The 143216-nt window shown below is 46.5% G+C and overlaps 3 protein-coding genes across 4 annotated transcripts; 2 read left to right on the top strand and 1 right to left on the bottom strand.

Moving 5' to 3' along the window:
• The first annotated feature begins 13003 nt into the window (after positions 1 to 13003).
• Positions 13004 to 21862, top strand: ODC1 (ornithine decarboxylase 1). The gene is made up of 11 exons (XM_067294288.1): positions 13004 to 13137; positions 16177 to 16322; positions 16478 to 16651; positions 16819 to 16991; positions 17285 to 17419; positions 17569 to 17650; positions 17992 to 18075; positions 19380 to 19542; positions 19627 to 19739; positions 20040 to 20254; positions 21378 to 21862. The coding sequence occupies exons 2-11, from the start codon at positions 16221 to 16223 to the stop codon at positions 21517 to 21519; spliced, it is 1383 nt and encodes a 460-aa protein (XP_067150389.1). The 5' UTR covers positions 13004 to 13137; positions 16177 to 16220; the 3' UTR covers positions 21520 to 21862.
• A 25934-nt stretch (positions 21863 to 47796) lies between these two features.
• On the top strand, positions 47797 to 50318 carry LOC136991692 (uncharacterized). The gene is made up of 3 exons (XM_067294835.1): positions 47797 to 47864; positions 48334 to 48512; positions 49338 to 50318. Exons 1-3 carry the CDS (start codon positions 47812 to 47814, stop codon positions 49832 to 49834), a joined length of 729 nt encoding a protein of 242 aa, XP_067150936.1. The 5' UTR covers positions 47797 to 47811; the 3' UTR covers positions 49835 to 50318.
• A 5713-nt stretch (positions 50319 to 56031) lies between these two features.
• Positions 56032 to 130516, bottom strand: HPCAL1 (hippocalcin like 1). 2 transcript variants are annotated; one of them, XM_067294287.1, is made up of 5 exons: positions 130198 to 130516; positions 113260 to 113306; positions 62558 to 62960; positions 61133 to 61238; positions 56032 to 57202 (listed from the first exon to the last, which is right to left on the bottom strand). In XM_067294287.1, the coding sequence occupies exons 3-5, from the start codon at positions 62933 to 62935 to the stop codon at positions 57105 to 57107; spliced, it is 582 nt and encodes a 193-aa protein (XP_067150388.1). In that variant the 5' UTR covers positions 62936 to 62960; positions 113260 to 113306; positions 130198 to 130516; the 3' UTR covers positions 56032 to 57104. The 2 variants fall into 2 exon arrangements, with proteins under 2 accessions (XP_067150388.1, XP_013810541.1); XM_013955087.2 differs by lacking the exons at positions 113260 to 113306; positions 130198 to 130516 and adding an exon at positions 86373 to 86487.
• Between the last annotated feature and the right edge of the window lie 12700 nt (positions 130517 to 143216).

Below are 143216 nucleotides of genomic sequence, written 5' to 3'. Positions count from 1 at the left end.
CAAGAGAGTTAGTTTACCTACAAATGTAATAGTGGTGCTATTGACAACTGCAGAGCTCAGCAATTCCATTTGGAAATATCTATTTCTAAAATAGCCTAACCTGCATATTTCTCTACAACCTGCAAAGTTCTGTATATGTTGAATCCAGCAGAGTTTTGATTTCAGCAGGATTTGCAAGAGGTGTCTGCTAATCTTTCTTCTTTCCTTTTTTTTCCAGTAGAAAATGCAGGGGAAAAGAAGTAAGCCAAACTATCACTTTGCCAAATACCACAACTAAGCATAGTCTGTCGATCATACATGTCATTATCTTTATTATGGCAGCATTTCATGTGGATTGTAAAATGTCATAGAAACGTCATTGCTCTTTCTATCCAAAGATATAACAATAATAATAGTCTCTTACAAGCTTATTTTTTTCATCTGTGGATATCAAAAGCTCTTTAAAAAGGTCAACATCATTATCCTCACTTTATGGCTGGGCATACAAAGACAAAGGCCAAGCTGTTCCTTCTAGCTTTAGGCATCTAGGATCCTTCTACTGTCAGTGCAGGCAGAGAGAGAGAAAGATATGTTCAAGGAGATATGAATCACCTTTGGAGGAGACACATCCTCTATGTGACTTCCACAGAGGACTTCTGTCTAGGGGACCTGTGCTGCCGTGCTTCATGGCCTCAATCAAATACCTAAAGTTCAGGGGGTGAATTAGAGCCAAGTGGTTTGTGCCAGGTTCCTACCAGTTCCTCTTCAGCAACAGGGTCAGAAACAGAGCCCACCTCCTGATTCCCATTCTAATGCTGCATCCTCTCTTTCTCTTTCCAAAATAATGATAATGAGTGTTTCCATTGTTATCATTGCCATTAGACTAGCATGAGTGTGTGCATAGACAAGATCTAATGCTCGGTTTGTGACAGAGCAATTTTTGCCTGCCTGTGCTTGATGGCAAGGTAGATAAGTCACAGAACCAAACATGTATTGAATGTATGCTGCAGGTCCTGGTTTTCCCAAAAATCCAAATCCTATATTTTACTTCAAATGAGAAACCTGGTCTTCTGACTGCTATTTTATGCCTGTCCAAGACCCTCTGCTCTGGGGTGTGCTGGATGGGGTGGAAGGTGGAAGCAGAGCAGTACTAACATGCTCCTTTCTCAGGTACACAGTGGTCAGAGTGAATAGGAACAAAAAGAAATTCAGCCAGCTGACCGTCTGCCTTTCTTCCAGCTAAATTCCAGCAAGAATATGGCAAACCGTCCACTGAGATTGTTTCATCCACCTGGAGTGAAACAAAACATAAATCGTATGATAATGGTAACCAGTTTGAGCCAAGAAGGGAAAAATAGCCTCTCTGTTGGAACCTAAAGGGAGGACTCACATAGATATAATCCTGTTTAACACAGGTTGACTTTGATGACAATACCAACATTGAAACCTCCATGTCTTCCAGCTTCACTGAATTGGAAAGATTCCCATGAACTTCACTTGATTCAGAATTATGATGAATCGTGAAAATGTTTGCTTTTAACTCTCTGCTGAAAGAGAATATCTCAGATGCCACAAAGCTAAGGACCCTTTGTGACAGGCTGAGAGGATGAATCTGAAAGAAGATTGCCACCTCTAACTCCTCAGCTTCATTTTTGCCTTCGGGTAGATGCTTAAGCAGGTTTTTGACTTACATACCTGCCCAATGTGATTTTTGAGACTTAATAGGATAGTGGGAATGCCTGCATTGTAACTGCAGGCTCTGAGAAAGAAGAGATTTCAGAAGCAGGAAAAGACTCTCTAACACACGTGCTCCTTTCTTTAATTAATGTCCCTTAATTTGACGTGGCACAAACAGTTTGCAAATATTTCTGGCAGCCATTGATTACTTCAGTCACCTTTCCTAGCATCATGTTTTGAGTAAATGAATTATTCTGGATTCTCATATTCACTGCAGTTTTTCCAATATTCAGTTTATATCTTTTATCTTTTTATGCTCCTTCTATATCCTCCAGTCATTGCTTGGACAAAGCTTCCAGCCAAACACAACAGAACTTCTTTGGTCATGAAAACTTCCTTGAATTCACCTCCTCCCTTGTGAAAATAATCCTAATATCTCTAAGGTTTCCCTAATTGCCCTTTTTCTTTGGCCATACAGAGTGGTAATCTTATTGCCAGTGATTTTATTCACAGCACAGTCCTACCCAGTGTAATGGCTTTCTCTGGATACTTGTGACATGATTTTCCCTCCTGTAGCTTCATTATATTTTAGTTTTCCTAAGAAACACTATCAAAAGCATGTTTTAAATACTGTGACTTCCATGTAGGAAACATTTAAAGAAACATGAGGTTTATAATAGAGAAAATAACAGCATGATCAAGCACTTTAATTCTAGATACGCTAATCCTAATGTTAATACAAATGTTAATGAAGGAGTCTGAATCAGCTTTGCATTTATGCACATTGAATGGCAACCAACCTACTGAAATTCCACCAAAGTTGGGACTTAGGTTATGAAACCTGGGTTCTGAACTGTCTAACTCTGTGTACACTAAGGTCACTGATCACCTCCACAGTTGGCATGAAAACTTTCTGGGTGCCCATGTCCAGCCTGGAGAGCTGTCCCTGCTAGACCTCTGTTAAAGACCTGATCTGAGCAGAGGCCTTAATTGCAAACTGAGTTCCCTGGATATGCCCAAAAAGTCAGGTGGGTAGTGATGGTGTAATGTCATGCTGCTCAACACTAGCTGAATGGACCAGGAGGGCAAAGGGGGGCATTTATGCTGTGTTCAGACTGAGAGTGATCAAAGCCATGGGTACCTCATTGGGTATTACCAAACTGCCTACTGAAGCCAAGTCACTGTGCAACCAGGCATGAGAGCAGGGAAAACAGGAAGGAGAAAACCTGACTGTAGCCTTGTTATTAGGGCATTTCATTTAATGGCTTGGGGGTAGGGAAACCTAGGGATCTAGCAAAGTGGCCTGACCCCATAGCTGACCCTGCTTTGAGCAGAAGGATGGACTAGGTGAGCTTCTGAGATCCCTTCCACCCCTGAATTATCCTGTGGTCCTATAATGCCTGCTCCTGAAACTGCTTTCATTCTAATGCTGATCACATTTTAAAGGCATTATACATTCAAGGCAGCAGGTTATGCAGCTGTTGTCCTCAATCTTCTAGCTGGCTGCCCTAGCAGTAGGCTGGAGTCAAGTTCCTGGGCTGCCTTGCAGGTCCTGCAACTCTAGAACATCTTGGCTTCATCAGGAAAGGTCAGATGCTTTCCCTGAAGACACCCATTGTTTGGTGACCAGAATACTCTCAGGAGATGTGGGTTCCTTTCCCCTAGATTGAGAAGTGCTCGAGGCCTCAATATCCCATTTTGCAGGTGGATTCTCCAGGCACTAGGCCACCGCACAGAAGTGTACACCACAAGCATGCTAAAAATGCTCTGCTGGGGGAGAGATGCTCTCAACTTCTTTTTCCCAAAGCTCTCAAGGAAGGTGCCCGGCTTAAGTAGAAGGGTCTAGAGGCACCTCTGTTCCTTCTGTGGTCAATGGAGAGAGGGGAGCACCTCTTTGCACCTGATCTCTTGCAGAAAACAGCTTCAGGGAATGGGGCAAACCTATGTACCAAGATACCAATCAATATTGTCCAAAAAGTGATCATCTAACACATCATAGAAAGGAAGAAAACTAGAACAGAATGCTCTGAGGTTAAAGAAATAATTAAAGATAGATCCAAGCCATTACCATATCACAGTAATCAACCTAAGGCGTTTCACTGTCACACACGGAAGGACTCAAGGAACTAACAGCAACCAGACAACACTGCAGGTATGATTTAACAGTACAAACAAAGCTGCTTATACTGCGCAATCCTTTCCTACTGCTTGGTTTGATAGATTAGTGCTCATAGATCAAAACTCAAAACATTTCTCCTGCTGTGGCACCCTAAGTTTGAGACTTTATTCAAAGCACTTGTTAACAGAATAATTTACAATGAAGACTACAGAATAATTTACAATGAAGACTACTGCCCAATGCAATGCAGGAAGGTCCTTTTCATATGTATGCAGATTTCCAGAACACTACAATAATGACCAGATGGATTAGGATAGAATATCTCCTGTGTTTCATTCCTGTCGTGCTTTCTGTCTTTTTCATGCCCTTTCATGAAAAAGAGCACATTCATGTGAAAATTTAAATGACTGTCAAAGGACATGTTCAAATTCATTAAGGCCCAATACCAGCACTCTTGTCTTGAAGCCTGGAAGACTGTCTGAAGAGTGAGGTACAATGTGACCCGAGTAAAAGCAAAAGCATCAAGGCCTTCATTCCTCAGAAGCCTGAAAAACACTTTGGCCTTGCAGCCTGATCCCAGTCTCCCTTAATAACAGCACTGCAACAACACTGATAGCAAAAGGCCTTGTGTTGTACCTGCTGCACAGCTATGAATCCATCGAAAACAAAGGTCAGAAGTTACATACTCATGTAAGTATAAGGTCACCTGATTACAGTTAGTAAAAGTAACATGGCAAGGGTTTGGCTAACTACATAGCATGACTTCAGCCAAATCTCAGCATCAGTTTGTGTATTATCACAATGCCAATGATACTCGTAGATTGTCTTACTTAGTCATGTATATTCGTATCTGAGCACTTTGCAGAGTTATTTTCAACATTGATCAGTTGATCTGCACAACCTTCCAGTGGAAAACTGTGGTCAAAGGGGAGCACTGCTATTTGGGAAGCCTACAGGCTGACGTTTGCTCAGGTGCTGCCTCCTGGGAGGTCACATTTACCACTACCACAGTGGGGAGCAGGAGAGATCACCACTTGTTGTAATTTCAGGAGGGACAGGCTCGGAGCTGAGGTCCTGGACTGAGCTCTGACACTGTTCCCAACGTTGCTACAGGCTGCTGGTGTGGTTGTAGGCAGTCTTTCAAATCTGACTGTAACGCAGGGACAACTACATCACGTCTCAGTGCTGTATTATGTCAGTACAAGGTAAGGAGCAAGCTGGATGGACAACGTATCAGTGTGGAGCGTCATTGGCTTGGTCCCTAGCAGTGCGATCTGAGTCATTCTCTCAAGTCCAGAGGCCATGTGAAAGTTTTCAGCTGATAAGCAGTACAAGGCTGAATTACCAAAGCTACAGCTTGTGTCGTGTACCGATTTTTTCTTTGGTGGCAAGATCCTGATTTAGGCTTTGCCCTGAGGAAAGCGTACGGCATAAGATCCACCAACTCAGGAACAGTCCCTGCAGGCTGTACCACCCTAAAGACACCTGAGTCATAATCCTTTGTCCTCCTCCTTCCTCCTGGGAGTGGCAGCAATTTACTATTGGCATAACTCTGCTCTAACAAACTGCTAACACCAGCATACCGGCCAACGGGCAAGCCTCCACCCTGCTGTCCACCTACACCTTGCCCACCTATTTCGGAGAGAAGGAAACACGAAAGACTCCTACTTGCTCCTCCACACCCGGGCCTGAGGTCTAAGTACCTCTGTAGTCAGAGGTGGATTTTCCTGGGCTTTTTTTTTTTAGCACGCAGAGGAAAAATTTGCTCTCGCTCTCCAACCCTTCTGCAGGCACATTGCCAGACTCTAGCTCTCTGGCTAACTCTGGCAGTCTCTTGTGAAAGTTGATATTCCACCCAGGACACAGGACCATTGCTGGGCCTCTTTTTCTGGCCTTTTCCCAATATGGCCCCATTCTAAAGAGTAACTCTATGAAGGAGGCAGTGTGCGAATCTCAGCAATTTTCTCATTATAGACAGGGCTAAACACAGCTCCTGGAGAATGACCCTTCCATTTACAAAAGCAGATCACCTCCTGCACTTATCTACCTCACTTAACTAATAAATAATACAGTGGATAATGAAAAACCATTTACTACCTTGGAATCTCCATGCTGAAAAATTATGGAGAAGCAAGTGTCTATCCCAAATTCTGCATTTCCCTCCCCTCTGGACTACTGGCTTATGTGCATTAGTTCATTCAGGGATATATTCCTGGTCTCCCCATTTAACCTGCTTATCTTAAGCTATCTTATCCTATTTGCCCCAGAATTTCTAAAAAGATCCTACCCTAGGACAAGATCATGCTTGTGAAATTTTTGTGTGTATTGGTTTAGTTTTGGCAAAGTTAGGAGGTAGTTAAAATAAGACTTATAATGGAAAGCTAGCTGCTAGCGTCTCTCCATAATACATATCTACCTTGCAGGAGAGTTGTGAGGATTAATTAATTTGTGTTTGTTAAGCACTTTGAGATCCTAAGATCAAAGTTTCTATAGAAATGCAAATTGTTATTATAATGATAAATTCTTTATATGAGCTCATATGTTTTGCCTTAGAGGCACAGTCTCACCCTGAGCTGCGTAGTTATACACGTAAATCTTCAAACATTATGATGAAAATATACCTCTGAGGGCCTGATCCTTCCTTCTGGTCTAACATTTCATGCACAAAGTGCCACTTGACTTCAGTCAGGTCCTGTGCATGGGACAATTGCAGGACTCAGTGCGTTTGTAAAATGAAAAGACCATTGTGTGCCTCCAGGCTTCACAGTGAGACAAATAACTTTTATTCCCACTTCATGAAACTGCTGTTCCTACCAGTATCTTAGTCCATCTTGTTAATGAAAGGACTGAGATCAGGCCGCAATACTCAGATCTGAATTTTGACGCTCCCAAAGCTCAATTTTCCAGAGGTTTATTTAACCTGCTAGAAAAGAGAGACAATGGAAGCCTAGTTCAGTTATAACCTCCTGCTGTCTCTAAGAGCTGTGGGATTTCATCAGCACTACCGAATTTTATGTATGATGCGCAGGATTTGCTCATTTGGCCCTACCCAGTTGTGTTTTTGCAAGGAAATGAGGAATATAGCATTTAAGGCATTCATTCCACAAGTTGCAAAAGGACAACATGGAGCAACGCCACAGCTGCAGCAAGTCAGGGAGTCCAAAGTCTCCCCTGCAAAGAGAGGTCCTGGTTTTTCATTGCCCCTCGCTCTGGCTCTGAGTACCACATGGCCATCCCCGCCTGTGAGGGCATCCCACCATCCTGCTTGCTGGCTATGCCTGAAGCACAGGACCCCAAAACCAGAGGCGGCTTCAGCACTGTGTAACAGCCAGGGAGCATTTTGCTCGGGAAAAGCATCTCTCATCATGATGTTGCCCCTGCCCCTTTGCCATGTCCCCAGCACGCAGACACTGCTCAGCTCGTGTGCTTGGTGGGCTGTGCCAGAAAAAATGCCGTGAGTTCTGTGTCACCCTTGGGCTTATCTGAATGCAGAACCAGAAATGGTATTTGGAAAGGAGGTCTCGTGTCCCACCTTTCATTCAAAGCAGGACTGTCACCAGCACCAGATCAGGTCAGCCATGACTTTTTCTAGCTGAGTCTTGAAAATCTCCAAGGATGGTGATCCTACTGCTCTCTAGCTACCTGTCACAGTGCTGCACTACTCTTCTAGAGGAGAAGGTTCTCCTGACATCCAACCTGAACCTCCAAAGCCACAATTTGTGGCCATTGTTCCTCACTGTACCATCTGGCAACATTGAGAAGAGTTTTGCACCATCTTTGCAGCTACCCTTCAACTGCTATTAGATCACCCCTTAACCCCCTCTTCACCTGGTTGAAATAATCCTGAATTAAACTACAATCATACTCCAAAATGTGAGGCATTGAGCTATGAGGTGTTGCTTCATGGCCATTTGCAGTTAATGACGTTGATAGGAATGTGAAAGAGAAGGTTCAGCTTGGCTCTGGGGATATCATGCAGCTGAGACTGCAACTCTTTCATCTCACTAAAGATAAATTAAAAGTGAGGAATCAATGCATTATCTCTTCAAAGTCTTTTCCCATTTGTTGTGTAGACTCACAATATTTCTGCTGCATGAAAGGCTTTCCAGAAAGAAAAGGTATGATCCAGACAATGCCTTGTTCCCTCCCTCTGATATGGGATGTCCTCAATTAGTCTGTGAAACTGTCTGCTACACAATCTATACCTAGTATTGTCATAGAAGAGAATCGGCTTTTGTCATGTTTAATATATCCAGAATTTATAATCTACTAAATTGTACCCTAGTTTCTCATTTCCTCCGAAAGCTCTGGGCCCTGTGAAAGATTCAATGGGCTATCCAGTATGTTCACTCTAACCTTTCACATTACTGATACTTCCTACTGGGGATTTTCACTGAAGTCTAATGTTATGCTGTCATAAACCCAGGGAAACCATACCAACTTCTGATAAGTTTCTCATATTTTGCTTTACTATAAGAAAACAAGATGTTGTCCTATACATTAATGCTGCTTGTCTATCTGAAAACAGTAAAAGTCAGAGGAAGAGGAGAAGACAGTGAGCAAAACCTGAGGTACTAAGCTTCCCAGTTATCCTTACTTCTACCAGAAAGTGTTAGTGTACCCAAAGCTCTGTATCTGGACACACATTAACCAAACAAACCTTTGTGAGCAAAGGCCAGTGTGTACAATGTGCACACACAAAATCTTATGGGACTAGGCTCTGGTCACCAACATTTGGCACAAAGTATGTTGGTCACCTGCCTCCTCACATCTTACAGTAAATTTCCCACCCACAATTGCAAGTTTGCTGAAGCAGTCTGTGTTCTGGCTGTGTTTGCACAACACCGAGCACAGTGAAGGCCTGATCCATGAGAGAGATCTTAGACTTTAAGAAAATGATCAATACAATGAAGTGTTCACTTAGGGTCATGAGGTTTGAATGATGACCTTTTTCAAGCGTTGGACCCGACTGCCACTCTTCACTATTGAGCAGCATTCCCTTCTCTGAATGACCATCACAGCATGTGCCACACAAAATGAATACAGGATCAGATCCAGCATGAAAGCACCTGGTCATCATTCAGTGTGACATCCTGATACGCTCATGAGCACTGAGTGATTCTTTACTCAGTTTGAAACCTCCTAAAACTCAGAGGCAAATTTTGAAGGAAATCAAAGCCTTGCATGCAGCATGTTCAGAGGCTGTCTATAATCATGTGTGATAGCAATACTGGGCTTAGCAGATCCCCTTGGTCCCAGTCGTGCCTGTTTGCCATTGTATCTACTAGAGAGATGTGGTCTAAGATTTGAACACTGCAGTGTTGTGCTACCAGAACTGGTCATCGCTTCCTCATTTTCTGATACAAGTAATACTCTGCTGGTCTTGTAAGACCACAAAATAAATCTGTCACTTCCACATTTTTCTCTCCACTGATTCCACAGTACAGGCTGACGTCTATTTTTCAAGCTAATGCTCATGAGTGTGCTAGACCTATTCTCACGCTTCCTGACTCAAAGGAATTTTGACATTGTCTTCAGTGAGGGTAAGATTAGATGAAGAGTCTATTAGAATACAAAACATTGAAGTCCATTATACCATTATATGTTGCCTATAGAATCCATATATTAAATATAACAAAACACTGGAGCCAAGTCTTATGAAGTTCAATGTACGTCTGGTGAGTGCTGAGCTCATACAGAGGTTGATATTCAAATACCTTGCAGTATCAAGTATATTTAAATATGTGTATGTAACAATACCATTTTTTTAATCTTAAATCTGTAAATGTGAAGGATTGAAAGTGCCTCAGACCCACAAAATTGCTGCTGTGATGAGAGACTTATGTGCCTCACCTTATGGCATGTGCCTGTGAATGACTCATTTTGAACATATTGGGCTAATATCCTCTTAAGAAAGGCAAGTTAGAAAACACAACTCTGCACATTGCTGCAGTCAAGCTATAAAGCAAAGATTTCCAGTAACTTCAGAAGGTTTTTGGTCACTTGATCCCCTTTAGTCTTCCTGCCACTGCTAGAAGCTATTTTAGTTTGTCTCTCTGACACAAGAACATGCAACAACACATTTGTAGCACTGAGTGGCAAGAATTGTGTTCAACCCCCTTGAAAATGTGTAAAGAAGGATGGCAAAAATGTATCCTGGAAATACTTTGTTTCCTCTAATGCCCATCTTTTAAATGACAAGGACAGTTCAGAGCTGTTTTCTCTGTGCAATGGCAAAAATGTCTTTCATTTATAAACCGAAAGGAAGAAAATAAACGTTATTGTTATTGATAGTATGGTAACTGCGCTGAACTGGGTTTCACTGACCCACAACGGTACTTCTCTTTGCACATAGACCGGTTTTGTGAGCTTTCACTTGCAAACATGCCCATGCAAAGGCTGGGGACCAAAGCAGAGCCCAGACTCAGACCCTCCTGAGACTTGTCTGTGCCATGCATGCTGGTGGCACACACCACCACAGGGAGGACACAGGTGAAGAAGAGCTTGTCTGGCTGCTGCCATTTCACCCTGCTGAGGAACAGGGTTTTGGCTCAAGCTCCTGCTGGATTCAGAGTTCAGTGAGAGCCATGAGACCCTGTCGCTCAGCAGGCAGGACCCTGGGGCTGCTGGATGTGGACAGACATGGACAGAGAGGTTCCTGCTGCCACAAGAAGTAGGAGACAACTGTGACAGGGCAGCCAAATACTCCTCAATGCCCTCTCCCTCAAGAACAGTCAAGGCCCTGCTTGAGGAACAAGCAAGGATGGGAAACATGAGGAATATTTGATCACAGTTGCCTGTCCACAAATGCTTTTCCAGTGCCCTCTTCTGGAAAACATCTTTGGCCCATGCAACTGCTTCATGTAAGGTAGGTAAAGCTAGGTGGTGATAGCAAAGGAGTTTCACAGGGTTTTGTCTGCTCTTTGCCCACAGGACCTGGACTAGTACTATTGCTCTGCTCTACCACCACAGACCAGCGCATCTTCTCATCTGCTTTCAAGCAGTTGTCCAGGTCTTTAGTAGCCTGGCATCCTGGTACCCTCACAGTGAAGGATGTGCCTCCATCTTCAGTGAAGGACATGCCTCCACACTCTCACCTAAGGCATATGCCAGGTCACTTCAGGGTGGCACCCAGCATGGGGACCAGGGCACCTCTGCAGGACCAGACACAGAGCTGCAACATTACAGGTCAGGGTTACAGACCCTGTCATCCCCCTATATCACGACACCTCCCTCCAGACCCGATGCTCCACACAAGGAGCCTTTCCCACCAACAGCTCCCAAGGAGTGTCCAGACACAGAAACTGGGAGGGGGATAAAACATGCTGGTGGTTTTCATTATCTTAAGAAGCTGATATAACATCAGTATTGGTTACCTACAAACAACTAATGGATGAGTCAGTTCCTCAGGTAATTACATCCCAATATGGTTATCGCTGCCTCTTTCCCGGGGACCATCCAGCCTGTCTCTGCATTTGCTCACCAGACTCAACTACTCCTCCATATATCCTAACACAAGTATTTCAGCAGTACTGATGTCCTCTCTTCATCTTGCCTCCCCATCCAGCAACTGCTTTCATAGTTTCCCTCTTCCTGAACTAGGCCAGGTCGGGGGTGGTTTGGCCGTGATCTTCAGGGGCTGAAAGTTGCTGTTTGCAGAGTGGTATTTCCAGACTTCCAGTCCCCCTCGTTTCTCCCGTTCATGGTGAGGGAGGAGGTTCAGCTCAGCTCCTCTGGATTTGCAATGAATTATCTCAACGCTTGCAACAGTTGTGCAGCAGCAGGAAGAGCTGCCCAGGGAAGATAGTGCTTTGGACACATGCTGATGTGGATGTTACATGCTGCGATGGTTTTCCCTACCTCCTGCTTTCTATTATTTAGAAAACCTTCCCCAATTTGTGCCTGCGTGTGTTCCTTCTTTCATTTAATTATTTTAAGCAAAGCCAGCTTCATCCCCAGAGATTTGTTTTGGCTGTGGCCCAGCCTCCCTTTCATTCATTATCTGCTGCATCCTAGTGTTTTTCTTTACTTCCCACCTTCAAGAGGTTCTCGTGGAGTCCTGGCCATCCCCCTGCCCCCAGCAGAGCCTCTGCGGAGCGGCCTCGGGGCTGAGGGACGTCCTGGCCATCAGTTCCCGCAGGGACACCATGTGCGCTGAGACCGGCAGGACACCCGCGCCGTGGGGGCCGAGGGTGGGGGGACACCCGCGCCACGGGGCAGAGGGCGCTGTGACATCCGCGCCGCAGGGCCAAGGGCAGCAGGACACCCGTGCCACGGGGGCCAGACTGGGCACAGGCAGGATGGTGGAGGAGCGACTCGTGCACCACCCCCACCGGCTCCCAGGGAATTACGCTCCCATTTACCTGGCCCAGCGCCAGCCTGGAATTTCCTTCCTTTGGCACCTGCCAAGAGAATCGCTGGCATTTGTGGGTGATACTGCTCTTATTAAAACAAGCGCCCTCCCGGCAAAGCTCCCACCTGGTACAACCACGTTTTTATTTTAAGCAACATGTACGTTTTCTCATTTTCAAAATGTTTAATACGGGATCAAAGCACTATTTCAGCAGGGACGGGCAGTGACGTCCATGCACCTGCTGGCATTGGGGCAGGACGTGGCCTCCCCAAGGGCCAAGTTCCCTCCCAGGTATCACCCAGGTAGAGGTTCGGAGAGGCGCTTCCCCTCAGGTGTGCGCGCAGCCCAGCGGCACAGCACCGGCCGTACAGCACCATCTCTCATCAAAACCGTAACAGAAGGAAAGGGCATTGCAAGGTCCTGTGCACGCAGGGCACCGCAAGGGCCCAGCTGGCGTCAGCCTGTAACAGAGGCACGGGTTTCGGGTCACAGAAATCAACCCCCGGCGGGGCGGCAGCGGCCCCCGCAGCGGGAGGTGCCCCGGGGCTCGCGGGGCGGGAGGCGGCGCCGGCGCCGCGGCGCCGCGCAGAGACCCGACGCGCTCAGCGCACCGCGCGAGTGGGAGGGGCGCGGCGGGAGGGCGGCCGGGGGGCGGGGCGCGCGCGGCGCGTGTTCGCCGCCGACGTCACAATAGCGGCTGGCCACCGTCCCTACCCGGTCCCAGCCGATCGGGGCTGGTTTGAGCTGGTGCGTTGCCATAGCGACGCCGGCTGCCCTATATATAGGAGCGCCGCGGCGGTGGCGAAGCTTTGTCAGCCGCGGCGCCGCGCTCGCTCCGCAGCCCCGCGCGGCCGCCTGCCCGCCCGCCCGCCCTGCTCCTCCTCAGGCAGGGCGCTCCCGCCCGGCCCGGCAGCTCTCCGCGCCCGGCTCGGAGGAGGAGGAGGCGGTACGGAGCGAGGGCACCGGCCGCGGCGAGGCTTGACAGCGGCTCCCGCCGTCGCTGCCCGAGGTGAGTTGAGTTGAGACGAGGCGAGGCGAGCGGCGGCCGAGGGGTGTGTCCGGCGGGGGGAGGGGAGCGGCGCGGGCGCGCGGCGGTTGGCGCGGCGCGGCGGGGAAGGCAGGCGCGCGCGGCGGAAGCCGGCCGGCGCGGAGCCACGTGTCTCCGGGGCCGCTGCCAAGCAGCCTGGGCTGGGAGCCGGCTCCTCCCGCCGGGCACGGGGCCTCCCTCGGCGCCGGGGGAATCCCCAGCCGGAGGGGGGAGGGGGGAAGGCAGGCCCCGGGCGGCTGCAAACGGGTCAGGCTGCCTTGCCCGGGGAGCTGTTGGCGGCGCCTCCCGGGAGCCGGGGAGGGGGCGGCCCCGCCGTGGCCGCTGGGCTGTTTCCGGGGTGGGGAGAGGCAGGTGCGTGGCAGGAACATGGCCTGGGGCGCCCTTGCTCACCCTTATGCAAGGCAGCTCGGCGCCCTGGCGCGGGGCGCTTCCCCAAACACACCCGCGTGAGCCCTGTCCTGAGGCCGGAGCCTTTCCCTCCTGCGGAGAGGCAGCCGGCTGCTTGTTCCTCTAGCGGTCTCGGTACGGGGGTGGGGGTGCAGGCTGGCGCGATGTAGTTGTCCCTAGTAAAGCCCCCAAGTACGGGCCTGAAAGCCAAACAGAAATGGCCCCTTGGGGTGCTTCAGTAGCAGAGGCTGGAGAATTCATTGTGCCCCTCTCTCGAGTCAGGCCGCACAACCCGGGCTGAATCGGGAAGCTGACTTTCCTAAGAACTATGAGTTTATGGGGGAAAAAATAGTCACAGTGAGAGTAGACTAACCAGCCGTTTCCTTCCCGATAGCGGTGAGCAACAATCTGCTAACTCCAGGGTCAGAAGTGCCTCAGGCATCCTTTCTAGACGCTCAGTTTGGTATTTGACTACAAAACCTGCAGGCATGACTCAGCTGTGTCTAAATACAGCTTCTGAATGAGGGAATGCTCTGGAGAACAGCTTCTAAATGAGCACAGATTGCCTTTTTTCTGGGAAGCTGTAGACCCTTTGCACATGATCCAAATAAAAATATAAATAAACTAGAAGGCTATAGTTTGCAGGTACATGATCATGTGCTGTCTGTGTTCTGTACGAGTGTAGTTAAAATTGTGCAATAAGATGGAGCTGGTCAACTCACAAATGAAGACTTGTAACAACTTCTTAACAGAGGTTATTGCTGGAATAGATCTGCTGTGACCAGTAAAAGTACCTCCTATTTTAGAGGTTAAAAAGAAAAGTGCATTTTATGCAGCTCTGTGCAGAGGTGAGGTAAATGAAGATAAGCTAAAGTATTCTTGATGGTGTTCAATTCCTTTAACCACAGTTAGAAATGCCTGAACTACCTTCTGCATAACTACATCTTGTTGAAATCATCCTACAGTAAGATGCAGGTTCCCTTCGGTAACAAATACTGGAACAGCTTGCTGAGAGCTCTTTGATTTGTTGTCTCTTAGGGCTCTTTCAAAGAGGCTTTTAAGAGAAGACTTTAATCCAGCTTCTGGGAGAATTAGCACTGTATGTGAATGAGAGCAGGGGGAGAATGAGACTTGATGGGTTGTTGGGTTTTATTTCATTAGTCAAAGCTTAATCTAGTTCGAATCTCAAATCTGGTTTGCCTGATAAGTGAGAAATGATCAAAAGATGCTAAATAGTTCTTGTAGCTTGTTCCTGCTCAGGTGCCATGTTTTCTGTCCTTGGTGCCATATGTTTCTGAAGGATGAAATGAAGTGGTGTAATCGCTAATTTTTGTTTTGTTTTTTTTTTAAGTCCCTCAGGAGATGGATGTTTGTAGTATACACAGTGTATGAACTGCAGGATTTTTTTGATATTAGAACCTTGTTAACCTGTAAAAGGTATAAAACCTGTGAAAGATAACCTATGTTTTCTTCTATAAACAGCCTTTTGAAAAGAGTGGGAACAGTGACGTAACTAAAAATGTTAGTAAATAGCTTATGCATGGCATAATTCTTCAGTCCTAAGCTGCATGACTAGATAAAGTGTTAATAAAGCTGAGAAAAGGCAGAGGGCTGCTGGACCAAGTTACATGAAACCATATCTTCCCTGTGAGTCACTTGCAATGTTGATAACTTTAAGCTGTAGCACACACTTCTGCTGAACAGCTTAATTGAGTAGACATTCATTCTGTATTTGGACTTGCCTATTAAATGAATGACCCACGTACATTGCCATGGACTTCATGGGTCTTGGATGGCAGAGGAATGTGCTTTAGTTCAGGTTCTCAGAGGCTTTCCTTGGCCAGGAGACTTGTTAAACATGAAGATTTATGGACTACTGTAAAATGCTGTTATCAACTGTTAATTGAAGTCACTGTTAAAACTATGTTCCGGCAGACCACAATTAAGAACCATTGTTCTAGCATGTATCTGCCACTCCTGACAGCTGAGGTTTTCTCTGTAGGTAGCCTGGAGGTCATGGATAGAACAGGGAAGCTCTAACAGCCAACAGAGTAACTTCAAGGAAAGTCCTGATCTGTTGGCTGGTTTATGCTTAATTCGAACTGTAGTAAGATCTAGATACTAAACTCTCACCTAGTGACTGTTGTTCAGAGGTCAATAACATAACCCAAATTCTGTTTGTAGCAGTGTGTAAACCATCTTTCCAGAGACTGGTGAGCTTCTGTATTAAATAAGTGCTTAAGAGATGTCAGAAAAGTGGTAAAGTACTCTGACACTGGCACTAGTCATAACATTGGAGGCAGCTCTAATATAGGAGTGAAGGAAAAAGACAGAGCTTCCAGGGACTTATGTTAATATCTGAAAGTATTTGACTTTTTTCTTTGAGTAGGTTCAGTACAACAACATACGGTTGCTGAACAGAGCATAACTTGCCTTGAATCCAACAACTTTTTTGTGGTGTGCCTCTTTGGTTCTAATTAAATCTGATCTGTCATCCATAAGAGTTTCTACTCTTTGCTGCTGTCAAAATGATCACTGTAATGGACATAATTTATGATTATATAATCACTACATAAATTAGAATGAACTAACGAATGCTTTTTGGATCAACAGTTTGTACTTAAATCCTTTGACGTAAACCTGAAATCTCAGAAATCATGAGCAGCTTCAGCAATGAAGAATTTGAATTCACCTTCCTTGATGAAGGCTTTACTGCCAAGGATATTCTTGACCAAAAAATAAATGAAGTGTCATCTTCTGTAAGTATGATAGGAAAACGACTGCTTTCATGATGCTACAAATTTATGTTAAATGGAACAGTTGCCTTTACAGATCTTCTGCAAGGCAGTCTCTTCAAATGTGTGACCTCTAAGCTTGCTCTGTTATTCACTGTTTGCATATCCATTTGTTCTAGGATGATAAAGATGCCTTCTACGTTGCTGACCTTGGGGATATTTTAAAAAAGCACATGCGATGGCATAAAGCTCTTCCTCGGGTAACTCCTTTCTATGCTGTAAAATGTAATGATAGCAAAGCTGTAGTGAAGACACTTGCTGCTCTTGGTGCAGGATTTGATTGTGCCAGTAAGGTAAGAACTTATGTATTCTGAGTGTTAGTATGTATATATGAACACATCTTGTAAAGCTGAATAATTAAGCATAACCAAGCACTGTCATTTTTGTTTTACTGTTTAATTTGATCATCTGTCTAAAAATAAGGAATATCTCTCATGAGTGTAACCTGTTCTTTCTTCAGACTGAAATACAGCTGGTACAGAGCATTGGTGTACCCCCTGAGCGAATAATATATGCAAATCCCTGCAAACAAGTATCTCAAATCAAGCATGCTGCCAGCAGTGGTGTACAGATGATGACTTTTGATAGTGAAGTAGAACTAATGAAAGTTGCAAGGGCCCATCCAAAAGCCCAGTAAGTTGTTAATTGCTCTGTAATTCTTGTTTGAGTTCCCAAGTTGCTAAAACATCTGCTGTTATCTGAAACTTGTCCTTTATTAGTTAAGACATGATGCAAAACTTAAGAGAAAATGAAACTGCTTTTAGCCATTGAAATCTAATCCTGTATAGCTTACTGGCACATTAGAAGGAAATGGAGAAGAAAGCTTGCTTACTTTAAATTTGATCTTCATTTATAAGGTCATACTGGCTGATAATGATGTTTTATATACTAGAGCTTATGAACCACCTTTTTTTTCCTATTTCTAGGTTAGTCTTGCGCATCACAACTGATGATTCCAAAGCAGTTTGTCGTCTGAGTGTTAAATTTGGAGCTACCCTTAAGGCTAGCAGGCTTCTTCTGGAGCGTGCAAAAGAACTTGACCTTGCCATCGTTGGAGTTAGGTGAGTTGTTTATATTAAAACATACAGTCATTAAATGAGCTTTCTTTAAATGGTCTACCTGATAGTAGAGATGCATATTGATACTTGTTTTGTATAAACTTCACCCAAAGATACCAAATGGCAACTGATGTATTTTATCTTTATCCTAGCTTCCACGTTGGGAGTGGATGTACAGACCCAGAGACCTTTGTTCAAGCCATTTCTGATGCTCGCTGTGTGTTTGATATGGGAGTAAGCATAGATTTACTTACTGCTACTGAACTGTTGTGGCAAAACTCAATCAAATGCAGAATACCTGTGGAAGGGAACAGGTTAAAAAAATAGTTAAGTCATTAGCTTCATGTTGCTGGAATCTTTGAAGTCTTGACAGCTTTCTTTGACCAGCAGTTCTGCAAAAACTCACCTACAAGTGCATTAAAATCAGCATCTGAAACCCAAGTGACTGTTACTGAAACTTGATCAGCTAGCTCTTGTTCCCGAAATGTTAATGAAGTGACTTGACATTACTTTTTAAGTTAAAAAGATAGTGTTAAGAAAATATTCTTAATTTATTCCATTTAATCTCATTTTAGGCTGAACTTGGCTTCAATATGTATCTGCTTGATATTGGTGGTGGCTTCCCTGGTTCAGAAGATGTCAAGCTTAAATTTGAAGAGGTATAGCTTTGTTAACAACTTGTCAGGTTGTGGAATCTTTTTGAATTTTTGTATGGATTAAATATAAAATCTTGCTTTTATGTTGGTATGCAGACATGTGTTGAAGAGAATCTGTCTGTTTGGTCATAAACCAAATTTAGAAGAACAGTAGAGAAAGTACCAAAAAACTGAAAAAGATTAACCCATTAGATGTCTAGCTAAATGACTAGATAAACATGCAGAGATAAAACTTCTAAAGTAAGCTTTAATTGGGAACTTGATTCCTACCAGCATAGACTTCCAATTGAGGATGTCACTTCTGTAGTTCAAATATTCTGGCTTGGCACTGCTTCCAGATGGGATGGAAAAAGTAGTTCTGCCCCATATTATCCTTCTGGGTGGCATTAGCATTAAAGCAGTAAACTAGATGAGGGTTCTGGTCTGGTTTAGAACTAGTTTGGTGGGGTGTTTTTAACTGATCAATTCTGCAGTCTGTTTTCACACAAAAACACTTCCTCTTTTGGAAGAGGAGAGGTGACTGAGAATTAATAGGACTTCTGCTTGCAGCACTGTCAGAGCACCTGCAAATCTAAAGTAGTATTAAATGATAATATATATCTATATAAGGAGACAGCAAATAGAGTTTCACAAAGTGAGGCTTTTGTTAATAATGTGGACTAGTGTTGCCTCACCTGTGTAATACCTCTTAATGAAGGCTAGCTTCTAATGTTGTATTAGCTAAGATGAAGCATCAAGAACAAGTGGGCACTGGTATTATGCCATGGAGCCTAATGCAGTAATGCTTCAGTGGAGCCAGCTTAATAATCGCTGATATCTTCAGAACTTGGAAATAATTCTGTATTTATAAAGGCAACTGAATTTCAAAGGTGATGACAAAACCTTTTGGAGCCTTAAGATCCTGTGAGATCACTTCTTTAGAATAGGGTGAACAGGGATATTGTGTGATAAGCAGAAGTACAAGTGAACAAGATGTCAGCTGTTGAAGTGTGGGGACTTGCAGGAGATTAATGCTTGTTTAATGACCCTAGGAGGGATGATTTTAGACTTGAACGTGAGCTGTTTGGTCACGTAAACTTAAGCTCTAAGCCTTGGCTGCTTTCAGTGTCTTGTACAACCTTGATCCCATATCAATAAAACTGATTGCTTTATTTCTTATTCCATAGAGATTAGATATGTGAATGGTTAGTTATACAATTGACCCAGCATATCATTGTGGGCACATAAGTCTCACTTTGTTCTAGACTTTTAAAACACCATCTGGTTAACTGCTGACGTACTAATAAATATAACTTGCTGCTCCCTAGATCACAAGTGTAATCAATCCAGCACTGGATAAATACTTTCCCTTGGATTCTGGAATAAATATTATTGCAGAGCCAGGAAGATACTATGTTGCATCAGCTTTCACACTGGCAGTCAACATCATTGCAAAAAAAGTTGTATTAAAGGAGCAAACCGCTTCTGATGGTATGTAAATCCAGACCTAATCTTACTTCTAGCCAAGTGTACATTTCTTTCCAAACATTCTTACTGGTGTCTCAACTCTTCCAGATGAAGATGATGCAAATGACAAAACTCTCATGTACTATGTGAACGATGGAGTGTATGGATCATTCAACTGCATCTTGTACGATCATGCACATGTTAAACCAGTTCTACAAAAGGTATGTGAATTCACATTTCAGAAGTATTGCATACTAAACATGGATATAGCAAAATCATCTTCATACTGGTCACTTCTCCCTCTTTCTGTTTACTGCTCCCCCATATCGCCAAGATTTGGCATTTGACTGATAAAGCGCACAGTAGAACTAATTCAAAACCAAGGGTGGGAAAGAACCTGCAAGTAGTTTTTCCCTGGTGGGAAGAGGTGGAGTGCTGTGCTTTTCAGACTAATTAGGGTATTACTTTTAGAAGCTCTGTTTTGGTTGTCATACTAATTGTACTCAACCTCTTTTCTTTAGAGACCTAAACCAGATGACAGTTGCTATTCCTGCAGCATATGGGGACCAACATGTGATGGCCTAGATCGTATTGTTGAGCGTTTCAATATGCCAGAGTTGCAAGTTGGTGATTGGATTCTGTTTGAAAACATGGGTGCCTATACTGTTGCAGCAGCTTCTACTTTCAATGGATTCCAGAGGCCGACAATATACTATGTGATGTCAAGACCAGCATGGTTAGTAACTTAAGCTTTTCATGCGTCCATATTTTGATCTGCCAAGAGCTTTTGATACAGATAACCTGAAGTGAATAGCTTGTATTAATTGACTGTCCCTTCACAAATAGGGCCATAGTTTTGGTTCTGTAGCTTTCTTAAACTTCATTGTTGGGTGAAGAAAGGCAGTGCCTCTGTAAAGTTTTTGCTGCATGCTTAAAACAGTCATGACATTACTAATTACTGCTTGTGTTGTCCTGCCTCACAGGAAAGGTAGCTTAAAAGGCTAATGCTACTAGTCCTTTCATTAACCTGGGCTTCTGGCTGGTGCGTCTTCCACTCTCTCACAACATGTGGAAAGTCATTGCGGATTTTCTACAGTTAGCTTCCATGACATGTAGCTAGAGACCTATCAGTCACAGTTCTAATAGTATATAGCTATCTTCTATGTTGGTAGCTTGCTAAATCCTAATAGTAGGAAACAGGAATATAAAGGAACACTCCTAAACAAGGTATCTGTATCAGTAGAATTATACTGCAGACCTTCCTAGCACAGTCAAAAGCTTTCTGGCTTGTCTTCTATAAGTAAAGATGTGCAACTATAATTATAGCTAGATGACTGTAGAAGGGAAAAGATTATATATGCCTGAATAAAAGGTAGTATGTGGGCAAGACAGCACCACAACTTCTTGCATTGCATGCAGCATAAATTAGCTAGGTCTGATTAAATTCTTCTGTTCTGAGCTTGTCTTTTTGATACAACTCATATCTGAGTATGAAGGAAATTACATGGTTCTCACTGGTCAGCTCCCTTCTCCTAGTCTGTTGTTTCTATTTTTACTTAAGTTATCTAAGAATGTGGAGATATGAGGTAAGGGACAGTCAGTGATGTGGGTCTGAAATTCTGAGCTAATGACTACTAAGTCATTAAAACTTTATAGTACATGGCATACAGATGCAAATACAGGTAGGTGCAGATAAGTAAAGGATTGAGTTGTGTGTTTTTTGTGGGGGGGAGGTTTTTTTGTTTGTTTTTTTGCACTCTAGCTCACTGGCAGTGACCAAAATACTTTGCCTAGCTTCTTTTGTAGCCCATTGTAGTGAAATATTCTTTTAATTTCTATTTTTTTTTTTCTTTTTCTAGGCAATTAATGCAACAGATCAAGGAGCAGGGGTTCCTAGCTGAAGTGGAGGAGCAGGATGTTGCTACTTTGCCACTCTCTTGTGCCTGGGAAAGCGGAATTGAATATCCAGCAACTTGTGCTTCAGCTAGTATTAATGTATAGATAATATTTAGTAACTAACTACAAGTTTAGTCAATGAATTTAGGGCATTTGGAGGACCATTAACTTAAATCTTGCTAGAATTTTTAAGTTTTTTTTTTTTTTAAGTTTAGGTTTGGCTTAAATGCAACAAAATAAATGACTAGGAGATGGGGGTCACATTTATCTGTGTTCCTATGGAAACTATTTGAATATTGTTTTATATGGATTTTTATTCACTTTTCACATACGCTACTAAAGACTGACCCTCAACTGTCAAACAAGTATTTGTAGCTTGTGTATGGCAGAATGGGCTAAGCTTAGTGTTTGTGACCTACCTGTTTTAAAATAAAGTATATTGAAATAACTGGTCATGTGTCCTGTTAGTGTGTAGAACATGATTTAGTCATGAATGACTCTTGTAGCACATAAGAGCAGGAGTTGCTCTAAATTAGTGACTTTCTGTTAACATTAGGGTAGATGAGAGCCTTTTAATAGTGGAATAACAATTTCCATCTTCCTCATGCCCCCTCCCCCCCAAGTACTCCCTCAAGTATCTTCTAGTGAAGGAACTTCTTAGTGGGTAGGGGGAATAACTTGTGTCTTTAATCATATGTGATTGGAAAAAACTTCACTAGTAGCAAATCTAAGACTGCATAAATTCTCATAGGATCACATTAGTCTTTGACTACTAAACAAGGAATTAATGGAGTTGCATACTGTAAACTGCTCAGTGTAGTGCAGTTGCTATTCACATGTAGTCAGCTGCTATAAACTATTTTGTGGCCTGTTTGAACACATCTAGTAATTAATATGAGGAAAAAGCAACACAGTAGGCCTCCATGGCTACTTCAGAAACATTACTTATTAAATGTGCAAGGTAAAAAATACATAATGGAAAAGACTAAGATACTGGAACATTATGTGGCTGTCTGTACTATACTGCTATCTGACCACTGTTGCCTAGGGCGACTAGGATAAAATGACTGATTGGAGGAAGGAAAAAAAAGACACTGCATCCTTTGCATGTACTATAATTAAAAGCTTTTATTTGATATTGTGGAAATACATGATAGCCAGTTAAACTTCAACCTCTGGATTAAATGTGATCATAACTGACACTAAGTGGTAAACTGCAAACTAAATAGTAGCACAGGATCTGTTGATTAAATTAATAAATATACTTACTGAAGTAGAGCATTCTTTACTTAACTTGATGCTAATTTGCTGCCAATTGTTGTATTAAAATTGCAAAATATTTTGGACAAACAAAATCTACAGGTCCCTGTTCCAGATCAGGTGAGTTTGCCAGATCATCCTCTGCTGCACATACCCTTAGCAAATGCCTGAGGTGTAAAGAGGAGGACATTAACTTATCCAATAAGTATGTAAAACTTTAATATTTCTATTCTAAATTATCATATAACTAAAAGGTCATCCAGAAGTAACATTGCTAATGGAAATAGTAGTGTCTCCAGGAAAATGTGAAATGAAATCTTCTTCAAAGGTTAGGGAGCAGCTGTGGAAGACAATGTTTAACTTCTGTTTTGTGCTTTCAGTTGAGATTAAACTTTTCACTAGTCTAAAAACTGGTTGGGTAAACAAGCAACTGTGTGATCTCATTCCTGATTCTCTTGAAGCAGCTGCATTGATCACTTTTTGAGGTTGCTTTACTCCTACTTTCAAGATTGTGACTGAAATAGCACTTGCCTTTGTTCTCACACAGACAAAAGCATAGCTTGCCAGGTGTTTGGCTCCTGAACTACACTGAAGCAAACTTTAGAACATATGCATCATGGAGTAATAGCTTGTGTCTAATTTCAAAGAAGCTCCCTGCAACCAAATGAGGGTTTTTTATTTAGCTTCTCCAAATTCATAGGGATACTTAACTCTTTACATGAAAGTAAACTACAGAGGAAAATTTAACATATATAGAAAAAGTACTCCTGAAAGGTCCACAATTTTCTAAAAGAGACATAAGTTGTTCTGATAGTGTTGATTTGAAGGCTGTGGATGGTTGAGGCAGAAGAGAATACAGCCTAATGGGCAGCTGGCACAATCTGGCTACCTTGACTCACAGCAGTCAAGACCATTCACAGCAGGCAGCTTGAATAGGTTCACTCATAGAGGCTAATTAGTAATCTGCCTGAGAGGAATTTGGCAGGCAGCCAGTTTGGTTTCTTGATTTGCAGTTATCTCAATTGGTTCATTTTAGCTATTTTAATATGCTTTGTTTTTTTTTAAAAAAACTGTTTCTCTCAGCTGGAGGCTGGGACAGTGGCTACTTGCTAAGACATTTTGATTAACTTAGTTACATTCCCCAAAACAGATGTAGCTGATCTCAGTTTTTCCCTACCTTCTATGTCATAGCCTCAGCTGGTGCTCTGTAAACCACATCTAAATGAGGAAAATCCCTGGTGCTTAAAAAGAATTGTTAACATCTATTTAAAAATTAATTTTGCACTTTCACAGTCTTGAACTAGGTAGTTGGTCACTAAAGATGTGAGAGCAAGCTGACTGGCTTGTACTTGGAATAAATCTTTGCAATAATGCATGTTTTTAAGCATGATAAACATTTCATTTGAACTTGGAATTATGGTGAGCAGATATTCTGGGCTTTGGGATGCTTGAATATAGTATGTATATTTTTCCTTCATCTCACAACTGCTCTGAAGCTGGCTTCCATGGAATCTTAGTGGTCCACTTATTCTTTTTTATTGATGTTAAAATACTCCAAGTGCAGGAATCAGTCTCACAGTAAAGACTAGCCTGACTTTAGGGACTCCTTAGTTTCCTACTTGGGAATATGTTTACTAGTGCGAGTTGGACCACCATGTAGCACAGCAAAGATGTAATAAAGCAAGCACCAACTGCTAGCCAAAAACAATTTATTTTCATGGCCATCCCCTCCTCCCAGAGGTTGGGCCATCAAAGCCTTCACTCTGTTTTGCCACATTCATTGATCAAATCCAGTTGTTCTAACTGAAAAAATCTTAATTATTCCTCCCTGAAGCAAGCTTCTCTGATATGGGGTGAGGAGCTGCATGCCAGAAAAATTAAGATAGCTGCATCTTCCTTACATAATTAGTTCAGCAAATACAAAAGTTGAGTCAAAAATAGCCTGTGGCCTTCAGCTCACTTCTTTCCAGTAATGATCTCTACAGTGCTGAGTGCTTCACACTGTGGAAAAATGGCCTTAGCTAGCCCCTCTGCAGGGACTGTGGCATTCCTGTTGCTGATGTCCCTGGAAAAAGCTCACTGGCACCGGTGAGAGTGGCGGCTGTTTGCTTGGGATCACTCTTGAAAAAAGGGGAGGAATATCTCAGGCAAATACCCAGGTATCTCTCTGAGATGAGGAAATGCCTTCTCACCACCCTGTTCCCTCTCTCTGAGTGATGAAGCCACTTGTGGACTGAAACAAGTCTAGCTCAGACTCTTTCCATAAATCCACTTCATGTTTTTTGTAAAGCAAATTATTCTGACCTGTTTTGGTACTCATTACTGCTGCTTTCAGGAGGAAATTAAAAGTGAATTATTATTGCAATTATTGGGTTTTTTTTTTTTTGACAATCAAATAACAGGTAATCATGTGAAATCTTCACGTAATATTTTTAGATTGGGATTATTTGCGGGGAGAGAGCCATTGTTTGATCCGGGATTGAAAACCTTGCCGTTTCAATCTCACTGTGAGTTGATGCCCATGTTTAGCTATGAAAGATCTGTTTAAATGGTAGCAGCCTTGCTGGTGGCAGTATCTGCTTGTGAAGGTGCGATGAGGAAAGCTCTCCCTCCAGCCAGGAGTTTGTTCCTATGCTGAGCCACGACCCTGGGGTGGAGCAGGGTGGCCCAGGTCAGCCCGGCTTGCAGCGCTGCCCGGTTAGGCCGCTTGCGCAACTGCGGCGGCAGGGCTCATTCCCAAGACTTGTCTTTTCCCAGGGGATTGATTCATGCACTCGCTGAAACTGTTTGCCCACAAGGCCTGTGTTTTAATATGCATAGCCTGCAAGTTAGCACTTTGAAAAGCAAACAAAGGCCGACTGCGAGTTAAATGCTCCTGCAGGACCAGGGAGGGAAGCCTGCCCTGGGGTGTGCTCTGCTGTCAGTGACTCCCCGTCCTGTCTCTTATACCCTCCTAGTCTGCTCCCTCTAATTTTGTAGTCTCCTCTCTCTTGCAACACACTCCTGCCTGTGATTTGCCAGCAGCTAGGATGGGGATGTAGTTTTTGAGGACCAGTGTTTCTCAAAAATTTTTTTTTAAAATGTATATAAAAATACATTTGCACCAAGCGATGTCAGTTGAGCCTGATGTTTTTTAGTCTGAAGGCAGTTAGTGTCTCAGTGGCTTGGGCTCATTTGAATATCCATGTCACAAATGCCTTCAGTTCAAATTCATCCTTAGCTAGTTAAAAACACTGTATTTGACTATATTAAAAATGTATTTAGAGCAGGAAGCATATATGGGGGCTGAGACTTATTTTTGACAAGTTTTGCTGTTGCTCTCGAGGTGAACTGTAGGCCTGTCCATACAGGAGGTGTTTACTGCAGCTAAACCACTGCAGTGCCACTTTTGGAAAACAGGCTGTGAGCATGCAGAGGGTCTCAGCCACAAAGACTGTCCTCTGCACGGAGGCAAGGGCTTTGGGTGAGGGCTTCGGACATGAGCTGTGATGGCCCCAGGACACCCCAGCTCAGCATGGAGAGACATGGTACCACCTGCATTGCAGCCAAACACTTGTGTATTGGCAAGCAAAGGGACCTGCCCCAGTCGAACATTTGCAGTCATGCAAATACCCATATTCTTGCAAACACCCATCTTGTCTTGCAAATATTGCTACAGTCCAACTAGTATTAGACCCCTACCTGCATGCATTTCTTGATGCTTTTACGATACCCATGTCTGCTAGCCTTTGCCTACAGATAGGAGCATTAGCACACTGAAACTATCCTTCTCTCTTTCTTTCCCTCATTTTAGGGAGCTGCTCCCAGGCTTGTCCACAGTATTCCCCCCACTCCCAAAAAAACAAACAGAAAAAGCGCCTTCCAGTTATACTCTCTTTGATTCACACTCTCAGAGCTTTTGGGAGGGTGAACTGGCTCACCCTGCGTCGTGGTACAGAGCCAGCTCCCCATTCCAGGCTAGAAAGCGGTCCAGATGTGGCCAGGCTGTGCAGCAGCTCGGGAAGGGACATGGAGGCAGAGATGCTCTCAGGGCGGCAATGCAAAGTGCAAGTGCTCTGGCGGACTCACTAGCAACCCCCTGTCATTGCCAGGGATGCGCAGGGTCCATCTACTTACCTTGGGCATGTGGCTAGCGTCAAGTGTGAGCTGAGAAAGTGCAATTGTAGCAGCTGCACACAAAGGCTTCCCGAAGTCCTTCACAGTCACAGGCAGTATTTCATCCATCCTTAAAATGCAGCTCCCCATCCCAGGAACAGAACGGGAGATGGGCACTTAAAGCTCAGTGGGTGTAAGCATCGCTCTTACATATTTGGCTACTAATGCTCACAGCTGGGAAGCAGCTGTACAGTGCTTTTAGCTAACAAGATATTAGTTACATGTTGGGACTCTTTTACTAGGACCTGGGTTGCAGTGCTTTAACATGAAAACATGGATGCAGTGGTCAGTAAGATAACGGAGGTGCTGCCACCCTTTCTGGGAGGCCAAGAATAAAGAAAAGACATCTATCGTATTGCTAGCTAAAAAAAATCCCTGCTTAAAAACTCCACTTACCTGCTGTAAAACACAGTTCAACAGCAGTAACAGTGTTTCACACCTCAAGAAATATTTCTCAGTAATGATGCTGGCTCTGTCTTGCAAAAACACCCTCACACCAAACTATAAAAGAGCTTGACCAAAGTGAAAATCAAAAGAAAATCTAACTTGCCCCAGAGACTGCTGGTTTTGGGGAGGGAAATTCCTTGTGCAACCTGCCAGACCTTCTCGCCAGCCTCGCCAGGAGGTAGGTGCTGGGGCTCTTACAGCTGCGCCATGCGTGTTCAACCCCCCCGGCGGGGCAATTGCAGCCGACTGCAAGCAGAGCGGGGCCAAGGGCGATCCTGCCAGCAATAACTATGCGGTGACTAACTAGTCCAGCAAAAACCTGCAAGACGGAGCTGGGTTCAAAAAGCATCACCAAACTTTGTCGGATGGAGCCAGGGAAGTCGGGAGAAAGGAGAGAAATGGAAAGCTTTCAAATGAATCCACACCTCCCTGTGCAAGACTGCAGCATAAGCAAGATGTTATTAGAGAGAACAGACACAGGTAAGAAAGTACAAGGAAAAAGTATGCACAAAGTAATAATTAAACCATTGCACAGCTCAAAAAGACCCAACCAACCAAAACTCCTTTCCCATCTGTTCACAGAAATGGGAAAAGGAGGGCTTGGGGGTTTTTTTAATTCACCAAACACTTCAAAATGAGTGGCTTTCTACCTCAAATGTCCCGTCATTTTCCAGCTTCCTGCCTGGGGTCCCGTCCAAGGCTCTGCTCTTCCAGCAATTATTTCTGAGGTGCTTTTATGCCTCTTCATCGCTTCTAGGGTTAAGTTAGGCATGTTATTGTTTGGTTTGGGGTAAATCTGTGTTACTGATATATGCCATCTTTTTGTAGCTGCTTTGAAAGACTCAATGTTAATCAACAGAGAGTGCTGAAATCAGAGGGGTCTGGACTGGTTATAAGGCACCAGCAGCCCCTCGCACCCGTGCCAATCATGGGCCCCAGGAGCCGAGCTGGATTGGGGGGCCACTGCCATGGTGCTCCTGGGAAGAGAGGCCTGCTCCTGTCCCACAGAAAGGAGAAAAAGCAATTTTAAAGAAGTGATGGTAAGGGCTGCTGAGCCAAGCCATGGGGCTGGCAGGGGGGATGTTGAGCAGCCCGGTGGGGGGGAGTCCCATGCCCCCCCCAGCACCTGAAACTTGGGAAACTGCACTGGAGGGTGCCTAGAAGCATTTGAAGATTTGGGAAGCAGCAGCTGAGCAGCACTTCCAGCCCCCTCCCTTTGCGGCTCTGTCCTAGGGAAACTCGGGTTTACAAGAAAAGCCTGTAGTAGGGGAGAACTGGACCCAGGCGTCCCGCTAGTTCATCCTTCTTCTACAGAGAAATGTCAGGGAAAGTGCTTTTGTCCGCTGGTAAAAGCGCTCTGTCCTCAGTGGGATTCGAGCTGGCCCATGAGAGCTGCAGGGTGCTGAAGGAGGCCCGCACCAGCATGGAGAAAAAGCACCTGTACGCTTAATACCTAGGGGAGCTTGTCCATAGCTTTAATAAAGCTTTAGCACTCCTTTGCCATGTCCCAGCATTAAGTACTGCAGTGACAAAGGCAGCATCTCAGAAAGGAAAGATGAACAAAAAATAAGACCTTAACAGACATTTTCTCCCCAGTGTCTCAGAGGAGGGAGGACACAGAGAGCAGAAACGCACAGGGGAGAAGAGGAAGAGCGCACTGGGAGGACAGCGGGCATGAAACGCTGACAGCAGGTGATGCTAGATGGCAGCAGCAGCTCACGTTAAGGACTGCCTCGGTCCACCGGTTCTCACCAACTCCTCGTTAATCCCAGAATAGCGAGTTGGTATTTGCTGCCATCTGCTCCTCAGCAGGCCAAAGCCTTCAGCTCTGAGACCTTTCCCGAGACTGGGGTTATCATCTCATGCACATCTGAGCAGGGCTAATTTTGGGGTGGGGAGGAGAATTTCTTTGTTACCATCAAATAGACCCACCTGTACTGAGGAGAATCAAGCAAAACAGGGCTTGCAGGGAACAGCAATGCCTTAAACCCAGGGCTCTCCACCTGGCGGGAGGATGGTGCAAAGGGAGGAGGAGAGAGCAGAAGGTGTCAGCATATCCTACCCAGGACACGACCTGGCCCTCTCTGGATGGTTTGCCAGCAGCCCCAGAAGTCCTTTCCCCAAAGCTGCTGGTGCAAGATGTGGCAGAGACTCCCAGGGGTAACGGCGGCTGCTGAGAGATGGGGCAGTGCTGCCAGGGCTCCCCAAAACCTTGAGTGAGTTTCTCCTCTGCCATCACCACCTGGAGAAGACAAGGGCCATTAGGTGGATGGTGCCAGTGATGGCAGCAGGACCAGCACTGTCCCTAGTAGTGCCTCAGGACTCAGGGCAACTAGCAGCCATCCTGTGCCCCCCATGAGCCCCCCTGTGCCCCCTGCAAGTCCCCTGTGCCCCCCATGAGCCCCCCATGCTTCTCAAGAGCTGGTGCTCATGGGCACAGGCAGAAAGTGAGAGAAAGTGGAAAGGGATAAAAAGCAAGTCTGGTCAAGCTATTTATTACTGAGATTTTTTTTTAAGTGCTAAACTGCTAGTGCATAATGAGATTTTCTGTCCTGAGAAATACCATGCAATAAAGTATAATTTCTCTTCACAGCTGAGCCAGTACCAGACTTAAGACAAAAGAGTATTTGCGTCATTCTCAGTAGTCCGGCAGCAGATGTTTAACACTGTCTCTAGCCTCAGGCCAAAGGTACAAGCTTGATACACAAATTACCAAGGCAGATTCTCTGGCCTGTGTTATCCAGAGGGTCAGACGGGCTGATCAAAATGTTTTCTGCTGGCATTAAGCAGCTGTGAAGCTGTTTAGCGTCATTCTGCGTGAGTACCAGTGACACAATACCTGATTTAGTTAGGTACCAGCTGCCATGTAGATAGCCTGGAAGCTCAAATCATCAAATGAGGAGCTAAAGACACAAGAACATCAGCTCACAGGCTGATCGTGGGGGACCTGCTATGCCTGAGCAGAAGAGGGCAGTTTTGGAGGCTATTGTAACCCTACATAGTATGTGCAGTGCCCAGGGGAACAGTTTTCCTCACGCCACGGTTTAGTATCACCCTGCACCTGAAGTTTTCCCACAAGCCTATTCCATGGTATAAGCTGAGCAGTGAGCTGTTTCCAGACCACTAACCAAAGTGATCCCAGTATCATGCTACTCCGGAGCCCAGAGCTGAGTATGAATCATTAGAGGATTTTTCCCTGAGTACATTTTTGCAGTTATTGTTAGGTAGCTCAACTAACATTTTTACTACCCAGTCAATGATACTGAGTAATACTTGTGTGATCCTTTGCACACATCTCTGATTATCCTAGACAGTTCTGTGACATTAGCAAGCTTAATCATCTCACATATCTATCTATCCATCCCTTTTCAGATCATTTAAGAATATGTTACTTCTTCATTCCTGCAAAGACCACTAATAAATTTATGAGGCAAGGCTTCCATGTGTGAAAGCCCATTTTGTCTCTTCCTTAATATATCACATTTATCCTAGGATCAGCAATGTCTGTTTTTTGCAATAGTTTCTACCAATTTTTCTGATTCAGATGTCAGGCTTGCTGGTCTGGAGTTCCTCAGACTGTCCCTGAAGCAATCAAAAAAAAAAAAAAATCTGGTATCATGTTTGCCAAAGGCTGATAGAAATGAGAGATTACACTATCATTTTTCTGCTCCTTGAATGCACTTGGGTGAATGCCATTTGATCCTAGCAATTTGTTCCTGTTCGTTTTAAGAGGCCGTTGTAAAACCTTTCCTGTGGCATTTCAGGTTGACACAGCTTCTCAGCCTGGTCCCCTGCAATGCGTGGCTGTGGGGGACACTTATTTCAGCTCCCACTTTTGGTTAAAGAAATGAACTATTGACATTTGGCTCTTCGGTTTCATGCTAATAGCATAATAGTAAAACGTTGGTATTCTGAGACGACAAAATGTTTGCTACTGTAAAATACACGGCTAAGCACAAAAATGGGCCTGGGACAAACCCATTCCTTTCATTTCTTATTTCTATGAAATCTAGAATACAAAAATGTGTCTAGGGACACACGCACACACACACTTCCTCTCTCTGTCTCATGTGGCAACACACCAGTTTTGCCCAGCCTAAGCTTATGACAGGCCCTGCCTGTGATATTCCCCTTCCCACCCAGGGCACAGCAGAGGACACCCGCTGAGAGCACCAATTCATTGCCAGTCAGTCGCTAATGGTCCAAGATGCCTGATGAGGCCGTTATGCCTATGGTCGTTTTGTAAAGTGCCAAAAATGGATCCCATGGGCAGAGTTACTGAAGGTGCCTTTGAGCTTGATTTCTAGAGGAAGTCCCCAAATGCCACCCACTGCAGCTAGGTCTTAACTCCTTATGGCATCACCATATTTTTTAAGGGTAAAAATTCCCTTTTCCACATTTTAAAAAAAAGGTATGACCTGAATCACCATGAGCTGGTGGGTAGACGGGATGGCTGCCTACCTGGCAATAGGACACAGGCTCCAACGTCCTTCAAGGCTCATTTCCAACTACCTTTGATTAAGCACTGATACCTCTGAGTTTTAGAGATCACTGAGCAATTCAGAAAAACACATGAGCTGTGGCTGTCAGCTTCCAGTGCCCAGCTCAGTGAAGGCATGAAATAACCACAATGCCCAGGTAGGGCCCCAAATGTAGCCAGCCCTAAGGCTCTTGGAAAATGTTTTCCTATAGAGTTGCCTTGCACAATACGGGGATGTGCTGCTTTTTCCTCTTTATTCCCTCTTCCTTCATACCTCTGCCATGGAGGAAGCAGCTGACCAAAGGTTAGTAACCATTCTCGAAAACTCACTAGAAATGAAACCCATTTTCTAGAAGCAGCTTTCTCTAGTTTAATTTGTCCTTATTGTAATAAGGTCTGGAAATGACTGGTGATTGAAGGGTGATTTAAAACACATTATTGAGGAGGGAATCAAACAGGCAGTCTTATTTCGGAAAAAGCCTGTAAGACAGAACTGTACAGCTCTCTGAGGTTAAAACTTCAAAGTGACTCATGCTCCAGGACAGAGCTGGGAGAATAAGGCAAACCCAGAGCAGAGGGGTGGTAGGGAGAGGCAGGGCTATTTCAGCCATTTAGTTTTATCCTTAGAAAAGTGCTTGTGAGTGGTATAAAGCAAAGCAGCAAGGAACTCCCCCACCCTGTGCAGTCAGCTCTGCACCCCTCCATGCGGCGCTGGTGGTCTTAGCCAAGAGGCGGTGAGTTTCAAGACAGTCGTATTGATTTGTGGCTGTAAATCCTCCCCAGTTTGCAATGGCAGGAGGATCTGGACATCCATCTCATAACCTAGAGATTAAAGACCCATTGCAGAGCAGGGCTCCAACACGATGCACAGCAGGTTTACTGAAAATGAGAAGCTGTGAACATTTAGGGTTCACTGACTGCAAAACACTTCTGTTTGACCATCACCACCCTGAACAGCAAGGAGCATCGCCCATCAGGCACGCTGCAGCTGCCTTTTGGACTCCTTTGCCATCACTAATGCAGCAATGCAAAGAGCCAGTCCGGCATGAGTTCATGGAGCCAGGTCAAACCTGTGCCAACTGCTTTGATGGCTACTGCCGTATCAGATGACTATATGGGCAACCTGCCATCGTGTTCCTCTGCTGCACCTCAAGCTCAGCCACAACCATTCCCCATCCTTTCCTCATGCTTGCTCTCCCCTCCTTTGGTTCACAGGTCGCTCTTTCTAATCTTTGGCTCCTTCTAAATGCTGGTGATGAATTTTGCAGTTGTGGAGCAAAAGAGACCTTAGGAAGTCCCTAGGCAAGGAGAGGCCACCAGACATTACCAGCCACTGCTTGGTACCCTGTATTCCATGCCTTGGCAGCTTTGCCCAAGACTTGCCATTCTCCTGCATCCTCCCGGCCCCCACCCAAGCCCTTCTTGTTTTTCCTGACAGCACCGGGCCACGGCCAGCGTGTCACGTTACAAACCTGACCTGCACTTCAAACCAGCAACGTGACAGCTTTTGCACAGCTCTCAGGAGGGCCCTTTCTCCTCTCATCCTGCATGAGCTCCTTCTCTTTCCTCCTGCTAGGATGAATGGCTCCATGCACACGTCAAATGCATTTGAGCCACCTGGCATGGACCAGAATAAATACTGATTTCCCAATTGTGCCAAGGAAGTAATTGGGAAAGTGCTATTTGGTAAGTGCCAAAATTATGCCAGCTAATGATCTGATGAGTTAGATCTTAAGAGCTAACGAGCTCGCTAGTTCAGCTTCCAGTACCTGGGAGTGTCCAGGGCATTGCTTACTTTGCCAGGCCAGATGCACCCAGTGGTTCTGGGGATACAAGTTTTGTAACTGCCCTTGGCTGCTGTTAGGACATGCTTTTTGCTGTTGAATGTCATTTCATCCAGTCCAGAAGCTGCTTGTAAAAGGGTAGCAAACCATGTGAGTCTGCTGAGCCTCCTCTCCCTCCAGGCCCAGGATAGGTCTCTCTGCTCCATTTCCCTGGCTACCCAGTCCAGCTGAGACCTTCCTATCAGCTGATGACCATATACTCAAGGAGCATCTGTGCCCAGCCTGCCAGTCCAATAAGCAACCTGCAAGGTGTTCGTTACCTCATCAGAAGCCTGTTACCATTTCATGTCTCCCTGGGCAAGCTCAGCTGTGGAAGGTCTCGTGGCTAGGCAATGGGAAAATAGCCCCTGCGTGGGACCTGCAACATGGCTGAGAGGTTGGGAAGGAAGAACTGCTTCCCTTTTTATCCAGGGGATAACAATGACTGCTTTCCTTGTCTTGCCTGAGGAAAGTCTTGACGTCTGTGGAAACAGCCAGACAACCAAGATCACAAATGTGTACAACAGCAGCGCAGAGGCACTCTAACCCTTGGCAACAAAACAACTGTAACATTGAGAAAGGACTCCGAGATAGGCATGTTTCAGAGGGATTGGATGGCCACAGAGCACAACCAAGCAGCAAATGCACCAGCTCGTGCTAAGGCTCATTCACACCTGAACTTGGCGTGGAGTGGAGAAAAGATGTTCACCCCAACACAGGGAGCTCTGGTCCAGCAGTGGGCTCCTCCTAGCTCTGCACTGCTGCTCACCCCCTGAACACCACATAGTTGCTCTCTGCAAGCACAGTGACCCTGAGAGCTAACCTACCCTCATGTGCAGCAGCACCCAGAGCACACTGCCTTTTGTACCTGCAGTGGCTCTTGTGTTGGCATTGGCATCAGCAGGCTGTCTGCTAGGGCCTGTGGGCAACTAACCCCATTTCCTTCTCTCCAGGTTGCCTCTGTTGTGGACTGCGCAGTTCATCAAGCCCTGCACACTTGTTTGCCAGGTGAGTGCTTCTTTCCCTCTGCAGCTGGGATTGGAAAGTCTGCAAGGCCTGAGCTGCCAGGGGTTGGGACACAAAGCCTGGCTTGCTGGAATCTGTGCCATGAGGCCCTGCAGGGCTAAGCACCAGCTGGATACAAGGAATGCAGAATAATTTTGGTATAGTGTCTGCCTTCCACTCACACAACAAGCAGCTAGATGGGATTTTTCTCTTAGACCACCAGCACCCTTATGTGGGTAGTCCCTGGCCTTCTGGATGACCTCCCAGGTGCGTGAGACCATGCAGGTGGTGGCAGCGTCCCTGGGCCTAGCCAAGCACTGGGCACCCATCATGCTGTCCTTGGGTCCCCTTTGCTCTCACAGTCCTCAAGCAGACAGACAGGGTCCCAGCAAGAAAGCGGAAGCCAGCTTTGAATCTTGCACCGAAACCTTTCATATTCCTTCCTGGATGGGCAAGTGCATGTCCCACTGCCATGGAGCAGTTGCTGACATGGTAAATGCAAAAGGTGAGTGACAGCGTGAGGCTGTGGATAAAGACGCCAGGGTTGCTAAGTACTGGGGTAGGCACAGTGATGCCGTGGGCTGGTATCAGGGGCACGTTAGCTCGTTGCATGGCATCAGCTAGGCAGGTGTTGCAGGAGATGCAGTTTTAACGTGCAAGGCCAGACCAACTAGAGTTGATGGTAATGAAGGTGGTGATCTACAGGGACCTGTAATATGACAAAGTAACCTGACTTTTGAGGAAGAAATGTGTCTGGTAGGTAGGACAGCAAACAAGGTGATACCTCTTCTTGATGGTACCAGCAAAGACCCAAGCCCTCTCACGTCTGTCATTGGTAGGTTTTGTGGTGCAAATCTTTACATGGCAGCTCCATGTCCTGGATAGCAACTCTCCCAAATCCAGCCTGTCTGGTTATGGTGTGATAGGAATTGGGGTTTGCCGGGCACTGGAAAAGTAGTGCCTGCCCTTCCTCAGTGCTGCCTGGGCTGCTCCTGGTGAGCACCTGAGGTAGCACGGAAGGACGAGACTGCCATTAGGCACACCACCTTTCTTATACTGAGATTCCCTTTCTGACAGCAGTTTTTTTCCACATTTGCAGGCTAACAATCTCCCACCATTTACCATGGGCTGAGGAAGGTAGGCAGCTCTGGGAACTTCCATCAGTTCAGTTGACTAAGCCTGAACTCTTTGCACATACCACCAGCTATTGCATGCTGCCCACACTGCAGGAAAATCCATGTGTGGTGCATGGAGGCTTGATGCAGTGGTGTCACCATTCATGCAGCCATGAGCAGATGGGATCCCTGCTGCTGTGACCTGGGATGAAGGCGTGACACTATTTTGCTCTTGCTGTGCTAATCTTGCTTGTTCAGCAGTGCCTGAAATCTGATAGTGTCTCTGAGCCTTGAGCTTGCTCAGATCTGTGTTGCCAACTGATCTGGCCCTGTGTATGTCCAGCTAATGCTGGTGGAGGCCCATGGATCCACACTGTCAACTGCCAACTACTGTGTGTTTTTTTTTTTAAATCTGAGTAGCTTAAATAGTGCACATTGCACTGTAACCTAAAGATGATAAGCCTCAAGCTTGGCCCTTGGCAAGGAATGAAAATACTGTGCTTGTTCTCATAACTTCAGTGCTGATGACAAATACCCAGGCTGTTCCAGATGACAGAAGCTTTCCTGACACATGCAAAGGAGAAGAGCATCTCAGATAACTAAATGCACTTGGGTTAAAAGAACACATCTTGGACAGAAAAGGCTTCCAGCAGACAAGGCAGTTTGCATCACTCAAAATGATGGTTGCAACCTTTTGGGCAGATCTGAAGTAGCCATGTGGTCTACAGGAAAGCCATGAGTAAGAGATATTTGTCCTGGCAAGATATCTGGCTGTTACTGTTGCCTCCTGCTCATAGACACATTCAGCTGCAAGTACTCTTGCAGAGGTTTTTGGCAGTGTCTGAGTGCATAGGCATGGGGATGGACCAAAATTACTGTGAATTGGTGCTAGCTCAATAATGAAAAAGAAGTTTAAAAACCCAAGCAAAATAACAGCACCAAAAATTTCAGCGCTATGGAAGTAGTGTACAATGGTGGCTGGCGTTGAAGAAAATAAAGCTAAAAAATGAGCATGGAAATGCAATGAAGAACACAAACCTAGCTGGCTGGTGGAGGAATGGCTTAATGTCATTCTCTGAGAATCAAATCCTGGAATATGGAAATTAATTGTAATTGTCCCTTATAGCCTCCTTTGTCCCCTTGCTGTATCCTGGACAGCATTGAAGAACCAAAAATGCAGGGAGTCAAAGGCCCCATCCCCTCTTCTTCCTCTCCTCCAGGGATAAGCAGTCCAGCAGGTTGCAGCACCAAGGCACCTTTTCACTTTCTTCCACAGCCTGCTGTCCCTGGAGAGATGGCGTGGCCACCATCCCATGCAGGGCCACACACCTGCATCTCAGTGGGAGGGTTTTGGCCTGCTCCAGTATCTTGCAAAACAGACGTTGTCTCAAAATTTCGCAGAGGTGAATGCTGGGGCTGTCAAGTCATCCAAAATGGAAAGTAAGGTTTTTTTCAACCAACTTCCTGTATTTTGAGAAGAAAAAATAATATTTCTGTCTCTCCTGGGGGTGTTCCCACAGCAACCAAAGCTGCCCCAGTGCCTGCTGCCCGGAAGGCATCACCTGGGACCCCGGCATGGGCACTGCAGGCCATGGCGGAGGCAGCAGCTGGTGGCCAGCATCTTCTTCTGCAGGCATCACCAGAAAACGGTACGCTCCGGGGGGGGGGGGAGAACTTTCCCCCTCGCTCCTCCTGTTTTTTCCCCAGTTTCCAGCAGCAGCAGTGCTGGCAGTTATCAAAGAGCTGAGCAGCTGTGGGTTTGGCAAGCTGTATTGATGAAACCATCTCATCGCTGGTATGGCTGTAGTTGCCTCGATCCTGGAAGACACCTGCAGCGTCTCCCAAGAGCTGCAGTTTTGCCAGGGCACTTGTGTGGGTAAGGGAGGGAGGCAAAGAGCTGCAGGCACAGGGCTAGCCACAGCGCGTGACACGTATTTCTGCAATACCCACGCCATCTCCCGGCCCGAGCATGGCTGGGGGCACCTTTGTGTGTTGTCCTGTCTGTGTGGTGGGGGAGGATGCAGTGCCATTGCCAGCCTTGTGCCGTACCCTGACAATATGCCATACTTCAGCCAGCATCAAGCCTGTTCACTGCGAGCCTTGCAAATATTAATAATTCAGAATGAAAGCAACACCATGGCCATGCAACACCTTGACATCTAAACTAGCTGAGTTTATTTTATTTTATCCAAGGAAAGCACATGCTATATTTGTGCTTATGTTTATTAATGACATATTAGTGCACATTCATTGCATTTATCTTCCCCTGAAGAACGAGCTGTCAGCATTGTGCCTGTTACCCTTGGTTTCCCCCGAAAAGTGGGATCAATTATTTATCCTGAAAGGGGTCCAGAAGAGTATTGAAAAAAAGAATAAAGAGAAAGGGGGAAAACCATAAAGAAAATAACACTGAATACTGAGAGACACTCTTCAGCACTTTTCTGTTTAAAAAAGGTTCGGTCTCCATCCAGAAGCAGCATCATAGTTTTCTGCTATTTCTTTGGGCATGCTCAGCACACACATGGGGCTTTGGCTTTTTTTCCCAATTGTCCCCAAAACATTTTTAAAAATACTTGCAAAGAAATCTTGCCGTTAGAGGAATAGCCACAGAGGAAGGCCAAACCCAGCACTGGGCAACTAGCCCAAGAGCTGGGATGCAGGGACTGGCTATATTGTTCCTGTATTTTTTCCATATGAGACAACGTGCAAATATCCTAATTGTATGTGCTAGTTGGCAGTACCCTCTGAATCTGAGCACCTGAAGTATTTCTGCGAAGAACTCCCTGATTTCTCTTATCTGATTTTTGCCCTGCTTTATTCCTGTATTAGGTTTAACACCCACCTGCTGAACCATCTCAGCAAGGAGCAATGGAGCACATCCGCATCGACTGACACACCTGCAGTCTGCACTATTAAAATGAAGTGATCACAAGCTGGCCCTGAAGCTGCCACCACATTAAAGATGCAGGAGAAAAGTTCTCAGAAGCAACAGAGGGTCCTGCAGAGGTGAAAATGAGCTCACCTTGGTGATACTGAGTGCTATTTACTTACTTTGGACTTCTCTAGTATTTAAAAGTACTCAGCATAGTATAGGATACAACCCTAACAGCACTTGGAAAAAAGAGGATGATTGCTCTTGCACTTACCCACACCTAAGACATCAGCTAGACGAGGCAGTTTGTGTTTTATCTCCTGTGTGAACAAGTCGAAGACTGTATTAGAGAGGTGCTTTAACATGTGTGTAAAAGAAACTCATGGGGGTTTTCCCTAGTGAGAACAGACTTGAGTAGAGCTGTGCACAGCCACATGACTGAGCTTTTAGGAGAGCAAGCCTGGACAACCTCTGCTGCCAGATTCAACTAGGATAACATCTGGACTGGGGCATCTAAGCCTTCATGGACCCTAACCAGCAGCAAGCTCTAGCCTGTGGACCTTGGTAGAAATGGGGCTGGCTGAATCTGTACCCAATGGCACAGCCAGTGTCTCGGAAGAGCTGGACTTTCTCTTTTTTTTTGTTTGTTTGAAACCAAAGGGCAAAATGCAAGCAGATACTTGGAAGATGCCTTTGTGCAGCCCCAGAAAGGGCAATAGAAATTTTCTCTGCAGACATCTTTAACAGGACAGGACATCCCGTGAAGCAGCCGCAGCCACAGCCAGCATCAGTGGGGAAAACCAGGCTCCCTTGCATGCACCTCAGATGCGGGACTGCACGTGGGGGCCAGGAGGGACCTTGTGTCCTGCTGTCAGGCAAGACACTGTTCCCGCTTGCTATAACCCAAATCATGAGGATTTTGGTTGGAGTAAGTTATTCCTCTCTCAGGGAAACCACCAGTGGCTGTGGCAGGATCCCAGAGGGAAAGTCGCCCTTGGAGGGTCCGAGGAGGCTGGCGTTGGGCCTCAGGAGCTGTAACCAGGAGCCTGCCAGTAAAGCAGGCAACACAGGGCACTTCTCTGTGTATGTGGAAAGACCCAGATGTGGAGCTTTGGAAGGGTTAGCTGATGAGACCCGTGGGAAAGAGCAGCACCGTTCACCTGAAAGTGCCACTGTGCACAGGCATTGCATGTACAACAGATCAGTGTTTTCATGTGTCGGAGCAGAAGAAACATGTCATTTCTGAGTATCCTGTGAAGGTAGGAGTTGAAATTAGGTGCTACACCTGGAGACCTGCCTTTCAAACAATGCAGAGGCCAGGAAAGAGCCCGAGGTGAGCGGAGGCAGCAGATGCTCTGCCTGCATCCCTGTGCAGAGCCCTGCGCCCACCCTCAGTGCCAACCTGTTGTGGTCACTAAACTGCCCCGAGATGGGTTCTCAGGCACATGCTGCCCCAGAGATGGAGCAGCTCCAGCCTCCTCTGGGGACCAAGGCAATTCGGCACCCCAGCACAGCCAGCCCTAGGAAAGACTGAGGGATCTGGGTGTGTCAGGGAAGGACCACGGAGAAGTTGTCACTGGCACCACTCCCTGCACCAGCCTGTTAAAATAACCCGTACATCCTTGGAAAATGCATACAACATGTGAGGTCTGGCTGCGGACACACCAGTTACCCTGATGCAGGCAGATCTCTCTCCAAAGCTTTTACACAGAGAGATGCTCTGCTCTTTTTTTTTTTTTTCCCTTCTCCTTTTCCAGTGAAACACCTCCCCTCCCCAAAGTGGTAACAGCAGTTATCAGGTTCATCAGTAATATATGTGACTTCACACAGTCTGGGGATCTCAAAATGCCAGTCTGCCCACTGGACCATTAAAATAGATGACTGCTCCTAACCTTTAAATATGAATAAAGGGTGTCCTGTGTAATGGATTGAGGGCTATTTGATAGAGACCATCTGTCCAATAGCTACAGAAATGCTCACGTTGCTCTTCACAAGAGTTCATTACTCAGAGGCTAATGCTATAAAAACGTTGCAAGGGGACTTATTTAAAAACAAACGGCTAATGCAAACCTGACAACAGAGAAACACAGGACCGAATCCAAGCACCTCTGCCACCCAGGCTGCAGTTACGCTGCAACCAGACAGACACTAACTTAATTTGAAAGGCAATGACATAATTCTGAATTAGCTTAATAGGACCTGCAATTCCAACAGAAAAGTCTAAATTTATGTAGTAATTACCCAGAGTTTTTAGGGTTTGAGATATCTCAGTGGTGAGAAAATAATTACACAGCTTATAAAAGGGTGGTAAAAATGGACCTGTTGATGACTTTTTGTGTGTGTTAAACTCCACTTTTGCTAAGTTGGACTATTTTTGATTAAACATACAGTTTGCCAAAAAACCCAAGCCACTTAACCAGTTGAAGTTTTCTATGATTCCCATGGACCTTATTTCATTAACCCCCTCCCCCCAAGCACCCCCTCACCAGAAGGACCCACCCAGCAGACTGCTCAGCTGTAAAGCTCTGCCTCCCTCCCAGTTTCTCATTGATTTCTCCAGGCTTCGCCCCTGCTTTTGAACTTTGCATAGATCAACGCTCAAATGAAACATTCTGGCAGACAAGCCTGTAAATTACCCTCTCATTCCTCATTACCTGTCAGGAAAGCAGATATGTTCTCAAAGGAGCTTTTCAAAGTGGAGCCAAGCTTTTCAAAGTTAGCGAGTGATTGAAGATGCACAACTTCAGCTTCTGAAGCAGGTCTGCTTTCCTCAAGACAGCTGCTTGGCACATGCATCTGAGCTGCTTTCCAGGACTTCGCTGGCCTTTAATCAAAAGGTTTCCATGCTGGCAGCCGCTTTGGGAGAGCTCAGCCTACCTCGCCGGTCTTCAAAGCCCTCCCTGGTGCCCTGGGAGCCATGCACGCCCACCTATCCCAGGCATCCTGCTCGATGGTGCTCCAAAAGGGGAGCTGAGCTGGAGCTCAGCACATGCACCCAGCACAGCTTGCTGTGGAAATCGTCTTGGCCCTCTCTGCCCTGCGCACATCACAGAATCACAGAACAGCTGAGGTTGGAAGGGACCTCTGGAGATCATCTAGTCCAACCCCCCTGCTCAAGCAGGGTCACCTAGAGCACATTGCACAGTATCATGTCCAGGTGGGTTTTGAGTATCTCCAAGGAAGGAGACTCCACAACCTCTCTGGGCAACCTGTGCCAGTGCTCTGTCACCCTCACAGTGAAGAAGTTTTTCCTCATGTTCAGACAGAATGGCCTGTGTTTCTGTCTGTGCCCATTGCTTCTCATTCTGTCACTGGGCACCACTGAAAAGAGTCTGGCTCCATCCTCTCGACACCCTCCCTTCAGATACTTGTACACGTTGATAAGATCTCCTCTCAGCCTTCTCTTCCCCAGGCTGAACAGGCCCAGCTCTCTCAGCCTTTCCTCATCGCAGGATGACTGACTATCTTACAGTCCCAGACCGTGTGGGTTTTGTGTGGCGTGAGGGAGGGGAAAAGGGGGAGAGGAGATTTACTGCATGACTCCACAACTTGCTTCAAAGACCAAAATTTACTACAGAAGCTGCAATGGTACAAAGCAAGAGTTTGTTTTAACAGAAACTCAGCTTAACTAGAATACTTATTTCTAATTACACTAAAAGTTATGCTAACAGTAACTACTTAGTAAACAGAAAAGGATAGCTAATTTACGCTAATTGTAAATACCCAAATGAATGAACTAGGCAAACCAATCCTGATCGATCTTACCCACATGTTGCCTCAGTGGCCAACGTACACTCAATCCCAGGGAAGTAACTGCAGGAGGGAGTCCCCGTCCTGAGGGGCTCCGCAAGTTGGCAGACCCGCTGTCACCCGCAAAGAGCCAGGACGGCCACCAGGGCCAACCTATTTATACCCTTCAGGGGAAGGTGGAGGTGGAGTTGCTAGGCCAGTTGCAGTTCTCTTCACACAGGCAGGCGCAGTCCCTGGCTCTTGGCTGCTGCAGGCTTCAACTCTCCTCCGTCGTTGTTGTGACCATCGCACCCACAGTCATGTGTTGAGGGCAGGTGACCAAACACCCCCAAGGGCAGGCTAGCTGCCTCACACACTCTTTAGCACTGAAGAAAGGAGTTTGAGTGACTGAATGACTGCTTTACTCTTGCAGTGGGGGTCCCAAGGAGAGATCCCATAGCTGGGCTAAGAAGGAGTTAATTCCAGTCCGCAATGGGGCCCCAGCAGTGAAAGCAGGTGTTATCTCTCAGGGTCCTGATGAGGAGGAGACAGTCCTGATCACAGCAATTAGCACTGCCCCAGCGGTGAGAGGAAGCTTTTGTTTCTCAAGGTCCTGGGGCCCAAGCAGGTCTTATCTCAAAGTCTTGACATCCTCCCTTTTGAAGCGTAAAACACAGGAATTCAGGCTACTTGTAACTGGCACCAAATGTATGGGGGCGGGGGAAGCTGGGAGCATCCCCCCACACTCCTCCACAACCCGCTGACCAGGTTGTGCTTAACACATCTCACCGCATGGACCAGCCCAGTCGCTCTTATTCTCTCTGTTTCCATTTCCAACGACATTCTGGCTCTTGGCTTGCTAGCCTCCTCACCTTACCCCCCAAACCACCCTCGCCTTTAGCAAAGCTCAGCTCGGTATGATGGTGCGCCCCACCGCCACTCCCAAATGCATTTGGCCGCCCTTTTTCAAATATTAAAGAGAAAAAGATGAATCAGTTTCATATCCAGACTTCTAAAATCCTCCAAATCTAGTGAACCAAGCTAGAGCGGAGAGGCGCAGCAGATCTTATGCACTTTGGAGTGCCCCTGGGAACACAAAGAACGTTTGCACAAATGCAGACACCCCCCTGCATCACAAGAGTGATTTGACAGTGGAGGTATGTTGAAGCTGAAAGGCCAGATGCTCAGGTGAGGTAAAATGCCTTTGGCTCATGGCAATCAGTGGAGCTTCCTTGTTTTACACTTCAGGGTCTGATTCAGAAGCCCTGATGCCTTGCCTGAGTGCAGAGGAAGCGTGAAACTTGGGGATTTGGGGCACCATCTGGGCCCTGGTTCTCGAGTGGGCACAGGCTGCCTCCAAACCTTGTTCTTCTGTCCCAGCGAGAACAGGGCCTGTTGCAGCCATGCCGGGCAGGCTGCCCTGTGCGCCCGCAGCCCCCGGCCCTCACCCCTGTGGCTGTGCCGTGGTCTGGCCAGCGCATCACAGCGTGTGGCGGTGGCACCCGGCTGGCCATGGCCACCAGCGCCCGTCCGTGCCCCAGTGGGGCGCAGTGCTGGCGCGGGGCAGCGGGGAGACGCAGGCTCCCAGCCCAGCGGCACTGCCCAGCACAGGGACACCGCTCCCAGCCTTGCTCAGGCCTGGCCGGCGCCTGGCGCTGCTCGGCGTGGGGCACGGTCGCATCGCAGCCGTCTGCCCGGCCGCGGCGCCATGGGGCAGGCCAACTGCTGCGGCGCCCGGGGCGCTGCCAGCCCCGCTGCCGGCTCGCAGGCACGCTCCGGGACCTGCAGCCGCGCGGCTCCTGGCACCCGCCTCGGGCTCGTGGACAGGGGAGCCTCCCGGCCCCCGGCGCCGCTCGGCGCCTTCGTGTCGCGCAGAAGCCCCCAGCTCCTGCGCAGCGACCGTGCGCGGGTGACCTGGCACCAGCGCACGCGGGACAGGCACCTCCTGCTTTTCCCCGACGCCGTCGCCATTGCCAGCTTCAGGTAAGCAGAACAACCCCCCACCACCGCCTCTGCCAGCAGCCCCCAGGCACCGTTCCTCCCCGGAGCTGCTCCTGCGGGAGCAGAAAGTGCCTCCTGGGGGCTGCCGACAGGGCACCTGGCCCCAGCACACGTGGGCTGGCTCCTCTGAAATCTGGCAGGGCCGCGCAAGCAGAGCGGCACGTGCTTTCCCGTCAGCCGGCATGCCGACACAGGCACCCACAGCTGGGCACGAGAAGGGACTTTGGCTGAGCTCTTTGCATTTCTTCCTTCCTGAAGAGCATCTTTCTGCAACAGCTATCATCAGTCCTGCCCAATACCGCTTGCTTGTTGAAGCCTCTAGGAGCCCAAGCCCCACGGAGGTGCCCCAGAAGGAGGCCTTCCTCCTGTCCTCACTGTGAACGCGCTGCGTGGATGCCCTTGGCTCCCAACAAGGACTTGTGGTCCAAATGACCTGCAGCTCCCTGCATGGCTGTCCCTACGCTGCGAGGCGGGACACACCTGCCCTTGAATTCAGGGCGCTGTGAGAGGAAAGGGGCCGCCTCCTGGTTTTGCCATCCTCATTCGCAGCCCTGACCACACTTCTCCTGCCCGAGGCTCGGGGGGCCCACCCCAAGTCTCTGCCCCCAGGCAGCGGCTCTGCCCGGGAGGACTGCTGGGGCTGCCCCACGTCACAGCCTCCAAGGCGCTGCCTGCTCTTCCTCCCGGCAGATGCGGCACCACCTTCCTGCTGAAGCACCGGGCGCATCTCAGCGAGCTCCGGGTGCTGTGCGGGAAGGACGAGGCGGCGTGCGGGCGGAAAGATGAGGAGGAGGTTTTTGGCCTAAAATGCGCCAACACCCTCGTCCTCGTGCGGCCCGGCGACCTCTGCGTGGTCACTTTCCGGTGAGTCTTGGGGACGCCTCCAGGGCTGTCTGGGGCTGCTCTGCAGGGGAGGAGCAGCGGGCTCTGAGGCTTGTTTCTCCTCTTGGCGGCAGGTCGCAGGAGGCGAAGGAGCTGTGGCTCAGCGCCGTGCTCAGGTGAGCCCTGCCGGGCAGCTCAGCCTGCCGGCGGCGGGCGTCCAGGCTGCAGGTGGTGCAGAGCTGCCGGGGCAGCTGCCCCAGCGACGCAGCAGTGGAGGTGGGGCAAAGGGACACCCTGCCGTGCGCGGGGCAGCTCCTGGGCAGAGCTGCCGCTGCCCCTTCCAGACGGAGGAGGCGCGCGGGCAGCAGGCCCGGGGGCGCTGCAGAGCGGTGCTGCCGGCGAGCGCTGCGGGAAGGTCTGCTGGGCGAGGGTGGCGTGGGGGCGCTGGGCTGGTGTTGGGGAGCGAGCAGAGAGGGCGGCGGGTGACCCAGCTCTGCCTTTGTGCCTGCCCTGTGCCCAGGCAAAGCCGAGGGGCCCAGGAGACCCGCGTCACCCGCCTGGCCTCCCTTCGGCTCCTCATGGAGGTCGTTGGCTTCTACGGTCCCACGAGTGTCCCTGGGCTTCCCGCTCCGCCCCGAGCGCCCGGGGGCTTTTGGCAAGAGCCCCTGCGAGCAGCAGCTCACGTGGCCTCTTTGCTCTCTTGCCTGGTCGGCGTCGCTGAGCGCCCAGACCGTGGAGGCGTTGATTTCGGCAGAGGTGAGCGGGGGCTCCCGCTGCCCCGGCCCTTGCCGGGTGCTGGCGGCAGTCTCTGAAACCTGAGTTTCTGGAGGGAAGGCGGCAGGGGCCGAAGGCCTCGAGACACCGGCCGCTGCCTGACGGGGCGGTCTGGGAGGAGCTGCCCAGTGCCGGGGACGGCGCGGGAGGGCAGCCTGTCCCCTGGGGCCACGTTTGGGCGCCTTGCGCGGGGCTGCGCCCTCTCGGCATCCACCAGCCCCCCAAGACCGCCCGGGGGCTGTGGCCCGCAGGGCCGGGTCGGCGAGGCCGGCCGCAGCCACTCGCTGGCGGCCCTTGCTGCTGCGGGGCGGCTCGGTAACCTGCACCCCTTTCTTGCAGGCTGGCACCACGCAAGGCCCTCTCGGTGCCATCAGCTCCTGCGGACGGGCTTTGCCACTCGCCTGGTGAGCTGGAAAGAGCAGCTGAGCAGCTGCCTTCTCACACGGCGCTCGACAGCGGCTCAAAAGCAGGGGCCCCTGCTGCCCCCCCGCCAGCACCTCGGCCGTGCCAAAAACCTCTGCCCGTGTCCGACACCCCGCGGTATTTCTGTGTGCTCCCCCTTGCTGAGAGGAAGCAGTCACTAGGAGGTGGGAAGAGCAGCAAAGCTGCTGTGCTCAGAGGGATGGTCACACTTCTACAGCCGAGCTGGTGCTTCCCTCAGGAAGCCAGCCCCTGGCTCTGCCCCAGTTCCCCCCGCGCGGTCGCCGTCGCTGTTGCCACACACAGCTCTGCTCTTCAGTCGGCAGCGCACGGCACTGCCCGCAGACAACTCTCCTGCTGCCTTTTGAACCTGCCTTTTGCTTTCCCCTTGCTTGCAGCTGATGGGCCTACGACAAGGAAGAGCTTGATCCCGTGGCCGTTTGCTCGGAGGCGCACCTTGGCCAGCGGGGACTGCCCAGGGCAGCCGGAGCCTGTCCTCAGGAGCCCTCTCTTTGGGCAGCCTCTGGCAAGGCTTTGTGGGGAAGAGGAGAGCCTGCCCCAGGCAGTCCAGGTAAGCCAGCCTGGCCATGCAGCTAGCCAGCTTCTCGCGCGACGCAGCCATGCCCAGCGCTCGGGCTGTGGCTCTCAGGAGACAGGCCATGGGGGGCTTTGCCTCCACACGCACTTCTCACCGGCAAGGCCTGAAGCTCAGGTCCCATCCCTAAAGGGCCTTTCTGCACCCGAGCAACTCTGCTGTTTGCTTTTGCCTGCAGGATCTCCTGGCGATATTGTACAGGGAAGGACCTGCCACCGAGGGCATATTCCGCAAAGCTGCCAGCGAGAGAGCTTGCAGGGACCTGAAGGAGGCCCTCAACACAGGAAGGACCGTGGAGCTGGAAAACGAGCTGGTGCACCTCTTGGCTGTCATCTTGAAGGTGAATTCTTCTGCCTTGCAGCTGTGAGAGGACATTGCGATCCTGCAGGGGCCCACTCGAGTGCCTAGGTGGGCCCAGGAGGCACTCAGAGCTGAAAGCCTCCTGAAGGCAGATGACATTTGTTCAGGCTGGGGAAAGTTTGGCAGCTGTCTTTTCCACCTGCTTTCAGTTCCCCTTGTTGGGCCACCCATTTCCTGCCTGCCCATGGGAAAATCACTTCCTCCTCCTCCTCCTCCTCCTCATGCCCAGAAGCCTCCTCAGGGAGGAAGGCTGAGATTTTGGGGCGGACTCAAGGCTGATAGGCTGTTCTTGCACTCAGCCAGGCATGTGCCAGCGGGACAGGGACTCGCGCAGCCCACTGTTCGGCCAGCGGCCATGAGCACCTTGGAGAGCTGGTAGCTCAAAGCAAGCTGCCTCCTCGGGAGTCCAAGTGCCCCTGGGGATGCTGCCTCTGGGCTCAGGGCTGATGTCAAAGCCTCATCTCCGTATCTTGGCCTTGCAGGACTTCCTGCACAGTATCCCCTCCACGCTCCTGTCAGCAGCCCTGTATGAGAAGTGGATGCTGGCTCTGGAGAAGCCAAGCAAGGAGCACCAGATTGAAGAACTGAAAGTGTAAGTGTTGTAGGCAGTGCCAGCATTCTGGAGCGTCTGGGAGAGGCCGGGGCCTTCTCTGGCAATGGGGAGGCTCCTGCAAAGACCTGTCCTTTCTGTCAGCTTGCTAGTGCTGATACGACACAACACAGCCCCAGGCTTTCACAGGCCTTCGCAAAGCCTGCCAGCCCGTCTCCTGACAACCTCGCCTTTATTCATGCTGTCGATCTCCTCCTAAAAAGCAGGCACTGTGCTGAGGCGCCCGCCTTTCAGTCAAGATCTTGTCGTTCCAGATCTGGTACTTAAGCAGCTGCTCAGCTGCCGTTGAGGTTTCTTGATGGGACTTGTGCAAAGCAGCAACAGAAAGCAGGGGCCTTGCTCTCTGTGGAGGAGGCGCCATTTGTGGGAGTTTACTTGAGACTTGCTCACAGCAAGAAGCAGCGGCCACTGCCCCCTGAAGTCATGGCGCCTTCTGTTTGTGTTCACGTAGGGTGGCTGACCAACTGTCCCGGGCTAATTGCCTCTTGCTCAAGCCTTTGCTTGCTGTGCTCCACCGCATCAGCCAGAATGCGGAGACCAACAGGATGGACTCCAGAAACCTGGCCATCTGCGTTGGGCCCAACTTGCTGAGCCCAGGCACTGGAAATGCAGAAGGAGATGAACGACAAGGTATGTTGAACTCGCCTGCTAGCTGCCCGCTTCGGGGCACAGCCGAGCCATGCCCATGCATCCCATGGCCATTGCAAAAGCTAACTGCAGCAGCAGCAGCAGCAGCACCTGGGAGCATGAGGGCGCCCCTCCGCTGGGCTACCCGCAAGCTGACAGGCAAATCTCTTACTGCAGCTGCAGCCACAGAGCTACAGCTTTGGGGACAGAAACGTCAGTCGGGAACAGCAAAGACTGTTGAGCCCGTTTTCAGCCCCTTGCCCTGATGTCCGTGCTTTCTGTGTGCTGGTGCTGGTGGAGTTCCTCATCGACAACTGCACAGCAATATTTGGGGAGGACATGGCCTTTCCTGGCAGCCCCTCTGCCGAGCAGTCTTCCAAGCACACCAGCAGCTCTGCAGGTAGGAGGCTGCCCTGAGGACTGGCACCACCCAGGGCTGCTGGTTCCTGTTCTTGAGCTGGCTATGGGAAGATGCCTGTGGCAATGCAGAGAGGTGCCGAGGGTTCAATAGCTCATGGCAGTGCTTTTGTCCTGCAGCACTTTCCAGAAGTGGAGAGTGACAATGCTCACTCCACACGAGGCCTCCCAGATGTTAAACCTCTGTAGAGCTCTGCTCTTCACAGCTTTGCTCACTGCAGACTAGAACGGCACTCTCCCCGTGCAGGATATTGCCCCCGGGAGTACTTGTGTCTCCTGAACTGCTCCTCACCTCCATAGGGGCTAGGGCTGCAGCTTGCCATCTGCCGGGGCTACGTGGTCCCGCCGGGAAGCCCCCTTTCCCTGCAGTGGGCCACTCAGAACTAGCTAACAGGCTCCTTCTGCCCACAGGACGTCCAGGTGCTGCTCAGGAAGATGCTTTGGCCAACCATAGCCCAGAGCCTGAAGTTGCATGTGGCCCCCCAGCCGCTGAGATGCAGCAGCAGCCCAGCGAGAGAAGCCCCAGCGGGCGCAGGGCATATGCAACATGCGCCTCTGCCCCTCCACTGCTGCCTCCTTGGAAAAACGATCGCAGCACGATGGACAGGAGCTACTCAGAGCCAGCCCTGTCCTGCCAGGTCCGCTCGGAAGGCAGCAGAAGGCACCAGAAGCAGAGCAGAAGCGCGGACAATGTTGCTGTTGGGCAGCAAGAGCTGCGCTTGGAGCACGAGGCCCTGCAGAAGCAGCCTGCCATGTTGCCTGCCCAATTCTGCCATGGCGCTCCACCCCAAACATCCTCCAGGCGCTCCCTGGACAGTGCCTTGCCAACTTCCCGCGGCCCCTCCACGATGCGCGTGGGACCTGCTGCCATTCCCTCGCGCGGCTTGTGGTCCACGAGAACCACCTGAGCAGTCGCCAGCATTCCTCTTGCATGCTGGCCCTGGGTCGGGAGCCATCAGAGCCCCACAAGGTCACCGTGCGCAGGGATCAAGGAAGCTGTGCCTGTTGGGAGGTGCTTTTAGTCTACACAGCTGGGCAGGCTGAGGTGAAAGCAGGAGGAGCTTCAGGCGAGCTTGTATGAGCCAAGAAGACATGACAGCTGCAAGGAAAGGAAACATTGTGACTTGCTGTTTGAAAGGGCCCAGCGTGGGCCTGGTTTGGGCCAAAAGGGAAAGAAAGAAGCCGGGATGAAGAAAAAAGGAGAGGAAACAGGAAAGAAAAGAGGAGAGAAAAGAGGAAAAGGAAAGGGAAGGAAAAGGAAAGAGGAAATGGAAGAAAGAAGAAAAGAGGAAAGAGGAAAGGATAAGAGGAAAGTACAATGTAAGGAGAAATGGAAAGCAAAGCAGTGGAAAGAAGAGGAAGGAATCAAAAAAGAAAAGCACAAGGGCAGAAAAACACAAGGAAAGAAAAAAGGAAAGGAAAATGGGAAGAAAAAGTGAAAAAGTGGGAAAGTAAGAAAAAGGGAAGAAGAAGGAAGAAAAGAGAAAAGAAAGAAACCAAGAAAAGTGGAAAGAGAAGAGGAAAGTAAACAATGGAGGAAGAAAGGAAAGGAGCAAGGAAACAAAAGAAAGAAACCTCTTTCCCTACAGAAATGGGAAACAAGGAAAGGAAAAAGGAAAGGAAGGAAGAAGCAAAGAAAAAAAGAAAGGCAAATGGAAAGAAAAGGAAGGAAAGCAAAACAAGGGAAGAGAAAAGGGAAAGCAAACAGGAAAGTGAAAAAGGAAAAAGGAAAAAGAAAGACAGGAGGAAAAAAGAAAAAGGTAAGAAAAAGGAAAGAGAAAAGAAGTATCTAGGAAAGAAAAACAGGGAAAAATGAAGGGAAAGCAAGAGAGAAAAACAAGATAGGGAAAAGGAAAGAAAAATGGGAAAAGAGGAGAAGGACAAAAAGGAAGGAAAGGGAGAAAAAATTAAAGGAGAAAGGAAGCAGGAAAGACAATGTACAGCAAAAAGGAGAATGGAAAAAAAGAAAAAAGGAAGACCAAAAAGGTGACAGAAACAAGGGGAAAAAAACAGGAAAGAAAAAGAAGGAATGAAGAAAAAACCCTTGGCAGCATCCTTATCACCTTGTCACAATGGTAACACCTGCAAGGAGCCATGGTGGATTCCTGCTCAAAAGAGCTACACCTGCCGCTCATTGCAGAGTGAAGAAAACCCAAAGGAAAGGAAAGAGCAGGAAAGAAAGACAAGGGAGAAAAAGGGAAAAGAACGAGAAAAAACAAAAAGAAAGGAAGCAAAGGAAAGAAAAAAGGGAAGAGCAAAAAGGGAAGAGAAGAAAGGAAAGCCAAAGGGGAAAACGAAAAGGGAAAGCAGAAGAGGTGAGCAAGAACAGGGAAAGAAAAAGAAGGGCAGGAAAACAAGGAAATCATATGAAGAAGGAAAAAGAAGGGCATTAAGAGGGGAAAGAAAAAGAAGGAGAGGAAAACAAGGACAAAGAAAGGAAAGAAAGAGAGAAAGGTAAGAAAAAAGGAAAGCAATATCAGGAGAGAAAAAAAGGAAGGAAGAAGCACTGAAAAAAGGAACAAAACAGGAAAGAAACAGGAATGGAAAAGCAAGTAAAGGAAAAAGGGAAGAAAGAAGCAAAGAAGAAAGGAAAGAGAAAAAGAAGGAGAAAATGATAAAGGAAAAGAAAAAGAAAAAAGAAAATAGTGAAGAAAAAAAACAAGAAAGAAGACCAAGGGAAGAAAAAAGGGAAGAAAAGGAAAGGGAAAAGGGTGAAGAAAGGGAAGGGAAAAGGAAAGAAAAAAGGAAAGAAAGAATGAAAGAAAGAAGAGAAATAAGGAAAGCAAAATGGAAAAGAGGGGAAGGGCAAAAAAGGAAGGAAAAAAGGAAAGAAAGACAAGGAAAGAAAAAACAAGGAAGGAGAGAAAAAGCCCGTGGCAGCGTCCTTATCACCTTGTCACAATGCTAAAACCTGCAAGGAAACATTGTAGATTCCTATTTGAATGAGCTACGCCTGCCGCTCATTGGTTAAAAAAAGGAAAGCAAAGAAAAGAAAGGAATGAAAAAAAGGAGCGAGAGGAAAAAGGAGAGAAGAAAGGAAAGGAGAAAAGGAAAGGAAAAGAGGTAAAGAAAACAGAGTAAAGCAAGCCAAGGAAAGGAAAACCCAAGGAAAGGAAAACACAAGTGAAGAAAGACAAGGGAGAAAACGGGGAAAGCAAGCAAGCAAGCAAAGAAATGAAGAAAAACAAAAGGAAGCGAATGAAAGACAAGGAAAGAAAAAGGGGAAGAGAAAAAGGGAAGAGAACAAAGGAAAGCAAAAAGGGAAAGTGAAAAGGGGGAAGCAAAACAGGAGCGCAAGAACAAGGGAAGAAAAGCAAGGAAAGGAAAACAAGAAGGAAAAAGCAAGGCAAGAAAGGAAGGTAAGAAAAAAGGAAAGCTATCTAAGGAGAGAAAATGGGAAGAAAGAAGCAACGACAAGAGGGGAGCAAAAAGGGCAGAAATGTCAGGAGAGAAAAATGGGGAAAGAAGAAAAGGAAGGAGAAGGACAGAAAGAAGAAAGGAAAAAGGAAATAAAAAAGGAAAGGAAGAAAGGAAGGACAGAAAAGGAAAGGGGAAAGGCAAAAATGGAAGAAAAAGGAAAGGAAAGAGGAAAGAAAAGAAAGGAGAGAAAAAGCAAAAAGCAAAGACATGGACAGAAAAAGAGGAAAGGGAAAAGGAGAGCAAAACAGAAAGAAAAAGGAAAGAGAAGTAAGGAAAGAAAAGGGCCAGAACATGAGGGAGAGACAAACAGGACAAGAAAGAAGGAAAGAACAAAGGAAAGTGGAAAGGAAAGAAAACCAGGGAAAGCTAAAAGGAGAGAAAGCGAAAGGCAACCCAGAAAGAAGAAGAAGACAGAAAGAAAGGCAAGGTGAAAGGGGAGAGGAAAAGAAAAAAGCAGGGAAGACAGACAAGGCAAGAAAAGCAAAGGACAACCAGGAAGAAAAGACAGAAAGAAAGGGAAGAAAGAGGAAAGAAAGGGTAGGAAAGAAGAAAAGGTGAAAAAAGGAGAGGAAGAAGGAAAGAAGAAAGGAAAAAGAAAAAGGAAACAAAAACAAGGAAAGGAAAAGAAGGAGGAAAAAGAAAGAAAGGCAAGGGAAAAGGAAGGAAAAAAGCAACAGGAAGCAAGAAAGGGAAAGGGTAAGAAAAAAGGAAAGGAAAAAGAAGAAATCAGGAAAGGAAAACAAGCAAAGGAAACAAAAGGAGAAGAAGAAAGAAGAAGAAAGAAAAAAGGAAACAACTGAAAAAAGGGGAGAAAAAAACAGAAGAAAAAAAGGCAAGAAGAAGGGGAAAGGGAAATGGGAAAGGGACAAAGGAAGAATAACAAGGAAAGAAAAGCAAGGAAAGAGAAAACAAGGAAAGAGAGAAAACAAGGAAAGGAAGCAAACAGCTTTGGCTGCTGTCGGCAGCGGTCTTTGGTTAGCACCCAGCTCCCCGTGTAGGGCTCAGGGGAGCCTCGGAGCAGGAGCAGGGGCCCTTTGGCTGGACTGCCCCGTACCTTGACAACAATAAAGCGCTTTTCCGCAGCTCTGTTTGACGGCTCCTTGTGTCTCTTTCCAACCCGCCGGCACTGCACGTCTCACAGCTCCTTCTAGACCCTTCGGCTGGTACGGCGGCTCTGCTTGAATGCCCTGGCAGAGCTACGTAGCCGGAGGGGAAGGCACTGAGCAGCGGCATCGCTGCTCTTGCTGTTGTCAGGGAGGGCAAGCGAGATTTGGGGAAGAAACGCCTCTCTGTCCGGGAATCCGGGGCCGCCCCCAGGGAGCAGCAGGTAGCAGTCGGGTGGCAGAGGAGTTGCCAAGAGGTGCTGCTGCTACTGCAGAAGCGGCTGATGGGAAAAGGAGCCCCCGGGCATGGCAGGCGGGCTGTTTCCCGGGGGTAGCTGTTCCCAGGCCAGCGAGGAAAGGGGCAGGAGAGGACCGGGCCTGACGGGAGCCGTGACTGTGAGAAGGAGCGTGCTGGCAGGCTGCAACTGCAGAAGAGGCCCCCTCCGTGGGAGCCGGGGCTCTCTCCCACACGGAAGCCAAAGCAGAGGGTGCCGTTGCAAGTCGCCAAAGGCATTGGCCCTTCTCGGGAAGCTGCAGCCCCTGTCAGTCTTCTCTTCCCCAGGCTGAAGAGGCCCAGCGCTCTCAGCCTTTCCTCCTCTGAGAGACGCTCCGGTGCCTTCGTCATCTGAGCAGCCCTTTGCTGCACTCGCTGCAGGAGCTCCCCACCTCTCTTGCCCTGGGGAGCCCAGCACTGGAGCCAGCACTCCAGCTCTGGCCTCCCCAGGCCTGAGGGCAAGGATCACCTCCCTCGACCAGCCGGCAGTGCTCTTCCTAATGCAGCCCAGGACACCGCTGGCTGCCTTTGCCACAAGGGCAAAATTGGGGAACTAGTGGGTGACAGGAAGACGAAGCCCAAAATATCGAACGCAGAACCGGAAAGTCTCAGAAGGCAGCGAGAAAGGCAGAAGAGAGGAAATGTACAACGAGGCAGTCAGGACCCAGCCCCAGTCTGAATGGCACCAGCCGGTGGCTTGTCAGCCTGCTGGACTAGCCCCACGGAGGACAGCGAGCTTTCCGCCCAAGAAACGCCGGCATACTTCAGAGCAAAAAGTCTGAAGTCAAAGAAATGGGAATTTTTGGCCAAGAAAACGCAAACTCTGTCATTTTGTTTCACTGAAAACAAAGTCATAATGAGCTTTTTGTAATGAGTTTTGTTTTTTTTTTTTAAGAAGAAGAGTTTTGGCTTTTTGAACGGTTACTCAAACTGGCCATTCACCAAAGACAGAAGCTTGGAAAGCAGTAGAGGTGAGATAGCAGGAAAAGGTGAAAAAAGGATGACTTTTATAAAAGCAGACAAATGATGAGGGAAGAACCGATGGCATTTTAGAATGCGAAACCAAAACAGTTTTTAGATCCTTGGTACCTAAAAAAAGGATATTGTGCAACGTTTGACTAAAAATATAACTGACTCATTTTAAGATCCCACAAACAAGCCACATGTTCGAACATTGTGGTCCCTCTCGGAGGCACCGTCCTGCCTCAAGGTCAGAGATGTTTTTGCACGTTCCTCCACATACAGAAACACATCTAAGTCCACAGAGGCAAATTTACTGCTGCTGTAGGACCAGTGACCTCGTTCATCTGAATAACCAACTACCTAGTCCATGCAAAAAGTACCATTTGTGTAAAAGCATCTGCAGCAATTTTAATTCTGCAGCATTTTCCTGCAGACAAAATGAACATAAATAGGCTAGAAATAGACCATAAACAAGCAACTATGGAACATTTTTTTGTATTACTTTGGGGTTGTTTTTTTTTTTTGCTTGGCTTGCCCAGGGAAAGCAAACAGATTTCTGATTAACTTCACTTTCAGGGTTTTGCTCATCAGCAGGGTGTTGCAGTTGAAAGCAATGTTGGTTTAATAGCTCAAATTTGAATTTCTAGAAAAAAGACAATGAAAACACTTCTCTGCCTGGCAGCGCTGACATGAGTCTGTATTGTAGCCTGAGTTTGACCTAACAATGCACCTGCACTTGGATTCTGCATGCGTCTTCTCTCTTTTTTTTTTTAAGCAGTAAGTGCTGACACCTAACTAGTGCTGTGATTTAGCAGGTTATCCTGCATAGCAAAAATCCCTTAATTACCTGCTTAAAACTAAGTTAATGCCTAAGCATTTGTTGATACTTCAGTATTTTGCAAAAAGGACAGACTTCAGCAGCTGCTTGCAGGCTTGACGAACGTGGGGGAAACCACTTTCTGTGCCACTGGGGGTCAAACATTATTCCTACAGCACGTGCCTAGGGACAAGGCATCTATTTGTACAGGCAGGAACAAGGTATGTTTCCCTTTGAATAAAAAGGCTGTGGTACTCAAGGGCTGTTGGGGAGAGGTGGGAGATGCAGCATCGAGCCAAAGGAGAGCAAAGAGGACCAAAGGACCAAACCGCTATGGAGAAGGGCTCCCGATACCCCGCATCCTAATACCTCTAAGTTTCCTGGCTTTAGCGCAGCGGGATCCCCAGGAAGAAGCAAACTTATAAGGAAACATATCTTGGCCAAAACAAGGACATGGGAGCTGGTCTCATCCTTCAGCCACATATGGGATTATACAAATTTGTTGCACAGGTTAAAACAAGACAGGTGTTGACAAGAAAAGTAGTCTTTTATTTCAATTATTATTTCTTGGCATTAGGCAGATATTAAATAACACTGGAATGCACAAGACTATTAACATATTGACAGCAAAAGGTAGGAGGTGTAGCAAAGTTGAGGACAGCAGTGCGAGTCACATCACCTCATTTCACTCAAAAGCCATTTAACGCAGCAACCACCAGAAAGTAGGACTCCACTGAGAAATACAAAATTAGGATTACTCCTTTCAGGTCTTTTGTTAATACAGTAATGCTGGAACAATCAACAGTAAAAATGAACAAATATTTGCATTCAGTAATTAAACAGAGTGAAATATCCACAAACTGCTAGTCATGCATTTCTTTTTGAACAGCAATTTGCTAATGCATAAATATCACAAAAAACAATCTCCAAGATTTGAATAAATCACAGACAACTAGAAGAAACGAAGCTTGGATTCTATTTTATGCCTTAAATAGATGACCTAAATATTTAAAATTTTACTTCACCATATATATATAATTTATATATATATTAAAAGAAAGTAAAGACCATTAGATAAGTGCAAGCAATTTTCCTCAAAAAGAAAATTGGAACCATGCCCAGGAAAGCTGCTTTTTTTTTTTCCTTTTTTTTTTTTGAACTTTCTACTCCATTCAGTCCACATTTTTTACATAGTCATTTCTGAAGCAAAATAAATTATATCTACCATCTGCTATGTTGGATAAAAGTCCTACCTAGCATCTCCTCGGGACTACTAGAACGTCATCTTTCTTACAGACTAAGCAAAGTGGTATGTCACCAGCAATTTGAACTCTTTGTATCTGCATGTAAACATACCTTTCAATTAACGTTACATGTGTAGAGTGAATCATAACATTACGGGGAAGCAGAAATGGAGCTGCCAAAGGAGAGTTGCACTGGTGTTTGTTAGTGAGAGGAGCGAGGGCCGTTTCACTCGGACACACACAACCTGGCAATGGGATCTTATCTGCTAACTGTTGAGGAATGACTGAGAAGGCATCCATTTGCGAGCAAAGCTTGAACGACAAGCCGGTATTCTCTTTGCAAACTGTCCAGTTTAATCAGAATTGGCTTGCGCTGCTCGGGTCACATTGTAACAATCGCACGATAGAGGGATCGCTCTTGGCACCTTTAATAAACTCTTCCAGGGACAGTTTACCTTGAAGGGAGGAAAAACAAAAGAGAGAAAAAAAAGAGTCATTCATGCTGCCACCACCGCTGTAGCTTAAAAAAAAAGCCCTACTCAAAGAAGGTTAAGCAATATATGTATATTTAATCTATTGCAAATGCATGTGGGGGGGATGTACAGTGCAACGCACTGCAGTCAAATCCTTCTCCAGCCCTTAAGCCCAGATGCATTCTTTTTCGGTAGAAGAATCTAGCATAATAAATGATATTTTTTATTTTAAAAGACATTATCAAATTAAAAAACAACTGCTCTAATATCATTTCTCAGTTTTTGCCTTGAACCAAATTACACAAATTGCAGCAAAACATTAATACGAGGTATGGCACCTGACTACATGCATGCTCTGAAAATGATGTCCATATTATATGACATTTTAGATCTAAACATCCCAAATCTCTTCACTTGGCACTGTGATGGCTTGTTGTGGCATTTAAGGTTGAGCAGCGACGGTTCCTCCTGCACTTACAGTCCATTTGTGGGACCTGCTGGCTGTACAGGACGGGGACGCTGCACAGGGCAGACCGAAAAGCCAACCTTGGACAAGCCGTGCTTTCCCACACCTTACTCGGGCATGTTTCTGGTTTACAAATCTTTGCTTTCGGCTGGATTTGCTGGCTGGGACGCACTGGATATAAATCTGTGGCTCTGACCGGTGAGTCCCTGGAGGAGCGGCGGTGAGGAACAACCGCCCCCGAGCCGTGGCTGCGACGGTCCAGCGGCGTGGCACAGCATGGCACGGCAGGAAGGCCCCAGCTGCCTCCCAGACCCGTCCCCCTTGACGAGGGACCAGCCCCGTGCCCAAAGGCTGCCTCGAGCCCAAAGCTGAACTCCGCCTCCACTAACTCCACTAACACTTCTGTTCGCTGTCCTGAACGGAACGGCGCCTCCAGCCCTTCCCCTCAAGACACATTACACACAGTCACGCACATTCAGAAATAAGCCATAATAATATGCAGGAGAAATGCCACAATTTTCCTGAACGATTTGCAAAGATTTCCCCCGCTGCAGGTGAGAAACGCAGCCTCCCAGCAGAGGGCAAGGGAGAGGGGAGCTCCGCCGGGGCGAGAGCTGGCGCTGGAGGCTGCATTCCCGCAGCCCCGGCTCTGTGACACCCTGGGGCGATTCTTCCTTGGGGACTTCGCTTAAATAGCGCGTGTGCAATGATACTACACAAGCCCAAAGCATGAGGAAGGCTTGGCCGGGCTGGGAGTAGTTGTCACCAGTGCTTGCTAGCTGCCTGGTCATACCATTTACTCCTAGAAATGCAGGCCCTCACTCCCCAAACTCTTCCTGTGTTTCAGATGAGATGTAGGAGGCAGGAACTGCTGCCTCTCTGAGAGGGCAGCCTGGTGGTCTCCCAGCTGCTCCTGCTCCCAGCCATGCCCTAGGACACGGGGAGGCACAAATTCATCGCATTGTTTTTTACTAGAGGGTTTTTAATAATCCACATTGAGATGGTCTCAGCCTCCTGCAGGAACAGGGGAAAGGACTGGACTCAGTGTCCAGCACCCAAATCAGGTCAAGTGTGGAAAAGTGAGTACATGTCCATCTTGTAGAAACACACAGAAGCTCAAAAACAGATGGTACACTTCTACCCTCGTTCCAGGTTTTTCAGCTAATGCTTCCAAATAAAGTGTTTTCCTAAGTTTTTGTTAGTCTGGAAGGAGTACTTGTAACGCTTAGGAAGTTTATTAGTTTTCCCCTTTCCTTGCAATACTTCAAAGAAAAGCACAAATCAAGATCTGCTAGCAATGTCCAACAGTCAAATGATGAACAAGAAACATTTCAAGCCATCAAGAGCACATGTACAGGATATCTTTCTCCATCCCACTGGACTGCCTGGCGGGGGAGTGAGCCCAGCTCACGGGGGAGCCTTTCCAAGCCTCAGTCTATTGCACGCCTCAGCGTGCGCATTGTGTTATTTAGCAACGCACAGCTTGCAGGGGTGGTATTTTACTGGGAACAGGATGGCACTGTTTCAGTTATGAAGTGCAACAGATGGAGGTTGTTATATGGCAGGATTTGCAATCACTGCTCTGTTGCACATCTGCATATGACACTTTAAAGAAATTTTTTTTCTGCAGAATCACATTATGTTATGGCTCTCCACATACAAAATCAGGGGATGAAGTGCTGGTCTTGCTGAAGACAAAGGTAAAACACTCAAGGACATCAGCAAGGCCAGGAATTTACCCTACGGCTGTGGTAGCAGATGCCAAAATGCAGCCATAAAATTCTTCTAAATTCTTCTATACATAAGGTCATATTTTTACAAGTCTGCATATCTCAGCATAGATCAGATAGACTCAACTAAATCCTCACTCTCGCTGAAAATATCCCCTTTTTCAGCAGGAAAGAGCTCTGAATTTCTAGCCCAGTCGCTCCCTGCATTATCAAACATTCACGCTGCCAAGTGAAGTCCCCCCGGCTGTCATGGGCCAGCAGTGATTCTCCCACCTTGGGCCACCGAGCGGGATAATTCCAAGGGAAAACTCCACCTCTAATAGGACATGGGGAAATGTCTTGGCAGGCTGATGGCGAGAGGAAATTGCTCAATTTTGTCTGCATGTTTCAATCCTCAGGAAATGAGCCGGCTAAGGCGGAGGGGTAGTTATGGGTACGCTGTCAGGTAGTATATATGACGGGGCTCTATAACGGGCTCGGGAGCTATTACCTCCCCCCGAGGTGTAGATCGCAAAGGAGTGAAGACTGCAAGACTGGATGCAACCGTGCACGTCTGCACACACACCCTGGGTATCCGCACACAAGACTGGCAGCAGGCAGCGAGTATTACGGACCCCAAGGGTTTGTTTTTGGAGGTCCCCAAGCCGCCCGGTCGGCTCCGTGGTGACGCAAGGCTTTGGCAGAGGCCCAGGGCGAGCCGAGGGGCTGCCCTGCCCCAGCGCAGCACTGGCTCGCCAGCTCCGGGCTGCAACCCCGGCGAGGGCGGAGGGGAGTGAAACTTTGCTCGTGGTGTGCCGCGCTGGCGGAGAAAACAAGCCGAGGAACATCGCACCCGCGGGAATCGCCAAAGAGCCTTTGCAGAGGATGATTCACCAGCGAAATGGCGGGTGGACGGGAACAGCAGCCGCAGGAAAGCCCAGGTGTATTGGAGGGGCCGAGGGCGGGGAGCGGACGAGCAGAGCCAGGACGCCTGCTAGCCGCCCCGCGCACCTCCCGAGCGGCGTCGCGTGGCCGGCTGCTCTCATGAGACCATGGCCACATGCCGTGTGCTCAAACCGCCAAGGCAAGCGGGGTGCCGAGCCGGCCCGGCAGCCCACGGTGACGGGGGACAGCGTGCCGCCAGCTGCCCACGCCGCTGCCACAGGGCAGCACGGGGTGTTTTCCCACGGAGGAACCAGGCTCAGTGTCCTGGGAGCGCGGGGCCGCAGCAGGCAGGAAGAGAGGGACGGGAGCACTGTCCCCCTGCTCCTGCCTGGCCGAGCCTCTCCGCTCCCCACTCAATCCCCTTTGAAGCTGGGGGCCAAGGGTCTGACACGAAGAGCTGCAGTGGGCATCTTCCTCCCAGCACCTCCTCATCCTCGCCTACAGCCCTATGCTCGTGCGGTTTTTCTTCCTTTCCCCCTCTCTGCCTCTTCATCCTTTCCCCATGGCTTTCCTGCTCCTCTGACAACCTAGCCGTGCCTTGGCAGTCCCTTCCCCTTGCCATCCTCTCTCTTCTGTCTTTACTGCCTAAAAAAGCCTCTCAGCCAGCACCTCTTCACCCTCTTCTGCTACGGACTGGAGGAGCTCAGTGAGAGCACACCGAGCCCAGAGACGCTGGCCGGGAAAGCCCCTTGCCTGTCTCCTGCCCCAAAATACTGCCACCAGCTCCTGCTCGTGCCAGGCTGGAAAACCTTTATTTCGAAGGCCTACAGAGGGGTGCTGGTGGAGTCATACCATCATTGTTTGTGTCCATTTGTCTGAAGATCTTGTCTGTTCGCTTCTCTGGAGTGGATTCGTCTTCTGGCATTTTCATTACCGATGAAACCATTTTGTAGATTGCCTGAGTAATAAAAAAAGAGATAGAGCAAAAACACAACCCAAGCTATAAAGCGTCAGGACTCAGAAAAGGAATTTAAGCCTGTAGCAATAAAAAGGGCAGATGACCCTGGCAGGCAGCTGCAGGACTTAATAAACCAAAACAAACAGGGATTTCAATCTCCAGCTTTTTTTTAGTTTTCTTTTCTGTATTCATTTGCACTTCAGAGAAACACCCCCACCACTGGGTCAGTTTAACAGAAAGTCAGGATTTAAATTAATGTACAAGTGGGATTGAGCTAAAATACAGAAGTTAAGACACCTGCGTGTAAGTCTGTTTTCTGCAACTGGGTTAAGTAATCATCTCTTTGGTTGGCTGTTATCATACACACAGGTATACATATGTGTGGGCGCATGCACTACATGCAAATATGAATATATATGAATGGGGGGGGGGTTCTTTGTGGAGGGGTAAGGAAACACATTTCCAGACTTACAGGAATATGAATAAAGACAACACCTTTTCATCCACTGGAGAGGTCCCACACCTGCAATCCTAATTCTCTTACTAAATTATCGCTGCTCAGCTCCGAGGACTGACAACCAGTCTGCTCTCTAAGCGCGTGACATTTTTCACAATGCCTATCAAAGTGCTTTGGAGATGCTGAACATAGCTGTGGTTTGGCTACACATCAGCTATGGTCGGGATGGCAAGCAGCCCACGTCGGAGGCCAAACCACCGGTGGGCATGTCCAGCAGGAGCTCGGCAGGGCCGGGACCCCATGGGGCAAACGGCTTGCTTCGGCACGCCTCCCCCGTTCGCCGACGCAGCTCGAGTGACACAAGCTGTAAGGCAGCGCCCCCAGGCATCCATGAGCTGGAGGGACCGTCTTTCACTTTTTGTGTTCTGAGCTCCTGTTGACTCAGATTTGAAATTTCAAAGTCTGTGGTATTAAGTTGGGGATTAATCAGGTCAGTAAAATTTGCATGTAGGTATTTCTGATACTGTCAAAACCACATGAAAAAAGTCCCCAGGGAGAGCCACAAGATTTTGGCTCAGGTCCATTTCTACAGAGACGCATCTATCTCTTGGACCCTTTATTCATTTGCACCTTGCGGGTTAAATCACCTTTCCGAAGTGCCCCTTTGGGATGGTGCCCTCAGGAGCCCCCTTGGGAACCCGTTGCCGGGAGCCCTCCTTCTGCCCGGCAACAGCAGCTGTTCTCCAGCACCAGCTGTTGGCAAGAGGCACCCAGTTATTCACGGCAGGCGCCTCCAGCTTCAGATGCCTGAGGAATAAGAGGTCACAGCAACACAAATTTGAAAATAAAGACCACGCCTCACCTGCACTATTTCTAGCATTTCCCCGCGGCTGATGTACCCATTGCCATCCAGGTCGTACATACTGAAGGCCCACTTCAGCTTCTGCTCCAGCTTGCCCCGAGAGGTGACGCTCAGAGCGATGATAAATTCCCTAAAGTCAATCGTCCCGTCGCCGTTGGTGTCGAATGTGCGGAACACATGCTCCGCGAACTTCGAGGCGTCGCCGTAGGGGAAAAAATTGGCGTATATTTTTTTGAACTCTTCCACAGTCAAGTGCCCCGTGGGGCAATCTTTGAGGAAGCCCTTGTACCACTCTTGCAGCTCGTGGTCCGTGAACTCGGTGTTCTCCCGCAGGTCCTGCAGTACCTCGGGGCGCAGCTTGCTGTTCTGCTTGCCCATTCTCCTCGGGGTTCAGGTCTCGCTGCTGGGGAGCAAGAGAGCAAGGACGTCAGCCCAGCGCCGAGGCAGAGCAACCACCGGCACCCAGCGAGCCGCTCGCGGAGAGGTGGCCAGCGACACGCAGCCACAGCCACCGCTAGACACCCAGCACCGCTCCCACCCACACGGAGAGTGAGCATGTAAAATACAGGCCACCCGGGTATGGGGCATAGGGCACACTGCCAGCAAAAGAAAAGGCCCAGCTATTTGATTAACCTTTTCCACTAGAAGAATACCCGATTTCATTTCACTCTCCTCGAGGTCCTCTCAGTTACTGATATGCCTTGGCAGGTGGAGAGAAGAGGGAAGACTGTTTGGGCAGCATCTATATAGTCTTCATTATTTTATTTCTATGCTATGGTCCTGCTCCTTCTCTACCATACAGTTTGCGATGCCCAGGCCTGGATCTCAACTCACTCATTCCTCGACCCACCCTCAACAGGCTGATGGGCTATTAGCAAGCAGGAGCTGGTACAGACAGCAATGGTGACAAAAGTGTAACCCATATGGCAAAGTGAGAGTGACCTTGGGAGAAACGAGAGGCAGGACGGGCCAGCAGCTCAATGCCAACCCTCATTAACAGGGGTCGGATACTCTTCGAAACCTTATTTCCACCCTCCTCACGTTGCCTCCTTGCACGCCTGGCCCAATCACAGCAGCATCCAAAAGCCTCCCCTGCGCAAGTGTACATGTGAATTCTCTGCCTTCCTAGATAAGCAGAAAACCAAGCTTTTTAAAACAAAATGTTTGGCAAAGCAGCCCGGGAAGCGATTGTATAGCCCTCACACAGGCATTTATCAGGAAAACTGAAAAGGTCCAACTTCCGTTCAGGCTTATCAGGTTCTGTATTTTTATATAAGCTTATTCAGTAGCAGTTTAATATTTCCCACCGTGGCAAAAGACACTTTAACCTGATGATTTTTTCAGGATTTCAGGAGAGAGTTGGGTACAGTAAATACCCCAGCCCATGGGAAAGGGAGCTTACAGCTGAGCTGGGTTTGTCCTCTCGCTTGGCAGCACCAGCACTGGGTGGGCACCTGAGCAGTGGAGATGGTCCTGCAGCAGCAAAGCCTTTGGCAAAATAAAACATGAGCAATGTATACTTAAAAAAAATAAATATATATGATGATGCATTTTTGGCTGAGTGAGAGGCAGGGGCACGGCTACGTGCCGATGTGCCAACATGCGGAGCAACGCGGAGCAGCACTGCTGGCTCCCAAACCTGACTCAAAGGTTCTTCATGTGCAGCTGCATTTCCTTTTCCAAACTGAAGAGGTCTGACACAACACAAAATTGCAATCTGTAGGAACCTTACTAGACGGTACTCACAGCGGCAGTACTGGGGTTTATTCACAAGGTTTGCACAAAGTCAAATCCAAGTCCCCATGGCTGAAAGGACCGAGTTCTTCATAAATGACATTGCTTTGCACAGTCTTTTATAGCACTGTTATGCCAGCTCAAAGCCAGTGCAGAAGGCATGTCAGACATAGACCAAAGCACATGGGTAGCTACACAGTCCCATTCCTTAATACTGGGAAACAGGAAGAGCTGAGCAACAAAACATGCAGACACAAATGTAGGGAAAAGATAATGTTAACAGGGACTACGCACTTCCCAGACAGTAACAATCCCACTCATGCATCAAAACCTAAAAAATGTTAAAGGTCAGCAAAAAATAAGTCGCTGTACGGCAGAGAGATTAGCAACAGCTGAATTTAACCTAATTTTATTTTTATTCCAGTCATTCTCTGCATTGCCTCAGCAATGTCAAAAATCCACATCCTGTTCTGTGGCTTAATGCTCAGGAAAAAAAAAAAAAAACAGCCAGTCACTCCTTAATACAATGCATCAGGCTTAACGGAAAACTGTGTTATCATTAGCACTTCTGCTTTCTGTAAAAGCTGCAAACATTTCAACCCAAAGCTTTGCTTTTGTCCACTTCATTGCACAGTTTTTCCAGGCCCCTGACATATCCCTGCTTGCTCCCAACCTGCAGGAAAACTAAAGCTTCCAGTTCCTGCCAGTGTCAGTCCTTAGGGGAGCACAGGGCAGCCCTCCAGTTAACCACCAGCTCCCACCTGCACCTGCTTCCTTTCCATCTTTGAATCTCCCCTGCTCCAGATATTCATCCTTGCTGTGCTGAGCGCAGAAAATACAATATCCTACTCTGTTGCAGTCAATTTGCAGAAAACAGTGCCTTGGAGCAAATAACTGATCAACCACGGTTCTGTTTTAAAAGCAAAAATCATAACATTATGTTTCTGTCCTTTAGGGAAGAGGTTCCTTTAGCTTCTGTCCTTTGGTGAACCTCCTCGCTTTAAGCTGCTTGAATGCTTCGTAGGAGCCCAGCGCAAAAGCAATCTGCCTTGCTGGCAGCTTTCTCCCAGGTTTCCCTGCACTTCGGTGCAATCCTGGCATGGGGGCAGGAAGACCAGAACAACCGACAGCGATGGAGCCCCCTTAGCACAGGAGCAGGACTTTCAGCAGAAATAAACTCAGCTTTAATCGTGGTGCACACAGGGTTGCGGAATGCACAATAGACCTTAAAACTGGTGGTTAAAAGAGGTCTGAAAATGATTAATATCATTTCTCCCTTTTCCTGCAACACCTTTATCAGTCCTACTTAAGATGCTAGACAACATGCCCCTAGGTGCTAGACAACAGAAAAAACGTAAAACGTTAACTTCATTTACTCGAGTTCACTATTTCTAATAGCAATAAGATACAACCTATTATTAGGATGGATACTCATTTAATATCAGCTTCAAAAGCTTTACATTTGAGTAGTCTTTGCATTCAACAAATTACAGGTCATTTCAACCCTTCCTCTTTTAGATCGTATTGTATCAGAAAGGTAATGTGCAAAGCTCTAAACACAGTCCTTTTTAGCATAGGAGCTTTTTAAAAGTCTTCGTAATGTGTTCAATCCAAACATAACCCTGCAGTAGTTGTAACCAATTTGTTGAGAATAATTAAATAACCACCATTAACATTAATTTATTAAAGCACATCTGAAAAACAGCTCTTAGATGTGAATTGTGTTTCAGGTAGCTCCTGCAAAATGAAATACCTAAATATGTCATTAATCATGACAGAAACCCCTGCTGCTGGCATTCAACCGACATTTCATTCGATTGCTCTAAAATGCTTTCATCACATCAGCTTCCAGGGGCTCCGCGGCTGGTTTCGCCACGAGGAGCCTGGGGAGCGAGGCTGGGGGCGGCCCCGGGACAGCAGAGTTCAGGGCAGCCTTGTGGTTAGAGCTGCGCTTGCTTCAGCGAGCCACTGCACGCCAAATCCCTCGCGGCCACTGGAGTGCTGGCGACGGTCAGAAAGGCTATTCGACACGAGCTGGGGAAAGAGGGTAACCCGTGCGATGCCTGAAGTCCTTCCCTGACTAGGTGTACAGCAGCTTGCATGTCTCGGGAAAGGAGACTGCCGTTTTCCCTGTGCCCCCCTCCAGCCTTTAATGCAGGGGGCTATTTAGCCAGCAGAAAAAGAGGTTACGTTTGCACTGCCCACACAGAAGCAAAAAAAAAAAAAAAATCATAGAAACGCTTTTAAAGTGATTAGAGAAGAAAAACCTTGAAAATGTCATGGCAGACCAATAGACTTTACAAGTGTATCGCTGCTCTTGGAAGTGTTCAGTTAAAGCTCAAATAGGGGAAAATGCAGATGCATTTTTGCTCCAGTTTCAGGCCAAACTCTTGGTTAAAATTCTGCTATGCTGTTGCTTGCCTGCATAACCTACATCAGCAGTCAGAGGTACTAGCATGCAGCCAGGTTAGAAACCAAGATGCTAGAGAATTTCCATCTGAACTTTTATAGCCTCTGTTCTTCTGGGATCACCAAAAATAAGCAATAATCCAACAGCAAAATCCTAGCAATGAGCAGAAAGTCTTTTTACTCACTGATTCAAGTTCTTAATCATGCAGCACAACAGTGAATAACCACAGCTAACTCCAAAATAGCTAAACTGGCAATTCTGTAATTTTAACAGTAAATGGACTGGTTGTCAGCATCCGTACACTAAAGTATTTCAAATACTTATGACAAAGTTCATCCTACTTTTTAAATCAACTCTCAGTTGACCACTAGATATTGCAAGAAGCAGCCTTCTTGCACATACCCCAGAAAGTCAGGAGACCAAATCTGCTTTTATTTCAAACCTTCTGAAGACAACAACTCTTTGAACTGAACTCCTAATGGGATTCTGTTAGTGAATCAGTTAAGGCTGCAAAAGGAGAAATGTCTCCTTAGAGATACACTTCCATGTGCAAACCTCCTTGGATACTGATTTAGTGTTAATAAAAAGAGGAAAATTTATGAAATGCCTGTCTGTAGGACTGCGGTGCTCTTCAGCAGAGAAAAACAACACACAGAGAAATACAATAAATAATTTTTATATAATCTGAGCTATTTGCTTTGCAGGGGGAAATCTAGCACCATCCATCTCACAGTGCTCAGTTACAAAACACGAAGAGCATGTCCAAGATCCATGATGGTCCTGAAGCTGCAGCACAGCTGCAATCCTGCACCTCTGGGACTGCAGGAGCCCAAAGCAAATGAAGCGCATAAGCCAGGCATCAAACATAATTCTAAGATGGTCTGAAACAGAAGAGCCATTCCCATATTGATGCTAAATTCCTTATGAAAACAGCTGGAGCATCAGTTCAACCTCTGATCCCTTCCTCCTTGGGGTGCGGAAAAAGAGACGAAGGGACTCAGCCCACCACGGCCACGCGAGCATCATGTTAAGAAAGACTTTGACTGCAAATAGCCTCAAGGCTCCTTTTTCTATGGCCAGGCAAAGATGAGAGCCATGGGGAAGTCCTGCCCCCAGGGGCAATTCAGCTGCCACTGCATCTCACCTGCCTGCAGCAGGGCAGCTTCCCTGCGCTCCTGGCGAGGCCCCGCGGCCGAGAGGGGAGACAGGAATGGGGACCGCAAGGGCTGGAATGCGACTGGAAAAAAATCAGCTAGTTCTGATCATTTTTTTGCAGCTTAGTCCTTGTATTAAAAAAAAAAAAAAGCAAAAGCAGCTATCCCAAATAAAAGCTAAAGATCTGTGCTGTCACACTTGTGCAGTATACCCTTGGGACAAACATGTTGCACTCCCTGCACCACTGTTATTAGAAAGTCTCTCCCGTGCCAGTACCTCTTTGGCTCACTGTACATCAACTTTTACCAGCTTGGTTTATGCAGAAACTTATTTAAGGTGGCTGAGGCTCCCGTGGACCAAGCCACAAGAGGGAGACAGTTTCTCAGGCTCCGTGCCTGGTGCATCCCTCCAGGTACTTGATCGAGCCAGTCACAAATACCTAATAGTATAAAAGACCAAACTCGGTACTTACCAGGACCCACAGCTCATTGCATACGACTTTATTACATAGACTTTATTTTTGTTGCAAAAAAAATGGAGGAAAGCGGCTCTGTCCCTGGCTCCACACCCCCACCCTCCCTTTGGAGACCCTGCAATACTGCCCACATCTGCGGCTTGGGGGGCTGCAGCGGCAGGGGGAGCTGGCAGAGCGGTGGGGTTGCCTTGCTGCGTCCTGGGACCGACAGAAGTGCAACGACCATCCCACCAAACAGTTTCAGTAAATCCCATCCGCTACGATCACGTAGCAAACATGCTGCAAAGTGGGATTATAAAGACATTTTCTAGACCCCTTTTTGCCCGGGAACAGTCAACAAGCCTAATCTGAACAGTGAGGGGAAATGCCCAATTACACGGGCTGGGACGGATGACGAACTCTCAAGTAAAGAGCAGATTTTGTTATACATTTTAATGCCAGTATCCTAAGCAACAAGGGCTGCAATAGACAGCTACAGGATATACAAATATGTTGCTATAGATATCTGGGCCTTCCTGGTAAATTCATGTGAACCTCTTTCCTGCCCTACGGCAAAAGCAGCACAAACCCTTACGTAACAGGTATCGCGGCACCGGCTTCACATTTACAAGCTACCCATTTGGGGCCAAAAGTAACACCTTTGGATAAAGTTGAAATGCAGCAAGAAAAATTTCCACATCTTTAGAAGTTAATAACGGAAACAGTTAGACAAAAGAAAAATTGTGATCCAAAATAACACCAAAAATTCCCCCGCAGACTTCAGAGCACAAGTGCTGCAGGGTTAAAAACCTGAGAGATTCGCTTCAGTAAGAGCCAGAGTTACTTCCTCTGCTGTCTTTGTTGAAACAGAAAGAAAAACAAAGCTGAGGAGAAGGCAGGCAAAGAACAAACAATACTAAAAAAAAGGGATTTTCAACTTCTTCACTTTCAATGATCACATTTTATTTAAATAAGAAACGTTGCCTACTTGCAGCTTACTTTCAAGCTAGATCATCTTCAAAAGCTTATTATAAAAAAGCAGCTGAAGGGGAACAACCACCACCTGTTCCATCCACATTTTCACATTCAGAAAACTCAGCACAATTTGGCTATCTAAGTTGAACAGCCTGCAGAAAGGCACAGTGGACTGGTCACATACCCAGAGCTGTTACTCTGAAAGTTTAACCACAAACATGTACATGGGAACTACTAAGTGATCTTGAAAACCCGATCCCATGTCGGGGAGCATAAATGAAAAATGATTACGGGTGACCATCTATTCCCCCAGCTCTCCAAAGACAGACACAGATCCAAAGGCGCCAGTCCTGCAAACAGCTATGGGAGAAGGGTATTTTTAGGATGGCTCATTGATTTCACGGAGTCAGCTGCAACCGCCGGAACTGAAGAAATTCACGTACAATGCTCTAGATTCCTCATGTACATTTAAATCACTATACTCAGGATTATATTCCTGATTCACACAGAAAATCTATCACTCTATGACATGAAGCATTGGTGCATTAATCTGAGAACCTCTTTACCTTCATATCCCCCGTATGCAGTGTTGAGACCAAGCATTTACACATCACAGCTGCGGCATTTTCCCAGCTGTTGCAGTTATTACAACGAGCTCGTGGGTGTAGGCAGTGGCTGTAGGTAGCTGCTGTATACTGGTACTGACATCCACCGCCTGGAGAAGAGGCTGCCGTCGAGCGTATGGTTACAAATTCACCACCGCGCTACAAAGCGCTGCCGTGTCAAAGAAACGAACCACGAAACACACCCAATGTTCCTGAATTCTTGCTAATGGAGGAAACAAGGCAGTGGGGAAAACCCAAGGCCTACGTTAAGACCAGAAAACTGAAAGTTCCTCAGGGAGCTCTCTAAAACGTTTTCCAGCTCGGAGAGGACAGCTTATTAGTGTAAAGGGCAAATATTCCCAAAGCAATAAAAAAAAGCACAGAAGTATTTTGAGCAAATTAGGAAAATGGGTTAATTTGGGTGGGGGCAGATTAGACAGTGATGCAGCTTGTTATTTGAGAAAGGAAAAGAAAATCAAGGTGGATTTTCCTCATTTCCTCCCTTTGCTTTTTTTTTTTTTTTTAATGAAACTGAGGGAGAAGCAGCCAACCTTATTCTGTCTTTGGATGCTTTGCAAAGTTGGCAAGGCTTAAAAAAAAATTAAAAGAAAAAATTAAAGTTTGTTTACACAGTATTACACAGCAAGGAAAACATGTCAGCACAATGCCTTAATACACAAGGTCTTTTTTCTGAGGAGGTTGGGTTGCATGAGGAAAAATCCACATTATGTTAATTTAAGATACTACTGTGATATATAATATAAAATAAACCTCCGTGATTGCAGGCTTACAGGATAGGGAAAAATGCCCAATATGAACCAGGAAACCAGAGAGAACATTCCATCCTCGGAGTTTGCAAAGGTCAAAGCAAAGCAAAGTGAAAAATCAGCACAGGGCAGGGCTGATAGAATGATAAAATTAAAAACACAGAAACAGCAGGGATGAGCTGTCTTGTCCTTTGATTTTAAAAGTTTCATATGATGAATTTATTTGATTAATGTAATCTTTCACTTGTTGGACATCCCTTGACAGCTTCTTTAATGCTTAGCATTTTTGTGTATAGCGTCAATGGAACTGGCAACAATACATTAAATACATTGTTCTGCGATACGAGACATTCACAGAATCACAGCATGGTTGAGGTTGGAAGGGACCTCTGGAGATCATCTAGTCCAACCCCCCTGATCAACCAGGGTCACCTAGAGCACTTTGCACAGGATCACGTCCAGGGTTTTGAACATCTCCAAGGATGGAGACTCCACAGCCTCTCTGGGCAGCCTGTACCAGTGCTCAGTCACCCTCAAAGTAAAGTGTTTTCTGATGTTTTAGATGGAATTTCCTGTATTTCAATTTGTGCCTATTGTCTCTCGTTCTGTTAACGGGCACTACCGAGAAGATTCTGTCTCCATCTTCTTTACGCTCTCCCTTCAGGTATTTACACACATTGATAAGATCCCCCATCAGTCTTCTCTTCTCCAAGCTAAACAGGCCCAGCTCTCTCAGCCTTTCCTCATATGAGAGATGCTCCAGTCCCTTCATCATCTTTGTGCTGGAACTCGTGTTGAGTACTCTGATGCACTAAGGAAGATACAAGACCTTGGTCTCTTTTCCACTTCTGGTGTGCAAGGCCAGCTTCATAAAGTCCTTATAACATTAAAGGATTTTCAGTGGCACACTGACTTCTTAAAAGTTTTGTTTCCTATGCATTCAGGGATGCATACGTACTGATTTCAGTAACAAATACAGTCTTCTTCCTGCTTTTTACATACCTGTCCTTTCTACAGAATAATCGCAGCCTTAGGAGAAAGGAAGCTGTACTAAATTTCTTCTTCTGCATCACAATAATTAGCCAAAAAATTCCAGTATCAGGAGCCAACCAACTGCACCTGAGCAAACCCTCTAGCATCAGAGCCATGCACCCACAGAAGACAGATGGTTTGGGACAATGACACTTGCAAAAGAAAGAGCGGCTGATAATCAGCCCTCAGAAGCTGGTTTGCAAGACCATCATCACTGCTAATGATGCTACAAAGAAAAACAAAAAACCAGAGAGGGACAGAGAGGTCTGACACCTTTCCTTACCCCAGCTGCAGGTACTGTGCTGAGACATGGGATTTTGAGGTGTCAAGAGGATTTTAGGGTAGCTAATGGGGCTTTTCTTTAAATCAGGGAAGAGGGGGAGGGTTTGGCTTGTTTTCAAGGAGTGGAAAGAAATTTTTCTAGGAATTAAAAACATTATTTAACAGAGGAATGTTTAATGAAAAGATGATGAAAACTCTGGTTTTGGAGATATGCTCACTAACTACCTTCAACAGACATTTATTTAGATACTTAATTAAAAATAGTGAAACATCAGGAAAAAAATCAAAAGAGAAAGACCATTTGTCACTACCATTTTCATCTACCAAACACATAGCTGTGGCTAACAGTGTTTACTACTACCCTATTTTTTATTCCAAAAATCCCAAATCCAGTATAAATGCCTCAAGAATTATTTTATTTATCTAGCTTTCTAAACAAATCTTATCTCCAATGCCATCTTTGACACAGAATACCACTTTAAAAATAGGACAATGGCCACTGGTTAACTTGCAGGTAAAAATACTGTACTAAACAATCAACCAAAACTCTTCACAAAGCACTGTGTTCTCCCTCCCCTTCAGTGGCAACCGGTAACGATAGTAATCTAAATGTTTCACACCTTTATTTTCCTGTTTGTTGAACGAAGAAATGCTTAAGTTAAAAATCTAAAAATTAAACCTAGAGGGTTTTTTCTTCTTGCACAAGTGTAAAGACCCTGTAAAATAACTATGAGAGAACAGCATCTCACCAGTACGGAAGGAACCTGGTTCCACCAGATGCTGCAATTTAGGCAGCAGGAGACCAAATCTGCTGGTAGAAGTCAGTCAAAGCTCTACACCAGCTGAGGCTGTTACTCACATCTTGATGCACGTGACTGTACCAGCCTTAGAGGGATTTTATTTTTTTATTTTTTAAATCAAGGAGACCAAAAGCCCCGAGACTACCATGTACCCAGCACACATCTTGTAGAAAACATCCGTATGAGGCATGGCAGTACCGCGCTGTGAGGTTTGTGCTCTGTTTGGTATCAGGAAACCCCAAGCCTCCTTGCCTTGAGAACACAACACACACAACTCACACTGAATTACAGCAAAAGCGACGTTGGTATGGGTAGAGACAGAAACATAGCTGAAGCAAACTCACAGTGTCCTCCCAGAAGCTTGCAGTGTGCTCATTACACGTTGGAAATGCCCAGGTGGATGGCTCTCCATGTGAAAAGTGTGTGCGAGGGGAGGCTGCCAGGACACTTTGGGCAGCGCCCCAGTGTGAAGCCTGGACCTTGCAGGCACAGGGGACGGAGGTGCTGCTGTTCCTGTGGTGGATCCTGACCCTGGAGTGCCATTTGCCATACCCATTTCAGAGATGGGAAGGACATCCTGGCTTGGCCTGCGGTGATGGGACAGACCATCTCTCTGGCCATGCACAAGGCAGGGTCATATAAACAATACTCCCTCTACCTCTCACTTAAGTTCCCATTATTAAAAATAGGAGAAGTTCTCCAGAAGGTAGAGAAGGTACTGGATTCCTTTGTGACTAGTTCCTGCAAAAGCAGTACAAAGATGGGCAATATCCCTTTGCTGACCTGTCAGGAACTGCACTTGTGGGACTCTTGCAGCAGCTGAGTCCTCGGCAGCAGAGGCTGATGCAATAGCATGGCCCGCTCCCACGGGGAGATGCATCTGCATCCCAGTTGATGCACTAAGTAGTTACAGCAACTTTCAATAATCCTGAGCACTCAAAGGTATGATTTGTTCCTGAGAGCATTCACTATAAATTATGCAGAAGAGCAGCACAGCAGTGTGTATCCAGTAGAAAGGGAGCGCTCCATATCTGAGGAGACAGCTAAAGACTGCCTCAGCCAGACACATAATGACATTTTTAGTGGGACAAAGAACACCCGTATGAAAATCCTTTCTCTTCTCTGGCATTTCTGTGTGGCATTCAACATTTGAATGCAAATCATCTCGGAAGCAAATCATGCAATCAGCAGTCAAGATATCACTTTTTCCCATTAACCTTCACCACTGGGCTACATCCCTGGCAAGATCCCCAGCAACGCACTAAACGTGCTTTCCCGAGCACTGCAGGCAAGGGCTGCCTGGAGCTGATTCTTTGTCAGCAGGCTGGGCAAGGCAGCGGGTGGAAAATCAAGTCAAACTGAATTCTACATTTATATCTAAGTGATATCAGTAGTCACCAAATGGTTGTATTTTCCTTCCTAAATGGGTAAGGTAACAGGAAGAAGATGAAATGGGTTTGAAGCAGGAAGTATCCCAAGAGGCATGAAATTAGAAGTGCTAACCTCCACCTGAGACCACAGGTTCAGCACATCCTGCCCAGTCTGACACTCGGTGTCATGTCAGTGAAGATTTCTACTGGAAAAACAGGAAAAGAGTGTCTTCTCTGACCATTTACATTGAGGGTGGACATTCTCCTTCCTCCTCCTCCCCCCATGAAAAAAACATTTCTTATACCACCTCAAGGCCTCTCTTTCAGACTGTACTATCCCCATGGTCTTGATTTTAGCAAAGGAAAAAAATATATGTTGTTCGTAATGTTTTAACATATCAGGCCATGAGATAAGCTTTTCTTGGCTCAGCCATGTCAGTGGAAGGGCTACTGCCCTCAGCGGTTCTTCACTTTTGTCATTTATTACTCTGATCTGTGAAGAGACCACAAGCTATACCTGATATCAACTATAACTTAGTTCCAGTTCTAAAAGGCTACAGAAAATCCTACTAAACCCAGTATTTTTATCAACTTCTACATCTTTCACAAGCCAAGATCCAAGCCAGCCACCAGTGTGTGATTTTTTTTTTAATACCCCTTTCCCCAAGGATGACATATCTATTTGACTGTACCTTGAAATTTTCAGCAACTTTTCTGCGTGGGGAAGGTATCCTGTGTGAGAAGGCATGTCAACAAAATCTTTCCATAAGTACAACATTTGCATAACATCAACACCACAATTTGCCATGTGTTTTTTCCTCTTTAGAGGAACAGGAAATAAGTGCTTAAAGGATGTGGTGGTGGTTAAAAGGAGGGTAAATTCAGGAAGGACACTGTACTAGTTATCAGTTTGTGAGGTGATGCATTTTTCCATGGTGTGTAAATGTCTTCTTTCAGCATGCAAGAACTGCTTCCCTTAGCCTTGAGGCCCGTTAACAGTATTTTGTTTGCAGTACGTATGTTAAAAAGGGAAGGCCAGGGAACATGCAACCTTCAGTGTCAAGGGAGCCAGCTCTGACACTGATATAAATATTTGGAATTACACTGGCATCAAGGAAGAGGCTTGAAGCTGAGGTTCCTGCAAGAGGAAGGAAATGAAGCTTCATCTGCTCAGTTCAAAGCGGTCAGGCCCACGGAGAGACCAGGTAGATCCTCCAGCAGACGCTTGTCCCTGGCTGAAGCCTCCCGTTCAATCTTTTCTCTCCCACCTCTGACAATATAGCCAGACTCCTGCTGCTGGTCTTTCCTGAGATATATTCAGAACAATAAAAATACTCCCACATTTTCCTTCCGTGCTCTGAAGACAATATGCAGTACCTTAAAAACATCTCAGATTCTCCAATCCTTGTGTTCAACATCTTTTTTCGGGCTTCTTGATTCAGTACCCCAGAGAAAACAGATCATGATTTGTGAAGTTTATTTTAAGACCTCCCTGTCCCCCTCAAAGATTCACAAATAAACCAGAAGAATAATAAAACGTCAATTGCATTTTCAAAGGAAGGTTAACCTCTGTATTTCCTCTTTGCAACACCAGCTTTTCCAACTGCCTAAGTGGTGGTGAGGCAGGGCAGGCAGTTGGACATCTTTTCTGATATCACATTCCCAGACATTGCTCTTCAGCTGGCGTTTCAGTTCAGAAACACCGTTTGAGAAAAGGAAAGGACACACATCTAAGGATGACCCTTTCAAACAATAGCACGCCGCCCCCGGTGTACTTGAATTTGGAGCAACTCCAAGCAGGGTGGGGATTGCAAGGAAGCAGACAAAAGAGTTGATGGGATTTGGATAGGGCTATACAGGGAGGAAACACTTCCTACTTCCTAAAGCCCATAGAAAGGATGAGGGCTTTAAATAAATCTCCTCCAGAACACTACTGAAGACCAAAAGCATCGCTGCTGGAAGCAAGTCCTGGCTGAGCCGGCCGAGCGCCCGGGTCTGTGTGGGGTCTCCCTGGCGGGCTGTGGTGCCCATGTCGGGGAAGCAGGAAGGCTGCCTGTGGTCCCGGCGCGAGCAGCCCCTTGCCGACAACGAAGCCTCTCTGCCCCTTTGGAAAAGACCAGGACAGTTCACGCAACTCCCACTCCAAAGGTGCAGACCCAGGCTTGCTCCCCAACAAGATCTTTTTCTGAGAAAGGAAAATCAAAGATTAAGCCAGAAGCTGATAAAAAAACCCTATGTTTTCACTTTGCAATACCACCTGTACATTACGCCAAACCCATTTCTCAGCCCCATTTACCTTTGAGCTGCTTCTCGTAAGACCTCCATGGCTGCAACAGCCTGTTTATTCTGACCTGTCAGGATGCTAACCTTGCTCTATCCATTTCTCTCAAAAACTCCCTTCCTTCTGCACATCCACTCTGTTCTTTTAAATTTATATTGCGCCTTTTCCCCCTTTGGGCTCCCACACTGAGAGCAGCCTCCAGTCTTTTTTGTACCCCCTCACATAGACCCACAACACCAGCGCAAAGACAACCTGTATGCTGGGCAGCACGGGGCACAATACTGATAAGCCGGTAACTGGGGTTGACCCAAAAAATGCCCTAATGAATATTGATGGAGCATTTACTTTGCTTGGACATAACAGAATCAAATCCTAAATACAATTATCCATATTTGATGCAGACCACCCAGGTCTTTCTCTGTGCAGGACTGCATCAGCTTTCTTGTCTGCCTGAGCCATTTTTAATGCACATATCATGTAGTTGTCGCACCTTTCACCTGCCCTATTCACTGTCCTTAGAGTAGGCACATGGGAAGGAAGCCTGTTCAGTCATTTTCCAACATATGTTTAGTGTGCTGGAGCACACATTGCCTATTAACCCAATAGAGAAAGACTCAGGCTGCGCCTAAGTTGTTTAAATCTACATCTCAGACGTTTTCAGTAGGCTGGAAGATTTAATAATGGAAAATAAGGGAGAGTAGTAAGGAAACCACAGGTTTGGAAAACATCGGGCTAGACAGATTAAGAAGCAATGTGGAAAAAATATATTCTAAATTATATTCTAAAAGCAAAAACAAAGATATAAGCAGGTCAGAAAGAAGTGAGCTGCGCGCACATTTATGCTATGCTCACTGGTAAGAAAGGGCATTGCTTTGAAATGCTATTGAAAAAACAAACCCAGCTTCCTGGAGGAAAAAATTAGTTCATGAATGGCTTTGCACAAAGCAATTATCCCCCAGGCTGGAACAGCCGTCTGTGGTTTTGAGCTGCAGAGATAGCCATCAAAACTGTACCCGTTCCAAAACTGGAAGAGATGAAGTTTCCAACTCCTTCCCACTTTTACAAGGTAGTAAAAGAGTCAAAACGATTTGTCACAGCAGTTATCAAACAGGTTCTGGGTTCGCTGGCCAACAACACACTCTTAACAAACGCGCTATCGTTGTGGGACTCCTCTGTTATCTCTGCTAACGCATATCACGGTAATACTTTGGGCACTCAGCCGAGAAGGCAGCTTCGCTGGGCTGAAATTACACAGGGTGGGGTAAGAAACAGCCCGTGGCAACACCGAACTTGCAACCGCGGGTGCGAGGCGCAGAGCGACGTGCCCGAGGGCCAGCCCCGCGTGTTATCGCGGCTCGCTCGGCGCGACAGCAGGGCGGAAGCGGGCCGGTGGGCTGCGGCGCTGCGCCCACGCCTGCCTCCCCGCGGACGCGCCGCCGCTCCCCGGCCTGCCGGCCTCAGCGCGGTGCTAAGCAGGGCAGAAAAACCCTCTCGGGCACCTTCCCGCTGGGCGACAAGAGAAATAAAGGCTTTGCCTGGGGGCTGTAGCTCTGGCACACACAGCCCCAAAACAGCGGGGAAAGGCCCAGGAGCCAGCCGACCTAGTATTCCTGATGTGTGTGCACCAACACCGAGCAGCCAGGTGCTGCAGTCCTGGGAAATTCAGCTGAGAGGTCTATTATAGATTATTGCTCTCTTTTTCCTTGTTGGTTTCAAACTGTCTCAGTGTCCTATAAGCTCCCTTTACTCTGCTCTGCCCTAATGGCTTAAGTACAGAGGTATGTCAGGGCGAACGCAGCTCAATATACTCACACTTTCATACAGTCAGCGCTCAGTATTTTCAGTATTCCTGAAGACGAGCCGTTTCTCTTAGAAATACTGTCATGCTGAGGACCTTAAAGCGGCACATAGCTATGGCACTATTTATGCAGATAAAAACAAGCATAAGGGGAGCTCACACCAAGCAAGAGGTTTGGCGTGACACTTTTTTGCCACGCTTGGGTAGCAGTGACACTGGGCTGTCCCTCCGCCGCACGGGGGGCCGTAATGCTGCACAGGGGGAGGGCAGGAACAACGAAACTCCACAACAGCCAAGATGGACACGCGCTGCACTGTTTTTCCCTGCCTCTTGCTGAGACAACTGTGCAAGCCTCACCCCTTCTGGCTTCTCCAGTCAGACCCTGCTACTGGTGTCAGCAGTTCTCCTTCCCTATTGCCCACGTCCATCTGGTTGCGCTAACCCAGCTGAAGCACTCGGGCTGGGAAGGCTCAGTTCAAGAGCGGGAGCTCCTGAGGACTAGTAAGGTAGGGTAGTGGTGAGCTGAGCTGCACCTGGGATCACCTCCCAGCTGGGGAGAGTGCCCGAGGGGGGCCATTCCCCTCGAACCCGGCTCCAGGGCACATCTCCGTGCCTGCGCCACACTGTCCAGCGCGGCTGGGGCTCCTCCTGGTACGCTTGGTCAGTGCTACGGTAATAAATAAGAATCGAGATAAAAGAACAACATATTCTGCGCGGGGAGCCAACAGCACGGGGTGTTCGCAGTGCCAGCGCTGGGCTGCCGCAGAGGAAGGGATCCTCCCGCTCACTGCGTTCGCGCCCTGAAACTGCGGACATAGCATCATTCCTTGCCTTCTTCTTGAGCTCCATCTTAAAAACCAGACAGGCTTTGCTCCCACCACCCCAATTAGCGGCTCTCACAGGACCTGATTAACAGCTCAAAGGCATCTTTTAACTTCCAGCCCAAATTTACTCAGTGCTGGTTATAATATTTGCTTAGTCCCAAAACTGTCTTCTCTACAACATACTGTCTACTGTATATATGTGTGTATATACAGAGCAAGAGAGAATCACCACTCCCCCCGCATCAGCCTTTGTTTTCCTAGCTTAACTGCTCAGACTCTTCTCGCCTCCTCTCAAACACGGCTCTCCGCTCACCGTGCCCTAGAAATCCTCCCTGACACTTAATGCAGCCGCTGTCTCTCACGCCGGGCTGGACGAGGTGTCACCAGTGCCTGCACAGCAATACACAGCTTTGTCTTCTGTGCAGCAACGCGCGGGTTTGCCTCACCTTAGTGACTCGGGCCAGCTCTTCTCCGTGTTTCCAAATGAGCAGCTTCTCCCCCCTTTATGAACAGGGATGTTTGCTGTTAGTCCCTAGGTGCATTACCTGGATAGCACAGCTTTTCACTGAATTTCACGCCTTTTCTATTCCTTCCTTTCCCGGGGTTAACCAGCTCTTGCAGAACAGTCTCCTGATCTTCTTTCATGTTAACGATAAATTGCAATTTTATGGGGTCAGACATTTAATCTGTGCACTCCTAAATGTGGAGCTTCAAGAAACGATCTGCTGATAAGGTCTAATGGAAGAGATGGGAAATTCAGTGGAAAAAGTGTAAGAAAAAAGTGTTCCAACATGTTTTTGGACCATCTCCACGTGAAAAATCTAGTTTTTTCAGTGTGAGTCACACATGCAGTTTCTTCTCCAGCTCTAAGTGCCCTGTGACATGGGAGGACCACTTCTCCAGTTCATCCAATGGGAGAGCAAGCAATAAGGGTATATTTGTTTTATAAACAAAAGATGCAGGCTTGTACAAGGAACAAACAAACAAAATCTAACCACAACCTTAACGATGGAAGACTACAATCACTCTCTATTTGTTATTCAATAAGGTTTGTGTACAAGAAAATATATGCAGCAAGTGCAGCTTCTCACATATCTATATTTGTATTTTATACATAATCCAGCTATTGTGTTGGGTTTTGTTTTTTCTTTCTCTTTTAAAGGGAGAGATTCAGATTTGGCAGCATCAGAGGAACAGCTGTAACAAACAGAAAGGCCATTAGGCAGTTTGCTATGAAAATAAAAATTCCCCTTTACCAGAGCAGTTAAAAGAAAAACGCTTACAGAAAATGTCACTGAATGCTACTTGCAGTTTGCAGACCCCTTAGAGCACGATGGGCCTCAGATTTTGCATTTACTGATACGGGAAACAGTTCAGCAAACAAGCGTTCATGCACCCTGATGGACACACCGCGCTTGCCGGCAGTGAGCAGGCTCCGCCGCTGAGAAAAGCGTGCTTTTTTTTTTCTTTTGACAGTCACAGCAAAGTATTCCCTCTGCTGCTCACAGGCCTGCTCTGCCCCACGAACGTGACTGCAGCACGGGCACAAGCCCTTGCCTGGGTAAAATCAGCTGTGTTTCACCTCTTCCCGGGGAGGCCACGGCGGCGTCTTGAAAAGGCTTCCAAAACCTACGTGTTTCAGCATGTCGCTTAATAAAATTTCTGTGTGCATACACACCCCAAATCTACAGATCTCCTTTTCCTAAAGCAAGCTCCTTTTTCCTTGAGAGAAGCAGCTCTTCCCAGCAGCTGCGGAGAGCGGCGGCGGCCGACTTCCCCCAGCCACATTGCGTGGCCGCGGGGGCTCCCAGAAGCGCCACAGGCAGAGATTACAGAGCTCGTCAGCAGCACAACAGTCACTGCTCAGAAATAACCGCACTAAAATACATCCAATTGCTTCACATCGCCATCCTAGTAAGTGTTTCCAAGCCTGCAGCTTCCCCTAGAAAACAGATGAAGGCACGTGCACACACACTCCTGCTATCACCCCATTTAAAGTAAGCAGCGTAATAAGCCTGGTTTCACGCATCTGTGCAGCTGGAGTTATCACTTCTTTCCTAAAGAGCACATCTGAGACGGCAATACATAAACTTAACAAGCTGTCGACTTTGCCGTTCCAGCGCTGGGCTGGGAATCGCATCTGCCGGCTGCTGCCAGGGCCCAAGAGCGGGACATCGGGGCGCTCCCACCGCAACGAAAAGATTCAGAGCTGCAATCTGGTCTCCGCCGTGCCAGGCACCATGCATTGGGCTAAAAAGAGCCTGTCACTGTGCCAAAAAGCTTATAATTTAAGTAGAAAGACAGCTGACGGGACTTCCCCGCTTTGCAGGGTGGCGGAGCGAGGCAGACTTCCCCGGGGTTAGCCGGCGGCGCTTTGCTCCGCGGGGCGAGTGCGGCGGCGGCACTGAGCCCGGCAGGTGATCCGCAAATCCCCACCGCCAGCCACGGGAAAGCCCACAGAAATGCCGCTTATTATTACGCAGAACATAAGGAAATATCGCCTTGCATCGAGGAGATGGAGGAGCTGTACAAATCAATCCTGGGCAAGGTCAAGGGCAGGAACTGAGGATAAAGAGGAGATGCCTGATAAATGGCAATGCTTGGCAAGCCTAAATAAAATATGTGCTGCTTCTAACTCTAAAGGTTATGGACCTCTTTCCCACCGCTGCTTCCCAGCCCATAAAATACCATGAAATTTACTCTGACTGAAAATAGCACATGCCTTGTGTCTTAAACTTGAAGAACATTTTTTCCCCATTAGACACAGGAATTTTCCCACCTGTATCTAGCAGTAGTGCCAAAAGCTGTTCAAGTACAGTATAAATATCAGCTAAGAAGCATCACAGACTTTGGCAGTAAGCAAATGCAGATTTTGGCACTAGAACTCACAGGAATAAGTTAAAATACATGACAGCAGTTCACAAGAGAAAAACCAATCTGGCTGGTACTTGACTAACTGAATTATCACTCACATGAGAATGAAGAGGGTCATAAGCATAGCAGACAGCTAAGACAGCTAATCTACACCACTCTTTTTGGGGGAGGAAACTTTATTAATATTGTTCTTCTCGTAATAACAAACTAAACCCCTAAATGCCAAATTTAAGGATCAGTCACAATTCTCATTCTAAACAGATTTGCTACTCAGATCACTAAAACACTTGAGAGCTACTTCACTTCCCTCTATTTATGCTCTACTAATCTCTACATTTCTCTCAGTTTGATAAATTAAAAAAAAAAAAGAAAAAAGCCATTCTACTTTCAGTTTCTGATTGGAACAGGAGTTCAAAAGTCACTTTTTTATTATTATTATATAGAAATCCTATTTTCCATACAGCTTTGGTAAATAACGCCACTGAGCCGAGGCATTGCGCAGATCTGCAAAACCAGGTGTGCAGCAATGCAAACTCAGGGTCTCTGTTTCGAAACCCTTACTGAACCTACGGGGCAGTTTTCCTGGAAAGTTCCCAATGGAAAGGGAGAGGCCGGGTGCCGCGGCAGCGCTGAAGGCCTGCCAAGGCGAGCGGGCGAGGAGCCGGTTGTGCAAGGGGGGCGGTGGGCGGGCGGCGGGGGCCCCTGCCTCGCAAAGCTCGTTCAGAGCTCGCGCCGGGGCCGGTGGCGTCCCGCAAGGCCGGGCGAGAAAGCTCCGCGCCGCCCAGCCGCCCGGCCACCGCGCGAGCGCTGCGGGAAGGCCTCCGGCAAAGCAGCGCCCAAGGCGAGACCACAAAACCCTGCCTGCCCCGACGGCGCCCGGCCGCCGCACGTCCCAGGCTTCATGCCTTCTCCGCAACCTCCTTCGTCGTCTCTGTGACCCGTTTTTGAACCGTTTTCTTTTTTTTGCTTTGCCGTTGAAAGTGCCCGCGGACAGTGAGACCATTAAACATTTATTATCGCGTGAGATTAGTTTGGGTTTCGATTTCTGCTGAGCCAGCTCATGTCCTCCGGCGCTCTTACACGACCAGTCGCTAAAATACAAACTGGAGGGCATAATTGGAAAAGCAAAAAGAAAAGATTCTTCACATGACTGCAGAGTTAAAATTGCTCCTTGGACAGCTTTATCCAGAACCTCTCACTACCTTGCTCCTCACTCATAACACATGAAAGAGGCAAAGAGCTACTGCCGAGTCATCCTGAAAAACAAAAAAAGACCCAACCCTCCCCCTCCCACCCCCCAAATAAAACACCCCACCAACCACCAAAGCTGGCCAAACTGGCCAGATGAAAACAAGTCTTTAAAGAAGCTAAATTAGAAGATTACTTAAGCCAATTCCAGTCACGCACTGGTTTCATATGCCAAATTTGATTACTGAAGCAATTAGTCACAAAGTTCAACACGAGTTAAAACCACTAGATACATAAAAGAACATTCCTATACCATAGCCAGTTCTTCAGCACAGAGACAGAAAAACCTAGGGGATTAATAACCTGCTTTTAATAAGTGGTTAGCCATGTCTTGGCTGAGACACTACCCCCAGAAGGAGATGACGGCAGACATCATTAACCAGCCGTCCCTCCCCGCGCCCGCCAGTACCCACCAGCCTTAGTGCAGAGCATCTCCACGGCTGGCTACCACGCCTCTACGGAGCCAGGCAGTGCGCACACAGCCACTGTTTGGTGGAAAAAAAAGACGGAGAGGAACCCAGATCATCTGTGAGTGCTAAGCGTCCCGTGCAGAGAAGTGGTTTTTGAGCACACAGTAGCAGGACTCCAAAACCTGCAGTCGCTGTAAAGCACTTACCCATTTCACATGATTAATGATGAATTCTCTTGCTGACCATACAGAGCGTATGCATTTGACACAGAACTTTTGTAATTTCCAACGCTGCAAAAAACAGCTGGCAGTCAATAAAAGCTGACCAATTCCTGGTGATGACAGTCAGTCAAACACAGGCCTGAACATGGGGGAGCTCAAAACTCTGGGGCAAGAAACTGTCACGACACCTCGCAGTTTCCCTGCCTCACTGTGTTCTTTCTTACGTGGATTAAAGAATATATAAGCATAGGACCAAAACTAAAGGATTGAAAGACCTTATCTAATAACCCTTTGCTATGATAAAAACAGATTTTCACTGAACACCATCACAGCTCTGTTCCATGAGACTGGCCAAGTTTTCCTTTTCACCTATGATTACTTACTTAAAACAGTCCCTTGTGCAAAACTGTCTGCAGTCTTCCGGAAATTAAATTTTATCTGTCAACTTTACTCCTGACTTGGCTGCCACGTTCAAAAACACCACAGATACAGTACGACACGATTACTGCTTTGCTCCCCCATACACAGGCTTTCTCAAGTTTTGCTATTCTGCTTTTCGACTTGACTCTTCAACCAGCTTGTCAGGTAGATGCGCAACCTGTAATCCTTCCGGGCACTTTGAAAAGGACCGTTTAAATGCAGCTAGAACAACCACTGTCCACCAACACTCCTAAAACAGCGGCTGCTCCTGATTAGAGATGCTGCTTGCGCTCGCTGCTCGGCCACCTGGTATTTAGGCTGCTCTGGCAGCGCCAGGTATCAGCTGGCCGAGGTTGGCCGCCCACCACACTTGGAGTTACTCCTTTGCTCTGTCAGCCTTTCACAACGCGGTAGTCCTTCCGCTCTGCAAACCTGTGGCTGAAACTACAAGCGAAATCTCTTCCGTGCTGGGGAAACAAGTAAATACAGTTGAGAAAACTGAGGTTGTGAATGACCAAACTAAGGCACTCATTCATCTCACAGGTACTTTCCTTCATCAGCGTAAATTTTACATAATGAAACGGACTAGTGGGAAACCCTACAGGAGGTAGCTAACCCTCAAAGAGCTAATAATCCGTGAAGTATAAATATGCAACATAAATACACGGGTGATATATATGCTAGTAGGAATCAGATTATTATGAGAAATCACGCGTAAACTTAGGAGGGTTTTCAAAGAGATCCACCTGTATCACTGGCTTCTGGATTTGAGAAAAGCAAGGCAAAGCAATTCCTGAAATAAAACAAATTTAGTTCACATGGTTAGGATAGAAATGGTCCCTGCTGGCAGCTTAGACCAGAACTACATGCTGCATGAATTTTTCTGAAATATCTGTTACTGACCACAGGTAGCTAATAAGCAAGGGGAGTTTCAGCTCTGTATGAATGCAACAGCCTTAGCTGTCCCCCAGCTGTATTCTGTAGTTGCTTTCTGCTTGCCTTCGATTTCCCTTAGAGTTTCAATTAGGCACCGCATTTTTCGCTTCCTGTCTGAAACAGCCCCGTAGCATCTGTAGCACGTCAGACTCGCAAAACCGCACAAGAGTAGCACCACTCCTGTAAGAAGTTGCATTACCACAAGAGTAAAGTTATTCACGTGCCTAAATGTTTGCAATTTGAAACAACGCCTTTGCAATGCTAGAGCGGTAAATGAATTTTAGCTCTGATTAAACCATCATTACACTGCATTGTTGCATTTGCATAACAGACTGCATTTTTTTTATATATTTCTGTTTGCTTCACCAATGCTCTGTCTACTGTCCCGTTTCATCCAGAGTTGCTTCTTCCCTTCTGAATCTCTAAATCACTTGCTCGGTTTTAGGGTTTAAAGTCAATTATCTGACTAACGCCTCCCTTCATGTGCAAATTCGTACGCTTATACTGATGTAGGACCTACATGCGTAGGACCAACGCAAGCAGTGTCTTTACGTTACTAAAAACATTCACACCACCGCAGTGTATTTACGGGCGCGCACCCATTTTACACAGCCATCACGTGTGCAACAGATGTGCACGCATGGCGTCCTTATACCAAGCAATAGAAACGTGACGCCCAGAAAAGCCCAGAAAAGGTGGTGGTGCAAGCTGGAGACGACCGTGGTCCCGATGCTGACGCCACACGTCCTGTGCCACGGCTGCCCAGCGCAAACCCGCACGGTTTCGCACATCCGCACCGCGGCACCCGCGCAGGGGCGGCGGCGGAGGGCGCGAGCGCCGCACAGCAGCTCCCTCCCCGGGCGCCCCAGCCCCGGTCCCGGGGGGGCACGAGCCAGCGCCCCACGGCTCGGCTGCCGCTGGCGGCACGTCCTGCGCACGGCTCTGCCTGGGCTTCCTGGCGGCGGGCAGAGGCTGAAGTCACTGCGGTAATGACACCGGGGTTTCACAGCAGCGCCTCACGCAGGGACCCCCCCCTCCTCTTCCTCCTCCACCCCGCGCCACGGGAAACGGGCATCCCTCCACCCCAAAACCCTCGCCGGCGCTGCTCGCCGCCACCGCCAGCTGGGGAGGGAGAAGGAGGCTCTTCCCTAGGCTGATCCTCGCTGCCCGGGGAGCCACCGTGCGGGGGACAGCGCTGCGCCCCAGGAGCCCCGCTCACCTCTGCTGTCCCCGGCTGCAGGCCCTCGGAGTCAGGAGGGAGCTTTTGGGAGCTGGGACAGTCTCATCATGGCTCCAGCTGCTCTGTCCTCTGCTACAGCCCCTGCACTAACCAGGAAGTGGAGGCTAGTGAGGAGCTTATTTTTAGTTTAGTTTTTTTTTTTTTTAATACAAAGCAAAAACACATGCATAAACCACTCATTCACTCTCACTCCGCCCCGTAACGGGTTTTGCATTTAACATTCTTCCAGGACGCAGAAATTCTTGGGAAGACAGTGAAGTGGAGAACAGATGTCACTGTACCATTTTGTGTGTTTATATTACATCCCTTAGCATCCTGATTCCTAGGGTGGCAAAATAAGAGTCTCTCAAATGCTGAAATAAGTCTCTCAAGTAAAGAAATGCACAAAGCATTACATGCTGCAGTGCTGTGAAAACATGTCATCTGGCTCCCACCCAGGAAAAAAAAAGAAAAAAGAAAAAAAAGAAAGCAAGTATAGCACACTGAAAAAGGAAAAGCAGCTCCTTCCCTTCAGCTGAGCCATTCCCTTTGCTCTGGCAGAAATAGCACAAAACGGACAAAGCCTGAAGAGTGAGCATGGGAAGGAACGGCTCCGGCACTGCTGGCACCGAGTGAAACCAGGCAGATAACTGTGGTTAACCATGGTGTCTGCTCATCTCTCCCTTCCCCGCCTTCCTGGAACACATCCCCAGCCAGCATTCACTACGGCCATCAGCAAAAGACCCTGCTCACGTTTCACCCCGGCGCGCTGAAGGTCATTTCCCGCGCGAGCGCCCTGGGGCCAGCAGCTCCTGCGGCCGCGCTTGCAAACGCGCCTGAGACAACGCTGCGGCACGGCGCGACCCGGCCCCGGCCACCCGTGCAGGGCCACCCGTGCAGCTCGCGCGGCACAAGCGCCGCGGCGGCCGGGTCCCCGCGGCGGCCGGGTCCCCAGGGCTGCGGGCTCCCCGCTGCACCCCAGCCCAGGCGCAGCCTGCCCGAGCTGCCGCAGGGGCGGGAGGGAGAGGCTGGAGCAGAGTGGGGAAGACGAATCCCGCAGGCGCAGGAGCAGCTCTCGAGTGGAAATGCGGCTCCCCAGGGGCTCAGAAAAGAGAACGTAAGCGATCACCTTTAAGCAGGGCAAAACACCTGGAGGTGTCAGATACAGATCCGGAAAACACTTTGATAACTCCGGGCTCATCCTAGCGCAGGAGCTTCCCTGCAGGCCAGCTCACTCGGGAGCAAGCGGCGGCACCAGCCGCTGCCGAGGGAGGCTCTGAGCCCAGCTCCCCCTGCTCCTGTCCCCAGCCCCACACGCTCCCCGGGAGCCTACCCAACCTCCCACCAAGCAGAGCCGGGCTCAGACCGGAGACGCTCGGTGGGAGCGCGGCGAAGGTGCACAGGGTGTCGCACACGAGCCGCCACTCGCTGAGGCCCACGCTGGTCACGCAGTGCCCAGAACGAGCTGATTCAGGGAAAGAACAGCAAATTGTTCGTCCCTCCCCACCCACTTAAATATATTTTGGACTCCTAATAGCTAGCAGTTAGCTGAGTCCATGAAGGCCTTACTTTACTTCTGCAACTTTTCTGACACCGATCTTTGGGCATTTGTGTTAACAAGATCCTGGATCTCAGGAGCAGCTGAAGAAAAGCCCCAGACTTTAGTTTGAGAGGCGCCAGCAGGCAGAAAGGGCTGAATGTTCTCAGTGACGCTGACACTTTGGCAGTCTACTGCTCTTAAGGCCAGATTTAAGAGCTAGGAAGAGACCAACTCACACACCTACCACGGAAATTTCTGGTATGACATTTAGTTTCCCTCAAAGGTAAAATAAAGGTGAAAAGTTAAAAGATCCCCTAGAATTAAAAAACAGGCCAATTGGAAATTCACAGATCTTTCTTAAAAAATAAGGGAGAAAGGGTGCACATTAGCATATACATATCCATGCCTAAAGCAGCAAGACTTCTGCATTAAGGAGAACAGAACCTAGAACTTTCAAGGGGCAAATAAATTTACAGAAATACCCAATTTGTGTCAACAGACCGATGTTGCTACGTTGTCTGGAGAATTTCTTGTCAGCCACTTGTTGCAACATGCACAAGGAAAACAAATTTCTCTATTTTACAAACTGTTTCAGTTTCAGTTCGAAGAGAAAAGCCAAGCCAGAACAGGGTCACTTAGACATGGACATCATTAAAATAGAAATGACTGTTTCAGAAATCTGAAAACCCTAATTAACCATGGTACTGTTTTTATGACTGATCATTAGCAAATGCTATACCAGTTCTTTAGCAGTCAGCCAAGCAACAGACACCGCTCTGACGGGAACTGATGCCTAATTCTAGCCAGGGAACTGCATTCATTACTCTCTGCATAACATACTACTTTTTCACAACAGGTGCAAACTGTCATTTGGATGAAAATAAACTTAAAATATAAAACTGAGCCACTTGAAACTGTAAGAAGGCGATTGTCTTGTGTTTAGTATCTCACTACTGATTTTTGCTTCCAAGAAAAGAAAAATTCACGTAGGTATGCCATTACACAGTTGCTCAAGAAAGGACTGTACACCTTCAAATATCACAAGCAGGCTGTCAAACACATAATTTTTACTTCCAGAATCTTGACAATAATAGGGAGATGAATATGAATATAAGAACAGGAAACTAAGGTGGTTGCGCCACTCCAACCAAAGGTCCTCTAAAGTAGGATTAAAATACAGTCATGAAAGTCAGTGGAACCTTCTGGATATCTTAAATAAGTAATTTTGCAAAGGCAAAATTTTTCTGTGGGAAAGGCTTTATAACATTAGGTTACATTAGCTAACAAACACCCTTTGCATTAGTCTAAGCAAACCGTCTTGGCCAGTCTAAACCGCTGGGCTGGGTTTTCTAAACAGGTCAGCGCACTCTAGCACCCAGACGGACATGGGGCAGGCTGCACTTTGACATACTGTTTAGTCATGCTGCAACCTAGATTCACCTTGACCAAGTAGCCGAACTTGTCCTGTCAAAAGAGTGGTTAAAAATATACCTTTATCCTGACCTGGACAGGACCGTCACCTCTTCTGCGAATGCCAGAACAGGCAATCGAACGGCGCAGTCCTGCTGCCCCTCTCCTTCAGTGCTTCACTGTGTTACACCGACAGCCGTGCGTCCTGAAGGCGCTACCACAGAGCACAAAGCTTGCCAGAATCATTGCTTGTCTTATTTCCAAAGGTTTTCCCTAAATTATTAACAAAAAATTAAATCTTTAACTGTAATCAAAAGAAAAATGAGGATACTGACTAGCACAGCCCTGGGCTTTTGCTATACTAGAGACATTTACAAAATATCACTGTCAGTTTGCCGGTCTCATTAGTCACCTTATCTGTATTTTATCAGCTTTTGTACAGTACCCATTCAACACCCTCTGGAAATGCACCAAGGTGTTCAACGCCAGGGTCACTAAGAGGCCAAATACCACCTTGCCTTGCCAGCCCCTAAGGCAAGGCCTTGCAGACCCCCGGCACCGAGCACAGGAGAGCTCCCAAGGGAAAGCATTTAAGTGTCAAGACTTCTGCTTTCCAATCTCCAAAGAAGCCTACAGATCGCCTTAGCAGCCTAATGGACTGTGTTTATTGCCGCATCCTTCACTTTATAGGTCAACATATACCAGAGAGCTAGCAATTCACAGCTAATCAGATTTCCATGCAGACTGACAAATGGCTCCCAATAAGAATATAAAAAAAAAAAACATAAAATAAACAGTCCCTATAATCAACTAGCTCAGTGTAATGCAGTAAGTGCGCAGAAAGCTCATATGTTTTATTAACACATTTGTTTCCAATTTGCGGCAGCATCCCGCGGGGGGCTGGCCGTGCTGCCAAGGACCATCTCAGGCTCTTTCCAGGAAGGAGAGCGCTCTGCTCAAGATGTCTCTGCAGTCCTGGTGTTTAACATACATTTGCCCTGTTCTTTGCAGCACTGAGAGTTTCTGCTCCAATAACATTGTGCTATTTTTAAATAAAATTCGTGGCAATTCCTTAACATGCCATTAGTGTGGTCACAAAATGCCAAAGCCTGAGCTAAAAACAGACTAGGGACACATGCTCACAAAGGAGGTCCTTGGTCCGTGGCTGGATTTCCGCAGGCTTGAAACTGTTCATAGGCGAGTCCTTTCTCACTGCCCAGCACAGACCCCAAAACTGGCAATGGCGTTGCCTTTAATCCCACAGGCTGACTGCAAATAGATGCATAAATCAACCTTCCCATGAAGGCCAAGCACCTCTCCTTGCTTCAGCTTCTCCTTGTTACCCTGCACCTGCAGATCTGGTGCATTTGGTCCCTTTGAACTCGTTTCTACACACACACACAATCACACGCTTTGAATCAAAGTATTTTGGAAAGCTCACTCATCACAAAGAGTGAAGAGCTTGAGAAGTTGAATGAGATTAGGGAATATCACCCCTCTCTTCCCTCTCCCTGGTGCACTCCTGGTGACTGAAGGGCACACTGCACCCCAAGGGCTACATTACCGAGCCCAGCAAGCAACTCCAGCGCAAGGGAACCAGGAGGGGAGGAGGTGCTGTAAAAAGAAAATCCTGAACCCCTATTGTGCTGGCCCTCAGGTTACTTTAAGAGATACCAAGGATTTCCTGCATCCAAGCACTGCATTAGCACTGCAGCGCTCGGAGGTCTGGCACCTGAGCTGCCAAGCAGGTAAAGGGGACTGCAAATCTGCCAAGGTCTTAGATTAGGTGTGAAAGAAAAGCCATGTGTACACAATACTCTTAATGTAGCTATAAACAGACTCCTGTGAACTCAGGTTTCATACATTGTATTGACACTCCTGTCTTAATAGGATTTGCGGGGTAGCCCAAACCAGTTGCAGGGGCTGCAGGGGTAAGGGAAGCCTGGCAGCGCTGCCTGCCCTTTCAGCCCCCGCCGAGAAGGGAGAGCTGAGCAGCGCAACCGTGTTTTCACAGCACGTGCACGCTTTAACTTTCTGGAAGCGGAGAAGCACAAACACAATCGCAGGTTTTCAGTGTCCTCTTCAAACTAAGGCAGAACATGACCACGAGAAAGACCCAGCAGGTCTCAGCGAGTTGAGTGCACGTGCAGCATGATGGGGAGAAAATTTCTGGGTTGACAATTGCAAAGCAAGTTCATCTCATGGCTGAATTTCAGAAACTAGAACTCCATGGTCTTTTTCTAATACAAATGCTATTTCTTTCTCTTTTACATTCATCTTTTTCTACACTTAGAGAGTAAGAAGGAAAACAATGCTCTAATAAAATATACATTATAGCAGCATTTAGATAATTTTAAATAATTTAAAATATTAGATTGTTTTCCTACTCAAGTTTATTATGTCATCCCACCTTCTGTAAGGAAACAAAACTAATTCTCCCGCTAGTGAGTCAGTATGTTATTCAAACAAACAAGTAAGATGAGAATTTACACACCTCTTGCATTACTTGTATACTAATAAAGAAATCGTGCCCTTACTGTTTGGGTTACTGTCTGTTAACCTGAGATACTGGCCTGAGTACTGCTAACCAAATAACCAAATACTTAACTCTGCCTTCCTGGACACCAGTCTCAGGAGTGCCTGTTCTGCAGTTTTTAAACTGTTGCATGACCATAAGCGATACAGGAACCATGGAGGACCATGACTGCAAGTGCTCATCCCTGTGCTAAATGCCCCAGGTCTTTGCCCGATGCTGCTCAGCGCGACGTCCCAGGCATGCCTGTGGCACTGGGCACACTCACCTCCTAGCCGCAGGGGCTCCAGTCTCTCCACACCCAACTCCTGTTTCTGGAATGAGATTTGGCTGTTGGGAGCACTGGGAATTCATAACACGGAAGAAACAATAAAGTTGACCTTGAGCTGGTTCAACGCACTCATTCTGAAACTTAAGTAGCAAAAAATGTGATGCGTCATTTTTTCCTACCACAATGAAAAAAAGGGGCTGGTTTGTGAGCTAACCCTACCTGTCTGCACTGCATCTCCTTGTTCAGTATTGACTGCATGCAACGGAAATTATATACATACAGTGTTTGCACAGATATCTAAGAACCCCAGGCAGAAGTGATTGTAAAGAGGCATGTAGTTTAAAATTTCATTAAAGAAATGGCTATAATACAATCACAAGTCACTCAGTTCACTGGCGGCTGAACGTTGCTAAGGAAAATTATGAGGCTTCCCCTGCAAATATCCTTATCTTCCTGCAACAGAGGAAAAGCGAGTAGTTTAACAACATCTTTATTCAGCACGTGTACTAGACTAGAATAAAAAGGTAATTGTTAAATAGTTTAAAACAAAGAACCTAGCAAAATTTATTCAGCCTTAACAAACCAAGTGAAACAGTGCTAAGAGGCTTTACCAGCTATGCCTTGCACTTAGTCCTTTCTTAGAAAACTTTCTTTAAAAGATGCAAAGGCCATCTGTTGCTTAAGAGCTTCCAGTCAGGATGAATGACAGACAGGTGGTTCCTTCTGCAAAACTCATTTTCTTTTATTCCACACAAGGAGATAATTCAGCTCAGAAAAAAAAAAAAACACCCCACAAATACAAAAAACAGAAGGGGAAGTAAGAAAAATGCTTGAATGTTAGAATAGGCCAACTACTGAGCTAGAAAATCTAGATTAAATTAAGCATTCCTGCGAACTTGTAATAGACAAATGAATGGCTTCCATCTGGAAGCTCAGCAAATTAACTTGGATCCTGGTTAAGAAGACAGCACCAGAGCCTGCCTCCAGAAATGTAAATATCCAGTGTGCATCTGCAATCCAATCACAGGCTAAAAATATAAGACAACTCAGAGTGGAAATCTGATTTTGTGTCTACCCTCTTAATGGGAAATAAAACAATCACTCTCTGTAAACACAGCAATCTGGCCTCCTTCTTCCTCCTCTGAGAGACACTGCAAGACATTTCTGTACCATGAAAGTCTTTCAGTTGTCTTTGCAAGGCCACAGCTTACATGTTGGGGGCCTCACTTTTCTCCCTCATACCTGCTTCTCCATCTCCTTTTCCATCCCATGCCTCAGTCTTCTCCTCTGTGCTGTTCTCAGCTTTCTGTTTCCTTACTCCACTTTATTTGGTCTTTTTTATTATTATAGTATCCAAGTTTCTCGTTCCCTGATAGATTTATCTGTAGCCTTCTGGTAAGACAGGAAGGGCTACAGCTCTGCATTTGCATAGGGAGACCTCAACCACATGCATGAATAAGGCCTGTGAATAGGACTAAATTTAGCTCAGAAGAGGATGCTCTCACTGCCAAGGGGGAGAAGTAGACGAGGAAAGCAATTCAGAGCGAGAGCCTATTTTAGATGCTCCCTGGAGGTGCCTACCTCTCTCAAAGCTATAGAAAGAGCCTCGGGAGACCAGGCCTAGCCTCTGAGCATTATCTCCAAGAGCGTTCTTTTGACCCTAAAAAAGAAAGAAAAGTCATTATAAGGTAATGTCATCCATATGGTTCAAGAACTGACACTGCAAGGGGAGTTTTAGGACGTTCAGCCACTAGAAGGCATTCACGGAAAGAGGATGTTTCTCAGTGGATGAGATATGCCTGCTCAGAGCAGGCATGGCTGACAAGAGTTTTAAACAAAAACAAAAAAAAGTCCCCTAGGGACAGAATAATCAGAAAAATCAGCTAATTTCCACATCTGGTTTTAATAAACAGACAGGGGGATTGGTAAATGTGGACAGAAAAAGCACAAGGCATCATCTAAAGTTGGGAGAACAAAGAGTATATTAGCATTGATAGCAGCAGTCAGATAGGATGGTATCTAATTAGCTAGAAATTCACAGATGATGAGTAAGAAACAAGATCAAGCATTAACACATTACTACTGAGAGCCAGGGCAAGACCGTGGAAAAGTCGGACATGAAAAAGTCAGGAAACAGAGAAGGATATGAGAAGGATAAGAAATTCGGGAGCACAGCAGTCGCGGCCGGCCTGCAGGTGCAGGTGGGTATGGGATACTCGGGACACGGGCACGGTGCTGGCAGCCACGCTGCAGCCCTGCGGAGTCACTGCCCAGCACATTGTGGATGGCAAGGTCCCCAGATCAAGCCCCTTAGCCTTTCTATCTAACTTACTGTAACTCCCCAATATATTAAACTGAAGATCCTAATATTAATTATAAGAGCTGACCACAGATACTCTTGGAGACAGCGGACAACAGATCTAATCCTCCAGTTGCTAAACTAGAAGAAGGTGATACTAATTTAGACATTGCAAGCAGCAGTGTTACCAGTCACAGAGAGTAACTTTGGACAGGACCATCATCATGTAACAACGCATTATGGAGAACTCTCTGAAATGAAACAGAGAAACTAACATTTCCAATTTCCTGTAAGCTTTGAGGAATCAAAGGAACTAGTCAGGAAGTCAACTGGCCTGAAGTGCTCAAGGACAAACTTGCAAGAAGCTTTATGCCAAAGATAAAATAAATAAATAAATGAAAAGGAACTTATAACCCCAAGCAATGTGTGGGAAGTCTAGGGTAATGATTCCCATACCTCCAAGGGATATTAGGATGAAGCAGAGTGCCTACAAGGAAGGGAAAGGAAGGGTTGCTCAGCAAAGACAGTTGTGTCACGGAGGTCAGCAAGCAAAGTGGAATTGCTGAAGTGGAGCAGAATTAAATCATGCACATAAAAATAAAGAACAAAGATTAGAATGTTCTTCGGTCATACAAATAAAAAAAAGGAGAGTAGGAAAAGTAGCAGACTAGCAGGACTTGGCTGATTCAGCTCAACAAAATTAAGGCACAAGGAGGGAGAGGAGTGTTTGCTATAAATGCATCAGGACAGTGACACAGCAGAAGTGGGGGGGGGGGGACAATGCTGACCCACAAGCAAACATTAAACTGCCTGTGAATAAGTTAAAACTAAAACTGGAGCAGTTTCTAATCAGGGAGGGAGGTGAGCAGCCTTTCAGTAGGGGCAAACACCCGAGAGGGTATTTGTTGTTTTTCCAAGTTGGAAGTGGACCAGTCCCTCTCTGCAACAGCAGCAGACTGGACTTCCCAATCAATGCAGCCTCTTAAAATATGGTATTCTTAAACATGGTGACCACCATCAGCTCAAAGAGAAACTTAAACGACAGGATGATGAAAAAGTCTCATGATGCATGGAGAAAATCATCTTAAATATAAGATTAGATGAGGTTAATTGCCCCCTGTCATTTCATCCCTCAGCACCCACAGACAAAATTGCTCTTGGTCCTCTCCAAAATCAACTTTCTGATCTCACCAGAACATCACTGCTGTTTTATCTCATTTGGTAGGAGCTGCAGCACAGGCTCCCACACCTGGAGGTTTGGAGAAGGGAAGGGTGGTTATTTTTAAACAGTGGTAATTTGATCCATTTTGGAACAGGCACCAAAGCGATACCAAAATGATCATTGCTGCTGCTGGGTGGGAGCTATCTGCCTCATGTTTCTCTGTTAAAATTTGGTAGCAAATATATTAAGACTAGAAAGAGGCTTTGCTCTGCATACCCTTAATGCAGCACAGATGTCTGTCTAGAGTTCATTCCTGAACTTCAGCATCCTGAGTAAAAGCAACCTGCATCATTTATAAGGCCTGTCATGACTGTTCCTTCTACCACATGCAATTAAAAAAAGGTGATTCATTTAGCTGAGAGAGCTGCCTTTTGTTAAGATTAAAAAAAAAAGTGTGTAGTACAAGCCATCTTTTAAACCTTCTTTTTCTCCACCAAAAGTGTTACTAACAGATCACAGGGTTGCCTTTAGTGGGAGAGAAAATATACCCTACAAAGAGACATAGTTCTTTCACAGACCAACACCAATTTCTATTTAATGAGCCCTACCACTTCAGATAGCATGGTTGTGATCGGGTTTGTGGCTACATCACACTAGCATTCAACTATACCTTCAGTAATTGGCTTTGCACCTGCAGCTTGTTGAGAGTCAAAGTCTGTGCAACAACAGAATTCCCATCACATAAGTCAGCACAACAAACCTATTATTGTCCAGCTTACCAAGAAAAAGATGGGTGTTCCTGGAATAACTGTGACCGGAATAACCTAAGCATGAGAAGTTACATGAGTAACTCCCTGACTTGTGCCCAGCTCCACTGCTACTCACGAGCAGAGATCCTGCTCAGCTGGGCGTGCAACCTAGTGCATCGCTGCTATTCAAAATAATGAAAACCAGCTTAACCTCTAACCTGAGGAAATACTCTGAGGATGTCTCCTCAAAGAGAAAGACAATTAAAAACAGAACTAGCACATGCAAAAGTCCACAGTACCAACAGACACTAGAGGATTTTTTTCTGAATCAGTTGCGTCAATGCAATGTTGTACGTAGCACTATGACTTGTAGCTGCAAAAATGTTAAAAATGTCAAGTTTACAAAATGCATAAGAAACCAAAGTGAAGTCTTTTCTGCAGTCTTTCAGCTCCATCTTGCTTTTTCTCTCACAAATCATTGCATTTTAAAGTGTTTAGTCATCTTCCTAATTTCATCTTCAAATCAGACAGCTGCTTAAGTAGGTGCTGGGAAGTTCTCCCTCTGCAGCATGTAGGCAAAACTAGAGGCAGCTTCTGAAAATAAAGTCAGGGCTTAAGCAGGTATGCCCATTATGTGGACTACTCCAGGAAGTAAACAGATGATCGATTAATATTTTCACATGCTCTGCATGATGCTATCAACTAACAAAGAACAGCACTTGTGACCTCAGATCAACAAAAGCTCTCAAGCATCTTTATTCACCCAGATTTAGCATGCATCTAAACGCATGAATAAATCCAGCTGACCTGATGATAATCTAAGCACACACCTAAAATGAAATAGAAGATTGAATGTACTTCTGGCTCAGAGCAGACTTCATATCCAAAGTCTAAGACTTCCCTTTCATTGTATGCCTTTCAGTGTAGGACAGAATCACAATACTGAAGAAAAGGAGTAGACTGAAAGAGGGCCACACTACAAATCACGATTTATTTTATTGTCAGTGTCTTATCTTTAAACCATTCTTGTAGGGAAGGAATAGCGGGGAAAGGCTCAAAAATTATTTCAAAGACACTACTGTACTGGCTGTCTTCTAGCAGATTAATCATTTATTGCCCACTTAGCAATGAATGCAATTGTTTTGGAATATATTCATTTTGCAAAATTATGAGAAGAGTATAAAGTGAGTGAGTCAAGCTGAATTTAAGTCTCATTTCACATTTGCTTTGGACATGTTATCTTGACTACCAACTTCAAGGAAAAAAAAAAAGTCATGTAGATTAAAGTTTATTGATTACGCAGACAGCAATTCTAGCCCAGCAATTTGAGATCTCTCCAAGGGAAAGAAAAGAGATGGTATTTACAGAAACTGCTTCTAATGAGAAAACCTTAAGGCAAGAAAGGAAAGCTGAGGGCAATGAGTATCAATTTTTATAGATTATAAACAACTGTTTGCTCTTTTTCTTTTATAATTGCATTTCCTTTTATATCTACAGTCCCTATGCTCCACATTCTTCCATAAAAATCCATTGCTAGGCTATGGTAGCCAATGTTGTTTCATATTGCAGTAACTATGTGCAAAGCACGCTAGCTTTGCCACAGCTCACTTCAACAGGGACAGTCTTAAATTTATCAGTTTAAAAAAAACCCTGTAGCAACCCATGTCATTGAGGGACTCTTCCTTATTCCCCCATGATTTGAGAAGGATGAACAGAACAGCTCTGCACAGAACTCCGTTATGAAGGAATATTTAATTTACTATGGAAAAGAAACATTCTGCTGAGAGTGTAAAACAAAACAAATCATATGGCACCACAGAGGTAAATTCACTTCAGAGAAGGCACCTAGCCCAAGGAAATCACTTTTCTTCAAAAAAAAGTTAAGTCTACCAAGTCCTCCTGATAAACCAATCTTGCTGAAAGTAATTATGGAGAAGTTTTCCTCGTTGGCTCAGCATCTGTGCCAGCAGCGCTCAGGGACCCAACGTGGGTCACTGCTCCTTAGTAGAAGCTTTCTGCAGACATAATAAACTTACCCCTGCAAATCTAATCCCCATTATACTCTCTTTGTTATAGCTATGTAATGCTAAGAGTGTGGAAAGCTCAGACTCCTGGGGTAAGCAAGGAAACTTGACCGTGCAGCTGTTCCAGCTTCTAATAGCTGCTGGCTTTGTACGTATTGGAGATGCCTTCTTCAGATATGAAGTGTTTGCAGTTCCTCCATTACGAGAGAAAAAGGAGCTAAAAAAAAAAAGTAGAAAGCAACTGTGATTTAAAGAATTCTCTGATCTGTGCTACAGCTAAACTTGCATGCAAACACATTCGCATTTCATGGACAAGCAACAGTGATAGAAGAAGAATGAAGTAAACAGCCGTTTGCCAAATATATCTTTCTAAAACAGTTTGTCAGAAAATGGCAAGTTTGGCGGAGTGAAGCAATAGGAAAGAACAGACATTCTCAAAGCGTCAAGTTTTTATTTACAGAAGATGAACAAGAAAAAAAAAACAACAACTTGCAGATGGCCTGTCTCGGAGTGGCTCCGATAAAAGCCTCTTCAGTGACTCAGGGCCAGCTACACTCCATTTCAGCAAATGCTTCTGCCTGTGCAAATGCACAGCCTGCAGAAGCATTAACAGTAATTAACAAAAGCCAACTGTAGTGATAAGCCAGACTACTGTAAAACAAATATGTGCTGCAGTGAGGCAGATTTTTTTCTTCCATTCACTTTTCAATTGACTAACACAGGGCGCACCTTACAGAGACAATTTCAGAGCATTTCACAAACATCTCCCCGCTTGACTGATGCCACTGACTCCCAGCATCATTCATCCCAGCAGTTCTCTCAGATGGCACCAAGGACCTCATGTGAGGCCACCATGCAGAAACCCGCTCTTCCAAGTTGCCAACTAGCTGGCAAAAGTGCGGCCCTGGGAATTTGCTGTGATCTCACATGCAGACACAGAAAGAGTTAATTTGAGAATAATCAATCTAGTTCAATACCTCACAACTCAAAGAACTTCTACAAGAATTTCTGCACCAGTACTCCTGTTTGGCCTACCACATATATTTTTAAATGTTATGTAACCTTGACTTAAAAGCCTCCAGAAGACAGAGAATCTGCCACAGCTTGAAACAATTTGCTCCAAAAAGTACTTTTCCTTTACCATTAATCAGGCACACACAGTATAGCTTTTTGGAGAAAGGTGGAATAGGGGAATGTGAGTGTTTTGTGTCATCTCTCTCTTCATACCATATAGAGCTCAGAACACACTTGTGCAGCTCCCTTGAAGATTAGTTGGCTCATTCAGACAGACAGGGGTAGACCCTTAAGAGGGTTAAGTGATTTGGGGCAAGATGATCATCCGTCTCCTCTCTGTCCACAGTTAACTGTTCCCTATCCCTTGCCTATGCTATGGCTGAGCTTTCTCAAGAGATCAAAAGAAACTGAGGACTAGGGTCTTTTGAAAAAGGAGAAGGGACCCTGCTTTCTGCAGGAACAGCCTCCTTCCAGCACAGCCGGGAGCATCCCCACCGACCTGCTCCCTCAGCTTCCAAGTGTTTTAAGAAAGTTTGCACAAATGGAGTTGATAACATCGATGTTCCTGCCACATGAACATGCCATTTTTTTTTTCCATTTTGCATATTCCAGCTAAAGCTCAGCAATTCAAACAGCAGGGAAATCAACCAAAAAAGCCTTGTGGTAAGCTAATAAATCGTATCGTGTATCTACACTCAGATGGTTGTAGAGAGCATGACAAACTTGAAAAACAGCCTGCAAATTTCTAAAATGAAATGGTTCTTGGTGTTACAAAGGTCAGCCATCTGTTCAAATGTTCATGTTATATTTAACCCAACCTCTCTTCTTGCATTTCCTCTCCAGACTCAAATGTACTCCCCAGGAATGCTTAAATCACAGTAGTTAGACAGCTTTCTTCTTCCACAGAATACTACCCACAGGAAACCCATTTTTGGTTATGATAGACTAAGGAAGCAAAGGACAATTCCAAAGAGATGAAACTACCCGCACATTATCCAAGTCTCACAAGACAGCCAAAACCTGCAGAGAGCTAGGATTTCAGATGATATTAGGAAGACAACTCATCAGATTCTGAAACCTGCATTCAATGCCCCATATTTCGTAGAAGGTCCCCAGTATGCTCATTACCTATCCTTTCCAACTTCTGTTAAGTCTAGGAGCTTTGCAGGGCTCCTGCAAAAACTAGAGAGCATTACAACATTCAACTTCAAACTGTCATTTCATGACATGGAGGGCTTCAAAATGAAATATGGGTGGTCATAATGGAATTCACATACACTTCAATGCAATTGTTTGCTTAAAATCAATCTGGAATTACTCAGCAAGCAAGATTAAGGTGGGGAAGCTATAAACCTAGGCTTATAGGAGATCAAAGCTGAATTAAGACAGTAGTTTCCCCATTGTTAAAGGTTCAAATTACTTTCTTCTTCACACCATCTGACATTATCATTTCCATGGTAAACTCTCGTTATATCCACTTCCACTTTCCAGCATAACAAAGTCCAGTCTCAGTTGAGCATATCTAGACATGATGGCATCATAAATGATACCTACAGCAATACCACAAGAACATCATAGTTCACTTCAGGAAGTCTGTGGGAGACCTCCTGCCCATTCCCAGCCAGTATTATGCAAGAAGTAATGAAGGCAGCAGGACCTGTCCTGAGCTGTTTGGCAGACAGCTGAGATAAGTAGGCTTCCCCCCCCCCCCCCCCCCTTTAAGCAACATCCCGAAGACAGGCTGTACTGGACACACTCTGCTATTTCTGGGAGGCCCTCACTTGGTCGATTCAAAGCCAATTTCCATTGAAGTGCTCTGTGTCTTCCTCTGACAGACGATGCCCTGGGGACTAGAAGGCATCATGTGCCATCATGCGTGTAGGCCCAGGAAGGTAACCTGGCTTCCCAGTGCTCCAGCTGCTCCCCCCTGGGAAAAGAGCACTTGCTTATCTTTTAATATATGTGCCAGGAATCCCAGCTGAGATGTTATAACAGCAGGATCACCAAAACACCTAATGATTCAGAGCTACCGTCATGCATTTCACTTAGAGAATTTGACTAAAAAAGAAAATGATCTCTGCTGTTCAGCATCCTTTCACACTCAGGGTTATTCTGTCCTCTCCTCTGTTCCTTGTAATAAAAGGAAAAAATAAAAGGATGACGTGTTCTGATAAATCTTAAGGAGTGGGGGAGAGGAGGAGGGGTGGAGAGACAGAGACAAAACACTATTTTCAAGACAAGCCCAAGCCTGGACAGGGGAAAAAGAACAAGTTAGTGCAAGACGTGAATGTGGGCAGCTGATAAAGGGGTGTGCGAATGAACAGCCCTCTGCAACCTGCAAATTGTCCTGAAATGCCTCTTCAAGGAATTGGCCAAGGCACTTCAGAGCACAGGTAGCCCATGTTCATCAGGGTCTCTCTGGCACTAAGAAAGAGGCAGTTCATTCATCGTAACGCCTCCCATTTTAGGTTGTGAATGATGGCTTCAAAGGAAACAAGGCAACATGCTGTTTTACTGTTTATCATTTTAAAACAGCAGGAGTTGGAACATCCAAGAGGTTTTGATGGAGATATTTGGACACAATTCTGCATAACAGAGACATTGCACAGAACTCCCTAATGGTTTAAGCACATCCGAGCTTGGAAGGAGAAAAGTGTGCCCATGCTGGCTTGAAAACCCATCTAGAAACAACACATGAATACTTGGTATTGCAGGTGGCTTAATTCAGGGGAATTATGATAAACGAATTATCTAGAAACGTTGCCATCCATCATTTCTAACACCTTCAACTTAAAACCTAGCAAAAGCATAGTATTCTGACCTTTGGAATGAATATAAAAGCACGGCTACAGCACCAAAACAAACTATTTCCCTGTTTTAAAAAGTCAATAGGACCTGTATAATTTGAAGAATTGTAGCCTAAGGGAATCTGTTTCACTGCAAAACTGTTTAGGCAGCTGCCATTAGTTTAAAAGCCCATTTTTGTTTAATGACTGCAGTTTCACATTCTCCCAGTGCTATGCATCATAACTGCCATCCCTAAACCTTAGATTTATGAAAAGACCCAGTCACATCATTGTACTCAAGGGTGGGTTGGCATTTCCATTATTAAACTACTTCTTACAGCAAGAGGAAGACTAGGGAAAATGTGGGCCCTTTGCTGAATGGGGTGGGTGCCCTGGTGACGAAGGATGCAGAGAAGGCAGAGTTACTGAATGCCTTCTTTGCTTCAGTCTTTACTGCTCAGGCCAACCCTCAGGAACCCCAGACCCTGGAGGCAAGAGAGAAAGTCTGGAGAAAGGAAGACTTTCCCTTGGTGGAGGAGGAGTGGGTTAGAGATCATTTAAGCAAACTTGACACCCACAAATCCATGGGCCCCAATGGGACACACCCACGAGTGCTGAGGGAGCTGGTGGATGTCATTGCTAAGCCACTCTCCATCATCTTTGAAAGGTCATGGAGAACAGGAGAGGTGCCTGAAGACTGGAAGAAAGCCAATGTCACCGCAGTCTTCCAAAAGGGCAAGAAGGAGGACCCAGGGAACTACAGGCCAGTCAGCCTCACCTGCATCCCTGGAAAGGTGATGCAGCAGCTCATCCTGGAGGCCATCTCCAAGCATGTGGAGGACAAGAAGGTGATCAGGAGTAGTCAGCATGGCTTCACCAAGGGGAAATCATGCTTAACCAATCTGATAGCCTTCTCTGATGGAATGACTGGCTGGGTAGATGAGGGGAGAGCAGTGGATGTTGTCTCCCTTGACTTGAGGAAGGCTTTTGACACTGTCTCCCATAACATCCTCATAGGTGAGCTCAGGAAGTGTGGGTTAGATGAGTGGACAGTGAGGTGGCTTGAGAACTGGCTGAATGGCAGAGCTCAGAGGGTTGTGATCAGCAGTGAAGAGTCTAGTTGGAGGCCTGTAGCTAGCGGTGTCCCCCAGGGGTCAGTACTGGGTCCAGTCTTGTTCAACTTCTTCATCAATGACCTGGATGAAGGGACAGAGTGCACCCTCAGCCTCCAAGTTTGCTGACGATACAAAACTGGGAGGAGTGGTGGATACACGAGAGGGCTGTGCTGCTGTTCAGAGAGACCTGGACAGGCTGGAGAGGTGGGCGGAGAGGAACCTCCTGAAGTTCAACAAAGGCAAGTGCAGGGTCCTGCACCTGGGGAGGAATAACCCCATGCACCAGTACAGGTTGGGGGTTGACCTGCTGGAAAGCAGCTCTGCGGAGAAGGACCTGGGAGTCCTGGTGGACACCAAGTTAAGCATGAGGCAGCAATGTGCCCTTGTGGCCAAGAAGGCCAATGGTATCCTGGGCTGCATCAGGAAGAGTGTTGCCAGCAGGTCGAGGGAGGTGATTCTCCCCCTCTACTCAGCCCTGGTGAGGCCACATCTGCAGTACTGCGTCCAGTTCTGGGCTCCCCAGTACAAGAGGGATGTGGCACTACTGGAGCAAGTCCAGCGAAGGGCCACAAAGATGATTAGGGGACTGGAGCATCTCTCTTATGAGGAAAGGCTGAGAGAGCTGGGCCTGTTTAGCGTGGAGAAGAGAAGGCTGAGAGGAGATCTTATTAACGTGTACAAGTATCTGAAGGGAGGGTGTCGAGAGGATGGGACCAGACTCTTTTCAGTGGTGCTGAGCGACAGGACGCGAGGCAACGGGCACAAACTGAAACACAGACAGTTCCATCTTAACATGAGGAAAAACTTTTTCACTGTGAGGGTGACAGAGCCCTGGCACAGGTTGCCCAGAGAGGTGGTGGAGTCTCCTTCTCTGGAGATATTCAAAACCCACCTGGACGCGATCCTGTGCAATATGCTCTAGGTGACCCTGCTTGAGCAGGGGCGTTGGACTAGATGATCTCCAGAGCTCCCTTCCAACCTCAGCGATTCTGTGATTCTGTGATTCTGTTTTGACTTGTGTGTATGCACAATAAACCCTGGATCCCACTGCGACATGGAGGCATTGATCGTCCCACAGAGGTGGACATTGCCGTGCTCACGCCGTGCTGCAGGGCTCCAGGGACCCCGGGCAGAGCCACTGCAGCCACCGACCGGGGGGTCACATAGAAACAGCGGGAGAACCTGACTGCTTAGAAAACTGAACTCTTCTCCTTAGAGACCAAACATATGATTTTTAAAAGCACACTGATTCAAGAGGACAATCTGAAGTAATTTCTAAGGTACTTGACAAAATTTAACATTCAGTAGCTTCCTGCTTTGAAGCATCTTCTGTATTTTCCATCATCTCTCAATCCTCAATTCAGGTGCCATTTTGCAGGTAAATTATCTCCCGAGTATAGTGGTGAACAGGGACAATTCAATTCTCTTACCTGAGAATCCAAGTAAGGAGCAGAGCTTGTCAAATATATTTGGTCAAACTTAAAAAAAAAAAAAAAATCCCAAACCAAAACCCAAGGAAAACTGAAGGAAAAAGCTCTTTTCCTCAAATTCAACATATTTAAAAAACATATGCAAGCCTCAATGAAGGTAATCACAGTATATTCTGAAACTAATCTGTTCAAGGTTTTGAATCCCGAAGTTCTGTATTTTCACACTCTTATATAAACATATTAATCGTAGTACTTGTTGCAGTTAGAATATTATATTATAAATCAGAGAGAAGATTTTTTTGACCTAGAAAAAGACTTAAAAACAAATTAGCTTAATGCTTCCAATATAAATAATTAAAACACAGTAATTCAGTCATTCTGACATGTAGGTAGTAATGGTACCTAACAAAAAAATGAAACATGACACACGCTCCTTAATACGTGCCTTAATACCGACAGGTCATGAAGTAATCTATTGATGATAAATCCCCTAAAATGAAATTTCCTCCACAAATTATAAAAACTCTCATTTTTCTAAACAGGTTTTTCTGATATCTTATTGAAGAAAATGTCAAGTTATTTTCTCCCCCCAATTAGATGAAGATCAAACTCAAATTTTTTTGTGAAATGAAAATTCCACATTTTAATCCACTTCAGATTCACTGCATTTTGTGACCATGCTCCATTTGCTCAGAGAATCAGGATAAAGGCAATTAATTCTCATGCATCAGGGTGCAAGACAGACACCCAGAAAGCATCTAGAAATGAAAATTTCTCCCACCTCTTCTGTGACAAAGCAGAAACACAGATATTGTCTAGAAACTACATTTTAGTTCTCTTCCAACTCTCTAATCCCAGTGTTTCATCCTTGACAACAACAACAAAATCTAGAAAAAGAGATGGACAACCATATTTGTTTTCCCTGTCAATCCAGAGTGGTTTCCCAAAATGGAGCAAGCGTAAGGTATTGACACACTGATACAGCCACATCCACAGTAGCAATCGTACCAGTACCGACAGCTAACTTGGAAAAAGGCAAAGCCAATCCCTCAACTGAAGTAGTTATAGCCAGGAAAACTTTCAAAAATAGGTTAGGATTTTGACTGCTAAGAAACAAGATTTCTTGGTAACCCATCGACAGTATTTATAAATCCCAAATGCTCAGGGAAAAGGAAACAAAGCTGCCCAGCTTAACCCACACGCTCTTATCTCATGCAAAGAAACGCAGTCTGTATAAAGGCATAACCAATTTGCACCCGACAAACAATGAGCTGGATTTCACCAGAAGCTCCTGCAGGAGAATAGAGATGCATGGATCCAACTGCAAATGTAGATGAAATGCTTGGTCTTCAGAAAACAAAACAAAACCAAAGCAAACTGTTTACAAGGCAACAGAGTCCAAGCCCCCGGCTGCAGCAGGAATGCTGAGACCTTTAAGTCTGTGCACAGCTAGCTGGTTGAATGGCTAACTTTGCACCCCTTTTTTGTACTTGCATTTAATGTGCATTTTAACTGTTTTTAAATGTTTCAAAAGCAATGAAGGGGGTTTTGCTGTTCTTTTTAAAGAGACAATGCATTAGACAGGTCAAAACCTCAGGATATGATGGTTGGTGGTGGTTTTTTTTTTAGTCTTTACTTCAAAAAAGCTTTCAATTAATGTTTGGAACTTGGGGACATTTTTTTCTTGCCTTCAAGCCTGGCACTTCCGAAACCCAGCACACATCCCAAGTCAAAATCATTCACAGGTTTTATTATGGCAAAATTGACAATTTATGTTCATCTACCCTGAATCACATAACAGAGACCAGATTTCATCAAATGATTTCTGGACCTAATTCAACAGCTTGTGGTTAGCAGGGAATAGGACTGAAAGGCTTTAGAAAAAGCCAGCTGCAGCACTACACTGGGAGATGTACAGCAACTTCACAAGCTACAACTACTAAACTTACCGTATAATGGAAATGCTGCATGGCCCATGCTTAACTTTGGAGTCCCGCAGCCACTAGGGGTGATTTTTTTTTTTCCCCTGTATAAAGCAGACCACAAGAAGTAAATGAAAAGATAGACACTTCTGTATACCGAGTAATGAAGGGAAAGCCGTAATGCTCATTATTAAATGGAGGATGGAAGGAGCTGGAAATGGGAGCTGGAAGTGCTTATTTTGATTTTTTTAAATGGGCTGAGGTCCATATTTATGTGTGTTTATACTCACAGATGCGGGAACCAGACTAGAGACAGCCCTGTTCGGGAGCATAGCGGCTTGATTTTCAGTGGTGACTTCTCACCGGTTCTCCAAGCTCTGAGACCCTTTGCAAAGCAGACTAATTTTAATCCACTTCAGTGTGTAAATATTATCCACATTTCAGGAAAACTCTGCCTGACTTATTGCCTTCTCCTTACAGTAAAAGCTATGCTTTCTCCCCCATCTGAAAAGGCGGCAGTCCCCGCGTGTTGTGCGCGATGCTCAGGGCGCCCTGCAGCTGGTCTCACCCGCAGCTTCACCCACCGTGGTCCCACACAGCACCAGCCGGACCGATGCGCGGTTTGCAGATAGCTCTTTTGGCACTTCTCGGGCTGACCTCAGCGCCGCGGCATACACCTAGTTTTGCTTTATAGGAGCTACAAGTCATTGCAGGGTGACCAACAAGAGAGGAGCAAACCCTTACAAAATTCTGGTGTTTCTCACGAAGAGGAGCAGGGCTGGTCTGAGAGCCACGGAGGGCCGGGGAAGAGCTTAACCTGAAGCATTCCCCAACAGGAAGAAAGTTCCTGACCATAAGCCAAAACACATTTGTATTTTATTCCAAAGATGGCCAACATCATCGAGGTGACACAGAAATTAAAAGTTTAATGACTCACTGTAGAGGAAGGAAAAAAAAAAGCAGCGTGGAGCTCACGACTAATCTTTGCAGCTCTTGGTATGGAGAGGATTTGTACAGCCATGCTGATTTTTTTATAAAAATAGTAAATCGTATTACCCCCATGCTGCAAGACCAAAGATTCGCAATGATACCTTAATACAGATTAAATAAAAATAACACTACCTTAGTCAATCTGAGGATGATAATGCTTTGTAATCCTGCACTATTAAAGGATGAACATTTGCATAGCAGTGAATCAAAATGAGATACTTGCACTAGCTTACGCTTCTTTTTTTATGCTGTATAACAACATTTATACAAGATGTAGAAGACAGGTGGTGTTTGCAGGAGGTACAGTACACAAAGGGAAAAATAACACTGTCTATAATAGAATAAGCCAAACCCTGGACCTCCCTATCCTCCACTTCTGTAATCTTGACTAGTAACTGATATTTTTAAGAGCAAGACTCCTTTTAAATTTTCCCAAACAAGGTAAAGTACTGACTCTAAAAAGCCTGAAATTTTAGAAGCCCTTGTACACTGGGCAATCACAAAGCTGGTGTGCATTCAGACAGAAGAGTCATTCATAAAAACAAAAACAGATGAACAGCAGTGTTGCACACCCATTCTGCTTTTTCCTAAAAATCCTTGAACAAGCAAACAGCATATACAGAAAATAAATTGACAATACAGCATAAAAACGCCTCAATAGTGAAAATCCTAATAGAACCTATTTCTAAGAGTAATGAAGAAGAAAGGAAAGAATCAAATATAAATTTAAAAAGCTGGGTATAGGAAAAGAAGATAAAAGATAAGCTTTGATTAGCGATACATGGTCTCAAACATAATAAATAGTTCTTCATTTTTTTGTTATATGAGCTACTCATACGAGGTACTTCATTTGGCATCGTGCTCCCCATTGCTTCTTTTATAAGACATGTTTTTCAGTTCATTGCACTTTATTTTTCCTGCTGCGGTATATTTGCACGTATAGCAGACATGTGGCCCTCACAGTTTTTTTCAGAGGATTTTATCAGACTATGGGGAAAGGTAACACCAAAAGGCAAAGCCAATGAAACTTCTCCCTTTCAACACCTGAAAGGGGGGAACCAAAATGTAGCATTACAGGTAGCTCACACCATGCGAATTAACTCAAACTACTTTCCTCCCTAGGCGGGTGGGGGGACGTCGCAAGTGGTCATGTCGCCTGCTCCCAAGGGACACATATGCAGCGACAGAGGGAGCAGCCACAAACACCTTCCAGTGACGACTGGGCTTCCCTGGCTTCATTCAGGCAAACTCCAGGGACTTTGGGCAAATCGAGGCACACATTTGGTTTCTCGCATCCTTGCGGAAAGCCACTTATGGCCCGGAGCGGTGCTCCGGCTGCACAGGCAAGCTGGTAGCACAGCGTCGCCCTGGCAGGGGAGGCCCCAGGACCACAGCGAGGGGCCACCTCACCCCAAAATGTGCCCCCGAGCCCAGTCCCTCCAGTGACAGTGGAGAGAGGCTCTCCTCTCCCTGCAGTTCGGATCACCCGAATTTAAGCTTGTTCCCTGTGCAAGCGCCTCCGGAGGCACCTCCCTCTCCACTGACTATTGGGGGTCCTGGGATGACCTGGCTCCTATCAGAGGTGCCAAAGAGCCAACGTTGGGCACTACAAACAAAATTTACCTGAATCCCCTCATCCCTCCTGGATTTGGGGGGCGGCAGGTGGGGGGCACAAATGAGAACCAGGAGTTACACTGCAGAGAGGAAAACAATATTTGAATCCTCAAACCAGGGAGTTTTCTATGGCTGTAGAGCAGAAGATGCCCAGGCTGAAACCTGGGAGAGACCCAACCAGCTGAACAGCGCTGCTGAGCTTTATTTTATTATTATATCCCTGTGGTTTATTTTTCCTCCCTGCAGAGCCCAGATGCTCCCAGGGACGGCAAGCCCACAGGAGTTCAGGGATGGGGCCACAGACGGGAAGCAGTGACACCCAGGCGATGGAGGACGTCAGCGTGACAGAGGTCTGACATGCTGATAGCAGAGGTGGAAACCCAGCAAGGATACGGCAAGCTGCAATGCACAGCCGGCTGCTGAGGCAGTGCGAGGAGGTGCAAACACGGCACGCGACTCCATTGCAAGCGCAGGAGTATTTCTGAAAACCTCCAAGCACCAACTACAACAGCATTTACTAATTTCTGTTACAAGCCACAGGTAGTCCTGAGGCATCTTTGCAAGTTATTAAAAAATAGCCCCAAACCTCTAATACTTCATATGACCTCCTCCTCCTTACAGCTGCCTTTCCTTGAAAATAAAGGTTGAAGATGTTTCAGTTCAGTTTTCAGTTTAGAAAAAAATGTCTCTCAAAATAAGTTTGATAGGACAAGTCCTTCAGTCATTGGTTGCATAAACTTTTAATTTTCTATTTCAAAATTCAAGGATTCGGTTTCCTAGCTCTACGTTCCACTGCTGAATCAGAAGTCTTCATACAATCCAGAGCGCAAACAGCCCGGTTTAGCCAGAGCTCCGCTTACGTGCAAACAATAGGCAGTTTCTGCTATTATTCACTACATATTTACAGCCACCTGTCCTTCACCTCTTACGGTGCCGATCCGCTTGCTCTCAGCTACACTATACAGCCACCTCCTCAGATACTTATCCCCACGTGCACCTTGCGGAAATCTCCTCCAAAGCCACTTTCTTCAGTGCTCCAGAGCTGAATATGAACTCCCAAACCCAACTTCTGCTGGTGGGGCATCAGAGAACCCTAAGCCACACACAGGCTTTCCACACTATTGCTAAAAGGTTTTGGTGCCTCTCCTTGTCCCACATCCGTCTCTGTTCCCCATTTACTGTAACATTTTATGGCAACATGTAACTTTTGTTATTGACTCTGTGCCCCTGTGTTGAAAGATACTTGTATAAAGGCTACACCAACATCACTGCGGTGACACCACTGCCCTGAAATCTAAGCCATCACCTGTCTTCTGCACGTTCTTCAAGGCTAAGGCAGAAAATCCTGGGACCAAAATTACATTCCCTCCCACTATGCACAGACATCGCTCCACAGCCTTCTGACACAAAGCTGCACCAACACCACGGTTGAGCTGTGCTCAAGGTAGCGGAAAGAGTCCAGGGATGAGGAACAGGAGATCCCAATGCTGATGCCGATTTGGCTGTCCTGTTCATGGAGGCCCTAATTCAGGTGAATACATGGTCAGAGCCTGGTCCTTCAGTCTCCGCTGGCTGGGGAGTGACAAGCATGCCTGTGCCCAGAGCGATTTATCTGCTTATAGGCAGAAACATAGCTAAGTATCTTGCTCAGTCAGAGCCTGCGGTACCCTACCAGAAAAGCTCTTAATGTGTGTTCCCACGCCCCCCCAGACTGGGACCATTGCCTTTTCCATTTGACCATACAGCTGAATACGATGAAGCACTTCAGGCTTCATAAAGCACACCAGTGTGTGCAGAGTGCCGAGTTACTGCTGTCAGATACCATCAATTCCAAGTATGCTCGATTTGGGTAAAATTCAACATACTTTCAAGCACTTCCATAATTTTTATGATGCCATACTTTGTTCTGAAGCTACCCCACGTGCCATCAACGACACACTTCATTTTGAAAAATGCTCAAACGACTCAGCCCTGGTCTACTTTCAGGTCTTTCTTTTACAATATGCCGAACAGGAACTGACACAGCAAGACCACCATAAGCCTTCATATGGAAACCGTATGCATTATACAAGTACCTTAATACTAGTATGGATCATTTAAACCCCCAAACTGGAATAAGCCATCTGTATTTGAAAGACAAGGAGAAACAGGGAGCATTAAAGTAGCAAAAACATGATGTATAAACACCTCTAAATCCTGTTCGCAAAAGCACCTCAGGAGCCCAAGTCTTGCTTAAAGACCAGAGGACTTTTGTGGTTTTGCAAATACCACCTGACGGCACTATGCAGGAGAAAAAAAAAAAAACAGTAAATATAGCAAGTGCATATATTTTGGAGTATTAATAAGTTTTCCACTTATAGCCTATTCAGATGTTATCTGAAACAACAAGAAAATCCAATCGTACATACAATTTAAACTGACAGTTTTAAATTGCCTGGCCTTTAAACATACAACATTACAGTCACCAATCCCATACTCCACTCTGCCCTGAGGAAGAGAGAGTTTGATTCATCTTTCAACATCTCAAAAAGATCAACTGATGATTCAAGTCCCAATATAGCAATTATCAGTACAAATAGCGTTCAGGTTTATTACAAAGATTCATGGTAGCTGCAGGGGTTGGGGGGAGAGAAGAGGTTCATAAGCTATTACTCACAGGAACAGTTGCAAAAGGAACGAGGGATTCATGATTTGGCCCTATAAGATACACGTTTTATGAATACACTTCTCAGTCGGAAGGACCGGCTGCCTACATCTATTGCACCTATCAGTGCAAATTCTAGCAGGGCTGATTTAGTTCCCCTTATATAGAAAACACAAATAACAGAGTTTATTAGATAAGGGAATTTTGTTGATGGAAAAATGTAATTGATAACAAACACATTTAAGAGGCATCAAATAAGAGCAACCTTTTCTGACCAAGATGAACATGTACTTTAAGTGGACACAAGCACAGTATAACATACCAATCCCAACATCCTTCTCCACCCCAAAAAGGAAGTGAACACAGTTACATTTTAGCTGTGCACAGTATGGATACTTTGCATTAACCTGGGATCAAAAGGCACCTTATCTATGGAAAATACATTATCTGAAGATGGAAAAGTCCATTAAAGGCTTTGGGCATTGAACTATGGTTCATTAGTCAGTCTGAACACACAAGAGCTCTAATAGCTTGTATCCTGTGCACTAGGGAAATGCAACTAAAGAATAAACTTCCTGAGCAATTAATGTGTAATGATATAATTTTGTTAATCTCATTGGAAAGAATATAGAAAGAGGAAACAGAGTACATATTTATCTAGAAACAGCAACAACAAACTGCAAAGGGTACCACAGAGCAGATTCCTAGTTCGTACGCCCTGGAAGAGACCGACTCCACCAGAGGAAGGGAAACTATACTGATTTATATCAGTTCAAGAAGTAGGTCTCTGGCTATAACACAATAACATTAGCATTTTTGAATGAATCTTATTTTTCTGCAACTCTTCACTACTTTAACATTTAGTCTACTTACAATTAAGAAGCCAGTAAAGCACATACATATGAAATAAATTAAAGTTTGGGGTATAGGCAGGAGCCAAATCAGCTGCACACAGCAGAGATTAGAGGGAGTTATCCAGTTCCATTCCATTAGATTAAAACAGAAGGTCAGTTTTTTTCCTAAGAAGGTTGTTCTCTGAAATGGAAAAAGCTTTGCCCCACTGGACAGTGTAGGCTTTTAGTACAAAACACAGCGTAATCTGTACAGACTTTCCCTACTGAAGTCAAATGTTTAAAAAAATATATGTAATATTTATTTAACTAATCAAGTCTCAGGAAATTCATTCTGGTGCAAAAGTAAAGCTTAACATTTTGATGCCAAACCCCTATTCAAAGATGTAGCTAGCTCTAAAATTAAAATGTACCATAAGCTCAGCAAACGGTGAACTTCTGCACCAGCTGCAGAATAAATGTTGACATTTATATTTTCTATTATACTAATTTAAAGAGCACCATGAATGGAGTAGGATTCGGAAAGTACTCACCACCTATCTTGGAACCTCTTCAGAGAAAGTCCACAGGGCTCAATTACCTGAAGGAGAAAACACAAAACAAACATGCTTTACAGTACAGTTTTCTTTGAAGTGACAACCTTCCCACTTCTCAGCCTCCCCTCTACAAACCAATTTTCCCAATTGGAAAATAAACTAGAATTTCTCTGAACACGCAAAAACCCTGGTTCTGGTTCTTACTCTAAACTAAACAACAATTGCAGCTTTGTTGCCTATTTTTGCATTTTATTATTTATCCTGAAATAGAAAACAGCTCACATCTTGAAAAATGCACAGATTGTTCTTGAGTTTGGATAGCAAATTCTTACAGCATTCAAAAAATCTACCAAAACCATTCTTCCTGCTTAACATCTTCCTTTAAAATTCATCTCTCAGAATAGGCAAGAACCAACTTCAGATTACATTAAAACACCACAGTGGAAAGGTTTGTTTGGCTTATACCTCAAGTTATTAATATGCCGAGATCTAAAAACAGGAGAAAAGAAAGGAACTGAAATAGGAGGAAGCCAATTTGAAGATTGCTGGAGCCATTAAACACTGCTCTGAAAGGATAGAAATCACTTCTCTTTCAGATTGAGTATTCTTCTTCAATAAGCAGAGTATAATAATTTGCATCCCTTCAGCATCTGCCAGCTACGAATCCTGACGGTTCATCAGTGCTTACGGAATCAGAGACAAGAGCACCAGAAATAGTTCACCTGCTCCTGCAATTCGTAATCTCTGAAAGTCTATGGATTAGAAAATCAAAAACAAGTGACTTGCTCCTATTCCCACCTCCCACAGAGCCCCACGGCAGACAGAGCTATATGCAATTTCTCCAACTGCAGCAGTACAGCACAGATACAGAAGGCCGGGAAGCACCAGTCCAGCCCATCCTGCTGCCTATGGATCTGCTGCACCCAAATCCCTCCTGACAACTCTGTCTGATCCAGTAACTCCACAAGTTCTACAAGCAAAAATCCCACTGGGCCTGTGACCCAACTCACAAGAGCCTCTAGTCCACCACAGGATGCTACCCCGGACACGTGAACCATTTGGTCTGTCCAACATAAAGCCTCAACCACAAAGACACCAGATATCACCAAAGCCTCCCAGCGATCTCCTCAACGGTTAACCATCCTTAACAAGCAGGAACTTCTTCCTTTCATGATACCATTCATACTCATTGCCCCTTGTCCTAAACCCTACAGACACAGAGAAGAGGTTTTGTATTTTTCCCCTCACAGCCATCTTTCACATATTTCAAACCCATTATGCCTTCCCTTACTCTTCTCTCCAGACTAAATAACTCCACTCCTTTCCATCTTTCATTTCCAGTTTTTCAGATCCCTGTTCTAGATTGTCTCTACCTCTCTGATTTTCTCCATATCTTCCTTCACATGCGATGCCCCAAACTGGATTCGGTACTCCAGTGAAGGCCTTGCAATGCCAAAGCACAAAGAGACCTAATGTGGGACACATTAAGTCAATATTCCTGTTTATGGAGGCCAGGAAGATTTGTTGTTTTCAGGGCAGGATGACACTGAATAAGCAGTGTGTGACCCACCACAACCCCAAAATGTTTTTTCAGTGGAACTACTCCCTAGCTAGTCTGTACAGCCAACTCACTCAATAGGAATTACATTAACATATCATTAACACCTGCAGGTGTGAATGCTCTGACCTGCAAGTTCATTTTCCAGTTTGCCAAAATTATTTGAAAAGCTAATCCCTCCTTCCAAGTGCTTATAACCTCCACTAATTTGGTGCCACCTGTTGAGTCTGAACACCTATTTTAACAAAAGCATGAATTATAATGGTGATTGATAGCTTACAGACCCAAGCCATGAGGTCTACTTCTGCAAATCCCCACCGAAAACCTGTTCTGAGCTTGATCGCTTAGTTGAACCATTCTGGAGTATGGTTAGCAAACCTATTCTGCACCACCCATAACACAGAGGTTTCATCAGGATTTCTTTTCTCTAGCTTCCTTCTGAGAATATCAGAACTGTGCTAAAAACCTAAGATTGGAATACATTATATCATCTGCTCTTTGGCTATCCACAGGACCTGTTATCCTGCCATAGAAGGAAATTAGTATCTCTGACATGATTTGTTCCAGACTAATCCATGTTGACTGTAACTTATAAACACCCAAAAGACACTTATGTGGGAAATAAATTATTAGCTTTCAGGAAAATACTGTAATAAAAGTCAGACCAACTGTACTATAATTCTGCCTCCTCCCCTTTAAAAAATTCAGTACTATATTATCACTTTTTCATTCTTATGGAAACTCACAAATTCTCCACAGGTTTTCAAATATAATCACCAAGAAGAAAGGAAAATATCCAGAGTTAAGCAGTGAGCTTAAATTGCGCTCCTTGCATAAATAACACGGAAGAGACAAGTATTGCAGAAGGGAGGTCAGGTCATGCTGCTGCAGCGTGGGACTATCAGTCACCCCCCGGAGGTGCCTTCTCCCCTGACCACACATGGTCCTAGGCCACTAGCTTTTACTAAAGATCTAACCCTGCAGCGCATGTTCTCCTAAAAGTTGTGGGACAGGTTCAAACAAACAGCTCTCTATGACCCAGAGAACCTGTGTGTGTGGGGTGGGGGGGAACCTTAAGTGAGTGCTCCCTAAATTATTTTTTTCCTATGTTATCCCAATGTCTTTCCCCTTCAGTGCATGTCTTCTGTGCACAGGAAAGAAGGGTGAGACTCCATGAAATTCTCTATTACTCTCACTGGGCAGGCATTCACAAGTGTTGCAAACTGGCAGCAATACAAGCATTTAAACAAATAATTCTAGGTTTAACATCTTTTTTAGGAAGAAAACCTGCTATCTTCAATTTACGAGGAAATGAATGCTAACCTGTCCAAGCTTCCAACCCAATGAAACCCAGTGGGAACGCTCCATAAGAGTTGAACTGGGTCAATGGCAGATAGGAAATAACCCAGAAGCAATTCTGAAGCCTCCTCTGTGCTGGGGGTACAGAGCTGTTGTGCCTTCCTCACGCATGTTCCATTCAACAAGCCTTGTAGAACAGCACACCAACATTATTTGGCCACTATTTAAAAGCTAAATGCCACTTCCCAGGCCTCGACTAGATTTTGGAGTTCCAAAAGACTTTTGGAAAAAAAATTGGCTATTTAATTTTTTATAATTGTACAAAACCTTTGCTCCAGCCCTACAGAGCAGAGGGTAACTGGACAGCAGAAGTTAATCTCTCTGTTAACAGAGCATGAAGAACTTAAATCCACTGTCAATTAAAAGTAAGGTATAATTGAATTAGCAGAAGCAACTTATGGCAGAAATTCAATTACAAGGCAGAATTAAAGGAAGGGATGTCAGTAACTTTTGGAGACTGGGCAGGAAGAGGTGTGTACATCAATCTCCTATTTTCAGGGCTGTCAGCAAAAACCTTAAGGAGACCGGTCCAAAGAATAGCTTGCAAAGCTCATCCTTGCAAAAAGAGTTTCCTTGACAGACCAGAGAAACCAAGGGGACAAACGCTTTCATCAATGTCAATTGACACCTTTCAGCCCCAAATCACACAGATTTCCCTTCCACACACAACCAATTTTTTTGGCTTAGACCAAAAAGGCCTCTAACTCGTACCTAGAGCCTTTTGCCTCCTCGACAGGCAACGCATATTCAGCAGGGAGTGTCTGCCTTCACGCCAGGGCCGGCGCTGCCAACCCACGGCGCGGCCTGGGCCCGCAGCACCCGGGAGCAGGACCCACCGTGCGGTATACACGCGGGAGCCGTCAAACTCGGCCTGGCCAATTGCCTGATAAAAATCATACACTTGCTACCTGCAAACACAGCCCTGAATGCCAGCGCCGGGGTTAAGTTCTCGCTTCAGACCATAGTTTAACCTATTTGGCAGGTGCAAAACTCCCGCATGATGGTCACGGATGATCCAGCCCCCCGCCTCACCCACGAGCTTTTTAACTGTGTTGTGTTCATAGGCAGGCCAGGCAATTCTTTGTAGTAGGCTTGGACCTGCCTTAGCTTGCACCAAAGGTGTTGCAGGCATCATTTTTTCTGTTTTGCTCTCCAAAGTGATTTTAACCCTTTTCCTTTGCTTTGTGTCATAGATATTATTTATTAAGTAGATTTCTTTCTACTTCATGGAGGAACCTGAAGTGTTATAGGCACTTTTCTTCCCTTAACGGCCACTATTTTACCCTGTCCTGTTCTAGCCTCTATTTGTTTTCCTTTGGATGATGTTATTCTTAATCAATCTCAGTGCTGATTGCCGATAAGGCCCTCCCACACCTAAAAGTTCAGCTTTCATAGCTGCATTAAGACAAATCGATACTGTTATTAACGTTGCTACCTTTGTGAACGGTGTGACTTGCCTGCAAGCAGTGTGTGCAGCAGCAACCTTTCTGCTTGTACAGAGATGACCTCCAGCATTATATGAAATCTATGCTCTCAATTAGCAAAGCTCCCTCATTTGCAATTTCTTTTTCAACTGGAACCTGCTGTTTTATAAAAAGTGGCTTTTGTTTTTTCCTTTTTCTTTTAAATGCAAACTGGAGAGGGCTTGTCAGACATAATATTCTGCAGTCCCCTTTACATGTGGGTAGCAACAGTCAAGAACAGCCAAGAAACAACTGTGCAACCACCACTTGCTAGCCTCTTCCTCTGGTCACCTACAGCTAGTGGGCTCATTACCCACCACTGCACTCCACCTTTGATTATCACTGCTGCAGGTGCTTGGGGATGCACCAGGACTGCACATGAGGCCATGCCAGAAGATATGCCAGGTGTTGGACTGCTCAAGAGGGTCCTCTACCCACCCCTTCTCCCTTGGACACCTTCCCTTCCCCTTCTTCTCTCACCTCCCTTTCTGCCCCCAACCTTTCAAAACAGCACATTTGAAAGGCAGTGCTCAGAGCCCCCCAGCAGGTCTGAGCAGTCCAGCCTAGCCAGGTAGCTCAAACCACAGCACAAGGAAACTCATGTTACTGCTTGCAAACAGAGGACTACGTCCTCCTTCACAAGCCAGTCTTATGGATGCTCAGAAACCAAACCCATGACAGGTTTCTTTGTTTTCTTTAATGCCCCCAAATTACAGAAGAGGCATCGGCTAGTTCACCCTGACGATCAAAGGATTTTCATTACCTGAGCTGATTTCCAACCTGACTAAATCCTCAGGATCACTTACACAGTTTGGTGTGGCCCAGCGAGATCCAAGCTAGCCCAGATACTGTCACAGTTCAGCACAGGCTAATTTACTTTGCTTCCTGGGAAGGTTTTGCAGCCCATATTGAGCTCCAAGGTGCCACAACTAAGGATTTGGACACTGGCTAATTTAAAAGCTAACTCAAGTATTCTCTGCAATACCCTGCAATGACTATGGTGTAGATATGCCTCAGGTCGTATGTCCCCTCAGGGACTGGTACTGCTGAGATTTCTGCTACAGACTGAACTGCCGTCCCTCCTTTCTCTGCTTTGGATACTGCTAATAGTAGCACAGCCCCTTTCCTATTACCATTTCACCTAAGCAACATCCTTGCAGCACCCTCAGAAAGGTATTATAACCCAACTGCTCCAACAGGAAACTGATGTACAGAGACCCTGCAACTTCCCCAGGAATATTGCAGGAAGCATATGGTTAAGGTGGAGATTGAATTTGGCTCCCCTGAGCTGCAGGGTAACCACAGGTCCATCTGCTCTGTGGCCCTATACCTGCTCCCAGCTGTCCACATAATTTTCTTATGACCATAGCAGCAATGCACCTCAACCTGTACACATCAAAGCAGGCACCTGCAAGACAAACATGGTCACACAAAACCAAAAATCCTTGGAGAAAGTTCCTGGCAGTCATCATTAAGCACCACCTTTCACAATGATGATTTTTAGCCAGGCAAGCGAACAAAGGAACCACCAAGCACTGGCCGCATCAGGAACCAGCAGCGGGGAGGCGGTCGAATTGTTCCTCGGAGACTCTATTTGCCTATTTGGAACAGTACTTGCACCTACTGACTAAACAGGCCTGGGTTCTCAGGCTACTTTGATGCTCTAAAACAGCCTGTTTCCAGATGATGTCCATCTCCTGCCAGCTCTTTGTCTTCAGGCTTTCTCCCTCTGCAGCTCATTTGAAGACGTTCCCAACACAAATTTTTGCAACTTGAAGCGTGTTGCAGCATCACCAGTACCTACCAGCTGCTTGCCAAGCAAGCCTGACACCACTGTAAGAGTGAAGTGAAATGGCCAGGTCCACCTCTCAGGCAGGGCGGACAGAGAAAAGACCGTGAGTATTGTATCACTGAAAAAAAAAAAAAAAAAAAAAAGGAGGGGGTAGGGGGAGAGTAGGGCTGTCGGGTTTGGACAGGGGGGTAGAGGGGTAATATAATTCCTCCCCCCCCAGTTCCCTGGAAAGTTGTTTTGCTTTGGCTTCCTTTAGCACTCAGGTATATTAAGTAAGTTAGCAAGCCCTGAGAATATGAGGAGACTACTTACCTGGCTGCTTAAATATAAACTCTCCTTCTCTGTGTAAGCAAGCCTGTTGCATCTCTGATAGGAAGACTATATTCGGGGTTTACACTCCTACACAAGCAGAAATGTCAGGCTTTAGCTCTGAAATGTCAGAGCTGGGATAACAGTAGTCAGAGAAATCCTAAACGATGATCCAATCTATCCCCTTAATTTTTATTGTGGAATTTTAAAGAAATACTCCAAGTGACACTGCCACAGTCCATTATATTTTTGCTTTATGCTGGAGCTCTCTCTTTACAGCACAGAGAACACAATTTAGCTTGGCCCTAAATTGGTAGAAGATTAGGTCCAGAGTCAGTAACTGTTGTTCCAGCTCCAAAAACCCACACACTCTCAGCATCCCTGAAGGCTTATTTATTGAACACAGCTATAATGCAGTGGTTAAACCATTGACCGAAGAACGGCCTGAAGTGTGCTGTACAAGAAACTTATCTCTGACTGATGCTGTCATAACACAAACAGTTATCTGTGCCAGATCCAGGAGAACAATGGGAAAACTAATAGAAACAGAAAGAAGCTTGTGCAAAGGAAAAAAAAGAAAATGCAAACCAACAAGGCCTATAATGAAATACATCACAGGCAATACCGGGATAGATTAATCTCGGTGGAGACAGAGGCAATTCCACTGGCTTCAGAGGAGTTTTGCTCACTTCGAGCAAAAGCTGAAGACTGCATTTTCATGTTACATGACATCTCTGGCTCGAGTATTTCCCACTAATGGACTCTCTCACAAGTTGGTTGATAACATTTGGCCACTGAGGACAACTGCGCTGTGATGCCCCATTGCAGAGCAGTGAGGAAACCGTGCAGATATCTCTTCTGCCCAATTCAACAAATAATCAACATTTGCAATTCTTAGCCCAGATTCACATAAGCAAAACTATTTGGCATATTAAACGCATCACAGACTTGGGTTCCACATAAACAGCTAAAAGGAATCACAATGGCATAAAGAGTCCTTACAAATTCACAGTTAAGCAAATTTTGGCTAGGAGGGCTTTTTCAGGACAGCACCAGCACTAAGATGAGAAGCCGAGTTCAATTAACTTGATGTTATCACGTAACCAACTCCAAAAGCAAGCTGTATAAGATCACATACTGCACAAAATTCCCCTAGAACCTGAGTGTTTATCAAAGACAGACAGAAAGGCATGGCAATTCCAGCACTCTACTATGACTAAACACATTAAATTTTATTAAATCTAATTTAAAGTGTCAGAACAAGATGAATTATTTTCACTTAAACATTTTTCCCTTACTGAATTGCAGGGTTTCTTTTTTTTAAAAAAAAACAGGCAGTTGACAAATGCCGCATACTGCCTCGCCAGACTTGGACACAAACGATTAGCCTGCAATTAAAAGCATACAGGCAGTTCGGGATGGAACTGTGCCAGTTATTTACTCTGTTTCCTCTTGCAAACTTTTTCCCAATATGATTAACAAAATTGTGTCATTACGCATTCATTGCTCAGGAAGTTTATCTCTCCCTTCCCCTTTTCAGTTGCATTTCCCTGCTCCACAGGATGCTCTAAACTAAACATTGCATTCAAGTTATATGATAAAACTTTGGGAGAAATGGAGTGAATAATGAAGGTCATGGGAAGGGGGGTATCTGCTAAAACAAGATTTGCTAAGTAGCTGCACAAGGGGGAAACACTGTCCGCTGCCTTTTATTGAAGGAGATTGCAAATTTGTATCAGCTAAGATATCAGGTGGAGGGATATAACAGAGCAGTAGTCTAAAGAGTTCAAAAGACTTCCAAGAATTAAAAGAAACTTGAATTTGCTCAAAAACCAAATTATAGTGATAAACTGTAGCAGAGATAAGGTGCCTCATATTACTTTAACCCTGTCTGCATATTCAGGCCCTTCTACGCTAAATAAAAAGCAGATTCCCTGCACTCTCCAGCTATTTGCAGCTGGAAGGAACTTGCAGCTAAGTTAATCACTTGACAAACTACTGCTCCTGGATAGGTCATTCATTCATTCATTCAAAGTATACATTTTCACCTCTATAATTATGGGAAGGAACAAAATCCCTTGAAAACAAAACAAAATAGATGCACTGGTGTCTCACTGTCCCTCCAGAATGCTGGAAAAGCAACTTTAAGAGCAAAACTTCCTATATGCTTCAATCACTGCATTGATACAATATCAACCTCCAGCAATGACTGACATATTAAAAAACGTTGCCACTGAGCTTAGGTTTAAACCAAGCCTAACAGCGCAAAGTAGGACCCTGCTCAGCTGTCTCCGCAGCTTGACTCTGGCAGCTGGGGGAGCCTGGGCACGCGCCGAGAGGCTGGCAGCCAGGACACGAGCCCGGTGGGAACCGCAAGGGAAAAAGCGATGTGAGGATCGGCTTGCTCAGCCACCAGCCTCTGATGAGCAGCCACGGCAGCAGACGCACTTGCTCCTTCTCTAGCAGCTACAAGAGCCAGCTCCTCCAGCTGGTGGAGGAGGAAGGGTGGAAAGGGGTGGAAGACTGTTACTTAGCCCCACAAATTCTGTGGCACGGCAGCCTGGCTGCTGACAGCAAAGCACACATGCAAGCGAACTGAGAGGCATGATGCTGTACTGCTTGTAGTATTTAAAAGCTGCCACCAGTTTGCCTTTTCATATAATGGCTATTGTATCAGGATGCACACTTGTTATAAGCCCCTGAGCAGCTATTAATATTAAATAGCCCAGCCTTCGTATGTGTACAGCTTGATCTGCAGGAGAAAAAGGATATTAAGTTTTCCCAAAATGTTTTTTTCACTTTCATGAAACGAGCATTCTGTATATTCACTTGTTTCTGGTACTACCAATTCATGACAGCTTGCCTTATTTAAGGCACAGGACTTGTGGAAAGTTGCAGAATATACCTTGCTAACAGCTTGCTAACAACCCAAATCAGAAGTGATGAGAGACACAGGCAAATGCCAGGAGATCTGAGAGAGGAGAAATCACAGTCAGTGTTGCTGAGAAACTCAGATCTAGCAAAACTTGTATGGGGCAAACCATTTTGTCAGAAGACAGACACCCTCCCGTGACTGGCACAGTGATTTCTTCAGTTCCCTATTCTTGAGAATCCATCAGTGACTTGGCAGGCTTGAGCGATTGGCAATTTTCTTCAGCAAAGACTCCTCTTCTCCTCCTGGCTGGGTTCTGACAAATCATTTGAATCACAGAATCCACTTTCCATAACAGACGAAGTGCTCTGTAACTAAGGATTACTCTGCAGAGTCCCTCTATTGCTGTTTTCAATCTGAACAGAATAAAAACACACCCTTTGCTCTTTTGCAAAATCCCACTGAGGTCAAGAGGGCTTCACAAGGGCTGGTTGTGCAATTCAGTTTGCAGGTCCAGGATATGCTTAAGGAGACTGGAGAGGAAGACTAGAGGATGAATTTAAAATTAAGAATGGTCTTCCTTCACTTTGTGTATTGCCTGAAAAAAATACAGCTCTCAGTAACAGAGCTTTAGGGCCAGATTTAGGAAAGAATGGCATTTTAAGAAGTATGATGTGAACAGTTGTAACTGGAGTCTAAAAAGCTCATTCTCATTTGCTTTCAGACCGTTACCACAACTCCAATTACCCACAGCTGGAATGAAATCCAATTTCCATTAAAAAAAATCTTCTGATACATCTTCTGACAATCACAAAAGAGCCCTTTACTTGCTTAGGCAGGACTGCTGCTTCAAAATGAGTCTGGCTCTGAGGAAGGCAGCATTCTTCCAGCTTGCGCTGTATTCCTCAGGGGAGGACAGACAGGCATGAAGTGACCAAATTCCTTCCACAGCAACCTGAAAAGAGTCCACAGCCATTACTGAAGTCACCCAGCAAACTTCCATGAGATCCAATGCCAAGGAAGTAATAGCACTAGACATTTTAAATTAATTAATTAAAAGGCCTTCCACAACTCCTCAACTGATTTCAATGGGTTTATTCCACATTAAATTCAAACCCAGGGGAATTAGACTCCTTACATTTGCTATGGGATTTTCAGTCCCACCAGGCCTGTTACCTTTCCTTGCTGTGCTTCAGTACTGGACATCAGTCTCAAAGCTTTACTGCACAAAGAAAGGACAGAGGTTTGACACAGGCACCCACTCATTTTCATTTAAATGATTCTGGCTTTCAGACAGACTGGTCACAAAAAGGTGACTGCAAAGTATATGTATTTCAAATATCTTTTTTATTTTGCATAAGTGTTTCTTTTAATAATCTTTTACATAAAAGATCATCAATTTTCTGGAAAGCCCCCCAGAATCCCTCTGAAGCAAAACTGGCATGCATTAGGGCTATGAAGATGATTAAGGGACTGGAGCATCTCCCCTATGAGGAAAGGCTGAGAGAGATGGGCCTGTTGAGCCTGGAGAAGAGAAGACTGAGAGGAGATCTTATCAATGTGTACAAATATCTTCAGGGAGGGTGTCAAGAGGATGGGACCAGACTCTTTTCAGTGGTGCCCAGCGACAGGATGCGAGGCAACGGGCACAAACTGAAACACAGACAATTCCATCTGAACATGAGGAAAAACTTTTTCACTGTGAGGGTGACAGAGCACTGGAACAGGTTGCCCAGAGAGGTGGTGGAGTCTCCTTCTCTGGAGATACTCAAAACGCGCCTGGATGCAATCCTGTGCAATGTGCTGTAGGTGACCCTGCTTGAGCAGGGGGGTTGGACTAGATGATCTCCAGAGGTCCCTTCCAACCTCAGCAATTCTGTGATTATCTCAAGTGCAACAAACTCAGCCCAATAAAAACTGAAGTAGCGTCTGATAAGGGAGTGACTTTTACACTGATTCTGCTTTCTTCTTCCATCGCCTTTACAGAAACTGTGGTTTTCTCTTTTTAAGAGCATTAGTAGGGCAAATATCAATGAGAGGAAAGATAGTGGGGACACAAAAACACAGGGATATTAGCCATTTAAAAAGAAACTCAAATTGGAAACTGGAATATATCTAACAGTCACAAAAGCAAGGATGTTGACCACACTGCCAAGAGCAAAAGTGAGAGAAAAAAAAGCCCAGCTTGATCTGAGATGGCGCTTTGACCAGTTTGGGGAAGGTTACAAAATCCAGTTGCCTGCGATACGCATTAACAAGGAAGTTCCCTCCAGTTGTATGTTCCCAAGCCACAATTTTAAGTTGCCGAGTTCCTCTCAACTCTGGTGAAGAGGATGAAGGGTTTTCCAGTGTCTTCCAATATATTCAACAGATGTTGCTTCTAGGCCCTTTCCTAAGCACTACAAAGCATGCTTGCTTTTTGCTTGTTCTCTTTTGAACGCACATTTAATAATTAAACTCTGTGCTAATGGTTATGTACACACAACTTCCTCCCATATAATCCCCTCACGCATGCAGTTCTCATCAACCAACCCCAAATTGCTCCCCACCCTTCAAAAGGCAAGTTCGTGCCACTGTCCCTGCAAAACTTTTGTTCTAAGAAACACCAAGCAATACCTTTTGAGAAACACCATTCAGCTACTAAAAAAACCCCAATAAGGAGAGAAAGCAAATGACGCCCCACAACACTAACTCGCTTTGACATTATTTGTGGCACGACCCAAAGCAGCAAGCTCTCTCCCTTTGCACAACAGGAGAACTGCCAAGAATAGAGAATCCTGTTCACAATGCCCTTTATTAAAAAAAAGAAAGGAAAAGAAAAAAATCCTGCTACCTCAGAGCAGCGAAAAGCATCCACTGTGTACAGACACACGAGCCTGCGTGGAGCAGAGGTGAATTAAACACGCAGAAAGCCCAGCTTGCATGACACCCACGTGCCGCGGCTCCCAGCCCCGGAGGCTTTCTTCTCCTCCCGCCTCCCACAGCCGCCACCTCCGCCTATGCTAAAATGACTTTGCAGCAGCCACGTGCCAACTTTCAAGCATCAGCAAGATGTATTTACTTATCCCATGCCCGAGCTATGCTATCAATCACAGTCAACAGCAATGCTTGTGTTTTCAAGAAGTTACAGGAGTTTGGCATTTGCATGCCAACTCCTCTCCCCACAGCGTTCACGGCGAAATGCTTCTTGTACTTCCACTTGAGGGAAGTACGTGCCTGATGCTGGCTTGCTGCGTGGCCAAGGAAATCAAAACCAAACACCTTTGCCCCGCCGACTAGCACACTGATTAATTCATTACGATAACCCCATTGTCCAAAACAAAAATGTAATCTAGTGGCTAAGCCAGCTGCCCAAGTTTACCCATTGGTCCCAGCAAACCTGTCAGGACCTCAGGATGCCTACTTGTCACTGGGCATCTCTGCAGGTTCAAATCGTGCTTTTGATATTTAGCCTCCCATCCTCAACGTCTCCAGGTGTCCCTGTGACCCTCTTCAAGTGTTTCCCAGCACAACTGGAGATTTAAAGGGATACCATCAGCTTACAACACCCCTCTGAAGAGGGTAAGGTTGCAGTAACTGCAATACTAGCAAGCGTTCTTTTTGCCCAGTTGCTGAACACAGATTTATCTGGCTGCACCATTTCCCATTTAGTCAGCCTGGTCTGCCGTCTGCAGAAAAGGAAAAGAGAGCCTCCTAAAAACACCCCCAAAATTGGCAGAAGGTCTCAAAGGCTGGTGGTGCATTAACTGTGTGTAACTATAGCTACGTACAGTAAGTTTTGTTGCCATTTTTTTCCCCAGCCAGATTTCAAGTGGATTGTGTTGTCTCGTATAGGTAGTTCAATCATCGCAAAAAACGTGGCACGCAAGAAAGGGAAAAAACTGATCAGTTTGCAGCTGGCATCTTTTGCACAGAACGTTGCCAATGCAGAAGCAGGATCTCAACTAACATAAATTACCAGGCAGAATTCATTAAACAATGTGGTTCTTTCTTTGACTTAAAAAAAAAAAAAAATACACACATGCAGGACAAGAAACACTTGAATGGTCATGAAGTACCATTTGGGATCTTTTCCACACTGGTTAGTCACAAGTGTCCATAAATCCCCTATGCTGTTTAGGAGTTATAAGCAGCATTTCCTAATAATAATGGCACATTTCATGCAATGTAATCCAGAAGAACCACAGTATTTCTTAGATCATGAGAGGGATCTGCCCTCCAAACTCATGCCTCCTAACTCCAGCGCAGACTATCAATCGCTGCAGAATGCATAGTTCAGTGCGCAGTTGATCCCATAGGTCTCCCAGTCATTAAGCAAAAAGGGACACTGAACTTCCAGAAAGGTAATAGGGTTTCCAGAAGATTCAGCTGGAGAATCTACTCTCCTGTTAGAGGAAGCACAGGGAAAGGAGTTCCTTGTCATTTGACCCCATCGTTTTGTTTAAGGATTCACGATTACTTTGCTGTTGGACCAACCCTGACAATAGGCAGAAGATATCTATCTCCAAGAGGCAAGCAATGCAGAAATCAATGGGTTAATTAGCAGGTTAGCAAAACACTACTGACCCATGAAAGCTTTTATTCAGCAAAAGGCTGATAAAGTGCTGATTACTGTTTGCATTTGTTATTATTTCAGGATGGTAGAGGATTATTGGAAAACTAAAATTTCAGGCATTGATTTAAAACATTTTCTGCTCTTTAAAGCTAAAACCCAACAATTTTGCAAGAGCAAATCCTTCCATAATCCATAGTATAAGTTCCCACACGAGACAGTAACACAGCCAACATGGGCTGAAGATAAATCACCTCTTAGCAACAGAAATAAACTTCAGAATGAGTTAAGCTCCATGTAGATATTGAAGTTGGGTACTGAAACTATTTTCTAATACAGACAATGAGCAAAAGAAAATGATCCCATATACAAACATTACATAGAACATCCTAGGAACAAGAGGAAAAGCACATTAAAAAAAAAAAGTTTTTCTTCCATTCACTGGAAAACATATTGCATTTGTTATTGAATCTGACCTAAAAGGCATGCTTGAAAGAAAGATCAGTAGCTCTCTGCAAAAGCAACAGACCCTCTTCCCACAAGTATCAATGCATTTTGCATGCACTTAGAGCACAGTCTCATTCCTTAAAGTCATCACAAAGCAAGAAAACATCTACAGTATAGAATTTTAATCAGAATAGCCCAATGGGTCTACCAGCATTGCGGTCCCACTCGAGTCAAAGTAATCAACACTCAGAAGAAGACTCTCCTGTTTGAAAAAAACAATACATCATGCTGCATAAGTATTTTGAATTGCAACCATTTTTAATCAAGGATCACATGCCTTTTTTTTTTTTTTTTTTTTTTTGCAGAGTCATAATCCACGTTTAATGTTGCTTAGGCTACAAAGTAATCTCTCTCATTAGCTCGCAACAACTGAGCCATGTTTAGCAGGAGATATGTCACTGCAATGCCTGTGAACTCCTGTGGCAGAAGGAGACATGAGCATGCCAGGTGCTGCACAGACTGAGCAAAACAACGCCGGCACCTAAACAATTACACACTGATTTTGAATGTTTGTCTACACTTAAAAGCTGCTGTCAATACAGCCATCCAGCTGCAACAGCAAATCCCACCGACTGCAGCTGGCAGAACTCTTCTCAACATTGCTTCAATCTATTCTCTGAACAGACTAAGCTATGCCAACAAAAACCATTTTTTTTGCCAGTATAGCTGACTCTACAACAGAGTTTCTGCCAGCATTGCGTCATCCATTCTATAGTAGCATGCAATTTTTTTTCCACAGTTTTCTACCCTCCAATTTCTAAGCAGAGGCAAACCCTAAATTTAAGGCGAGCAGCCAAGAACAGAAGAAAATAGGTGGTACGAAGCAGCAGCCTGTGCCCTGCTGGCCAGTACTTCTCCATCTAACGTAAGCGAAGATGTGGGCAGATTATCTGCCATTTTTCCTGTGTCTCACCACCCTAGAGGAAGTCAAACATACACAGTTGTTATAACAGCCCTTTGCATCAGTCGAAGGCTCCTCATCTAAGCCAAGAGCAAGCAAAGGGCCGGGCATGCGGGGTGATCCCGCACGGCGCCGGGCACTGGCGCAGCTGCCCGAGTGGGGTCAGGCCCACCGAGCCGCCCCCCATCACCTTGTCCCTGGCTCTGCTCCCCATCGCAGCACGAAGCACCCCGGCGATGCTGGCAAGAGCCCACACAGTGCAGTTTTACCACGCTAATGGTCTGCTGAAATACTCCCACGGTCTTTGCTCGGGTTTCATGTTAGGCAAGAAGAGCTTTTGAACCCGAAGCCACGACAAACGGCTCCTATTGGGAAAGCAGCAAAATACTTTGCAGAGAGAATAATTCATCCCTCCGTTCTTTTCCCTATGGAGGAAACTCGGTCTCTCCATCAGATTTGCATTAGTGAATGGGACTACAATGTAATACTCAGCTCCCGTGCTTGCCTGTAAGTATTCCTGTGAAATAAAATCAGAGTTTTGCCATAAAGTTACAAATTATCTTGCTGCAAGTAGGAGACACAGAAGTGCTGAATACCCAGCTGGTTTTCTCAAGGAACCTCTCATTTCAGATGATGCATTACGCGACCTTTTCCCAAACTGAGCAGAAACTTATTTGCATGGAAACAGAGTTGTAAACACACTAGCCCTGTTTTATTCACTATTTTTTGTGATCCTGGGCATTACAGCAGTTACTGTGTCGGAACCCGAGGCTTCAGCAGGTCCCCGCGCAGCCGGCTGCAAACCCAAGCTGGCAGGTGCCTCCACGGCAGTGGCCCCGGGGAGCGAGGTGTCCCCCGCGCTCCAGGGGACCAGGGTCGCCCAGCCGCAGCCATCTCCCAGGGAGGAAGGCAGCAGCCTTCCCCCCTCCCATTCACCAGAGGCAAACGGCAGCATTTTTTAAAGGCCATTTCAGAAGGTGGCAAATAGGAAGTCCGGATTTCAAGGAGCTGACTCAAAACACCCTGCAACATTCATGCGGCGGGAACTTTGCCGGGTAAACGATTAACCACCATAAAGCAGAGCTGCGTAACTCCCGTACCATCAGACGAGACTCACACGCTAAACATACACAGCGTGTGTGTGTGTATACCCAGATACATACATACATGTATATACACACATATACATGTGTGTGTGTATGTATATATGTATTCCCCCCCGCCCCCGAGTACCCGGGCAGGGGAAAACGCTGCCATTTCCCATCGCCCGGGGCGCGGCAGGCGGCGCGCCCGCCCGCGCGGCTGCGGAGGGCCGCGGCCCCGCTCCGCGTGCCCCCGACGGCGCAAGGGGCCCCGCGCCGCGCCCCGCTGCGCGCCCGCGCCGACGGCGGCTGGAGGCGCGCAGCCCCCGCGCCTGCACTCCAGCCGGGGTCTTCCCGCCCCCCTCCAAAAGCCCCCAAAGCCCCTTTCCTCCGCGGCGGGTGGCAGAAGGAAGCGCGGCTGCCCTCGCCCGCGGCCGCCGAAGTTTGCCCTCTGCGCGCCCCTCCGCGCCCCTCCGCGGGGCAGGGCAGGGCGGCTGCCGAGGCGGGGAGCGGGCTGCGGGGCAGCCCCGAGCCCCTTACCCGGCTGGCGGAGCGGGGTCCCGCGGCGGCCTCGCTGGCGCTGGCGCTGGCGCTGCGCGGCGCTGCGCGGGGGCGCAGGGGCTGGCTGTGCGGCGGCTTCCTGGGAGCTACAACTCCGCCGCGGCGCTCACGCGAGCCGCGGGCGAGCGGAGCCGCGGCGAGCGGGGAGGAAAAGAGGAAATGAGCTGGAGGCGCATTGGAGGGAGGGGGAGGAAGACGCCGTCGCCGAGGGACCGGAGCAGAGCGAGAGACGGAGCTCAACTTCCCCGGCTGGGCAGCGTGCGCCGGGGAGGGCGGAGCGCGCCGCGCCGCCGCCGCTGCCCCGCGGCGTGCGCAGCGCCGAGCGCCGAGCGCCGCGCAGGGGCCGCGCGGGCCGGGCCGGGCCGGGCGGGGCGCTCCCGCGGAGCCGGGCCACTTGGTATCGCCCTGCCCGCCCCCCGGCCGCCCCCCCGGCCGCCCCCCCGGCCGCCGCCGCCGCCGCCGCCGCCGCCGCCGCCGGGCAGGAAGTGCGGGCCGCCGGCGCGGCTCCCCGCGGCTCCGCGGCTCCCCGCGCGGCTCCGCTGCTCCCCGCGCCGCCCGGCCGCCGGTGCGGGCCGCCGCCGTGGTGATGCTGCCTTTGGGGTGGGGAAAAAAGTTTTCATTTATACATATATATGTGTATTTTACCCCAAATCAAACTAGCGTCCTTGAACAGCACTCCGGGCGCGCTTGGCTGCAGCGCGGCGGGAGGTGATAAGTTTTCTGTGTGCCCGCTCCGGGGACATGCCTGTCCGGGGGAGCGTGACAGCGGGCAGCCGTCCCCTAGCATGCACCCACCCGCACACCCACACACACGCTTTGCCCCCCGCTGCCCCCAGCCAGGCCAATACCCCTGCAGGGAAATCTGGTACCGTCACCCCGAGCCTGCCTGGGTCCCCGCACGGGGCTCATCCCGCCGCGCTGGGGGCTGGCGTGGGCTGTTGGGTGCCAGGTGCTGACCTGCGCGGCCTGCCGTGCACCCCCTCGCGAAACGGAGGGGATTTAGGGATTGGTGCTAATCTGCTTCCCCAGGGAGGCAAGTGGAAATGTTGCTCAGAAGTAAGGCCTGCAGGACTGGCCAAGAAATGGATCATCGCAATAGGGAAAAAAAGTCTTTTCCCAGCTCCAGCCCAGAACATTTGCAAGTGAAAAAATGTACGGAGAATTTAATGCAGCTGCCACTGCGCTTTATCGGCAGCTTTCGCTCTGCCTCCCCGTCTAGGAGACTCCGTGAGCACAGTCAGTGCAGTTGCAAGATAAGAACTCAACAGAGCTGGAATCAAGGCCACACTGGGTAAAAGATATTTACAGATTTTAGCGACAGACCTTGGGAGGCAAGGGGGGAAAACAAACAAAAAAAGCCTACTGCAACCAACAAAACGGCAGTTTTCCAAAGCTTATCTCTGTACTAAGTCCAATAGATTTTTAGGAGGACAGCAAAAAAAAAACAAAAAAAACCTTTCACATATAATCCAAAGCTTGAATACACTGAAACTATTGATGCAAAGAGATGAAAATGTTACTCAACAGTAACTGTTTTCTCCAGCCTCTTTCAGAAATAGTTCAATCATTTTGCCAGCTTAAAAGAAAAAAAAAAAAAGCCCAAGGCAAAGAACAAGCATGGAAACTAAAGAATCTGAACAGTTAAAACTAGAAGCAACTCGAACAGGAACATATAATGGAAAACTGTATCTAAGCGCCATCGCTGCCAACTTTACATGCTCGAAGCCTGGTTCTCCTCGCAAAAGATTATTTTATGTGAGTAATTCCCTTGATTTCACTGCAAACCGTCACACAAGGACTGTGCAGGCACGCACAGCCAGGCACATGGCCGGGGCTCAGGTCCGCGCTGGGCCTCTCCCACCGCTCAGCGAGGGGGCAGTGACACTGCTGCCAATGCCACCCTCCAGCCCAGAAGTAGGTGTCAGCAAAGCAAGTGCTTACTTTAGGTCTCCTCTGTGATTTACAGCTCTCAGGGTTATGTCTGGCGAGAGGGAGTCTGACAGGAGGCAGCTGCTGGCTCCCGCGCGAGCCCTGGGTGTTGCAGGCATCACCCGGCGGCCTCGGCAGCAGCCGCTTTACCACTGCGTTTCGCTGTGCTGCAGCTGGCAGTGCAGGGTTGCGATGGGGGACTGCAAGCCCTGGTGGAGGCTGCAGCGTTTCCCCGCAGGGCTCCCTGGTTCGGGAGGCTTTGCGGCTGCAAGCGCCCTGCCCTTCTTTTGGGCTGGTGACCTCACCGATGCCTACGCACTGCACTGCACCCAACACCGGAGAGCACCCAAAAGTTTCCGCAGGGAGCACTGGGAGACTTGGATCCATTTATGGTCAGTGGGTAATGACTTTGAGAAGTGCCCATAGCTACTCAGTCCGATAAAAAACTCTTCCTTTCTTTGAGCCTTCTAGTATTCTACGTATTATCTGGTAACTACAATATTTACAATAATTTTGGATTAAGCAATTATTAGGGAATACACAGCAAAAAAAACAAACAAGGCATTGCTGTCAGCATTTATACCCAACCTCTTTCTTTTCTTTTTTTTAAAGAACTGCACCCTTCTAGTTGTGACCAGAAACAAAATGGTACAATCCATATAGCCAATAAACACAGCCAAAATTTCAGATGATTTTAAGTATTAATTCTTGATAATGTGCAATTCTTGAGTTACAGAAATTACGTGGGAGACAGCTCTGAATGAAGGGTAACCTTAGAAAGTTGTTGGCTACTCATAATCTGTGATATGAAAAGATGTTACGGATTAATTTCAGAAATAAGTTTGTGACCATTGCATCTTTCTTCAGAGCCACTGTCTGCCGGCTCTGTATCATTTGAATATAGGAAGCTCATTTTCAGAACAGGTACCATATGAAGACAGTCAAACCCTGCATTTGGAAGTTAAAATCAATATGTAGGCAGCTACTTTCTCATATTATGCACCTAAGTGCATACTTGAGCATCCCAATACAAGAACTTAATGTCCTGTTAAAGTACCCACATTTGCAAAATTGGGCCTACTGGGTGTATCTGGCTTATCCAAGAAGATCTTTTTTAATGGTGTATGTTCATTAAGCCTATCTGTAGTATTCCTGCGATGATAAAGCATGGGCCCTCACAAACTTAAGTGCCATAGTTGCTTTGGTATCTCACCTTTTGTTTGATATCTTTTTGCTTTTCATTCTGTTTCTATAGTCAGAAGAAAAAAACAGGGATTAAATTAGATTGACCTGGATCATTCTAAATATGCTGAATTTGAAAATACTGTGTGAAATTCCTTCTGCTGCCTGGGGTTTAATTGCCCAAGGATTGAACAGAACTGAAGTATTTGAGATGCATGGTACACTGCTGCTCTTTAAACGTCTGCCATAGCATTGTCAACTTGTTATGTCAATGGCAGCAGTATGGTAGCAGTGTTAAGGCTATTGCTAATGCTGAATTTTTACCTGCCTTCCTATGGTTTGGCATGATTAACTATATAAAGATTATGGTGATATTTACCTTTCTGAGCAGTTAATTGAAGCCACACGTGCTGCAGATTCACCTGGGCCATCCAGCAGTAGGAACTCCCAGATATCCCAGCTCCTATTAGTGCCACCAAAAAGCTGAAGGAGGGACTGTGGGCAAGGATTCAAGATTTGGACCTTTTTTCCTGATACCAGTTGTGGCTGTTGGGATCAAAAGAGCTGGCGGGTCAGGCAGGACTGGTCAGCAGCAGCTTCCCTGAAGACAGACGATTGCTCCGACCGCTTTTGGGCCAGGTATCTTCAGCAGAAAGCTGGCCTGGACAAGGCAGGCAGGGTTTGAGCTAGTTCTCCTGGAAGAGCCACTTGAGCCTGACTGCCTCTGCTGCAGACAAGTGACAGTAGAAGGAAGTCTTTTGGCTTTGAACCAGGGACGTATTCATGCTGGGAGAGTGCGGTCCTCACCCAAACACTGCCCCCCAGGATGCAGCTGGCACTGGGGCTGCCTTCTCCTGCAGGAGACCAGCCCAATGAGCTCTGCTGGGGGGAGTGTTGCAGGGACAGGGGTCCCGCTTGGCTGGAGCACTGGCAGAGCAGGAGCCGCAGGGGAGCATCGTCTGAGCAGCACCTCCTCCGATCACTAAGCTTCATCACAGCTTAGGCTTGACGGAACAAAGCAGCATTTCAAAAGACATTGTAATTATTTTTTCCATCCTGTTGTAATCTTGCTTTTGGAAATCCCTCACTGAGGAATCACATTAGAGAAAATCAAATGAAAACAGTAATGGAGAAGTGCAGCCGGTGTTATTTCACTGCGATAAAGCTAAGCTGGATGGCAGGTGCTTTGGGGAAATATGAGGCAAATTTCTTTATCAGAACTATTTTCTTCAGCAAATTTTGTCTTCCAGTACTAAAAACCTGGATGCTCATCTACAATGCCCAACATTTTTGGCTACCAGATGCTGAGGTTTGCAGTCTGATTGACTGCATCAGTGTAACTCCTTGCTCCTTTCCTTTGCATTTCCAGCTTGGACTTAACGTGCAAACAAACATACTTGGAAAATGCCAGCTGCACACATTGCTCTCATCCACAGTATGGGCAAGGAGCATTGCTTTAACAGGCAGACACAGTATTTAATGTACTACCAAAGCAAATACATGAAGGAGTTTTGCTGGTTGTCTAGATCACAGAAACCGGAGGTGGAAAAGAGCAGATAGGTCTTTATAGTGTGCTTTCCTGCTAAAGCAGGATTGGTCCCTGCGGTATTTTGTAGTGTACTTCCCTGCCCTGTTTTACATGACCTTGGAGGGTGGGGAGGGCTGGGAGGGTGGACTCTGCTGGTACCCTTGACAGTCTCTGTCTAGTTTGGAAAATATAATGTGGAACAAGGAAAAATGGGAGTACAGAGAATTTAGTTACCAACACAATATTTAATGTAGTTTTTGCATGCTCTTTCCTCTCCAGCCTACTTGCTATGCCTGCCACTGTGCCAGTAACATCAGATAGCTGTAAAAGGAAAAAAAAGGTAAAAAGTAGTGGCAATACTCCATCATTGCATGATTGCTCTTCTTTCTCTTAGCAGGAGATTGTCTTGGGTGCTTTCTTCCCCTGCGAGGAGAAATGAATAGCAAGAGCTGTGATGATTGGCAGTAAGCCTGAGAACAGCAGATGTGAGCCTGCACAGCTGGACAAAGAAAAAAATGCACTTTGCTACCTACATTTGTATTAAGGTTGCACCACAGTGCCTACGTGTGACTTAGCATATGAACAGCAAAAGCCATCAGGCACATTTACATATATAAGAACACTTGGTGTCCTTTTCAAAGTCAAAGAGAGCAATGATTAAAGCAACATAAAGGAAATTTGACTGCCTGGTTGTTCTCTCAGATAATAGAATGACTGAGTGAGGAAATAAAAAAAAAGAAAAAAAGATTAGAACTGACAGAGATGAAGAATTTATGAATTAAACCAGCACGTTTTCATTTCATTTACTGTTGCCTACTAGTTTATTAAATGGGAATCTAAAAGGGACTTGATTTTGCCCCCCCAGGCTGCAGTTGCTATGCTAGACGCTAAGGTTAGATGTTTTAGATAAGATTTTAATATTAAAGCTTCTTACACTAAAAGGGGAAAACCCTGCTAAAGAGGGAAAATTAAAAAGCCTTCTTGGTGCTTTGCTGTAGTTTGCCACACGGTTTGCCGGAATTTGTCCTAACAAAACAAAGTGGGAGTGTGCGCGAGGGCTGTTTTAGCTATACCTATTAAGGAAAAAGCCTGAATTTTCTATGCAGCGTCGTCTGCATGTGTTTATTTTAAATTGCATGTATCAGGTATCCAGTTCTCCAGCTGGATCTTGTGCTCAAGGCTTCCCGCAGGGCTCTTGGGTGCCTCCCCAGGCCCGTGGCCAGGTGAGAGCCGCGGCTCTGGGGTCCTGCCCTTCCCACCACACTGTTTCCCCACACTGGCAGCAGCAGGTATTTCAAAACACAGCGGTGGTGTGTCTAATATGCCAGACCAGAAAATAACAGAGAGTCTTTGAAATGGAAGAGGCCCCACTGAGCTTAATAGCCGTGTAAAGACAACTGTTGTGTCTGTGGATGCAACAGACCTAACTGTTTCTGTGGCCCAAAATTGCAGATTTTTTGCTGAGAAAGGTGGGGTGGGAAAAGAAAAAGCAAATGTTTCTGTGCAGCAGAAAATGTCAATGCTGTTATTTGTTTCTATTCTGAACCACAACAGAAAAATGAAAAAGCCAGAAATTAAGTGTTATAGGTAAACGCGACAAATTGACAACCACTCGGGCCGGGTTGCATAAATTCCAATTTAATAGAATAATTGAGCAAGTCACAAGTAAGCAAAACAGCGCTGGGCGGCCGGGGAGTCTCCTGCTCCACCAACGGCGCGCGCGATCCCCCGCTCACAGTCCCCTTATATGCCTGTAACTTCTGTGGTTGCGCCGGCTGTTGCTGGGGGGGGTCGGGATGAAAGCTGGCGTCTTCCTCTGCGTTGTGCGTGGTGCCCTTCAGGTCGCGCGCATACATTTCACAATGCAATATCGCTCTGCTGGCTCAGTACAATCATTGTGGTGATAGCCCGTACTTAGCGCCTAGTTTCATGGTAAAATCACTTCACGAGGTGATGTAACAAATTATCACCTATCACAATCCCCCCTTTTTGTTTTGGTCCTTTTTAATTTGTTCATCAAATCGAACAACAGCCTCCTGTGCCAGGGGGAGCATCTTTCTTTATGAAAATTAATCCACCTCTATCGGTCCCGGACTCCCAGTAACGGACTCCCCAGGTCTTTCCCAAAAACCATCCCGGATCCTCCGGATGGGTGATATTAAATGTTTACAAGTTCCCGGGGGGGGGGGGGTATAGTGGGGATTTCCCCGATACCCCAGCTGGAGATCCTCTTTGGGGGGGGGGGGTACACCCAGAAGGCCCCCATTTTACTGATAAAAACTTATCTAACCCTGCTTCTGGAGTCCAGTCAGAGGCTATAGTTTCACATCCCCAATAAGCAAAATAATAAGAGTTTGGGCAGTTACAGCCCAGGATTAGAACTAGGACAAAAGTAAAACCCCATATGATTTAGACATGGTTCAATAGGCACCAACTCACAAAAAGTAGCTGTAAATGTAGGACTCCCGGGTACACTTTGTACTTGGATCACTGTTTGATCCTCCCACCTTATTAATGACCACTTAAAGGGTTGGTGTATATTATGTTCCCCTTTGATTCGTCTTCCAGAGGAGTAGTGGACCCATGGCTTGGCTAACGGATATTTTACGAACCCTTAATGCCTTGGAGGGGTGATCCGTGATGCCAAGTGTCTCTGGGACTTTAAAGAGTCTGGGCCTTACAATTTTGGGTATCCCTGCTTAGGAGGTGGCTTATCAGCCTCAATCCCCACAGTTTCCATACGTCTCTGTCTCCTCTGCCTACTCTTTTGCTCAGAGCAGCAGGGTGTACCGTCTTCTCGACAGCAGCCGTATTCTTCAGGGGAACCTCCTGTATGAGCTTTTTGGATTTTTAAAGGCTTCCCAGTTCTCCAGAGTGACACTCAACATACGGCACGGTCCACCTACAATTGGTGTTTTCAATTTTGGCCTTATGTGATCGGGGTGGTTGGCGTAGGTACAACCTTTCTCTGGTTGTACCCCTTTAGCAAAAGCTTCCCACCATTCCACCGATCTTTTCTTGAGATCCCTTTTTAATGTCAAATGGGTCAATTTGCCATAACAAAGGCGACAACTGCTGCTAGGGAGGTACCCGTACTACCAATGAGTCCACTACTTCTCTTTACAAATCCTGTATTTATAACACACAAAGGGATAACAAATACAATGTGAGGTTTTACAAAATGTGGTCTTACTTATCGAGGTTTCTAGGTTTCTTCTTAAAGGTTACTTTTAAATTGTCCGGGTTTCCAAAGGCTTCCCACAATGATTCTGAGATCGGCCCTTTAATTCTGCTGGCATGTGTCCATCCTCCCTCTGCGGTGCGAATAGCAGTGTCTGTGGTAAGCAAAACAAGGAAAGGTCCCTCCCAGTGGGGAGTCAAGGACGAGTCTTTCCAGGTTTTAATTAAAACCTTGTCTCCAGGGTTAACTCGGTGAATGGCTACATCTAGTGGAGGTCTCTGTACTATTAGTCCTTTCTTTATCAATTCTTGTCTTCTCTTCATAAGCTCTGTAATATATTTCTGTAATAATCTCTCTTCTACTTTAGGATGTTCTTTTGGTATTTCTAAATCATATGGCATCCCATATAACATTTCAAAAGGGGAGACTCCTGTGTCAGTTCTGGGCTGAGTTCGTATATCCAACAAGGCTAAGGGTAAACACTTGATCCAATTCATCTGGGTTTCCATCATTAGCTTCGTTAACTGTTTTTTTATTTCCCCATTCATCCTTTCTACCTTTCCCGAACTTTGAGGATGCCCAGTAAATTATATTCAGCTTCGGGAACTAATAAAAAGGATCCAACGCTTAATCGAGAGTCTGATTCTATTTTCACATTTTTAATTACTGGGACCTTAAAGGGTTCTCCCTTAGCTCCTATCACTTGCAATTTCTCTGAGGATGGTTTACACCCCCAGGGTACCGTTTGGACAGTAGATCTTTCTGCCCCGGAATCTACAAGGAATTCTACTTCTTGTCGCTGGGGACCCAATTTCAATTTTATCAAGGGCTCGGTTCCTTTATGAGTCCCCAGCAGATAGAGCCCCTGACCCCCCTAATCTTCTTGGAACATTTGCTCATCCTGCATTCGCTTCCTGCAATTCCTCTTCAGATGCCCTTTCTTCTGGCAATAAAAACACTCAACCTGCCTCAAGTCCCTCGTCACGACTTCTCTGGGTTGTCCTTCTTGGTGAGGTGGCTTTCTTTTAGGTCCGTTATACGACCTAGGGGGTTGCGCCTGGATCCCTCTCTGTCCTTCTCGGACTGCTGCCACCAGAATCTTTGCCTGCCGCCGATGAGTTTCCTCTTCCCTTCGCACATGCACTTTCTGAGCTTCCCTCAGCAATTCGTCCAGTCCTCTATCTTGCCAATCATCTAACTTCTCTAACTTCCTTCTGATATCTGGAAAGGCCTTTGCTACAAACTGTGTTTTCAATAGAGCCTGTCCCACAGGGGTACTGGGGTCTACCCTGGAATAAAGTTGCAGGTTTTTCCTAAGTCTCTCGAGCCATTCTGTTGGTGTCTCGTCCCTTTTTTGTTGTTCCATGAAGGCCTTATTAATAATTTGCCCCCTGGGAACAGATTCCCTGATTCCCTGAACTATTATGGTTCTTAGATCGGACATATGTGTCCGATGCTCAGCATTCTGATTGTCCCAGTCCGGCCGTTGGGTGGGCCATTTGATATCTGCTGTGGGACCTTGTTGGTGCTGTTGATCCCAAACCCGCATCCCGGCCCTACGGATCATTTCCCTTTCTTCCACTGTAAATAATATGCTCAGGATGGATTGTAATTCCTCCCATGTATAAAGGCTAGGACCTAAGAACTGATCTAATTTTTCAGCTACCCCTAAAGGGTCTTCTAATAAATTCCCCATTTCTTTCTTGAAATCCCGTACGTCCCCTGAACTCAGGGGCATGGACACAAAACCCATCCCTGGTTGCGGTCCTCCCATGGGGAGTTCTCGCAAGGGGTACAGCTGATCAGGTCGCCCACCTCCCCTCGTTTGACTCCTCGTGACCCTTCGGGTTTCTTCTGGGGAACTAGGAGGGTCTAGATCCCAGTCCGGGGTCGTTGGGGGGGGGCTATGAGGAGGGGCTGGTATTGGGTTTTGAGCTGGAGCTGAGGGAATATAGGGGGGAGGAGAAACGGGAAGTTCCTCCAATATTTTGCTTTTCTTCCTCGAACCCTTCTCTTTCAGGGTAAATATCATGGTCCGAGTATCTGGTCTTATCCATAAACTAGCATACTCACTTTCTTCTAAACTAAAGGGCTCCTTTGAATTCACATATATATTTAGGGCCTGACATATCCAATTTTCAAAAGACCCGTATATTGGCCAATAAAGGGGGTCTCTTCTAATCTGCTTCCCACCCCATACTTGCATGCAGTAATGTACCATTTTCTCTCGACTTTTGCCTTTTCGGGAGGGCCAATCGTTCCAATACTTAATCATTAATCCTAAAGGGCTATCGGGCGGTATATCTGGTAACCATACTGTAAAGCCCTCTATGGGATCAGAAGACTTGCTCTTTTTCTGTCCCATCTTCCGGAGCACACACACACACACGCTCAATCGCTCCCCTAGGTCGTGGCCCACGCCCTCGCGGACAATGGGAACCGCACTACTGTAGGGTCCGCACTCGCTTCGTCCCTTGGGGACGTCTCACTCAGACGTGCTCCGGGGATCCCACCCCAACCGAACGGAACCACTTACCAATACTTTACTCAATCCTGAGTCTTCGTTCGGATCTTCGTGCACAAAGTTTACGGGATACTGCAGTTCTTTTGCTTACTTCTCCGATTTAGGGTTCGGAAGTACAGGTTGTGGTAGGGGAACTACCCACTCAAGGGCCATCCGAAGATGGGGCGCCTCCCCTGAGTCAGAGTCCCGAAACCAGGGAAGCCTGCATCCGAGTCACGGCACCAAATTGTTATAGGTAAACGCGACAAATTGACAACCACTCGGGCCGGGTTGCATAAATTCCAATTTAATAGAATAATTGAGCAAGTCACAAGTAAGCAAAACAGCGCTGGGCGGCTGGGGAGTCTCCTGCTCCACCAACGGCGCGCGCGATCCCCCGCTCACAGTCCCCTTATATGCCTGTAACTTCTGTGGTTGCGCCGGCTGTTGCTGGGGGGGGTCGGGATGAAAGCTGGGGTCTTCCTCTGCGTTGTGCGTGGTGCCCTTCAGGTCGCGCGCATACATTTCACAATGCAATATCGCTCTGCTGGCTCAGTACAATCATTGTGGTGATAGCCCGTACTTAGCGCCTAGTTTCATGGTAAAATCACTTCACGAGTTGATAGCCCGTACTTAGTGCCTAGTTTCATGGTAAAATCACTTCACGAGTTGATGTAACAAATTATCACCTATCACATTAAGTGTGAAAAATACAGGTGTCTCCAAGTGAAAAGCAGTGTTTCAGCCTGGCATTAAAAAAGCTATAAAAAGCAAAACAAAAACAAAGCAGTTTGGTTCAATCAGGGCATAGAGTAAAATTGATGTTTCCCCACAGCGACTCTTGGTTTTGATAAGACTCCTTTTTTTCTTTACATGCCCCCCTCCCCCCAAAAAAAATATAAAAGAAAGAAATTTGATAGCTCTTTCTGGGATGCTTGCTCTGACAAGATGCTGATTTACCACTCTGCAAGCCCGTGTGCTCCGGATACCTTGCAGGCGGTGGGAGGCTCTGTGCCAGACACAGGCTCACGCTGGGCCATACCCACCACCCATCATCCAGGGCTCACAGAGAACTGCTGAATTTGGAAACCTTTCTACTGGGACATCTGGATCCCCACACCCATCTTGTCTGCATAAATCCACGCTGAAAGTGGAGAACCTGGAAAAGTGAGATTTCTCCCGGTATCGGGGTTTTCTGCTCGGTTCTACATTTTGATACCCGAAGGCAAAGCCATGAGGATGTAATTTTGAGGAAGTCAGATTAATGTTGGCACAGGCTATGGAGCACTCTTGTAGTGCTCCTGTTGGTAATTAAGAGAAAGAAAATCACAGGGGAGGACAATAAAAATATTAATTAACAACATTTTAAATAAGAAAAATGTTAGTAATTTTTAAAAGGGAGGTTTATGCCTGGAGAAAATACTTAAAGAGGACAATCACGTTGTTGGTCATTTGACAAATGCACGCTAATAATTAAATGGTGGTATTGATTACACATTTAGATAATCACCAGATCCTCCGTGCTGTTGCATGAATGTCCCAATTCTGCGATGTCTCAAGCTTTTCTGCTCTGATCTAAACTAGTGAAAAATATGCTTAATTTCAAGCACACAGACAACCACGTTTCAGTTACTGGTCTTTGCTTGAAAAATTTGTGCGCGTTTACCATCTGCTGGAGAGCACCACATAAAATCCTGTAAGGCAGCAGCGATGTGCAGGGTGAGCTAAAGGTTGCGTTAAAGCCTCCGAGGAGCCCGACACTGGCACGTTAGCTGCAACGGGGAGATCACACGCTCAGGGCTTGGCTTGGTGGGTGCAGGGAGAGGAAAAGAGAACAGAAGGACCCATGAACCTGGCAAGCCTGGGGCACGCGCACAGGTGAGCAACCCCCCATCAGCAGCTCGCACTGCTCCCCCGCCTGGGCTGCCATGCTGAAATGCGAAGACGCCTTCCCGGGATGGGAAGACCTTTGCCAAGGGCAGGATCCTCTCTAGCCTCACCAAATACTTTGTCCTGACTTTGCCGATAAAAGCAATTGCAGTTTCCAGGGATGTATAATCACCTTTTATCAAAACACAAACCATGAGGCCATTTGGTTCAAGCACAGGATATTTTTTTCCCTTTCCAAACAGACAATAATCCAATGAAAAAAACTGACGGCAGAGTGTTGGCCAAAGCACGACACCATGTCCTCATCCGCATCCCACCGGCGTCCTGGCAGGACACCTACCTAGTCCTAGCAGGCCAGCGGGGCTGGGCTGAGCCAATATGCCCTGCATCGCTCAGAGGCAAACGGTGGTACAGCCACGGCAGATCCTTCTGTGTTCAGCTTGCCATGCAAATGTGCTAGATGTTGCATATTAGCACAATGTCAAGTGTCCTGTTTTGTGCAGAATGAAACCCATCAAATAAGAGGAGTTATGAGTACCCCCATGCTGGGTGTACCTGAAATACGTGAATGCTGACGGAGACTCTCAGTTCCTTTGGACACAGGCTGCAACTGCCCTTCTGTGCCTTCACATTGCCAGAGATTAAGGAGTAATAAAGGGCACCAGATGAGTTCCTGAGTGTGGAGTATTTAATGGAGTATTTAAAAGTTCTGGACAGGCCTACCTTTTACATAAACTGGTAGATCCTGGACATTTGGCACTGACCTATTAACTTAGTAGTCTCAA

Source organism: Apteryx mantelli, chromosome 3 (assembly GCF_036417845.1).
Source record: "Apteryx mantelli isolate bAptMan1 chromosome 3, bAptMan1.hap1, whole genome shotgun sequence".
Taxonomy (NCBI): domain Eukaryota; kingdom Metazoa; phylum Chordata; class Aves; order Apterygiformes; family Apterygidae; genus Apteryx; species Apteryx mantelli.
This window is presented reverse-complemented; position numbering and strand designations above follow the sequence as displayed.

Coding starts and splice junctions, on each gene's coding strand:
- ODC1 (XM_067294288.1), top strand. CDS start 16,221: ATGAGCAGCTTCAGCAATGAAGAATTTGAATTCACCTTCCTTGATGAA. Junction 17,420..17,568: donor CTTGCCATCGTTGGAGTTAG/GTGAGTTGTTTA, acceptor TCTTTATCCTAG/CTTCCACGTTGGGAGTGGAT. Junction 19,543..19,626: donor GGAGCAAACCGCTTCTGATG/GTATGTAAATCC, acceptor CAACTCTTCCAG/ATGAAGATGATGCAAATGAC.
- HPCAL1 (XM_067294287.1), bottom strand. CDS start 62,935: ATGGGCAAGCAGAACAGCAAGCTGCGCCCCGAGGTACTGCAGGACCTG. Junction 61,239..62,557: donor AAATGCTAGAAATAGTGCAG/GTGAGGCGTGGT, acceptor TTTATTACTCAG/GCAATCTACAAAATGGTTTC. Junction 57,203..61,132: donor AATGGACACAAACAATGATG/GTATGACTCCAC, acceptor CCTCCCTTCAAG/GTAAACTGTCCCTGGAAGAG.
- LOC136991692 (XM_067294835.1), top strand. CDS start 47,812: ATGCTGGCTCTGGAGAAGCCAAGCAAGGAGCACCAGATTGAAGAACTG. Junction 47,865..48,333: donor CAGATTGAAGAACTGAAAGT/GTAAGTGTTGTA, acceptor GTGTTCACGTAG/GGTGGCTGACCAACTGTCCC. Junction 48,513..49,337: donor AGAAGGAGATGAACGACAAG/GTATGTTGAACT, acceptor TTCTGCCCACAG/GACGTCCAGGTGCTGCTCAG.